Raw genomic sequence first — 121,896 nt, forward strand, 5'->3', positions numbered from 1 at the left:
TCCCACGTCCTTTTCATGGGACGTGTCTTATGTATACGTTTGTTAGAAATGAAATGGCCATAACAATTTCTCCAGCCACATTTGCACATATACATTCAGTCTCTTTCTTCCTTCTCTCTAAACTTATCCTCTTCCTAATCATCCCGTCCAGGCAGGTTCTGGCACATCACAGACCTCCATCTGGACCCCACCTACCACCTGTCCCCAGATCCCACCAAGGTTTGCTTCTCCTCCAAAGGAGTGCCGACCACCAATGCTGGCCTGTACGGGGACTTCCTGTGTGACTCTCCCTACCGCCTCATCCAGTCGGCGTTCATTCACATGGCACCGCTCGCTCAGCCACAGGACTTCATCATATGGACCGGGTCAGTGCACTCTGAGTGCTCATGATGGACTTCTCAGTGAATTTGACTTTAAATGCTTTGGCCTGCTGCCATCATGGGAAAACTGGAGCCGAACACTCAATAACTTGAAGTTCCTTACATGAAAAATGACTCTGATCATAGAAACAATATCTGCGGCTTTAAAACAGTTTCATATCCACTTTTCACAGCCGTCATGTACTTAATATACTTCATACAGCTGAACCACTTTGAGGTTTTCAGGTTGAGGAATGAGGAAGTCCCCACTTCCTCGTGGTTATAGCCGCACTGAAAACAGATACACAGGGTGGTTCAGACGTGCATACTCCTCGCAGGATGGATTGTAATAACCTTAATGAACGTCTGCCTTGTTAGCATGCTAACACAACAAACCAACACTGTGTACTTAGCAAATACTCTGCCTGCTAAACATCAGCATGTCCGTGTTTATTCACCAAAAAGAGACCATGTAAATTAGTGTATAAGCTTCAGCTAAGAATCTTTGTGCTTTTCTTAGCTTAGAATGAGCCTCTTGTGTCTGTTGCTCTGCAGTGTTGCTACAGTAGCCTAGAGGGGACAAACCAAAGTTTTTTAGAGGAGGGTGAGATGAGGGGCGTTCATTTGGTTTCAGTGTGCGGCCACACCACTAGATGTCACTACACCCGATGCTCTGGACCTTTGACTAAGGTCAGGGTTTAGCTGTGAGACGTGCTGTACTGTTCTATTATTCCGTCACTTCTCTGCAGGTTTACTCGGAGGTGGACAGGGTGCGAGGCCTATGGCGAATAAAGTCCCGAGGCCTTGTAAGATGAGCGCGAGCTTTCCACTCGCAGTGAAAGAGAGGAAAAAACTATAAGAGTAGTTGTAAGCACCTCCATACAGCTTTCTATTAATCAGCAGCTAATCAGCCAAGGCAGGAATTCATGGGCTTATGAAACATGCTTAAGAGAACGCCCTGCCACCTAATCCCAACCCCCCAGGGAGTCTTTTCAAGTTGTACGTTTCTGTGCAAGCAGATTTTTTTTTTTTTTTGCTTTATTCTATTGTTAATGCGCTTTGTATCATGAGTTTGCCTTTGAGGGGAAATCCATTGTACAGAGGATTTCACATTATGTCTGAAATGTTGCGTGGTTTAGCACAGCTCTGCTGAGTCAACCATGTTTGGAAATACCAGTCAACAACTGTGATGTGATGGACGGGAACTCGGCCGTGCTGACAAACGAGGGTTTTTCTTGCTTTCTACTGGTACTGCTGACTGGTAACTCATTGCTTACTGCAGTTACTTCACATTTAAAGTTTGCTTGAAGGCTTCTGCTGTAAAAAGCAGCTACAGGACATGTTGAGTTTGCAGTGTTTGTTTTTACAGTGCAAAAGCTTTTTTCGCAGTCGTTTTGACACCAATTTAAAGGCGTCAGTCTTTGAAAATCCATCCTACAAAAATCTCTGAACGGGAAAAGAAAGTTGAGCAGTCAGACAGGCTGGAGCAGTTTCCCTGGACTATCTCGACATTGTTATTTGAAGATAAGGTGTGAGGATTTGAACATCTGAAACGTTGTTCGACTGCTGCCCTGTCACACAGTTGATCTGTCACCACAGATTTCATTATGACAAAAACACAACAATACGACTTAAATTGTTATAAGCTCATACTCTCTTGATGATTCTGGGTTTTGTGTTCCCTCTCCACCAGTGACAGTCCACCTCATGTCCCTGCAGACGAGCTGTCCACAGACATAGTGATCCAGGTGATCAGTAACATGACCCAGACCATCAGACAGCACTTCCCCAACCTGACGGTCTATCCTGCCCTGGGAAACCATGACTACTGGCCTCAGGTAACGAGGTAACGAGGATGATGGTTACAGGGTAAATGATTGACTCATTTTGGTAGCTGCGTGACATTTTGTTCCTGTATTAATGAATATACGGGAATTTGAGCATTTTTAAGGCGAGCTTTTAGGACTGACGTTTTTGTTCAAGTAGAAAACCCTCTAAAGACAGCAGTTCAAGTACAAGCTGACATTTTATTTTCATGCAGTCTGATATCTGGTACTAAGTAGAATAATTTAGAAATGATGAGTTCAGGGAAGTATTTTTATTGTGAGACTGCATCATGTGTTTGAATGGCTCTTCTCAGGACCAGATGCCCTCCCACACGAACGCCATCTATAAAGCTGCGGCCCAGCTGTGGAAACCGTGGCTGCAGCCTGAAGCTCTGCTCACACTCTCACAAGGTGACGTGTTAGCACATCTGCTACTTTGGAGGCCTTTCTCTCCAAGTGTTGGCAGACTGTGCTCTAAATACATCAGATCCACCATGCAGTTTAGCCATAATGCAAATTCATTTGTTTTATTACACTGCCAGCCCTTTGATATCGCTCCCTCAGGCATTTGGAGTAAGAAATGAGAGTTTTCATTAACATCTGTGTTTACAGTTTGTTTATTGTAATACAAGATTTGTGCCGTCTGACTTCTCTCACATTCTGAAATCAAGTAAAGACAAAATTTCTGCAGACTGGGCAGTTCCTGCACTGAGATGAGGAAGCTGCAGTCATGTGTGTCTGCTGTAGGGATGTTCCAGACGTTTAAACAGGAAGTTTAGCACATGTTTATATCTAATGCAGTGCATAATGCGAGCGGGTTGCATGTTTGGTATGTAAGGTTTCATTTTGTGCTCCATTTCCCTCCTGCAGGTGGTTTCTACTCCCAGCTGGTAAAGCCCGGTTTGCGAGTGGTTAGTCTCAACACTATCCTCTACTACGGTCCAAATGAAGTCACCAGTAACATGACAGACCCTGCGGGACAGTTTGAGTGGCTGGAGAAAACCCTGCAGAAAGCTGCTCAGAGCCTGGAGAAGGTCTGAAATGTTTTGTTAAACCACCTCACCTTTCAGTGCTACATGTTGATTATTTTAATTCAGTATGTTGTCGTCAGATTAAGAACCATCCCTTCTCGCTTCAGGTGTACATCATAGCTCATGTACCGATCGGCTATCTGCCATTTGTCAGAAACACCACTGCTATAAGGAAGAGCCAAAATGAGCGGCTGGTCGCCATCTGCAGGAAGTACAGCCAAGTCATCGCTGGACATTTCTATGGCCACACCCACCGTGACAGCATCATGGTGCTGCTGGACCAACAAGGTAAACAAAACACAAGCAATGCAAAATACACAGGCAGAAGTGTTTGCTTTGAGCTGCTGTGAGCCCCAGTGCACAAAGCAAAGCTCCATAAAGACATGGTTGGATGAGTTTGGTGTGGAAGAACTTGACTGGCCCACACAGAGTCCTGACCTCAACCCCATCCAACACCTTTGGGATGAACTGGAACGGAGATTGTGAGCCAGGCCTTTTGGTCCAACATCAGTGTGTGACCTCACAAATGCTCTACTGCATGAATGGGCACAAATTCCCACAGAAACACTCCAACATGTTGTGGAAAGCCTTCACAGAAGAGTGGAAGCTGTTAGAGCTGCAAAGCTGTCTGTGTGTTTACAATGAGACGTCATTAAAGTCCCTGTTGGTGTGAAGGTCAGGTGGCCCAATACTTTTGTCCATATATTGTAGCTCAGAGAAACTGTAGGAAGCATCCAGTCTAAGAGAAGCTGTGAGCTACGATGAAATGACGAAACGTTTACAACCTGAACGTACTCGCCGTTTCTTTCACACTCATTTCTGTTTGCTTCTTTGTTCTGCAGGTAAACCAGTGAACTCACTGTTTGTGTCGCCGGCTGTTACACCAATCAAAAACGTTATGGAGCCCTACTCTAACAACCCAGCTTTCCGCATGTACTTGTACAACACTAAGGACTTCGCTCTGCTGGTAAGAAGCTCGGTGCTGCACAGTCAGCTCTGCTCACTTTGACGGTTAGATTTTCCTGCCAGTGTGATCCCGTGAGTCATTAAAAATGTCATAATGATTCATTTACTTAGAGATGATGTTTTTTCATCGCATTAGTGGAAATGGGCAGACAGTAGGTCAGGAATGCATCTCTCAAATGACAGATGTGGAGCTTTATCACTGATGTGGAGCTCCTCTTCGGTGACGCCTCGAGTGAGGTCCACCATTTTTAGTTCACGATGAAAATGTTTTTAGGAAGTCTGAAGCAAAGAGGGACGCAGTGCTGCAGCAGTTTCAGCGCACTACTAAAAATGTTGTGCGCTGAAATACCCACTCAGACTTCTTATCTCCCAGAAGAAACAAGTCCCTCTTGATGATTAATCACAGTGTCAATCAGCACACAAAAAACTGTTTCTGCCTTTCAAAAAGACTAAAAGACTTTCTCTTTCTCCCCTCCCTCCCTCTCTTTCGGCGCTTTTCTCCCTCTCTGAAGGATATCTGGCAGTACTTTTTGAATCTGACGGAAGCCAACGAGAAACAAAGGTCTGACTGGAGGCTTGAATATATCATGACTGAGGCTTTTGGACTGACTGACCTGCAGCCACAAAGCCTCCTGCAGCTGGGCCTGAGCTTCAGGCTGCCGCAGGCCAAAGCCTTCGACAAGTACTTCACTCACTTCATGGTCAGCTACAACAGCAGCATCACCTGTGAGGGGCGCTGCAAGGTCAGCCAGGTGTGTGCTGTGCTTTACCTGGACCAGCCGTCCTACTCCAAGTGTGTGGCGAGGGGAGGATGGTAACGAGGGTCCAACATGAAGGCTTCTGGGAGGATTTGTCTCAGGGATCTCATTCAGTTTTTGATCAAAAGTGATCATCTTATTTTTTTACTCTGCTGGAATCATGAAAAGGGGAATGTTTCGCACCGGCTCTGCTGCTGCATGATAGTGATCCAACTGTTGCATGTGTTTTTATACGTAAGATCTTCACTCAAGATTTTTCTTTCTGGCATCAAAAGTACAAATTGCACAATTTAATAAATATTTTGAAAAAGACTAAATGCACTGATAAAATGTGAGAAAATACTTCTTGATTATACTGAACTGCAGCCCTCAAAGTCTTGAAAGTCCTTCTTTCTGAGCGAAGATTGAAGGATTCGTGAGGGATTTCTCAGCGTTTTTGACTTTAAAATGATTTATTTTTAAGTGAATTATTTTGTTACCAAATAATTGCATCAGGGAGAGGTTTATCCAACTGGCTCACTTTATTCTGAGCTGGTTCCTCATCAGGTGACATTTGTTTGAAGATGTTGTCTACTGCAGTCCAGAATACACGAAGAACAAGTCCAAGATGAGTCAGAATTTGAATAAAGTAAAAATATAAAGCACTGATGCAGTGTTTAAAAAGTGTTAAAGCTGTCATGCTTGTTGCAGGAAAGTTTTTTGGGAAGAACGAATAAAGAGTCAACGGACAATCAAAAGTTTATAGAAGGATTTGTTTTGATACATAAATATATAGATAACTCGCTGAAAATGGAGAAAGTCCGCCGATACAAGGCACGTCTGTGTTGCAGCTGACCTGCTGTCTCGTAGCATATGAGAAGTTTTTCACCTGAAATGTGTTCCACGGGATGCGTTGAAGCTCCTCCCTCCTCATCACACACCTTTATTCCCTGTATGCCTTCTTGCTCTGATGGATTACACCTCATCACTGGACGGATCTGATTGCTGCCAGATGTCGAGCATCTCTCGAGCTGGTGGCTTTGAGTAATCATGAATACTGAACGTGTTTAAGTCGGCGCAAAAAGGCAGCTCGCGCGACTTTCTCTGATGTTGCTATTCAATGTGTTTCTGATTGCAGCAGGTCGCCCAACGTCACATTTAATTAGATACAAAGAGTTCATGATGAATGACCAAAAATACTTTATTTTTTGTCAGAAGGATAAAAACATATTTTGATGTGTAAATACTGAAAAGTAGATTTTATCCAATGATAACCAGCATGAGGTAATCGCTGGGTCTGAGTCTCCAATAGCCTTAGAGCTCCTGACAAATGCTGTTCATGTCCACATCACTGAAACACCTTTGTATATTTGATATGTATACATTGATGTGATGATATGAGCAGTGAAATTAGAGCCAAGAACAAAATGATGTTTGCTTATTTTTCTACTGAATAAAATCTGTCTAAATAAAATCACAGCAAGCGGCGTGCTTTTTGTGTTACAGATGAAACAAAAGAAAAGGAAAACTTAAATTCAGAGTTGATAACTTGAAGTAAGAAACTTGTGCAGGCCGGTTTGTCCCTGCGGGGGAGGCGAAGGAACAACGACTAACCTGATCTGACCCTCTCGCTGCAGTTTCACCCCCTCCCACCATCAGCCCCCTGATCTTATTCAACTCCTCCTGTTCAAACTTTCCAGAAACTCCTCTCGTTTCTCGGCCACCACCTCAAGCATCCACCCCTCCAACCTCCCGGCTCTTTTGTCCCTCTGCCCCCCTCCCCAAATGTTGATCGCGCCTCGCTTAAAGCTCCACTGGCAGCTCTTTGATGTCAAAATGTGCCGAACCAAATCCACCAAAAGTCGGGTTTCAACAGAAGCGAGCCAAATGTCGGCCTTGCCGTAGTTTTGCTCGGTTCCCAAACTGGAGTGCTCACCCAAAAGGGTCGCAGGACAGATTTTAGAGGATGCCAGAAGGGTACAAGGTTTTAAAACAGTTCAGCTTCACCGTGTTGTGAATTTTATCTCTTCAGAACTCTAAATAGTCTCCAAAGGAAGCATAACCCTGCTTTTACAAGCCGAATAGGTTTGGGTGGTGGAACAAAACTGGATTCCCAAAAGTGTAATTACAGTTTAGATGAACTAACAGTTAAAAAGACTGAGTCCCCGTTAGTCTCGAGCAGTAAATCTGCACTTTTCTTGTGTGTGTTTGTCAAAGTCTCCCCCCCTTGTGTGTCTCCCCCCACCCAATTGCCATTATTATTCCCAGCTAGCCTCCCCCCACTCGGTGCCTAACATAACGTAACTGTGGAGACAGAGTTGGTGGTGAGCGTGGCGATGGCGAGGACTCCATTGCCGGGGCAACGACTGCAGAGCTCATCTGAATCCACCTCTGAGGTCACCGTTAGCTGCTGCCACTCAGAGAGAGCAAATAAAGGCCTGTGTGTTAGTGTGAGAGGCACATCTCTGCTGGGGTTACGCTGTTATTTAAAATGCTTTTTACGGAATACTTTATGTACTAATTGTACTGTGTATTTATAGAGAATGTCGTCATATTTCACTGTAGTAAGGACCCTTTCTGCCTCTAAACGGCCTGAAGTTTAACAAACTTTGTTGGTTTGTCAGGATCTGGAATAAGATGAACTCATTTATCGTGAAACCATTTCAAGTAACAAGTTACAATATGGACGTAATATCAGCGGCAACATTTCCCATTAAAACAGAGTTTTAAAGCAAGGAATCGTCTGCCAAAGGGACTCAAAACCTTTTACATGATCATAGGCTGGCTGGCGGGACGGTAGTTGTCTCTCTGACTGTCTGTCTGTTTGTCTGTCTGCCTGTCTGAGTGGTGGAGCCCCACAACCAGTTAATCTGAGGATTACTGTCAGGACAGTATAGCCATCCAACTGCCCTCTCCCGGGGTGCTGGAATCTGTGGTGTGTGTGTGTGTGTGTGTGTGTGTGTGTGTGTGTTACCCTTCAGGCTTCCAGCTCACCTAATCCCTTTTAACATCTTCAAGTTTTAACCTCTGTCCATCCTCTGAGTTTTGATAAGCAGTGGTCTCTGGTTTAATTTGTTCGATTGCTGCAGGTTTGAAATTACACTTCAGCTCCTAACTGCTGATGGTGTCCAGTGACTTGACCTCACTGAGGAGGAAAAAGGGAAATAGATATTATATTCACGAACTGTCCTTTTGTCCGCCCATGAACACAGTCCCCTGTAAGGACAGAGACATTTATTACATTTCTAAATGTAATGGCACCTTATCCTCAGCCCTGGCGTCCAGCCTCCTGAAGCCTTGACTCGGGTTTCCCTGCAGTTTGGACTCCTGTGGGCTCAAGGCAGACGCGAGGCGTTTTGGGCGTCTCCTGACCTCACATGCAGAGTCAGCAGTGGCCTGTGACCGCAGGTGACCTCCTACTTCTGGTACCCGGGATAATCCCTCTGAGTGAACCCGCCCGTGTTTGTTTGGTCTGGATTGGACTGAACAGTGATCAGTGCTGGTTGTCATCGAGTCGCTGTTGTACCTGCAGGTACAGCATCACGCGACACTCGCCGTCACTGTCAGTGTCGATCGGACTCGGAGAGCACACTGAGACATTTTGCTGATCTTTGAATCTTTCACGTTCACCTGTCGCCTCGTTGCAGGCTCATCATGTGTGAGCATAGCTTGCTAATCAGCGTGCAGCTGATCTCCTTAAAAGATCCCATAAAGCAAAGAAAAAGCTTTAATCTGTGCTCGTTGTAAAGACAGGTGCAGAAGTCCCGAGACTGAAGAATTAGGTCAGTGTTTTCAAATGTTTTAGCTTCATTTCTTTGTGTTTAATTTCACCCTGATCCATATAGTTAGCCAGTTTTATTTCCTCTTGTGAAGCTCTTGATGAAGTTAAATAATTATTATTTCTGAGTGAAACTGCAGTGTGACTTTATTGCATTTTATTTATGTGAGAAAAACTTGATTTCTATTGTTCTGCTGGTCAGAGCAGCACAACATAAAGCTCCTTTCATAACTCGGGTCTCTTGTGTGATATTCTCTCACACCCAAGTCTCACACAGCCCATAATGGAGACAGAGACACAGAGACGGGGGGTGGGGGGTCTCTTTAGTCTCATGCTTCAGTAGTAATTTGTCAGCGGGCATGAATGGACTCCTTCATCAGCGAGTGGAGACAGCAACAAGCAATCTGAGTCAGTGTGTGTGTGTGTGTGTGTGTGTGTGTGTGTGTGTGTGTGTGTGTGCGTGTGCATGTGTGCGCACACTAGTGGGGGTCCGGTCTCAGATTGGAGTTTGCTCTAAGCCTCTCGTAGCCCAGATCGCTCCTGTATGGGCCCACCATAGGCAGTTCCCCAACAGCCAATCAGACTCCACAAAGCCCATTACTTCACCCTCTGATGGCAGCTGCTGTCGACTTGGACCAGCATCCACCCAATAAGTGCTAATCTGAAGACGGCAGGAAAGCAAGACAACAAGACGAAGAGTGAAAAAGAAATCAAATGCTGAAGAAAACAGCTGACTGATTGATTAGGTGATCAAATGAATATTAAGAGTATTAAAGTAATAACCAAACAAATTTACAAACCGATGCAGCAAATCAATGGCCTTTGGGATGAGTCTGTCAACCAATCAGTTAAGTTACTCATTAAAAATAATACACAAACATGACGGCTGAATTTCTGGTTTTGGTGAGGATGTTGAGTGTCGTCTCTGCGGAGCAAATAACAAATTAATGAAGCCATTTCTGTGAAGTTTGCTGAGGACATTCAGGGTCCCCAAAATCCTGGTTTGGTTGGCTTTGTGTTTGTGTTTCCTCCATCAGACCAAACTACTCATGTGAAATGGACAGGAAATTCACTGAGCACATTCATGCTCCCCACAAGACGAAGCACTTCAGCTGGCAGACATGAAACATTCAACTTGCTTTAAGTTTTATTCAAACCAAAGCAACATTAAGAAAAATCCACGACAGCCTGTTGTGGAGGGCTGCTGTCTAGGAAGGACAAAGTGGGTGGATTTCTGTCTGAGTGTGTGTGTGTGTGTGTGCGTGTGTGTGTGTGTGCATGCCTTCAGTATGAATGAGCTGGAAGCAGGCCAGGTACTGACATCCCGGCTTCACGGCTGAGTCTCCACTTCCAATTAAAATCTCACCCAGAAACGGGAGTTGTACGTTTCCCACTGGAGTAACACTATTGTGTAAGAGCACAAAGCTCTGATTATTGAGGTGGTGATGAGTTTATGAATGGGCACAAAAGATGGCAGCCATGGAAAAATGCCTCATTATGCTCCCGTGTTATGGAATTGGTCTTTGCGTGTGTGACGAGATGTTGTGAAACTTTGTCGTAGAGGTGACACATAAAAGCATCTGCTGGAAAAACTGGTTTTCCCATTTTGTTCAATGATTAAATTAATTACATCTTCTAAGGAAAGAGTGACGGAAATGTTCCGGTGATAAGATACTCCGTACTCTGCTTTAAGAGGTCATGCTGGAGATCCTCAGCCTGGACCTCTGGCTCATCCACCAAACTGTCTAAATGTGTGTTATGGTGTATGTGTGTGTCCCTTCCCCCCTCCTGTCTTCTCCAGCTCTGCCCAGGTGTTCTACATCTGAATCGCTCATTGAGGTGCACCTGACCTGGGAGGAAGTGCTTATAAAAGAGGCTTCTGGAGTGTGGACTGTTGGTGATGAAGTCACTCAGCCTGTTTTGTGTCTCAGCATTAGTTTAGTGTCACTTCTGTTTGTCTGTGTTGGTGCTTGTTCACCCCACAGGGGGCCATAACAACTGAGTTAATTATCTGGCAAAGACAAATGTCATCTCAATCGCAAGAAGTTTTGTTAATTGATCAGCAATAGCAAATATGTTGACAAGGGAGACATAACATTAACTCTATTAACACAAGAGGAAATGTGATGATTAAGCTACACTATATAGACAAAAGTATCAGGACACCTGTCCATCACACCAACAGGGACTTTAATGACGTCTCATTGTAAACACACAGACAGCTTTGCAGCTCTAACAGCTTCCACTCTTCTGTGAAGGCTTTCCACAACATGTTGGAGTGTTTCTGTGGGAATTTGTGCCCATTCATGCAGTAGAGCATTTGTGAGGTCACACACTGATGTTGGACCAAAAGGCCTGGCTCACAATCTCCGTTCCAGTTCATCCCAAAGGTGTTGGATGGGGTTGAGGTCAGGACTCTGTGTGGGCCAGTCAAGTTCTTCCACACCAAACTCATCCAACCATGTCTTTATGGAGCTTTGCTTTGTGCACTGGGGCACAGTCATGCTGGAATAGAAAAGGGCCTTCAACAAACTGTTGCCACAAAGTTGGAAGCATAGCATTGTCCAAAATGTCTTGGTATGCTGAAGCATTAAGATTTCCCTTCACTGGAAGTCAGGGCAGAGCCCAAACCCTGACATTCCCATCCCAATACTTTTGTCTATATAGTGAAGGCAGCAAGTCACACAACTGTTGATACAGAAAACCAGCAACTGATTTCATATGTTCAGTCAGTTTCCTCTGACTGCAATCCAGACAGTGTTTACCCTCATAAATGTATTTGCAGCTGCAGATTAGTTGCATAAAACACAAGGTTGTTCTCCATCTGAAAACCAACAAGCTCTGAGAGTACTGCCTGTTTGGCTTTCTTGCTTTAGAGCTGTGGCGAACATCAATTCACCACAGCAAGTAGTCGCAGAAAATCACACTAGAAAAAGCCAAACTGTCACCAAACTATCTGAGCCTCCACAAATCTTTTCCTTTGTCCCTTCATTTCTTCTCTTCCCTGAACAGACTGGCCACACTGCAAAGACGTTCAGCAAGCAATAATTCTCTGACAGGAATCCAGGAGGTTAAGCTGACTGTTAATGCTTAATCTCTCTGTTCTTTGCTCAATCCATCCCCCCGTCCAGGCTTCGCTCTGTCCAAGACCCACACAGGATCTCCCAGCCCCTCCCTCCACCCCTCTGCCCCTCCGCCCCTCCGCCCCTCCGCCCCTCCACCCCTCCACCCCTGCCTGCTCATGGTTGCAGGGTCAGTGAGTTTGCCCTCGGAGACGTTTGCACAGGAAGAGAGGGGTAGAGGGGTGTGGCCTGCAGACCAGCGTCTTTGATCGCTATGGGGGTCACAGTCCTCTTTATTCCACCTGATCAACACTGGACTGACCTTGTGGTCCGACCCACAGTGGAGAAACGACCTCATCTGGGGCTCAGTGAAGGTGCACAAGGAAAACAGAAACTTTCTGTCTTTGCCATCTTTTTCTTCTGCACGTCTTCTTCTCACTCAAACACCAGGCTGAGATTGTTTTCCCGCGCTGTAAAATGTTTCCTGATTGTGAACACCCAGTTAAAATAAACGTTTGAGAAACCAGACGACAGCATTAACAAAATCATTTCAAATGACTTTTCAGGGATGTTTGATTGTTATTGTGTTTGTGCTGTGACTGTGTGAGAGATAAAATAGAAAAGAAACATTCAAAATGTTTTTTAATAAAGATTAGAACTTCCATTTTATATCCTATCCTGTTGTTTTGTTTTGTTTCAGTGAGATTTAACAGAAAGCTCCTGTCAGTTATTCCTCCTGTTTCTCCCACTTCTTTACATGAAAACATTTCAGTGTATTTATGCAGAAGGGTGAGAAAATGTGTTCAAAGCAGCATATTGTGGTTTGTAATAATGATTTAATCTCTGTGTCACTGCTGTGTCGTCTGAGTGAAATCAGTTTTTACAAGCTGGTTTGTTAACTGCGTCAGTGCTGCCATCTGCTGTTCCTCTCAGGAATTTCATTTAAAGTAAAATAACAGTATGTGCTCTTTGCAGCTCTTTGTAGTTGCTAATTTGCTGTGATTGCTGCATCAGTGGCAAAGTAGCTGATAAAAGTTATTTTATTAGCAATTGGAAAAAATAAACAAAAAACAAACAGAAACCGTGATCTTGACAGTCAGAAAAATTCTGAACGCACAGAAATGTAAATATGGTCACTTAAACTTTACGTTAACATTCACAAACAAGAAATGTTCAACCTGTTTGAATGAAAGTCAAATAAATTTCCTAGCATGAGGTGATGATTTTCTTTGTATTAAAACTCTGATGCTAATGCTGTCCTCTCATTACTGAGTCAGTCGTTAACGATGGGTCAGATTAACACTTTACATCACAGTTCACATGTAACTCTTTGACATGCAAACACACAAACCACCTGATCTTCCTCTCTAAAACTGCATCGCTGCTCCAGTGACCAGCAGAGGGCGCCATGCGGCCTGCGTGGTGGCTTCTGGACCCTGTCAGACAGAAGGTTCGGTTTTTAGGTCCGTGATGTGTCTGCATGTTCCGGCTGGTCTCTGGGTCTCCTTCACAGTCAAGTGAATTGGAATTGAATCTAAATGAGTGAAAGGTCGTCGGCTACATTCAGCTTTTTAATTGTTTTATTGTTATATTGTAAATACTGAGAAAACGACACCAACTGGATCAAACATTGCTGAAACAGCTTCAACAAAAACTCATGACTCACATGATAACCTTTACGATGCTTATTGCAGGACTGTTTTGCTGGACTGCATTACTTTTAGCTGTACACATTAAACTGGGTGTGACTAATCTAAATGAATAATTGAACGAGGAAGCGGTGCAGGTGGAACAGGCCAGGAAGAAGAAGCAGACAGTAACTAGCATTTTGGGGAGTAAACTGGGACTGTTTGTGTTCAGGTGCAGAGTCAACAGAGCCTCAGACCCCCTGATTCCACTGGACGTCCCCGTGGCAGCTTTTTAAGTCCAGTTGTCGTTTTTTAATCAGCCATTCAGCCCTCAGAGACGCACTCCAGAAACTGGCAGCTGCGCCACTGGAAACCAGAGGTCATTTCCAATGCAGCTCCGCTTTTCACTTAATTCACAGCAACACCGGCCCATCAGAGCTGATGGCAATTATTGTGACCCCCCGGGATGCTGGTACTTTCTCTCCACCCCACCCCTCCGTTCAGGATGTGCACTTTCCCCCACCCCCACTGGGCCTGGCAGGATATATCCAGACTCTGAGGGTGCACGGGCTGCAGTGTAGTGCATGTGTGATCATTTATTAACAGATAAAGTGACATCTGAGTAACTTCCTGCAGCACTGAACAGCTTAGATCTGTGGGGAGCGACAGAAGAAAATGTGAGGAAAATATTAGGTAATTATATAATATAGGTCCTGCATCATTTCTGCATTTGGTAGAAAAATGTTCATCCTTTAATTAATTAAAAAGTGATGTTTTTAGAGTCGTCCTGGGTTTCTTTATTTTGAATTTTACACGTATCAGCTGATTAACTTTTGTTCTTTTATTTTTCATGTTTACCTTTAGACACATTTAGTTTTTGTCTTCTCCACCTTCTTATGATGATGGTTTTATGAGTGAAATAATTTATCATACTGGCATGTATACTGTTTGTCTTGTAATTTTGAGTTTGGTTTTTATTGCATAGCACCAACTTTTCTACTTTCTCCTATTTATAGGTACTTAATTCTGTCCTTGAGCTGCTGCAAAACCCGAATTTTCACCCCTGATGAAGGTTTATCTTATCCTATCTTATCTTTTCTCACGTTGTCATCTCATTGCACTGATTTGGCGGAGAGCAGTGAAGGCAACCGAGCTGCATGCAGAGCTCGCCACTCGGCCACGCTGTGCGCATTGACACCATGAGAGAGCCCAGCAGGCAGATACAATAGGAATTAATTCAGCATGTTTAAGTGCAGCTGTCCGGTCACCAGTGAGAGCAGGTGCCACTCCTCCACCCCTCCTCTCTCCATCCATCTATTCATCCATTTCAGCTGTTCAGTCTCCACACTCGGCCTGATTAGCTGTAATAAATCCTCGTAGCAGCTCTGTCCTGTTTCACTGTGTGAGTTATGATCAGAGTGAATCCAGGTTTGTTGACGGAAAGTGTCCTTCCCTGACTGTCCGTCTTTCCATTTACAACCAACATTCGTCCCTCCTGCTTCACTGGATTCCTCCTGCAACTCTTTTGTCCATGAGTCCTTTAGTTTTTATTTGCACCTGCAAGAGACAATTTGAGGAGGATCAACGGGCCTGATGATGGTTGAAATTCTTCCAAAAATTCTGCAACGAAAAATCAACACACTTAATATGTCAAGTCAAGTCAAGTCAACTATGTGAGAAGAAAGAGAAAAGCAGCTGGTTCTCCTGCTGAAGAACAGCCTGCCGTTAGCACTGACGCAACTCTTTTCTCCCTCGTGAGAGTGACACTGAACTCAACATCGTTCCTCGTCCTTCTTCTTCAGAAGTGCATTTGTGAGGGGCGTTCAGTGTTTGACCTTCAGTCTCTCAGTGTTTCTACCTACAAAACGTCAAATCACTTCTCAGAGGATGAATCTTTGCATCTCTAGCAGTTAGTTAAAGGCAGCGAACTTTGCCTGTTTACGTTTCTAACAGTTTTGAGTCCTGTGCCTTCATTGTGATGCTTAAATCCAGTTTGCTGAATAAATACAGGCAGAAAATCAGAAACTACAGCATGCAATTGAAAATGTAGAAACAGAAATGATTCAGGAGCGAAGAACCTGCGAACATGTGGCCCCTCAAGGACAAATAAGAAAAACTGATGATGTTGAGGCCCCTAATTTTGCCTCAGGCCTCCAAACCCAGAGTCCACCCCCCGTATTCATCCGTGCAGCCCTTCAGGTTTTTCCCTTCACCTCGTAGCCCTCCTCCCCTCTCTCCTCTCCTCCCCTCAGCCTCCCTTCTCCATCCCTCCATCCATTCTCCACGTTCATTTTTTATCCTCTACAGCTATTCTCCATCTTTCTGCCACCTTGCCCCCTCTCCCTGCGTCTCTTTTTATATCAGCTGCCTTTTCATCTGACACTCCACCCCCTCCTCGCTGCCACCCTCCCACCACTTCCCTCCCTCCCTCTCCTCCCCCCCGTCGCCGGTGGCGTCCATACAGCGACCGGAGCACAGACTCCCTTGTTGTCAGTCACTTTCCCAGCGAACAGACGGCAGCAGCAGCAGCAGCAGGAGGAGCGGAGACGGTAATCCCCCCCACCTCCCAGCCCACCCCACCCCTTTCGAAACCCACAAACCGGTGGCAGGAGGGGAACAAAACCTCGCGGGACACCTGTGCTGCTGGACGCCACCTTTTAGGCTTTGTGAAACATGATTTAAGATTCACACTCAGATTCTGGATGATGAGGAGGAGCAGCGATGACTGAGACGGGGATGTAGAGGCGGAAACAAGCGGCCAAATCTGCCTCGACTGACGGTGACGGAGCGGTCGGCGGCGCCACCAGCAGCAGCACCAGCAGCATCAGTCGGTCGGCGGATGGAGATGCGATGTGAAGGCGGAGGGATGATGTGATGATGATGATGATGGTGATATAGCAGGTGCTGCAGGGGTCGTGCCGCATTGCCTGGCCGCCGCGAGCGACGCCGGGGAGACGGTGATGCTGTCGTCGTCATTGTGCCACAGAAAGAGAGAGAAAGAGAGGAGAGGCTTTGACATGGAGGCAAGCGGCTGTCTGAGCTCAGGCCGCCCGTATCAGCAGGTCGGCTGTACCGCCTGAAGCCTGGAGGACCTGAGTCATGATATACATGGTGGAGAAATAACAATAAAGTTCAATTCTTGAGGGTTGGATTGGAATGTTTCTGTGCGTAAAAGTGAATGGCCCATATGATGATAATGCATCACAGGAGCATCATAGCAGCAGCATCTGTGCCAGTTCAGGGTGGATTACGTCTACAGAGCAGCAGGCCTCCATCTGAAGTCAGCCTCTGATCAGGACACCATTTAAAATACTTCATCCTGTTGCTGGAGGTAATTTATTCTGTTTCACTGGAAGCTGGTGTGGTCTCCCGCGGAGGTCCAGCTGTTGCGAAACATGACTCACTTACAGGCTGGCCTGTCTCCAGAGACTCTGGAGAAGGCCAAGGTGGAGCTCAAAGAAAACCCTGAGACTTTACACCAGGACATCCAGGAGGTCCGGGACATGATCATCACCCGGCCGGACATTGGTTTCCTCAGGACAGACGATGCGTTCATCCTCAGATTCCTCCGGGCGAGGAAATTCAACCACTTCGAGGCTTTCCGGCTGCTGGCACAGTATTTTGAGTACCGACAGCAGAACCTGGACATGTTCAAGAACCTGAAAGCCACGGACCCGGGAATCAAGCAGGCTCTGAAGGACGGTTTCCCCGGCGTGCTCTCCAATCTGGACAGATATGGCAGGAAAATACTGGTCCTGTTTGCAGCCAACTGGGACCAGAGCAGGTAATAAAGAGGCAGGGGGTTTGGGCTGGTGGTTGGGAGGCTGTAAAGTCTGTCTTTGGTTTATCTGAACAGTCGTACAAAGAGGAACAGGACACACAAGAACAGAGGAGGGTCAGTGTTTTAAAATCCATTATAATTAAGTGTGGTTCAATGGAACTGTCCGTTCAGCACCACAAAATCATTGAAAACCAGGAGAAACCATCTTTGTTGTGGTTCAGGTCTGCTTCACCATCAGTGTCCCAGTTCATCATAAAGGTGTTGGACTGGGCTGAGGTCAGAGTTCAGTGCAGGACAGTCAAGTTCATTTGTACAATATGAACAACATATGACACCCGCTGTCCTTATATTCTCCATTCACACAAAGAAAATCTCCCAAAAATTACAACTTAGAAGGAAAACAAGGGGGGGGGACATTGGGAAGAGTCAAAGAAGAGGAGTCCCTCTTCCAGGACAGACACATGTGATAGATGCTGTATGTACAAAGTAGACACAAAGAACAAGGTCTTTGAGAAATCAGGTATTGTGCTGAAACTAGAAAAAGTCTTCGTCAAAGTGTTGCCACAAAGCTGGGAGCACACGGTCATCTAAAATATCACTGAATGGTGCAGCATTTCAGTGTTTCTCTTCATTAGAGCAAGGAGTCCAAACAGTGTGGACTGTGGACAACATGTCCACATACTTTTGACCATCCATTTTGAAAAAAAGTAAACTAGTTTTAGCACTAACCAATGTTTTTACCCCATAACTCATTAAAATGAAGCACCGTCCACCTGCCACATGCTGCATACCACTGATTTAAACTTAAAAACTGTTCCTCATCACACTGAGGGCTAATCTCTAATTCTGCAAAGTACCTGGTAATCACAGCTGTCACATAATAACACACAGGTGACTAAAAGGTCCAGTATGTCCTGCTAAACGAAAATGGAGCCAACGCTCCCAGTCACGCCGTAATATGAGGGGATTAGTTACCTCCATATTACTGCAAGACATGAGTGTTTGTCATTTCACCAAAGGTTTTCTAAGCTGATCATATCAAGGACAAATGTGCAGACTTCCTTTTGGTTTGACTGGAGTTAAAAAATGGACCACTGGGTCAGGTAGTCCAGTGCTGATGCTTTCCTCTCTCATAAGTGACCTCACAGTCTGCAGCGACTGACTCAGGCTTGAAGGCTAAACGGAGAAAAAGGGTTTGGCTTTAACAAGGAACGAGGCCTGGTTAGTTTTATCACCGCACAGTGTTAGGCCTGATTAGAGTTCTGAAGCACCGTCATGGAGCCACCCAGCTCTGCCATGATTCTTCTCAATAAAAACAGAGGAGACTCCACTCTGTGCAACAAACAAACAGTCATTATGTAACAGGAAACTATGTGCCTGTGTTAAATCCAGCCTGTCACAAGATCACACGTATTTAGTGATTCATTTCTCCCCCATGAAAATTATTTTGGTTGTTTCATGTCGAGCCATTCGACTGTAACGTAGATACTGAGCATCGCGATATTATGTGATGTATGATCGATTTTTAATTAGTAGTTTACTGTTGGGTAGCAGGTGATAAAGCTTGTGTTGTGTTTAAACCCCCCTTACCTCTAGGTGGCAGTGTTATGATCTATCTCCAGTCATTTAAATCCCGACATAACAATGTCAACTGAGACAGGAAGAATTCAGGACATATCACGAGCACAAACACGAAGAACGCGAGCCTGTGAGACAAAATATCTGCTGACATAACAAAAGCCAGCAAAATAATTTTGATGAGTTTTGTTTAAATGCCTTCATATTCTGTCCAGTTAGCCGATAAATAAAAACGCTGTGACATTGTCCACAGATACACATTTGTGGACATACTGAGGGCCATCCTGCTGTCGCTGGAATCCATGATAGAAGATCCGGAGCTGCAGGTCAACGGCTTCATCCTCATCATCGACTGGAGTAACTTCACCTTCAAGCAGGCGTCCAAGCTGACTCCCAGCATGCTGCGGCTGGCCATCGAGGGCCTTCAGGTAAGACGCTGGGCTGTCACAAGGCGTCGATGATGCTGTTATGGTTGGCTGCTACTTGGTTGGACTTTGACACTGGAGACAGCGGTTTACGCCCCAGAAGAAGTGTGATCTTGTCTGGCCCGAATATGTCACAGTCTATTTAATCTCAATCATGTTTCCAGCTCTAACTCACCTTGTGGTTCTCGCAACACAAAAAGGCCAAACTGCAAAGGCATGGAGTCGGCTAAATATTTAACGATTTGTTCACGTAGCAGATGTGCCTGTCAGTGAGGTTAGGTGGAGTTAGGAAGAGGACGTTAAAGGCCACAATCGCCACGATTTTCTTGAAAGGCAAATCACCTTCGAGATCGCAGTCTAAAATCGTCAGCTCGACCTCCCCCTGCTGTATGCTGTATTCATCAGCTGTTTCCAGAACCAAATCATTTGATCAGATTAAATGTAAAACATTGGCGGAAGACGTCACCTTGGCCTTTGGGAACTTCTTCCAATTTTTCACAACTTTCTGACATTTTCATGCCTGAAGAATTCCTCAGTTAATTGAAAATACAATGGAACACATTCACTGATACTGAAAATAAATGTTGCAGCTCTCTGCTATAAACCTTCCTAGAATTAGCATATGGAAAAAGTCTAGAGAAGCAAAAGCTGATGGACTATTATTCATTTCCTGACAGAACGAACCTCCAGCTCCCTTCCCATCAGCCGCTCTGCACTGGAAATGTTCCACTTAAGAACGAGTCAAGCACCGTGTCAAAGCCTGTGAGCTTGTTTTAAAGAGCAGTGGATGGAATTATGACGTTTCCATTGTGATCACACACTGCTGGGTGGTTTTTGTAAGGCTCACATGGCAGGTAGATGGTGCAAAGGAAAGTGATTTTTATTGGCTGTCTGATTGGTTTTCTGTCCTGCACAGAAATGAAACCAGTGTGGCAGCACTCATGAGATTTGCGTGTGCGTGTTGAGGATTTTTCATGACACGAACACGCATTAGTGCTCTCGGTCATCGGGACACCTTTAACGTCATTACTGAAATGAGTTAGAGGAAAACAGGCTCACAGGCAGTGTGTGTGTGTGTGTTATTGCTTTCTCAACATCCTTGTGAATCATCTGCCAATTTGTGTTGTGCTCCATTAGTCAAAGTGAAATCTAAGGGGAAGTGTTTCCAGAGGGAAGTGTTGAGTAAGACGCAGCCTGGTCTAAAGGATTATCTGACGTGCTTGTGATGGATGCCAAACTGTCAAAGTTGCTTTCCTTGAATCTTACACTTTACAATTTATGTCCTACATTTGTGTTTTAAAGGTGAGAAAAATTGTTCCCCTGTTGGCTAAAGAAAGTAATCAGAAATCAGAAGCTTTTTGGGGGTTATTTTTTTTTAACTTTCTATTAGCAAACACAAATTGTTTAAGATTGTCAAGAAGGTTTAACAGTAAAGCTGGATATCAGATTTTATTACGTATTCAGTAGCAAATGAAATGTTAAGCATAGCTTACACTGAGGACGCTGAGTTCTTTATTTTAGTGAATTTGGAGGTTTTCTCAACCTTTAAGAATGTGTTTTTGAACAAAAACTGTCACACACACCATTTTGTGAGATGTATCAAGCCTGGGACATTAAATTAAACGTGAGGTTCTGGTTTTAAAATACTCCACATCGTGTGCAGCTTATATCAGCAGTCCTCTTCTTCCTTCTTGCTTCCTCTGCTTAAACCCCTGCAGGATTTAAATAAATTTGATGTTTCTACAGAGCAGGTCGCTTTGGAGCTTTCTGTAAACATTAGCTTTCTGCAGGGTCAGCACGGAGTCGAGGTGGTAACCTTCCTCCTTTGTCAGACTGAGGGAACAAGTGCAGACGCAGGCCGGTGCATCACTGTGACGAGGCCATATAGAACACATTTCTGACGGCTCTCCAGACACAGATTAGAGCCTGAATTATTGATGGCAGCTATTAGCTGAGCCCTGAGTCATCCCCAACTGCGCAAGCGCTCACACAAACGGCTGCTCGTCGTTTTGTGCAGGAAACAAAAGAAGTAAGTGAAATGGGGTGATTTGATTTGATCTGACTTGACAAACAAAGTGCAGAAAACACTTTGCCAAAATCAACAATGTGCCTCTGAGGTCAAACTTATTTTCCTTTCAATGGTAAGAAGGAAAAACAAATTTAAGGGTGGCAATCATCTTTATTTTCCTTCTTGTCAACAAATCCCATGAAGCAAACAAAACCAACAATTCACTGATTCAACTAACAAGTGTTATCTGCATCCAAAGCTGGTGCATCTTCATCTTCTGAGCCACAGAGCTCCACTGCTGTTTGAATAACGCTTGTTAAAAATGATGAATAGCAGCTAGCAGCTTTTTTTATTTTTGGACATCTCTGTAGGACTGTATGACCTCGAGAAGGTAGACTTTCCTTTAAAAGAGGACTTCTTTGTCTCAAGTTTGAAGCACAAATGTGTGAAAATCCATGTTAGTGCGCACAATCCATCCACCTGACAGGTGCGGCACATCAACATGCTGATTAAACAGCCTGATTACCACACAGGTGTGCTGTGGGCTGCTCACAGTAAAAGGCCACTCGGAAAGGTGCAGTTTCATCATATAGCGTGATGTCACACATGTCTGAAGTTTGAGGGAGCATCCATACTTAGAGTGTAACCTTCCTCATTTACCCACTGGGATAATAACTCAGGCTGGGAATCCAGTCCAGGCCGTGTGCTCTCCATTCACAGTGGACCACATACATGTTTTAGGAAAAAATAACATCCAAATTAGTCAAAAACAACCAAGTTGGAGTGTTTCCGCTGCACCTGGCCTTTCCTCAGACCTCTGACTGGAATTATGTTCATCACCATGTAGCTCTGGCAGCTCAGAGGACCTGAAGACACTTCACCTGACAGGAAACAGTGAGCAGCTCTTCATTTTCCAGTTTATCTCCGTGACAACATACAAATCTCCTGGTTTCCTACAGAGCACATGTAGGTTATTTAAAAGACAGAATCAAGGTAGTTGTGACATGATGTGCTGAGGGAGGCCCTTGCACATGAACATATCAGTAATTTCACTGCGTTTAGCATCACTTTCCTCAGAGCTTTTCTCTATTTAATGCCCAGATCTTTTCCCTTTTTCTCCGCCTCACTCTGCACTGACTGAACGTTGTGTTGATGAGTATGTGCAGAGGCTTCATACTGAGCTGAACTCTGATTAAATGTACTCACCAAATGGCAGGAATTAGAAATAATATAAGCCTGCTTCTAATAAAGGCCTGTTGCTGGCCTGTTGCTGGTGAGGCTCCGGTCATATCTGAGGAAATACGGCAAATCAAACACTTTCAGCGTTTATGTTTCCTCCTCTGTACAGCATGTGGGAATAGTATGAGCTGAGTCATTACCACACACAAACACACGATCTGAGATTTAAATATTTTACATCAGTCACAGTGAGTCACTTCAGTCTGAGCAGGTCTGGATAAGACTTTGAAAACCAGGAAGTGTTTAAGAACGGCTGAGTCAGATTCATCTGCAGGGCAGTCGGAAGGTTTGACGGCTGATTTGTTTTTTGGCGGCTTTGTATCTTTCTATCCGCCACTGTTGCTGTTTGTCTTTGCTTCCACAGATTTCGTCTTGGTGCTCAGTGCTGGATTATCTGAGATCTGAATGCACCGACGGCAGTATGACAAATAATGAGCAATTACACTGCAGACGTGCAAAATATTCGTTTTGCTGTGACCAACATTCACTTTTCTTATCAGCTGAAAGAGCGACTGAAACTGACAAATCAAGATGAGTCACCTCAAAATAAGTTTAATGATCCAATTCAAATTGTTCATTTTTGATAAAGGAAAGTCAGACTTAAACGTCTTCAAATGAGATAAAATCACATCCTTGAATTGCCTGTTGAGTGTAAGGAATCAAAATCCTTTGATTTTTCTATTCATCATCTCCCAGGCTTGTCAGTCATCTTGCTGCCTCTCTTTTGTCTCGTCCTCCATGTTAGTGCTGCTCAAACTGTGATTTACTGTTTGTCATGGCAACCCTGAAATGTGAGTTTTTAGTGAATAGAAATAGCATGTAGGCCACATGTCTTGGGATCCAAACTGGTGGCACAGCATGCTGTGCAGATTGCAGCAGAAGGAAGAGTGGATCCCTGCTGGCAGCCCCTAGAGGCCTCAATGATTATTACACCCCCACTCCCTTTATGTTTGTTTTGTTTTTATTTGGATTATTTTGGGGTCTTTTTTGCCTTCATGACACACAGATGGGAATAACATGCAACAGAGGTCCTGACTGGATGTTGCATGTTAAGAATCTCGGCTGTGTTCAACAGTTAAAGTGAATAAACAACATGCTGACAGTTTAGCTCTCGGAGCCTCAACAGTAATGATGCCAAATGTCCTGAATGTTGCTCACTGAGTTCATCAGCACGATAGCATGACACTGCGTCCATTAGAGTAAGAGATGTTTTGTGCATTAATGTGAGTGTGGTGCTGGATGACAGCGCTTGGAAAATGGGGTGGAGGGGGTTCAGCCTCTGGGGCAAGTCGATGTTCTTGACAAACGTCCTGGTCATCAGTTTGATTAATCCAGATTTTGTCTTGATTGTGGAGCTAAAGGAAAAGCACAGGAAGTCAGCAGAAATAAAGTCAAAGCATCGGGATTCCTCCTTCAGCTGCAGATGGCCGGACGAGGCAGACTGTGTGTTCTGCACTGAAGTTCAGTCTTCTGTCACAGCAGACTCAAGACTTTTAAACACAAAATGGAAAATACTACGACAATACAATTAAAACAAGCTCACTGCAGTTTGTAACTGATCTTCGGACAAAAGCCAGGAGTGAAATCAGATCGTGGAGCAGCCGACCAAAACGTCTAACATGTCAGAAATCCAACAGATCGTTCGAAAGCCAGACGGATGATCGATCAGCTGATTATTCAGCCGTCAAACTGCTCGTCAAACGATGGCTGTCTTGGCAGAAATTCATCCCGGTTCTGAATTCAGACAGAGGGCGACCAAGTCGGGGTCAAAATCAGGCCCAATCTGTAAAGTGTCTGTGTGGCTTCAGGAATAATTCTGCTGGGATTCTGAATGTCTTTTTTCATTTTCTTACGGTCCAGTGGATCGGGATCTTTTTGCTCCACCACAAGGAGGGTTTCCTGTAGTTTTCAAATCCAGAACTGAGAGCTTGATGTCCTCACGTCGAGCCTCTCGGTGGATTTGCTCTTAACGTGCCTCCCGATTGGATCGTCTGCGCTTTGTGTGCTCGTTCTTAGACACAGTCAGCGCGATGAAGCACATGCTCCACTCCTCAACTTAACGTTTCTTTATGCTTTTATAAAAGAGATTATGTTAAGGAGGTGAGACAGGGTGCAGGACGGGATACAAACCCATCCAGTCGTAATCCTCCAGGATTACAATGTTCCAGAGGAATTAAAGTTTCAAGTCTGCAAAAAAACACCCTTTGAGCTGTTCTTTTCAAAACAAGTTTGAAAAATGTTTGAAAAAGGACTCAGCCATGTACAAGAAAATTTTTAATTATCTATTTGCTACCATTTTTAATATTGCAGCTTTTTCTATCATGTGAGTGTGCATGCTGAGCAGGTTTGACGTCAGATGTTCACCCATTTTACAACCAATAAATTCTCAACACGAACGGCAAAATGTTTTGTTATTCAAACAATGAAAGCTTCTCTCAGAGTCCGATCAGGCCTTCATTGTTTACAACAACGTGAATTCTTAAATCACAGTCAACAACTTTTACTGAGCAGCTCCGGAACAAAAGCAGACGCAGTACGACTTAAACAATTCGTCTTCTCTTTCAGACCTTTGAGACAAATTTGGCCTAAATTAAAAACAACAGCCACTTATGTGCTCACACCAGAACAGTTTAAGGTTTTGTCGAGCTGTTTCACGGAAGATTAACTCTGTTAGATCATCAGAATTTGTTAAGTACAACAGAAAAAAAAGGCTCTGACTTCCTCAGCAGCTCACATGAGAAACTCCACCGTCCTGAATTGAGAAATGAGTCCTAAAGACCTTTGACTTTTTCTTTGCAGATTTCTTGTTTTCGTGCTTTTTCCTCGCCCTACTGCGTTATATTGTACAGGTCAGGACCTCACAGCTGACTTTACATTTTTGTGATCTTTCCAGTACTCGTGGTCTTTTCTGGCTGTGAACATGCAGGCTGTGTGAACTGATGAGCTGCCCTGATCTGTCGCAATGATGTCTCGAGGTCTTGAGGTCCGAGGTGTGAATCACGTCGTTGATCTGTCACAGCCTCACGTCATCTGACCTCAGATCAGCTACCTGTCACTCAGTAACGAATGAGCCGTCCTGAATCTCTACCTGAATGCATGTAACACCTGCTGCAGTCTCGAATGTCTCAGTAATGAGGGGAACTAACATGCTTAAATCTGTCTGTGAGTCAGATCAACCTTGACTCAGGTCAGAGGAATCAACTGATTCTGGTTTGGTGGTGGATCCAGGATTTTGACCGTTAGTTAAAATGTTGCATTAACATGCTCATGGGAAAGACCAGAATTTGGGACTTGAACTGAGCTGATCAAAGGAGTTGTATTCCTGTGCTTTTTGCAAACAGGATAATATTGAGGTTCAGAATGTGTTACGTAATTAAAACCAAGTGAAGTCAACAAAGCTGATGGTGACACAGTTACATAAATGCATTATGGGACCTGAGTCCAGACGAGTCAGAATGACAATAAATCTAATGGGGTCTGGTACAGATGGCGGGTTTGTGTGTCAAGATATTTAAGTGAGTCGTCAGCTCTGGTGCATCATGAAAACTAAGTTTTGGAGGCAGACAGGAAGTGCAGGAAATCTTTTCTGACTGTTTGTTAACTGTTGGAACGTCGTGGTGATTCCCGCCTCTTTGGGTCTGTTTGCTCTCTGTTGAGGTCAGCCACATTTTGGACCAGGTGTGTCACAGGTTTGTCTAAAGCAGGCGTACGAGCAACCCCCGAGTGGCCCAGTGCACATAAATCTTCTTGTTCCAGTCGGTGTGACTAGAAGGAAGTGACCAAAGTGATCTGTTTCAATGTAAAACCTTTTCAGCTCTTTTCTTAAAGCTCAATGCCACCCAAACGTTCAAAAAGAACTTAAAGAAAGGAGCCGAACTCATCGACTTAGCCAGTCTGTCGACCTCCTTTTGAAGGTTGAAATGACTCAGTGCAGTCCCTTCCACCCCTCGTACTTTTGTTTTCTTTACCCTCCCCCGCCTTCTCTCTTCAACATCATCATCCTCCCCCACTCTCCTCCCCCTCCTCTCTCGCTCAGTTCAGTCGCTCCATCATTGTTCACAGTTTGCAGTTCATGTGATGTCACTTTGCTTGTGATTAATCTTCACACAGAATCACCAGCCGTCAGTCATTTGGACAGAAACATCACGCAATCCAAAATGAAAAGAAAACTCTGAATATTCTTCCTGCTGTTGCTTGATACAATCCACTCAGTTGTAGTCCCCCTCCTCCTCCTCTTCTTCAGTCTTCCTCCACCCTCCCGAGCCTCCCTCCTGCCACATCCCACCCTCGCTGCGTTGCCGTGGCAACGTGTCGGACTGCCGCTCTATCTGCTCTGCCCTCCTCTCCTCCAGATGGGCTCCCTTTTGTTGTGTGTCTGCCTGAAACACATTTCTTCATCTCGCTCTCTTCATCTTCTCCTTCTTCCTCTGCCTCTAAGACGCTCACAGCGGCTGCTGCTCGGCCAGTCAGCGAATGCACCACAAAGCACCTTAGATGACTGCACTGCTGCATAGAATAAATACACAAACAAGTGAGGAAATGGCTCCTTTACATTTTTAGTCCTTAGTGCGACTTCATCTCGTGGTTGTTTGTGATGTTGGGTTTGTTCAGCATCCACACGAGGTTGGTGTTCATGTTTTTGAAGTAAATCTTTGCTTTGACAGCTTTTGGATGGACTGTGCAGGCGTTCACGCTCCCCTCAGGATGAATTTTTATGACCTTGGTGCTCATCCATCTTTCATCAACTATTGTACTGATATTCACAGCACCCAGAGGACGAATCCAGCTGACTTTGGGGGTCCTTCGACTTCTCTGCGAAATTAGCATGCTAACACGCTAAAACAAACCTTGGCTAACCTCACAGAACCAATCACAGTGTTTGTTTACAAAACCCTCCAGGGAGAAAGAAACCTGAGGGTCACGTGACCTTCGTGCGATTTCCTTTTTCATGGTGTTGTTTCAGAGCGCACGTCTCATCTGAAGTGCAGGTCTGATATGCTTTCCGATAAGAAAACCAAAAGCGGCACATTACATTGTGTCGTTCGCTTGACGTTTCTTTCAGCTCTTAATACGGTGTGTTTACAGCTTGTTCCGTTGCTCCCAAGTGGCACAAAAGATCAATTGATGCAGACGAAAAAAGTTTTTTACTTTGTTTTGGATAATTATGTAGTTTAGTTTGCACTTCCCCTCAAAGTTTTCTATTAACCTAAAGTGTTACATCATAGCTGATTTTCCGGTTACATTTTGTATTATTTAACTGAATCTGCAAAGTAAGTTAAATTGTTAAATAAATGTAGTGGAGCAAAAAACGATATTTGTCTCTGAATTGTAGTTGGAGTGGATGACGAAGCAGAAAATGAAAGTAGTAAAGTAAAAATACTTCAAAATGACATTTAAGTGCAGTAGTTGCTTTTCTCTGCTGTGCATCATTTTTCTGTTGGACAGACAAACAAACAGAACGTCGTCTCGGTTTGTTTTCTCAGTTTTCTGACATTTTATACACTAAATGATTCATCGTTCATTTAGCAGATTAGTCAGTACTGAACAACAAATCACTACTTGTGTCTGTAGTGAAATCAGTTCATTATTTTTACTGCCAACGTTACTCTTTTAGCTTTGTCCTTTTGACAGAATGACATCTCTGATTTACCTGCATTCGTTTCTTACGTTTACCTTCCAGCCTGAGTGGATTTGTTCCTTCACAGAGCCTGAACATCTGCAGGTATTCAGACCACGCTGGCACACGTGCAGCAGCACAGATCCACTCGGCGAGCTCACTGTGGATTTCCTCTGCATTAGCATCGTTATGTAACGCGCAGACACCTCCAGAATAAGTGGGACTCCTGAGAAAACTGTGCCAAGACGTGTGCAAAAGTAGATTCTGACCTACTGTATGCTCTCAGGCGGCAGGTTTTTAATTCTTCAGAGGTAATCACTTTGGAAATTATCTCATCGCTTCTAAAAGGGAGCCGTCTGATATTCAAATCCACTGAATTATAATTCCCCTCCTTCTCGTCATTATCATGTATAACAAAGTATAAAAGGTTTCTAAGCACCCTATAATTTGGCTTTCTTTTTCATCTCCAGCAGTATAATTAAGATATCAAAGTCATTATAAGCTTTAAAATGAGGAAATCAGGAACAGGAATTGGTTTTAAGTGTTCATTACTTCCCCCTCCATTTCCTCCAAGTTTACTGCTGATAATATTCTGTAAACAGGAAGTGGAGCTGGTTTGTTGTGAATAAACAGACTGTTGACCAGTTCTGCCTTCACAAACACAGCAGTATTGATTTAAACTGTTTCCTTTCTTCCACCTTTTATCTCCCAGCTGCAGCTGGAAGAAGGCAGCAGCCGCCTCTTTCCCACTTCAGTAAAATAGATTACACGAGGTTTGACTGATAGGAGGTTTTGAACCTGGTTTAAGAAGAAGCTGCCAGCGCCTGATACTCTCTGCCAACATTCACGATCTGCTGAAAGTGTGTCCACCAGAAAACGACAGCATCAGTCGTTTGTTCGAGCACTGAAACAGACCTCCTCCAGTATTCACAAACTTATTTTATTTCACATCTAGATGAGGAGGGTATTTTGTTTTCCTGCTCAGAAACTGCAGGAATCATGACGCAGTGATGAAAACAAGCCAAATCAGTCGTCTGTCGCTGCGTATCCCTCCGCCTCTCTCGCCTCCCCTCTGTGTGTCTGGCAGGACGACAAGATCTGTCGAGCCTCAGCCCACAATCTGGACTCTCAGGTCAGCTGCACCAAACACACACAGGATGAAGACAGCAGACGAGGGGCAGCAACACGGCAAAGCTGAACGCTTTAACAAATGAAGGAAGAAAAAGGTTATTTCATTTGTGAGGTCACACACTGATGTTGGACCAAAAGGCCTGGCTCACAATCTCCGTTCCAGTTCATCCCAAAGGTGTTGGATGGGGTTGAGGTCAGGACTCTGTGTGGGCCAGTCAAGTTCTTCCACACCAAACTCATCCAACCATGTCTTTATGGAGCTTTGCTTTGTGCACTGGGGCACAGTCATGCTGGAATAGAAAAGGGCCTTCAACAAACACAGAGCTGGAAGCATAGCATTGTGAGCACAAACCCTGAGAAACGGCCCCATAAAGAGGTCTGTCTGGATACTTTTGTCTATATAGTGTACCATAAAGGACACGTTTGGCATCTTGGTAGGAGAAAATGGTCATTTTTCTGCTTCCTTCCCTCTCAGAGCTCCTGAGTGGACTTTGGCCAGCGTTTTAATGGGCTGCAGTTTAATTGGTGCGACCTTCACTCTGTGTGAAACTCTAGCAGGAATGAAACTGGGAAGTTACTGTCAATAACTCAGACTAAAATCCTGCTGTTTCCTGATGGAGTCAGGAAAAGAGCTTCAGAACGACCCTCGAGATAACTCCTCATTTCACTTTAACTGCGTAAGAAAACAGTACATTCTGGCGTATGCTGCTGCTCCTTGAGTCTACATGCTGACTCATGCTGACTTGTGATCTGCTCTGTGCTCTGATTTGTTATAATTATCTACACCTGGCACTACTTACCTGTTTAAACGAGGCTGGACTGGTGTTTGCTGAGTCTTCAGGTGAAACATTTGTGCTTGTTGCTCCTCAGAGAGAAAAAAGATTTGGCAGGTGTGAACTTCAGAAGATCGTTTTTCACTCTGAGCAGTTGTGGAGGTTACATTTATGTTGATGAAGGAGACTTTAGAAGGTGGGGGACTGGATGGCTGTGACACTTCAGCCTGAGGTGCTTGTCTTGCAGGACAAGAGAGAGAAAAGTCCGAGTCCGAGGCAGATGGGGAGGTCAGAGCGGGTCAAAGGACCTTCGAGGGTTCAGGTTGTTGTTTTGTTGATGACAGTCATGCTGCACAGTGAAGCCAAAGTTATATCAGAAATGTAAAAGGTATAATTTGAGCAATGTGGAAGCCCCAGGAACGAATGATTTGAGCATGACGAGAGAGAAAAAAGGCAAAACTCTGATGGGCTTAAAAGGTTTGGGAGTGCAGGCAGACGTGGATGCTGAGTAACAGCAGGAGGAAGAGGAGTGTTGAGTAATGGACGAAGAGTTGAACTCGTCTCCTTTTGTTTGCTTTTGCCTTTTTAAAGCCGGTCTGACATCTTTAGTGGATTTTAGGACCAGAAATGAAACCCGATTGAACAGCAGCTCTGCTCTCTGCTTCCTGCCTCCGTCTCTTCCACTGCTGGCCAGCCAGATGTGAGCTCATAAAGGTGCTTTTTGTAAAGAACAAGCCGGCAGCTAAACAGTGTCGTCACTCCAGGCTACACTTAAGAATATCCTGCAAAGAAAAGCACTCGGATGGATGCCGTGGTCGTTCTCTCTGCCCCCCCAGAGGACACGTTTGCTCATCCTTCTGTGGATGTGAAGTGACAGGAACAGAGCAGAGTGGAGCAACCTCATCAACCTGATGTGCTGCAGAAAGACTGAAAAAGCATGACGGAGAGCGAAGCTGCGTGACCGCAATGGACGCGAACAGAGCGGGAGACGATGAACGTCAGGCTTTGTAACGTCAGCTGCTTGCTGATGGACTCGCACTCGGCCGCACTGAAGTTGGGCGTTTTTCTGGTTTTTTAGGGTTTGTTTTTAATCAGAAACTGGGATTCAGTTTGGAGTGACTGAGGTTTTCCTTCACACATCAGGAGAAACAAGAAACAAGGCTGGGATTGACGTCAAATATCTTCTTTTTGTCTTATTGACAATTAATATTTTGATCAATAAACTGGCGGGGAAAGAAAACATCTGTGACAGTTTTGCCAGACCTTCATATATGATACTTTATTTCTGTCCAATAAAATGGAGAAAGGCAGCAAATATTCACATCCAAACCTGATTATTTTTTAATTAATTTGCAAATCACATCAACCCTAATTCGAACACACACACTTTTCAGACAGCTGCGTAGGAGAATAAAGACGTGTGAAGAAGAAGCTCACTCCCACACTGTTGGCAAAATATTTATTAAAAGTGGTGAGATTTCAGTCATGTGAGAAGTGAAGATGATCTTCTTCATCTGGATGGAGATTCGATCAAAATATTGTTTCATTAAAGTCATCAAACCAGTTCGGCATCTCACAGATTGTTCAGACGCAGCACAGTGGGGAAAGTGGGACATTTTGTAATCTTGTTGGTGCAAATTAAACGGATATTCTTAAGGAGACGTTGGAAGAGTTTCCAGTTTTTTCCAGATTTGCATTTGGTTCACGAATCGGTTAGTCATTACCGTCTGCACCAGTGAATGACACAAAATGCATTTGATTGAAAGCTCCTTCACTCAACAGCTCTTTACATTAACAATGGATTAAACGAGTGCATGTGCAATGTGAAGGAGGTTACACACAGCAATGAGCTCCCATCAGCCGTTTTCAGATGCAGGAGAGTGAACGAACGATGAGGAGATCGAGAGTTTGTCGACTTGTTTGTTTCCTCTCAGATTAATGCAGTTTGAACAGACTTTGCCCAGGACTTCATCTGTGTTTGAGGTGCACTTCGTGTTCTTCTGACTAGCAGACTGACCGGACCAGAAATAGAAACTGAAATGAAATCATTTCAGGCTGTCAGCTGATGTATTCCTGCCGCTAATGTAAGAGTCAGATTCACAGATGTTTTCGATGGTTTCTCCTGCTGGTCTCGCCCTCTGTGGGCGGATGATGAGGAGCTGCTGATGTGGACCTGGTTCCCGTCATCTGCCTCCGTCCTGCCTCGCGCTGCTGTCACAGCTCCCATTTGATGAGCTGAATAATAAATGAGCAGCTGATGACTCACAGGTTGAATCTGTGTTCGACCCGATGCTGCAGCTTCAGCGGGTTCGGCCATAACACACACACTTCACACACCGCCGATCAGCCTCGTCAAAGTCGTCAACGCTGACAGACCGACCTCTTCTTCTTCTTCTTCTTCTGCTTCTTCCATCCTGCTGCTGCAGTATTTCAAGATTTCAGGGTCTAACAGATTTATTCTTTATGTTGCAAGAAAATGTGCCTGATTGGCTTCGCAGCATTTATTGTTTATTCTGTATGAATCATTATGAGGGCTGTTTCCTGTGTGTGTGGAGAAGATGTGGGCACCAGATGCTGACTCACCTCACTTTAATGAGCTGTTTGAGTCTCAGGTCCTTCCCCAGATTCAGTTTATATCCACGGTTTGTGGGGCCCGACTGACACTGGATTTTTAAGGTCTGTTCAGATATATACAAGTGGCTACTATTCATTTCTAACGTAAACACATGACCTCGACTTTTTGTGAAGGATCCCTCAGTTGTGACAAAGATGAAAAGTTGAAAAACAAATGCTTCATTTTTGCATATAAATGACCTAAGGTTCGTTGTAGGGATTTTTTTAGATATTCCAACTGATGTGTGATTCTGGTCCATTTGTTAGGATTAATTAATTAAAGTTAATGTGAGTCATGTTGCCTGTTTTGGAGGCCCAAAGTCCAGGAGTTTGTGTCCAGTGTGTAACCAAAGTCAAACGTGACTTGTTTTTAACTTACATTATGCTTTGCTGTGAAGCAGTCAAGGTCCCACACTCCCAGACGTCTTTGTCTTATTCACATGATCATTTTACTGTTCAGATTCAGAGAGACAAAACATAAGCCTGTTCACTCTGACACAGTCCCCTGCTTTTAGTGAGAAAGGATTCATTTTGAGTCATTACCGTAATTACTGTAGAAGATAAAAAAGACCATCACCAACAAGATTGGCAGCTCCTTCGTTGCATTTTACCCGCCGTGGCTCCAGGTCAGATTTAGAGGAAAAGCTGCTGGATTGCTTTGTGTCAAAAAGCAGGAGGTGGGCGCAGTTTTTCTACAGCAAACCAAGCTGTGGAGAGAAAATCATTTCTAATGTGTTTATCCTGTTCAGTGAAGCCACAGGCTCCCAGGAGGGGGAGGTGAGAGATGAGCCCGCAGAAGCCTGCAGAGAAACCTCCCAAATGTATAAAGTGATTTTTAAAATGAGTCCTCATGGTGTCCTGCTGGTGTCGACAGACTTTTCTCCTGTCGCCTTTAATTCTCTTCAACCTTTTCGCTGTAACCGAACACGCTCAGCACTGACCTGCAGCCACAGTCCAAAAATAAATCCCCACAGTCGCTCATTTGTTTAGAGTCGACATTTTCCCCGCAGTAGCCTGACATCAAAGAAAACGTGGCTCTGAGCGGCTGGTTTCTGGAACTGGCAGCTGATGAATATTTGAGCTGCTTTACTTATCAACTCGACCCCCAGCATTTATTTTCAACCCCGTCAGAAGCACAGCTATCAAAACTACACTCTGGCAAAAAGACTGCACTTCTCTCAACATGATCTCGATTATCGTTTTTAACCTGCAACTTTTGTGGTTTGCATGTTTCTCTCATCATGTCCTGGCCAACACAGACAAATCAGAATTAAATTTCATCCTAAAAATAACCTTTAATGCTCCATTGGACGACCAAAATCAGTCTAAATCCATGAAAAGAAATCTAAAACAATAACTTAACGAGACTAACAACCTTCAGCAGCCTGAAGAGGTAACACAGTGTCTACTTCACTGAGATAAGCCAAATTTACGCCCTAATTAGCAGTCAGTTAATCAGTTAATTTAGCTTTAATCATTTCGGTCATGTTTGTTTTTCTGATCCATATCTGACGGCTAAATGAAAGTCTTTCAGGAGGATTTGTCTGCTTCGACTGGTGGAAACCTTGACTTTAATAAAACAACAAAACAATCTTGTGCAAAGATAAATTTAGTTTGAATAAGCTTTCATCCTCCTTCCACCTTTCCTGCTCCTGGACATGTTTCATCCCCTCTCGGATTTCCTTCACTTCTCGTCTTATTGTCCTTCAGACATCACAGATCAAACCTCCTGCTTCTCCTTCTCCTTCTCCTCCTTCTGACCCTCCAGGACAGCAGAGGCCCTGCAACTCATATCCCACGTCCAGTCTTTCATGTATAATGCAGCAGCAGGTCCCTTCATCAAAGTGAAAAGCCTGTCGGAGCAGAGGGCAGGCCAGAGGGATCGGACAGCTGAGGTGGGGGGAAGGGCCTGCCTGACTGCTGCTTTATCTCTCCATAAAGAAGATAAAATGAACAGTAAACTGTGAGATCATGTTGAAATATTACTGAATATTGTAGGAGTGTGTTCAAGGCTTTCCTCTGGTTTTGTTTTGTCACTTTTTACACCCTATTCTGTAGCGTGTGTTAGCGAGACAGAAAAACATCAGAAACACATCGTGCATAGCCAGAAGGTGTTATTTTTCATTATTTTGTTTGGACGGTGGTGCTGCAGAGGAAAGATCAGGGGACCAGGAGGGGACCGGGAACATGAGCAGAAAATGTCCCTGAAACACAATCGTGCTGTCATGGTCCAAAGTGTGTGTCAAATTACATGCAAGTTCATGGGGTCCCTAAAAACATGTTGGCATCATGAATATCCACATCAGATTTCATGTGAATGTGGACGTAAATGTCCAGACACAGTAACTCACCCTGAACCAAAGCGTTGGACAGTCTTGGCCGTGAATTCCTTTGTGTTTCGTATCTGTCAGACCCTAATTCACAAACCTGGCCTGACCTCGGAGACTCTCACTGTCTCGGTCTCTCCCACACACTGCCAACAGCTTTTATATAAACGTCTGCCCCGAGCCGTTTTCAACAGCCAACTCTGTTATGTCACAATATAATTTCACCATACGTCTGGACCACAGCCAAGTTATGACTCACGCACGCACACACGCACACACGCACACACACACACACACACACACACACTCAGTGCGGTGTGATTATCATAATTGTGTCCTGGGTTCTAGAAAACACCGTGTCAGGCCCAGACTCCACACACTAACCTGTATGAACAAAGGACTCATTTCCCTCAGGCTTTGTGCCGTGGTGACTCCAAAATAGACCAGACCATTTCCTATTGACTATGAGATTAGAGGCCATTTGCAAAACTAATCTAATGAAAAGGGACAGGAAACTCACAGAGGTAATTTTTCATTTGCTGGAACTCGAAGAAGACTCGTCTGGATCGAGTCTGACTCCTCGTTATCTGTGATGAAACTCAGAGAGATTATGAATCTTGGTTTTCATGAGCCATAATGATTCACCTGTCATTAAGTCTCAAATGCATCATATACTGTCGTCCATAATGAGTTTTCATCTATTTTTAAGACAGTGACCTTCCCAAAACAACCCTCGTGTTGTCTGTTAGATGCTGAGGATGTGCAACACATCAGCAAATACTGCAGACTACAGCAAATTACAGCTGCAGTCAGCAACATGTATGAACATATGAAATGCAAAACCTTCTTCTCGCCTTCTGTGTGCCTTTGCCTTCTGAACGTTGGCATCATTCACACACGTGTTTACTACCACATGTTGTTGCTGTCATTGGATTGGTGGGCGGTTTGCTCATCGCTGCTGGTTTGCTGTGTTTGCTAAGCTCCTCCTGAAGCCTTGCTGCAGATGCTGAGGTTGACTGGGAGCTTGCAGGGGGGAGGAGGCTGACTGACACCACGTTAAGAGACTCTTCCTGGTTCTGATTGTCTGTTTTTGTTCAGGTGCTTTGGATTCTTGCAACTGCAGCTGGAGGAGCCAGAGGAACCAGATCATTTTCACAGATTTTGTGTCTCATGCACTACTATAACAGTTATCTACTGAGCCTTTAGAAAATGGAACATTTTTTGGGACCTTTCAAACATGGGAGAATGTAGTCTTTGTATCTTTGTTTGTATTTACCCAAATCGTTTCTTTTTTCCAACAGGACAGCTTTCCTGCCCGATTCGGGGGAATCCACTTTGTGAACCAGCCCTGGTACATCCACGCCCTCTACACGGTGATACGACCCTTCCTCAAAGACAAGACCAGGAAGAGGGTAAGACAGGAACCTTTAATGATATTCAGGTCTCAGGTGGACAAACCCATGACCCCTCTGGTTGTGTCCTTTCCCTTTGCAGATCTTCATGCACGGCAACAACCTGAACAGCCTCCACCAGCTGATCCATCCCGAGATCTTGCCGTCGGAGCTCGGGGGGATGATGCCGCCCTATGACATGGGGACGTGGGCACGAACGCTGCTGGACCACGCCTACGACGAGGAGACTGACTACTGTCCTGAGTCCTACACCCTGTCTGTACAAGACCTGGAGAGAGACCTGGAGAAAAACCTGTCCCCAAAAACCATGAAGAGGTCAGCCCTTCGCTTTTAGCTCCTAAACAGCTGCAGAATTTACTGCTTTTATTTTATTTTTACTTTGCACTGCTTCTCCCTGTCCAAAATACTCCGAGCTGCTGCAAGGATTTGAACCAAAAGTAAATCCGTAAATCTAATGTTGTCTGACTGTCTGACAAACAGTTTTTATAAATGATGTGTATATTTTTATCTCGTAAACACAAAGTTGGGCTTCATGTTCACGTCTCTTTGCTTAGACTTGAGCATCTTTGTTACGTCCAGTGCATCTCCGGCCTCGCACTGCACCGAGCGTGTTTGACATTTGACGGAGTATCGTTTCCCCCCCCATAGGCCAACACGCAGTGTGATTCACTGTGACAGTAAATCATCTGACCACAGTGCGACACCAACAAACTCATTCACTCAGAAACATTTGCACAGTGGAAGACAAACAGCAGTATGAGCTCAGGCAGCAGACCGCTGACACAACCCTGCTGATGATCAATAAATCATCCATAAATATTCTGACAGAACCTAAAAACCAAACTAAAACTGATTATTCAGTTGCATGTGCTGTATTTGTAAACATTGACATCACATGGTACAGTACAAGCAATAAGCAAAAAATACAAATACAGGACCTGTGACGCAGTAGGCTTGTTTCTGCAGAGGTATCACTACTGCAAAACTCTGAATACTTCTTCCAAAACTGTATACAGATTTTAAAGCAACTGAATCTGTGTCTCAAGATGTTTGAGCCCTCATAGTTAGACCTGATTCAACGTGTTTCCATGCAGGTCCCAGTCGGTGGTGGAGCCGGGCGTCCTGAAGCGACCGGACAAAGTCAAGAGTGAAGAGGACAACATGCAGCCGCTGCTCTCACTGGACTAAACCACACGGTCAGCCAGCAGCTCTGAGGCAGATCAATATTTACACACTCTTAAAAAAAACAACAAAACACTTACCTGTGCACCTGCTCGTAAGCGACGCGCGCGCTCTGAAAACACGTTCCTCCGGAAAACGCTGCTGCAGCTGCTGGATTCTTGTTTCCCTTGAACTCGAGGAAATCAGAACGACACAAGAAGACGAGAAGGACGTTTTGTCAGCCAGAGAGGCTTCCCAAGAGCTACTGATCTTGTTCTGTATATTTATTTATTTAGTTATTTGTCAAGTGCCAATTCCAGTAACTGTAAATTAACGGCTTTGAACAGCTCAGCCCTTCAGTATGGAGCAGGGAGAGGAGAACAAACACTAAGAGCCTGACGACAGTGTGTCCTTCCTACAGATGTACAGTGTATGGCCGATGGGTTTGAAAAATCAGACGTCACAGAGGGCTTGGGGTCGCGGTTCCCGAACTGCACTTATTTCTTTGTACAGTAATTTGAAGACAATGTCGTCGTCCCCCCGTATGAGGCAAGAAGCGCGGCTCAGGAAGTGATAATAACGAGCTTGTTCAACCTCCTGGACACAAAACTGGCAGACAGACAGGAATTGGGTTTACTGGGAATTTACTGGGGGGTTAATGGGAGTCTTTCCTGTGAAAATAATATGAGCTATCAGTCACGCTCCAGTTACGTCCTGGACAAAAAGCAAACCTCCTTTGCAATGAAAGTTGGCTCTATGAATTATCTCTTTTTTTTCCTCCCATTTTCTCTCTTTTTTCTGACCCAGCATTTCGTCTGCCATCAGGAAAACACAAAAACAACTCACGTCATCAACTATTTGTTTGGCTGAAGATGCATAAGATGCATTTAAAGAAGCCAACAGAAAGGATGTCTCGAGCAGACAAATTAACAATCCGGATTTAAGTTGTTAACGCGTCGCCTTCTCCTGTGACTTTGCGACACATTTGCTACATTTTTGGCAATAACAATCAAAACTTTACCACAGTGACAACATCTGTTTCTAAACATGTCAGTGCTATAAGATTTAAAGAACTACACTTTGCTATTTCTTTGCATGTTTTAGACAATTTAATTAAAAATAACACTTTTTTATTGTGTTATTTCAGTACATCATCGGTGCTTCAGAGTACAGCTAAAACTTTAATCTGTTAATCAGTGTTAGTGTAATCTTAACTCAAGATCCACTTATTAACTTTCTCCTTAGCTGTCAGCCACATCATCTCACAATTAATTTACTGAAGAGTTTGGGTACTCATGTGATTAGATTAGATTACTTTAGTATCACTGCTAGGCAAACTAATTTCCAAAGTTTTTTCATTGCAGGAAGAAAACTCAAAGCTTTCTTAGAGGTGGCCCTGCAGGTCGAGTGTCAGAGCTTCCTGACACGACTTGAACGCATCGGACCTGCAGGTTAGACCAGGTTAACTGAAAGGGTTCATGTACAGCAGACACACAGTGGTGAATTATCCTTCTCAGGCAGTATTCAGGTTGGCAGCAGGTGTGCTTCTGTGCAGAGGTGTTTTGTCTGAAGTGTATTTTCCATATTCAGATCACAGTATTTTATTATAATGAGGGATTTTCCTTTAAGCTCTGCAGGTAGACAAGTCACTGCAGCAGTGTAGACAGGATATTTGTTCATTTTAGCTTGCTACACTCACTGTTTTTTATGCTTCACTGCCTTCCCAAAAAAGGCTTCTTTGAACTGAATTGGCACCAGCTGACGGTGTCTGACGCGCTCTTCCGAATCAACGACTCACTGCAGGTTTACGGCGTGAGGCGCAAAAGGTATGACAGCCGAATGTTAGGGAGGCAGACAGGCCATCAGGCAGGAAAACTGCGACAGAGCGGCAGAGGAAAAAGCCAGTCGGGCTGGCAAGCGTGCAGCCGAGCAGATCACAGAAAGGCCGGCGGGCAGGAAGTGTGAGGTGGCCGGCTGCAACGAGAGCAGACAGCTGGAATGTTAAACTATCACACCAGCGTACATGACATGTCAACCCCACTTACAACAGCTCAGAGGCTCGACCCTGCACAGTCACACTGTGGCTTCGCCGGTTGCTTCTTTAGGCTCACTGCGATCTGCCTGGTCCCACCGCTGTTCAAACCAGAGCGAGACAACAGTCAGCCAGAGGTGCTGGAGACATTTTCCTTTTATCTAATGTGTAATCAGATCCTGTTATGGTTGTTTAATCGTTACTCATTACAGGATAAGTCCAGTGTAATTTCATTTTGAATTACTCACTGACCCTTCACTAAAGCCTGATCCTTGAACGCCTGTCGAGTTTTCTCTTCTCACGCGGATGAGCTTTAAAGTGGCAGCAGTAGCAGATGGTTTGCTGTGATTTTTGAAACGGTGACTCCAACATTTCACACAGAAGTAAACAAAAGCATCTGATTTCCAAAGAGCGACCATCAGCTTTGTCTGATGAAATGACAACTGGCTGATGCTAACTTTGTCAACTTTGAAATGGTTCCAGCTGAGTCACGTTGAGAGTTGGACCCTGGGAACAGACTAGAACAGAACAGAATAAACTTTATTGTCCAGCCGAGTCAGGACAATTCTGAACTCAATGAATTTGCCACAGTTATCAACATCTCCGTTCTGCCTCAGCTTCAGCTGAAGTTGCTGCCTCCCATTTGGTACTCAGTTATCTTGTCTTTATCTACTGAGGCAAAAATACAGCCTTCAGTAAATACGATGATGATGACGCTGATGCTGATGCAGGTCGTTAGGGCAAAGTGAAAGACACTGAGCCCAGTCGCGTTCACGTTCAAACGTCTCTCGATACGCTCCGGTGATTGCAGCATTAAAAAGTCATTTGAATGCTGCGATGGTCAAAGCGACACTTTTTCTTTGTAAGAGATTTTTTTTTTTTTTTTTGACTCAAAGTGATACGGTGACTTTGAAAAGCTTTTCACTGTAGTCAAAAGCTAATGGCGACGGAAGTTATGGGGAAATTACACTGGTGTTTATCTGTGAACCTCAACAGGGTGCCCAGAAGATATCATCCTCCTCTGGATTTTAACAGTGAAAAGGTGTCTGAGTTTTCAAAATTATTATTTTGGAGATAATATGTCTTTCCAAAAAAAAAAAAAAGTTGGAATTGAAGGGTAGGAGTCATACTTGAAGATTATTGGGTACTTTTCACATCCATTTGTGCCATGTCTTGCCTTCTGAAAACATCTTTAAGATTACACTGGATTTGTCAACCACTGTAGGCATCTTCTCCTGCTTCTTTAGCACAGCTGGGTATCAGTACTCAATACCTTCATGGTGTTGACCAAAATAACCAAGTACCAAGTAGTATCAGAACTTCTCCAGAACTTCTCCTCAGACATTTGATTGGCCCACCACCGCAGCAGCTGTTACACACACAGTCTGTGGTGTGGCGAAGTCGAACGCGGTGTATTTGTACTGGTATCACTTTAAGGGTACTGGTGTCATCATTTTTTAAACGATGCCCAGCCCTTATCAAACTGCCAGTTAGCTGCACATTAGAGAGACTGCAATAAACTGTGGGTCCATGTTCATCAAGCGTTGTAGAAAGGTTTCCATGCGTCGGTGGATATCTGAGATGTATTTTTCACAGTTAAAACAGCGAGGAGCAGTGACAGCCTGTGAAATCAGCTCATGCAGCGTCAGTCCAAGTCATTCGGAAGGAAACGTGAAGGAAAACACCAGATTTGTACCATAAACAGGAACTGTCTCTCACACACAGCCACTGTAGATGCTTCCAGTTGTTAGGATACAAAGTTTACATTGAACAAACATGTATACTGCTTGAATATAGCAAACTGAATCTCACACAGATCGTGCGTCATTTTTAAGGCTACAGTATTAAGAAGTCCAGAGACGGTTTTCGTTTGGTTGTAAAACTTAGAGGAACACTGTAACACACAAGTAAAGATCTTAATTTTATTACAAATATACTTTATCAGGTGATGCTTTGTGCTTTACCACACATTTAAGATTTTGTTTTTGTCAGTATTTTATTAAAATTACTATCTACCTTACTGCAGGTGACAGATTGGTATACAGTATATGTTGTATGAACTATTAACAGAATTATGAAATCCAGCATTGTGAATGTTCTCTCTGTGTTGCTGTTATGTCTTTCCTGCTGTCACTGGATCACAGTATTGATTTCAGGAACTGGATTTCAAACCAGTATTGATGGTTTTATTTTTTAAGAGCCACCCAGGAAGCCATCCTGGAAGGCCTCGTGATTTTATTTCTCAAAATTTTAATTCAACCATCTCAACAAAAGTGAACACAAATTATTCATCTCTCTGTTGGTTTTGACAGCAAACTCGGGTTTGTCTTCGAGTGTCGGTTTCTAGTGACCTGATGTGGTGTTTATTGAGCAGCCAACGCCATCTTATTGAAAACACATTGATTTTTCACACCGGCTTACGCGAAAGGAAACGTACAGCCCACACACTGTTGTTCTCCCATGCAAAATGCGATACCACATGACGTGTAGTTTAGAGAAACATGAATGAAGCGTGAAGCCGACAGAGATCTGCAACATGAGCTCATTTTCTCTTCCGTTAATTCTGACCCGCCAAGTTTGCGAGCCCTGAATTGACGTACCTGAAACATGACGCTCTCAGCATTTTCAGTTCAAACTACTTTTGGGACACAGGTCCCAGTGTCATCAGTTTGGAGCCAGAAAACTCATAGTTCTTATGGTGAGCAAACATCACGATGGCTTCAGTGGCATTATGTGGCAGTATGTAATGTTATTTTTGTCTAAAAGTATTGCCATCAAGTAAAATATAACATGTGAACTTTATTTTTAAGATTTTATTGTGGGGAGAAATATATATTTTGAGAGAGAATGTGAGTCTTCCTGTTTCATGGTTTCCTTCAGAGTAAAAGCAGCACAGGAAATGGAATCTGCAGACCAACATACCAGTTTACATCACACACAGACAGAAGTAATACTAATATCCACAAGCAGCAGAGGTCCCTTACGACATGCCTCAGGCAGGCAAGTAAAGTTTCTGTGATGTTTCAGTGTTGTTTTTCAGATTTCCACTCAGGTTTCTTTTCTTTTTTTTTCTTTCTTTTGCCCAAATGTGCATAAAAACAGGTGGTTGGAAACACACTTGTTGACTTGCCTTTAGACTGAAGTTGTGAACATCACATCCTGTTGATGGGACTGAATCACTTTGTGTGGGAGAAAAACAGTGACTTTACGTTTTGTCATGGACCTGTGATTTGTTTTTGAATGTGCATGCTCTTAAACACATGAGGAAAACAAAGTATTTAAAAATGTTTAGTTTTTTATTTTTAAGCATGACCACACTGTTCATGTCCACTTTGTTTCAGTATGTTTAGGTATTACTTTTAACAATTACAGTAATTCTCCAGAAGACCTCCACGATTCTGCCAATCAGCAGACAGACTGGGGGGAAGCTCTCCAACTGTTGGAGAGTTTGAATCCCAGTTTGGAACATGTGGATCTTGACAGATTGTTGAGTATAATCATGCTATATTAAAAGCTCCTACTGATCCACACCTCATCTTTTCAGATCCTTCCAGAATAAGCTGGAAGTGTACATTTTACATGAAATGAAACCTAAGCAAGAGACTATCGTTTGATTCCAGTTTCAACTAAATAAAAAAATAAACAAATTAACATTTTGCAGCCATCTTTTTAGCAACCAACCAGTCAAATATTTTTAATTTTCCAGACGTGAAACGATTTGTTAAACACAACCTTTTCCCATCCCTAACAAAGTGGATTTTGTACCCGCCTACCCGGAACCTCGAGTGCTAATCATCCATCTAAATTGATTTGGCGTGAGATGTGTGCTGCACACGATGTCCAGAAATCACAACCCGGTTACTGAGGATAATCCACAGATAGATAATCCACTTCCTGTGAGCAGTTTGGTGGAGCAACAATTTCTTTTAAACGTAAATATGTGATATGTCGGTGGTTTGCAGAAACGTGCAATGCCAACATTTATTCTGCAGATTAAGTTGCATTTGATTTGTTGTCATCTGTTGAGGCACCAGTTCGAGCTTTTAGTGGGCTGATTCATGTTCAGTTTGCCTTCATCTGGCTCCCATGTCTGCCAGCATCAGAAAGGGACAGTATGACCTCAGTGTTTAGCTTCAGTGGTGTAAATGTCCCCCGAGGCAACAGAAACCTCACTGATGTTTTTCAGATTGACAGATATGTAAAACTGGCACTAATGACAGTTACAGTTACATGCTCAGTGTGGAAAAGTTAAATGAAGTCGTCTTTATGTGATTTTCTTCTCGATGATGGTTATAGAATCAAACTGTCCGTCACATGCTGTGTCAGTGTACTGCAGTCTTCATTCTCATGTAGGTTGGACTAATAAGATTCACTGACTTTGTCTAATGTTTGGTTTATCTCAGCCAAAGCCACTTCTTCCATTAAAAGTCAAACGTATTGATTCTTGTCATGTAAACTGTGTGTACAACGAGGATGTGGACACTGAATGACATTTTTTTTAAAGCAGTTGATAATTTTCTGATAACGAATGCATCACGTTCAGTTGGTGATATATTTATTTTGTTTTCATATCACTGTTCTTTGATTGTATAGTTGCAATAGGAGCTGTAGGGAGACCAAACTCAAAACTGGATTGTGAAGTTATCATGGAAAGCCAGTATATTATAGGAGCAAAACCTGTTCAGTTAGCGGGTGTTAAATGTATAAATGTCCTCAAAGACAATTTGCTGAAATGCATTATGTAAAATGAGCAAAATAAATATGGACTCACGTAGATTTTCTCACGTTTCTCTTCCTCTCTGATGAGTCACCACTTCAGTCCTGATTGTCCCTTAACAACAATGCAGCGTTTGTCATGTAAAGAGACGAACTGCAGCTGCAGGGAGTCACTAATCAAGACGCTAAGCTAGCAACAAGAAACACAACGTTTTATGACGACATCTGGACTGTTGTCAGTTGTCACTGCTTCAGTACACTTTGCACGCAGATGGTTCGTGAGCAGATTGGCACAACCAGGAACTGTGGTTTGAAACGTGTTCAGCTACTCGTCACAGATTTTAACGTAAAATAGAACGAAATTTAGAAAAAAAATACAACTATCAAAATAAAATGTGTTTACAAATGACTCACAGACACTGTTAATGTCAAGTTAATGTATATCCACTTGACTGCCGTAGAACACACAACATACATGTTAAAGATTCATTTGATCCATCTTTAGTTGAAATGTTGAAATGCCTGAACATAATGGAACCAGACTGCACTCCACAGACCTTACTGTGATCACTTTCCTGTAGGAACTATTTACTTTTCATATCATCACAGAGAACGAAAAGATGCATCTAATCATGGACAAGATGTGGCCAAACATTCAGAAAATTCAGTCAAGCACAAGTCTAAATTATGGAGAGACACGTTACTTCTCCCAAGAGAGGGAAAGGCTCATCACTGGCTCTTCAGGCATCATGATGCCACTCTGATGTGTACACAACATGCATGTAATGTACCACTGACATGTCAACACCTGGAGCCACTGACTCACAGGTATGGGATTAGAAGTGTTTCAGTATTATTGGACAGGGACAGAGTCAAACACTGAGAGCCCTCACCTGCAGCAGTGCAGCAGGTGAGTTCATCAGTGCACCTGTTCTGTGTTGGCTAATGACTCTCTCATCACTCGAGTCAGACTCGCTGGGCGTTTCTGTAGGGGAAGCCAATAAAAGAACAGCCGTGTGCACTGCAGCCGGTTTCCTGTTGCTCTGTGCTGACCCACCAAGGCAACAGGACTTCTGCTCACACTGAGAGAGAGGAAAAGCAGTTTGGAAACAAAAGAATTATCTCAAAATGTGAAACTGCCCTGTAACTACAAACGTTGATGTTGGCCAATGAGGGCTCAGTAACAAACTGAAAGTGAACATTTTAGACTTTGTCATTTGTTTGTCTTCACTGGCCTAAAACGTGAGAGGAAGAGGTGCTTGCTGGTTGGTTCAGCAGGTGCACAAAATATCTCAGCTTTCGGCTCTTCTTTATTGCATATTCTCTCTTGTATGTTTTCCTTGCTGACGCTGACAGTGAAGGCTGGTCGGTGTAAAGCAGGTAGCCAAACATATTTAGCAAAGTAAACTGGTGTGTATAAAGTAAACCGGTAAATTATACTGGTGTGTATTCAGCAGGGTTATGTCAGCGTATCCTCATCAGGCAGATTTTATTTTACATTTTCTGTTGTTCTGGTCAGTAAAAGAGTTTTGGGCCAACATGTCTTCCACAACAGCCATCCACAGAAATAAGACAAAGGAAGACAAAGTACTGAGGTCAAATTTTCTGCAAATATTTATTGAAATTATCACTCACAAAATGCATCTTGGTGTTTGAGTTCCACATTATCATCCCAGCAGACTTTCTCATCAGAGACCCTTAAGTGCCCTTTAAGCCTCCTGAAAATCACTTATGACTATGAAAATGTTTAAAACTGTGACTGAGTCAGGCCGGGTTACTTCATACATCTCTGCTTTATAGTACATGCAACGGGTACTTTACACTGTTTATGAAATGCAGTCTGAACAAAAAGTCCTTACTGTCAGTTTATGTGTGTTTTACCCTGGAAAGTGATGCTTGTGTGGAACTGAACAAAAAAAATGTGTTGCTGTCTTCCTTTTAAATTACACCATCATGCAAATTACAAAAGAAATCATTAGCAAAACTAGTGAACCAAACGACCTCAAACTGTATGTGTTCAGTGAGTAAAACTGTTTCGGAAACAAAAATTAATTCAGCTGTTAATTTGCTCTAAGGCTGAAATTACAACATAATCATAATACTTCCCACTGACATTAGATCATTCACAAAAACAAGCCCAGAGTCATCACACTGTTTGTAACCAAACATCTCTGAACCCTTTACAAAGTCCTATCAAAGGTGTTTTTAAAAGATTCACTGTGGAGCCTCTGCAGCAGGTAACTTAAAGTCTCACACATGACATAAACCTGGTTTCAAATCCCCTGAATTCTCCTTAGAGGAGGGAAGCAAACCAGCAAAATCAGTGACACACTGTGGCATAAACAGAAGCCAAAATCTGTGAGACCGACCAGCATCTTCTGCTGGTTTTCACACTACGTTCTGCTGTACGTTATTGTAGCATGAGTCACTGAAGTTGACAGTTTTATCACTCGCTGTCGCACATTAACTTCACTGGATGTGTTCGACTGCAAGCCCTCATGCTCAAATCCAGTCAGGTCTGTTTATTTGTTGTACATATTAACTCAATGCTCAAAATAAACACAACAAAGAAGGCACATCTGATGCTGTGTCTGCCCATGTTGGAGGAAATTAAATACAGATGGGCTTCACTTGTGTGCTAAAGGTACTTTGTACAGTTTCTAACATACAAGTTTTATCCTTTTAAGATTTTACTGCTGCATTTCTGTTATAACTCCAATTTACTGAAATTAAAGGACATCAAAAAGCATTTTTGCCTTGTGTCATTCAAAAGCATCACCTGCCTTTGAAATAAATCTCTTTATTTTGAACAAAAACATCAGGTGATGTGACAGTTAAGCCTAGCAGTTCTCAGAGGAAACACGGTTTGAATCCCAAACATCTCCAACATGTCATGCAAAAAATCTTAGCTTTGAGTCACTGACTTATTAGCAGTTACAGTTTATTTGTCTGGAAACAACTCTGCAGCTCAAGTCTCAAACGCCACAAGAAAGCTTTAAGTGGTCTCCACTTAACCAGTTTGCTGGTCAGAGTGTTGACTCATGTTTCTGCAGGTACAGGCCAACACATACACTATATAGACAAAAATATTCAGACAGTCCTGTTTCTCAGGGTTTGGGCTCGGCCCCTGACTTCCTGTGAAGGGAAATCTTAATGCTTCAGCACACCAAGACATTTTGGACAATGCTATGCTTCCAACTTTGTGGCAACAGTTTGTTGAAGGCCCTTTTCTATTCCAGCATGACTGTGCCCCAGTGCACAAAGCAAAGCTCCATAAAGACATGGTTGGATGAGTTTGGTGTGGAAGAACTTGACTGGCCCACACAGAGCCCTGACCTCAACCCCATCCAACACCTTTGGGATGAACTGGAACGGAGATTGTGAGCCAGGCCTTTTGGTCCAACATCAGTGTGTGACCTCACAAATGCTCTACTGCATGAATGGGCACAAATTCCCACAGAAACACTCCAACATGTTGTGGAAAGCCTTCACAGAAGAGTGGAAGCTGTTAGAGCTGCAAAGGGGGAACCAACTCCATATTAATGTATATGCATTTAGAATGTGCTGTTATGGTTTGGTGTCCCAATACATTTGTCTATATGGTCTATCATGAGTTGGTGTGTAACTGTGGTTCAGTGAAACTTAAAACTACTGACAGACTGAAGTGAAACAAGCTGATAAAGACAATCTTGCCGCAGGTGCACACACTGTACCCTTTAAAAACCACCCACAACATGCAGGAGAAAACATCACCTGCTTGCAACAGCAACAAACAAGCTTGTGTGCAGATGTTTACAGCCTGTTGTCATGGAAGTCGCCGGGGGTAAACTGAATATGAGCACATGGATATTTGGCTCTGAAACTTGTTGTACAACAGTCTAATGAGATTAGATTTGATTAGATTAAATTAGGTAAATGTTAAAAGTGTAATTACGGCACACATTTCCAGCTGTATGGTGTAATTACTGTCTTTCAGTATCATTCAGGGCCTGCAGACGGCTCAGAGCAGCAACCTACTGCTGCGTCTCCCCACTGGAATAGGATTCATTTTAAAAATTATTCGTCCATAAACAACACCTGAAGACGCCGGGTGTCTTTTTAAATGCCACTCCAACAGCCACACACACACACTGTGTGGAGGCTGATACTGTGAAAGGCTGTCAGAGCTCATTTGGCTGTGAAACCTGAGGACTGTTCACACTTGTGTCTCTCAGGCCTGTTGACTTAAACCCTGCAGGCTGACAGGAAGCCTGTGGCTACTTTAACCTCATTTCACACTTGGACTTAATAACCCAGAGTTTACATGAGACCTCTGGTTAAAAATTCACACTCAAAAATCAGAAGTTGTTGTTAACGTGCTAAGTATGCTAACAGTGAACTACTGCGGTGTTTAATTAGTCAGAAACGCCCCCTGGCGAGGATGCCGCTCTTTGTGCTCGTGTCATGTGCACATGCTTGAGTTTAATGGGTTTTGAGGCCTCCATAACGAGTAGCTGAGATTTGACTGGACATCATCCTGGTGCTTTGGCTCTGGCCCAGATACACACCCGTGATTTTTAAAGGTGCATTCAGATTATACATAAAGCAGTTTTTCCTCTCGTTTTATTGTGCAATTTGTGGCCACAAACAGCCAATGACAAACTCTACGGTGGCGAACCGGATCCTGTTAGCTTGGCAGCAGACTCAGACTCCTGGAGAACAGTCTTCTGTTATTTTGTCTCATTTTCCTCTCATCATACAGCTGCAGGATACGAGTAAAAGTTTGCTTCTACTCTCGGTTCAGTCTGAACACACCTGCACTACAGCAAAGATTCATAAAAGTATGGTAGCCTGGGTGTGCCACACCTCAAGCATCAGGCTACAGTTGTGTAAAAGTCAGACCATAAAGTTCTGAACTGTGTGCAACAGTATGAGTGTCTTACCATGAAAGTGAACTTTAAAAATAAGGAGGAATTAACATCAGGACACCTTGTGGATTATCAGATGCTCAGTAGCTGAGATTATGGCAGCTGAGCCGAGGCTGAAAACCGCAGTAGGCCCTGGATTAACATGGGTCTCTCATCCCAGGATCAAACCCAGTGAGGAAACCTCTTTTGGTTCTGTTGAGCTCAGGTTTTCATTCAGTAAGACAACAGATAATTGCAGATAATGCGAGGCAACAGTTTTGCAGCAACAACAACAACAACAAGGCATCAGGCCTTGCTGGTCAGGTACAAAACCGGAGCGAGTGAGGTAACATATGATAAATGACTTCTGTCCACAGCAGCAGACATCACAGCGTCTGGTTAGTTGGTCACATCAAAGCTGTCCTGCACAGATTCCCCGTCTCTGAACACAGTTACAATAAGACAGTTTGAGACCCTACATGATCAAATGTGCAGACATTTGATCCACTGACTCCATGAGCTGCACTTCACACATATGAGTGAAGCTGACTTGGCATCAAGGACTTCTGAGGTTAAAATATTTACATGGGAAGTTGGTGGAAAACAGCATTCAAGTATTACATGATGATTAGTATTAGATGACGTGATCGTGTATTGTAAACTTTAACTTGAAGTCCTTAAAAAGTACAATTTAACATGTCAAAGTATGCTTATAAACTTAGGAAACTGCAGTGTTGGTACGGTGAGCTACGCACGACGCCATGTGACGCCTTCCTCATGTGAGGTGAGTAAAATAAGAGCAAAGCGTCTCAACGTTTTTCACCACTCGACAACATTTAACATGTGGAGGAGACTGATGGACGTTCACACTTGTGATCAGAGACGAGGAAGCCGCTCCGATCAACTGTGGGAGCTCCTGGGATTTGACCCCCAAATGCAACGAAGCAGCAAAGCACGACTTTGCTCGTTATGGTGATTTAAATCTACTAAATAAAAGATCATCTTTTATGTTCTCAAGTTCAGGGTTTGAATGCGGTTCTGTGCACTGCTGTAACAGCTCAGAAGCTGAAATAAGCTGAAAATAAGCAACATGTCCCGTTCAAGTAATATTTAATCACATTCAAACCATGTCTTCATCACTTTGTAATTTCATTTCCATTAAACATGAAACGAGCTTATGAGTTTCATATTAATTGCACTATTTTACTTTCCCAAATATGCTGTGCGTCTTTAAAAAGTCTCTTTTAAAGCAAAATTATTACACAGTTGTTTTGTGAGTGCATGAATGTTTAACAGAAATGGTACTTCAAACTGGACCGCGAACGTAAACTGAAAAACAATATGCCAAGGTGTGTGTGTGTGTGTGTGTGTTCATTTCAGCATAAATTACTAATGTATGCATTATGTACATGATATGGAGTTAAGAGCATTCACATGGATGCCTCCTTGTTAGGTCTGTCATGATTTTATATCTAAGAGACGAGCAGCTGATGGCAGGGACGACTAGCGAAACAAAATACAGCGAAGCATCAGCTGAGGGTGAAGTATCAACACAAGCCCCAGGAGCTCAACCACTAACACTTAAGTAAATTAAAGACAAAATAGTTCTGTCCACTTGTGTCTGTGATTTTCCTCAGAACGTGAGGACTTCACAGATTTAAAACGTCTCCCCCTGCTGGACGGAGGGGGGAATGCAGTGCTACAGAGAAATGAGGGGAGAGTTCAGGTCGTCCTATTGGCCCGACGTCCTCGCTGCTCTCTGCTGCTCCAACATGGACCGGAGTGCAGGGGACATCATGGTGGGGGACATGGCAGGGGTGAAAGGTCTCAAGGGGTACTGTGCATTTTTCCCAGGGACGTAAATGCACTGGAAGTATCTCTGGCCTGTGAGGACGGCAAGATGAGACGACTGATAACGGGATGGTTTCATATAAAAGTAATGCAGACAGTGGAAGACAGTTTAATAGATGTAAAGTGGAGGAAAATGAGCCAAAACTGAGTTCCCTTTTAGAAAAGTTTCAATAGTTACTGAGCTCATGTACCACTTCAGCATCCCTGGATCACCTGCATGTCGTGCCCACTCGTCTCTATGATGTCAGCTGTCCTATAAAGACAAAAACCTTTTCTAAAAATGTCTGCCGACGTTTCAACAACTCTTACCTGGTTTCTTCTTCTCTGTCGTGTTGTCTTCAGTCCGCGGCTCCTCTGCAAGAAACAACATTAAAGACATTGATGTGTTGTTCGCACATGAGTGTCTGTGAGAGAGAAGCAAGGCAAAAGGACGAGTGTCTACATGCATGCAACAAGGGAGGGTGGGAGGAAAGACACCTCAGAAAGGAGAGAAAAGGCTTTCATTCAAACAACACGCTGTGATGTTTTCATCCTCCTGTTAAAGTCCATCAGAAATTATTATTATTTTTGCTGGAAATCTACATGCAATTCCTTGATGTTTGTTTCGTAGTGACAAACAGAAAACGTTTTTAAGGTTATTTTTCCGCAATTATACTGTCCCCTGTTTTGATGTTCTCCCACAGGAGCATAAATGTTTGAGTTTAACAAATGATGCTCAGCAGATGTTGTAATTACATCCATTAGGATTCAGTGCTGACATAACATCGGGAACCTTGGCGGGCTTCCACTTTCCAAATGGGGAAAAAAGGCCAATGGATCCTCCAGAATGTGGGGTGTTGACAGACAGATTAAGTTGCTAATGGTGGATAAACATCTTAAATCAACATTCAGTGACTGTCAGTCTATGAGTGCTGTGGATAACAGCAGCGGAGTGTAAAATGTTGTTTAAAGACGCCCTTTAGACACCCAGCAGACAGGCTGCCACGGCGACGCTGCAACAATCTGATGTGTTTCACAGGGAGATAAACAACTTCCTGTTGTGCTTCTAATGCAGAATTACCAAGAAGGTGGGAATGATTTACATCATTTGCAGGATGCACTTCACAAACTTTACTGAGTTTTTTTCTCACATAAGAAATCTTAAAATTGTGGGATTTTTTAAGGGAGTCTGGGAATATTGCAGTTAATAGTCCAATGGTGAAATAAGTTGAAACAAACATGTTTATAAACATCTGCTGCTCATCTGGAAAAGAATTTTATCGTGCAGACAAACAGACCATTTGACTATTGGTTTGTAGTGTCCATCATGGATGTTGGTCTTTGCTGTCTGTCTGTCTGTCTGTCTGTCTGTCTCCTTTAAGCAGCTGAAACAACCAAAATCCCTAACAACCCTGAGCAAATGAAACTTAGAGATAAACTGAGTTTGGGGCAGAATCTGCAGTGTCAGACGTTAATATGAGGAAAGTGTGGAGTCACTCGGGGCAGTGGGGGAGTGTTGATACTCCGCTGGATGACTCAATAAGAACAGAACACTAATACCCCATTAATTGGCTTTACTTCATGGATTTAATCAATCCAGCCGAGTAAAATCACAGTTACAGTCATCAAAGGCCATAATCTCTTCCAATGACTCAAGGCGGCTGAAAAAGCCAGTAATCTCGTCCCAATCAGTTCATCTCATTAAGCTCTAATCTCTTATGCTCCTGATGTCATTAAAAATCTGCTCGTATTGAGTCAAGCAGTGGAAAGATGGCGGAGATTAACTGAATACCTTAAGATTTACAGGAAGCTCTTTTTCCACTCTCTAAGAACAACAAGCATAATGTATGAAAGATTAAACACGGCTTTGTGTACCTACAACTTCAAACTGTGTAACCTGACGACGCCTCATCGTTTTGTGATTTCTTTCTGTGTGTTGTGTAGTGGGGCGGCACAGTGGTGCAGTGGTTAGCACTGTCGCCTCATAGCAAGAGGGTTCCAGGTTCGAATCCCGGTCTGGGCCCTTCTATGTGGAGTTTGTATGTTCTCTGTGCCTACTTTGCAGTGTTGCTCTGTTTGGTTGCTTTCTGTATCTGCTTGCGGCGTGTCGAGCTCTCTCGGTGTGCGTTCACATCAGAGTCAGTGTTAACAGTCGTTATGGTGACTGGACGCCATTCGCACGGGGGATTAGTAACTCTGATGCTCCTCTCATACTCACTGGCTTGTTGTTTCTCTTTATCTAAAGTGTGAGGGAGGATAAAAGAGAGAAACTGATAAACTGATCGGCGTTGGACACACACAGCACACGTCACACTTCTGAATACACACCTTTAGCCTCTTGGACGGGTTTCTTTTCTTCCTTCTCAGCTTTGCCTGTGAAGGAATTGACAGCCCTATTACATCCTGCCAAATAACTCTCCATATTGTGGTGTACATTTAATATTCCTGCGATATTATTCCCCCTCTCAGTGTGATCCGGCCTGACATGTCCCTAATTAGAAATTTTATCATGCATAAAACAGCCCAATTAATCCCATTCAACATTGCCGAGTCTCCAACATAAAAATCCACCCTTTTGCCTGCTCGTTCGCTGTTTTTTTCCCCCCAGACCCAACAAAAGCTTTATGAAAATAGTTTCACACGCTGCCGAGCAGTCAGAATGACCGGGAAAGGGGCCGAGGAGGTGCTCCCCAGGTTATCATTCAAGTTTATGTCATCAATCTGTATTTTCACTTTCATTTTTCAAATATTATTCACCCCGACAATTGCCACCATGAGAAAGTAATGGTGAGAAAAGGCAAGAATTCCCACTCAAAAGATCAAACGTCAGGTTGCTGGTGTGTTTTTATCTGCAGAACGTGGATTTAAAGCAGCAAATACAAGCACATACAAATATATTAAAATGCAAACTTACTTTTCTTCTCTGTTAGCAGTTTTGATCTTGTCTTGGCTGAAAATAAAAGCGCATCAAAAATGAAGTCCTCAAGACTCCAGGTACAGTTTAAACTGACAATAAACTGGTTTTGTTTTTCTGAGGTTTTTTGCTTTAAAATATAACGATGAAGTAAATGTTGACTGCACAATGTAATCTCAAATCTCCAAAGACGACACCACAAGCTTTTAGACTTTACTTTCACCAAGGGATTCTGTGAAACTAAGGTCTGTTCACCAGGTATGAAATCATAATAATAATAAAGTCTGCCTGTTGATCCAGTCAGGCTGGCAGCCATTTTGTGTCTGCTTTCACATCTCCAATTAAAGACTAAATGATTGAGTAAACACATGCTTTTGTCCTGTGTTGCCGGTAGCTGCTACTCTGAGGAAAACGGAAAGCGGTCTGGTTGTGTCCCGCTTCAAACCGACTGACTGATGAGTTACCTGGTGGAGATGAAGGTCTGGCAGGCTTCTCCTGCTTGGCCTCAGAGGTTACGTTGGCCCTGCTCACAGCCTCCAGCCTCGTTCTCAGTCTGATCGGCTGTCGCTCTGGTTCTGCATCTGTTCAAGACAAACAAACTACGCTCAGTTGGATGCCTGAAACAATAATGAAATGTCATTTCAGTGAACTGTCAGAGCTTTACCTTTCTGGGCAGCAGACGCTTTGGCTTTCCTCTTGACCGGTGATGCTTCTGAGAGCAAAAACAATTAGTTTCCCCATCATCCTTCACCACACTGACCCGAATGATGACTGACTTTATGCAGATGAACGTCGCCGTGTGTAGTCACCTGTCTTTTCAGGAGCTGATTTCCTCTTCTGCCGAGCAGCTGCAGGCGCTAACATAATGAGAAAAGAGCCTTGATTAGTGGCCTGAATAATTTGTTTTTCTGCTGAACTATCAGCAGCAGCTCCATCACATTAAGGAGGGAGGTTCCTCATCCTCTGTCTTCAAATCATTTTTGAACTTCTACAATCAAGACACTGTGGCCTGAGGACTTTTTTACCTTTCTTAGCAGCTGCAGCAGCTTTCTCCTTTCCAGCTGACTCTGTGGAAACAAACACAGCTGACTCACCGACGTGAAATGTGAATTAATACGGTCATAAAGGCTTCTTCACATCATGACGTTTACTTCTCAGTCTTCTCCCGCTCACAGATGGGAATCGACAACCAGATCCAGCTGAGAGCGGTTTCCTAATTGTCTGATCAATCAGAATCGTTAGACAATCTTATTGATCCTTTTATTGATCTTTGTTAGCAGCACTCAGCTTGGCTGAATGAAAACGAATGCTGCACAAATATTCTCTTGTTTCATCCAGCTGGTGAGAGACAAACTGCTGAGACTGAAAACCAACTGCAATGACATGGAAAACCTGTGTGGGCCTACTTTTATTCCACACAGAAAACTGATCAGGAATCAAGAAGGTAATCAATAAAGAATCAGAAGGGATGATAGCAGGCGTATCAATGACACCCTGGTAACAGTCCAGTAACAGTAACAGTAGCAGTCCATCCCTTTACCCCAGTATTAAAACTTGTTTTTAATAATGTTGTTCCTGTGAAGTAAAAAAGTTTTATTTAACCAAAGATAATCAGGCGTTAATCACCTTTCTTAGTCACCACAGGAGTTTTGGTTTTGTCTTTCTTTGCTGTTGGTTCTGTAACAAAAAAGAAACAAAACATAATAAGTCAATTATATGTTTGAGTAAATGAATATTCCTTATGACAACCACAGTGTTTATTCACCTTTGTGTACTTTGGGTTTGTCCTTGGGAACAGCAGCATCTAGAATCAGCAAAACGCGTGAAATTCTGTTATTCATGTCTCCCTGAAGTGTGTAATTGTGTGTGTGAATTTGCTACAACACTCAGAGAAAACATCAGACTGCTGAGCTGTAAACATAAATTACCTTTCTTTGTCTTCCCTTTGCCCGCTGCCGGCTCTGAGGGGATAATTGGAGTGAAATGGCCGTGCAGAGTTAATTTTCCATAATGAATGCATTCATACAGCACACTGTGTCATCGTACATCACTGCTTAGCGCTGCAGCTGTGGTTCGCCATGGGGAAACACTCACACTTACTGACAAATCAGGGAGAAGAGCGCAGTACCTTTTTCTGAATCAGCAGCCTTGGTTTTCTTCTTTGCAGCTGGAAAATATCAGATGTTAATTATTGTGCGCTGCAGTAATTAAGAGAAGCGTAATATCGTCTTTGACTCCTTGTGGTTTGTACCTTTCTTGGTGGAGGCAGCCTTCACTTCCTCCTCAACAGCTTCTGCTTCTTTAAGAGAGAAGAGTTTAGTTAGTTTGTATGGAGACAACTTTCAGTAGCGGTAAACACAAAACGGTTAGAGATATCAACGACTGCTTTTTGATTGGTTACAATTCTGAACCAACATATGCAGAATGTAATTATGACCAGCAGCAATTCTAGTTAAAGATATTTTCAATTTAATTCTCACCAGTCAAAATGTAAATGACTGATGAGTGCAAATATTGGTTGTAGATATGTAATGTTGTTAGTGTTATCCTGATTGTGAAAAAGGAATTAGTGATATCTAAAATTAAATTTAGAAACACCATACTTGTTGTTATATTTCTCTTGAAAATGTTACATCAGTAACACTCAAATATTTATTGTTTAATGATGATGGTTTCTTTCTAAACCTCTGGAAGCCAAGCTATCTCCGGGACGTTGACGCTGAAAAACTAAATGCAAATTAAAACATTTTAAAATTAATTATAAAGCAAAACAGAGAAATGATTTAAGTGCAGAATGGAAGCTTGTGAGTTTTTAAGCTTGAGCTGGATGCAGAATTATTCTTGCACTTTCTGGAGGTTTGCTTTGTCTCTGTGGTGCACGGCGAGCTAACGTTTGCTGAAAGGTTGGGGATGATGTTATGTTTTTTTATCCTTTAAAGGTGGATTGATTTTCCCAGCACAAAGCCGTCTGTAAACCTGTTTCATCGTCTTCCCTCTGGGCAGCTTCACCTGGAACCATCTGATCAGAATTTGCACGAATTCCAACACTTTTTAATGTCACACCATATTTCAAACCCTAAAGATTTAAAATGCCTGGCATTTTTCACACATACTGTGTGTGAGATAACTGACTGAAAGGTTTGGATGTGCACGTCCTGTGTGGCCTTTTACTTCAGAGTTACTTAATGCTCATATCTCAGTCACTCCTACTGACTCTTCTCACCCTGGACTGGAGCTCCAGCTGGCTGAGCTCCAGCTGCTGGAGTCTGGATCTCAGGCTGGTCAGGAGACTCTTGCTCTGGGGCTTCTGGCTGCACTGGCTCAGCTGGTGGGACTGGCTGGGTTGGCTCTGGTAGAGGAGGCATCGCTGGCTGCGCTGGCGGCTGATACGGCTGATAATGAGCGTAGAGCGGCTGCATGGGCGGAGGCGGCTGGTGCTGGTAGAGAGGCTGCATCGGAGGAGCTCCAGGATGAACAGTCAGAACAGGAGCAGAGGGAGCTGCTTACACATTCCAGCAACAGAGACGGAGAATGAATATTAAAGCAAAGGTGTTTCACCGATATGGTAGCACTTACAGTTGACATGACAGCAGTGTGAGTACCTGACATGGTCGGAGGAGGGTACGGGTTGTCTGTGACCACGTGATGAACTGGAAGGTGGAGTGCAGGCAGGGAGAACAGATAGTTGAAGTCGGCCATCACATCAGTGAATTTTTCAGACTGTCTCCAAAGGCTACTTACCGTACCAGCCAGGCGGAGAGGGGCAGTAGACGGGTGCAGGTCTGCAGGGGCCAACTGAAACACACGTATAAATACAGTATGTGTAAATAAATCTGTTGGTTTGTCTCATATGGAGCGATTTCAGAGGGATTTAGATTATTACAAAATGCAAATCAAGTGACAAATAACGATGTGCAGTTACAGGTTGAACCCGTGGATTTGTGTCCAGGTACTTTGCTTCTTGAAATCACAAAGGAGGTGACAGGTTTTATACCTTCTTGTCCAGATTCTGGGACTTCTTCTTGTTTCTTGGTCTCCTTTTCTGTCAAAGAAATGAAAAACTTCACCTGTCTCTCCCAGCATCTCATTCCAGATGTTTGGATGTCAGACTTTGTCCTGCAGGAGATTCATTCAGTCTGTCTTTCATGCATCCATCCTGATTGTCCAGACTGTGATTTCACTATGCTCGTTTATTCTTCTGTTCCCAAGAAAAGGAATCCTGTTGGATTTATTTTGGGGAGGTTTTCTTTATCTGAATCAGGGGCCTCAGGACTGTAGACTGCAAAGACCCTCAAGGCACATTTGTGATTTGTGATATTAGACTGTAAATCTGACTTGACTCAACACATCATAGATACTGTACAATAGTTTTTCTAGTTCCTCTCACAGAATGCTTGTGGGTCACTAACCTGTTTTGGAAGTTTTGGTCTTTTTCTCTTTCTTGGCTTTTGTGTTGGATTTTTTATGAAAAGAAAACATCAACATCAGTTAAAGAAATAGAGACACATTTCAAGACATATTCAGTTCATTTGGAGGTTTCTTACAGCTCAAGTTCAGATGAGAAGATTGATCTCATTCTCATATCTGTACGACAAATTCGAAGCCACAGTGTTCAACTGGTTAGCGTAGCTTAGCTTAGCTTAGCTTAGCATAAAGACTGGAAACATGGGAAAACAGAGAGCTTGACTTTCTCCTGTGTAATATAAAAAAACCCTGTAATATCAACAATTTTGTTTGCTTTATAAACGTTGGTGTTTGTCGTGCCAGTTGGTGAGTCTTAGAGGTGCCAGCACCACTGAACACATACAGACTCGCGATACCGAGCTAAGATGATTGGCTGCTGACACTAATCTGTCATTTAATGAACAGATAAGTGAATAAGCATATTCCCCAAAATGTTGCCCTGTTCCTTTAAACCTAAACAAGACTATATAGTAACTCTGAGTACCTTTGAGGATGGTGGGAATCCTTCTGATCCTCCTGATTTTTGGCCCCAGACCTGCAACTCTGGGTAGAGCTGAATACAACACATAAATGGATCCCATTTAGTTTTAAAGACAAAGGTCGTTTAAATATATATATATGTTACAGAATTCAGTGTTACCAGTCCTCTTTGGCTTGTCGTCTGTCTTCACGGCATCATGCTCTGAAAATTAGAAATTAAACAATTACAAAACCACAGAAGATTAAAGGCACTTGGCTATGGCCCACAATGCTCCATTAGAAATGTTTAGATCTGTCTCTAAAGTAACACTCACCTCCGACCTGATCCATCAACCACTGCTTAGTTTATAATGCTAACTCTAAAAAACATCAAACTTCATCATCACAAACTAAAATTATTTGCATTTTCATCTCAGAGAATATTTTGACTGGTTGGCTGGCTTCAATGGGAACTTAACAAAAAAGCTCAGACTGTGGTCGGTACCTTTTCTCCTTCTCACAGCTGAAACCCTCCGAGGAGCATCTGAAAACACACACACACACACACACACACTGAACTGTTCACACTGATCTCCTCTTTCGAGTCCCTGCTCTGACTTTATTATCTGTTACACTGACAGTGTAATACTGTAGGTTTGACATTACAGGAGCATCACAAACCTTTCTTGGCTGCAGTCTTGGTGACAGACTCTTTGGCCTTTGCAGACTGCATACAGGGACACACTGAAATCACAAAGCATGAAGTTTTCATTTCGGTGGAGCTAAACCTGATGAGTTGCTGTGAATTATCTTCCATCTCTGACCTGTGGGCTCAGACTTTGGTGCTTCTTCCTCAGGTTCAGGCACCGGTTTGATCACATCCACCGACGCCTTCTCCTCATCGTCGTCTTCGTCGTACTCCTCTTTTTTGTCTTCGGGTTCGTCCACGGTTTTCTTCAGTCCAGCTGTCGACCCTTCATCTTCTCCCTCACCCTCCTCCTCCTCGCGAGCAGCAGGCTGACTGGTGGCTGAGGGTGAAAGTGGTTGTTTGTGGCAGTTTGTATTCATTTGTGAGGTGGCTGATTGCCCTAACGAGTCACCGGAATCTACCAAATCAGAAGGTGTTGGGTGGACGAACAGCAGCGACAGACCTGATGTCGGATCAGATTAGAGTGCAGATGCTTTGATCTTTTTCACTTGGATGTCATATGCAAACATTTATTTATCATCACCAATTTGAGGGCTTATGCATTGTACTGTATCTGACAGACTGAAGCTGCAGTATGAAGATTTAATTTGCTAAATCTTTCTTTACTGTACTGTATAAAACATGTTTTTACAAACAACAATTTTCTGCTTTTAGATTAGAAACAATGTGTTGTTGTTGTTGTGTGATATTATTGTCTCAATACTTTAAAAACACTAACTATCAAATGTTCACACTTTGCTTCGACAGCATTGCTTATGAGCTTTAAATGATTTTACTGCTCTGTTGAACGAGTTCAGATAAGCTTGTGTTGTTTCACTGTGTGTATAAAGGATGTGTGATACCCACCAGTTTTTTCAGCGTCAGCGTCCTCAGATTCATCTTCATCAGCAGCCTGTTTGACCTCGTCCTCGTCCCCGTCCTCGTCCTCGTCTTCTGTGTCTCCCTCTGGCTTTACTGCCTCCTCCTGGACGGTGAACGCCGCTGCAGTGGCAGCTGACAAACACAGTATGATTTAAGTTCACAGTCACTGCACATGAAATGAAAGCGTCACCAATTTTTTATCTGTTGAAATATGCTGGGCAACAATTTGGGATCTGAAAATTAGAAAAACTGGACTGATTCTACAAGAAAATTGAGATAAAAAAAAAGGCTGAAATGCACGGTTGTAATAAAATGTATTCATCTTTTTAAAATCCAGATTCATCCCGATGAATTATTTCAATATATTACTATTATATTTGTTTATTTGTTGTTTATTTATTTCCCTCTCCATATGTCTGGATCTTAAAATGGTACTCTTATAAATACTGGAATAAATAATTAAAATCAAATTTATCGGTAAAATGAGCAGTGAAATAACTCAAAATGGAAATAATCAATAATTCTGAACTACCTGCTAGCAAGATGTCATCATCTTCCTTGTCTTCATCGTCATCATCGTCTTCTTCATCCTCACTCACTAAGGACTCTGCTTTGAGTTCTTCATCGTCTTTCTCAGTGTCAACAAATGCTCCCGTGATCTCCTTCTCTGCCTCTTGATCGAAAGCAAACTCAAATGAGCTGGCATCGATGTCTTCATCATCTTTATCGTCATCGTCGGTCGTGTCATAGGAGACGTCATCACTGAACACAGTGTCTCCGACAGATTCTTCGTCCGTTTTAAGAGTGATCTCGTCATCATCATCTTCATCACCTAAGATTCCGCTGTCCGTGCTCTCAAAGAGCGGGATGTCAACTTCCTCCTCCTCTTCATCTTTTTTATCATCATCATCTTGGATGTCCTCGTCGGTGACATCATCAAGTGTGTCATCCTCATCTTCAACATCCCTGAGATCAACGTGAAGGTCTTTGTCAAGGTCAAGGTCGTCATCTTTGAGGTCACTGTCTTCCTCATCATCTTCATCATCTGCAAAGTGCTCAGAAGAGGCAACGGAGGTGTCCTCATCTGATTGGTCCAGATCATCATCCTGGTCCACATCAGCATCTTCACCTACTTTGATGTCCTCTTCGTCATCATCTTCTACCGCATGCAAAGGAGGGAGATCTTCCTCTTCAACAAGTTTATATTCGTCAATGTTGACATCCTCATCATCCTCACTAGCAGCAGAAATAGGAGAAAGATGAAGTTCCAGGTCATCATCGGTGTCTTCTGCAATGACATCATCGCTATCAGACGTTGTGACACCCTCAGCTAATCTGTCGTCTTCATCGTCGTCGTCATCCAGCCCTTCTTCCTCCTCAGTGGAAGTAAGTGCAGATTCACTAATGTCCGAGGTGTCAGTGAATGCATCGTCACTGGTATCATCTTCATCATGTTCCTCTTTTCCATCATCTTCATCAGGCAGAGTTTCATCTTTGTCACTGCCCTTGACCTCAACAGGTGCGTCAGACTCGGAATCAGGTGACTCTTCATCCTCAGAAGAGGAGACAGGTTCAGGAGAAACTTCATCATCTTCATCAGCAGCATCTGCCATCTCTTCTTCCTCTTCATCATCACCATCTTTGTCAGCCTCTTCTTCAGCTGCTTCATCTTTTTCTTTCTCTTCCTCAGTCTCACCTGCAGCTGCTTCTGGTTCCTTCTCATCTCCCTCCTCTTGCTCATCCGCCTCCTCCTCTGACTTCACATCATCCTCCTCTTCATCAGCAGCTGCTTCACTTCCCTCTTCCTCTTCCTCTTCCTCTTCCTCTTCCTCTCTTGGCCCTTCTTGCTCATCCTCTTCTACCTCCTCCTCGTATTCCTCTTCTTCTTCTTCCTCCCCATAATACTCCTGTTCCTCCTCATAATACTCTTCCTCCTCTTCGTACTCCTCTTCCTCCTCTGCGTACTCCTCCTCTAGTTCTTCCTCCTCTTCTGCATACTCTTCTTCCTCACCAGCAGCTTCCACTTCGTCTCCCCCTTCTCCCTCCTCCTCTCCCTCCACTTCTTCCTCCTCCACAACTTCAACTGCTGGACGTTTCATCTTTGCTTGCATCCCTATAACTACAGGAAACATGCTAACGTTCTGCATCAGACAATCAAACACTGAATAATACCACTGGCAGCTGTGTCACCAACCTTTTAGCATCTACTTCACAGTGATTTTGTCATAATCTCTGAACACGTAGCTCATGAAGTACATAGGCTAACTTTAAGCATCCTACATAACCAGTCAAGAACCGACAAGTTGCTCAGTTTTGGCCTGTAAACAGTACAAGGTCACATAAGAATGTGCCAAACAGGAGGTACAAACCTTTACTTCGGGATGGCAGGAATTCTCCTAGAACACAAAAACAATAATGCAAATCAGCAACATAACAAAACAAAACAGATTTAACTGGATCAAGCCCGATATTGTTTGGACACCAGCTCACACACGGTTCTCTGTCAGTTTTAGTAGGAGTTTAATAGCTTAGTGGAAGCAGTTATCATTGAAAGTCAGTGAGAAACAGACAAGCTTTGAAAGGTTATCATGGAAGCGAAATAATAAACAACACGTACATTTGAGTACAGCTAGTAAAGAGATTTATTCTTGTTGTCTCCATGACTCTACTGTTAGAGTGAGGGATGGGACTGATTGTGTCCATAAAGAGTTAATCTATGAGTTAAAAATAGAAAATACCTTTTGCTTTTTTAATCTTCACCTCCACTTCCTCCACCTCCTCCTCCTCCAACCATCTCGAATCTTTGAGATCGTTCATAGATAAAGTCAGCTTGAAACGTTCACCATAACAACAATCAAGTCTCCTAAATCCAGAAGTTCAGGTTATTCGATAGCGTTTGCCATACAAAGTCAAGTAAGGACAGAATGCAGTAAAGTACACTGCATTAAAGGGGATTTTAGGTACTACTTTTATAGTTTTTTGAATGAAAGCATAAACATCTGAATCTACGTACGTGGACAAATACGTTTCTGGGTAAAACTACTTCCTCTTTAGGAGAACCTACAGTCAAACTTCCCACAGAAAAGAACGGCACAGTGCGGCAAAGCATTCATAGCAGCAAGCAAAAGCTTTTTCATCTCTTTATCTGCAGCAGAAAGATGAATGCAACAGCAGATGCATTTAAAACTGCATCGACACCAACCTTTTTTTCTCACGGCGTATAGATTTCCTGGTGAAGAGGAGAGAGAAATGAATGAATGCACTGTGGTGCTTTAACATAACCGTGATCCCGTAGTGGATGAAGTATTCAGATCCTTAACTTAAGTAAAGCTACTAATACCACACTGAAGAAATACAGCAGAGAAAATGTTACTTAAGTAAAAGTGTGTGTAGTACAGTCTAAACAGGACTACATTTTAGTACTCAGTGCAGTCCAATCCTCAGTCTCATCCTGTGTGCATTGTGACTGTACCTTCCTCTTCCTCAGGAGCGATCAGGCTGGCAGCAAACTTTAACACGGCACTGATCAGGTTTGTTGATCCCTCCACGGCGTCGTTCACCGCCTTCATGGGGTCGGAGCCGATCTTGCTGAGGCCTCCTGGCGGAGCAGGAACAAGAAGATGCCAGCGGATTCATTCACTCTTTTTGTTTGAATGAAATGTTTTCACGGGCCAAACGCATTCAATTTTAGTAAGAGTTTCTGTACTCTTACTCACACATTCCCCCACTGCAGACAAAACCCTCATTCAGTGCAGTGAGGAAATGTTCGAAAACATGAAATCTACAGCGAAGGGTTAAACTGGGGTGGTGCTGCAGGCGTTGAACTCAAAAACCCTCAGAGGTTGATAAGTGGTCAATTGGTAGCAGAGACCTTCCAGTCCACCTTCCAGTTTAATGGCTGTAAGAGGCCTTCTGTCGTGCCAAAAAGCATTTTAGCAATCACATCGACCCTCTTTCATCAAGCTGTTATTCATGTTTTAAATCGGTCTGACAGAATATTGATTTTTCTCATCACGTTTTTAAAATGTCCCAGTTTGATGAAGGAGGACCGAAAATGTTTAAAACATTTGGAATCAGGGCAATTAAACACATCTGAATCCTGGCGAGAAGTTTAGAAATCAGTGTAGAAGCAAGTTGGTGAAAACTAAGAAAACTAAATACTAGAATGCTTTTTGTCTTTCTTAATTTAGACATTATGTGATCCACATTTTCTCTATATTCAATGCATTGTTCTTTAATCTACCTAAACTGAAGAGTAGTTTGAATATTTCAGTTTTCCGAGCCCTGAATGCGACCTAATGTAAAAAAATGAATGTACTTTAGAAGAAAACCAACCAGAGCATAAAAATGCCCTTAAAGGCAGAGATTTCAAATGAAACTGATTTTATTATAGTTATTTTTTTTTTCTTCCTGAACTTCAGTAAATCAAGCTGACCTGGAGTAGTTTAAAAGTACACAAATATTTGACCCATTTTTCTCTCTTCACACACAGTAGAAGCGACAGACATAAAAAACATATATATATAGGATACACATGCTAAAGAAATCAGAAATATCACAAACTAAACTACAAACTACCCATGAAGTCATAACTGAACAGGACAATGTCAATATGAAGCACGAAGGCAGCATCAGAAAGCAGCTCGTACTGTCCTCACATCGATGGCTAACGTCAGCAGTCAGTGTTAGGCAGTTAGTGGTTTTTATCAGAAACAGCCTCTGGTCTGAGGAGTTAGTAGCAGGTAAGGTGCCTTGCCTCTATGGCCTGATTCCTTTAAAACCTTCCTGACGGCAGGAGGAGGACGACCTGGTTGGATGAGAAACACAGCAAAGATGTTTAGCAGAGTGAAGCACAGAGAGGAGAGAGGAAGGAAAGACGTGCAGCTGTGGTGATGATGATGAAGAGGAAACACACAGACTGTTGTCTGTGACACGGTGAGAAAACATGGATTTGAATTAATACTTTCTGAGAAAGAACAGAAGAGAAATTGATGTTTATATTAATGCAGATTTGCTCATGTTCTGATGTCTTTTGTTTCAATGTGAAAGAGTGAAAATGAAAGCAGTTAGAAACATGTGTGCTGCTCTGTTCTGACTTTGCCGGGTTATTCCAGTTTCTTGCATGTTTCTTCTATTAATTTACAAGTGCAATAAGTTAGGAAATGAACGAGCAAAACACAAGGATGTTCGTGTTAAGGTTAGGAAACTGTGTAGAGTTGAACACGACAGAAAATAATGAAGTTTTGAAAACTTTGTTTGCCTTAATGTTGTGAGGAAAGGTGGAACCAGTGCTTAGTCATTTCACTGCGACAGGGAAACACGACTGAGTAAAATTAGTATATTATAAACAAGAGCACTTCAGTGTCCTGTTGAATGACACATTATTCTAAAATATCACAATACATATATATCACAAAAACAGGATTTATAAGGGTCGTGTTTGCGACTGTTGGCCGCTTCAAAAGCCTGCTTTTAACCATGTATGTCCAAGGTGTTCATAGTGAATTTATTATTTGTGTTAAACTTACTTAAATATGTATATAAATGTATAATAATATGTATATAAATGCACAATTTGACAATTTATATATCGTCCAGAACAATACAAACAATCTCTCAGTACATTCATATCTCTGGACACTAATAAGTTACACCACATGCATCATATTGGTGGCCTGTTTGACAGACGACCTTGACTTTTAACACAGGACACAAATACTGACCCAAAACACTGTCCCAAAAACTGGTTCAAGTGCCTTTACAGGGAGCTGAATCTGTGGCAGATCATATATGAGCCTGAACCAGCCTGCATTTGGCCCTCTGGAGCTACAACAGCAGGACACTTCGAGACAACCTGCATGGCTTGGCTGACAGAAGCCAAGAAGCAAACACCCACCTGTGTCTCACTGTGAGAACAGACAGAAATGCAGACAGACAGCAAACTCCTCTCCTCACCTGAAACTGTCTTGTAGTCCGTCAGATCAAACATGATGACAAAAACACAAGACCACGTAATGATGAGAGCCAGAACCAGGATCCAGGCCAGCGGGGAGCTGAAGGTCGAGTAGAGGTCATCTGTAAAAGTCTTCTTGGACCGCACAGACGGCGTCCCGACGTCTCCGTTCTTACCTTCGATGACCATGGTGGTGGTGGTGGCCGACGACCGAGCTGAGGAGCAGAGAAGCTGCGATCACATACGAGCCGTGATGAGATAAGACGTTGCTGTGTGCTGTCCACATGCGTTGCCGTCTACTGAGAGTGTTTCTAATATTTTGTCCACCACATTTACATCCACAAGGGTTGGCTGAATATTAACACCTCTGTCACCGTCCAATTCAGCAGCACCGCAACAAACTACAACTTCAAGACAACTGACAACTGGCAACTGACAGAGTTTCTCTCATTTTCTTTGTTGTGAAAACAGTTTGATCACAGAAAAGTGATGCGCGATCACAACCAAATTAAGAAAAGCATCTTTACTCTGCTCCTGTGTGGATGTTCATGAGGAGGCAAGAATACCTGATGACATGTATCTCCTGATTTTTGTATTCTCCTGAGACAAGCGATCTCACACTGACCAGAAATACAAACACAAATCTCCCTTCCTTTTCTGTTTGCATGTGTTACCTTACAAAGTGACATTTTGTCTAATCTCTCACCGAGCAAACAGAAACCTCTCGGAGTCAGACCTCACAGTGCTGCGTCAGGAATTTTCTGAAGGTTTTATTTGATTTCAGCTGTAAATGATTCATGATTTATTCAGTTCAGTTCATCAATTACAGTGTGGTAGTTGTGTGTGTCTGTGTGTGTGTCTGTGTGTGTGTGTGCATGTGTGCGTTTGTGTTGATGAGGCCACCTGTTGATTTTCGTCAGCTCGCTGTCGGCAGCTACTGCAGGTTACTCTGTTACTGCTGACTCAGACAGCTTAGCAGCACACACACACACACACACACACACACACACACACACACACATCTCTGTCTAACCTCATTACCACACAGGTCAACACGGCACGAGTGACCACATACGAAGCTTCCCCGCGGCTGCTGTCAGAGGACGGTCACGGCATCGCAGAGCTGAACAGAGTTCGTGTGACTAAATGTCTCGATAAAAGTATTCGTTTTGTTAAAAAGTGACTCGCATACAAGCAGAATCATCAGAACAACAACAGCAGACCAGCATAGAGATCAAATAAATGTTAAATAGAAGAACGATAATGTAACCCTGGAAATTCACTGTCAAAGCCAGCTGTGATGAGCTGTGAGCTGCTTTTCTGCTGTATGGTGAGTGATGAGAACAACCAGCAAATGTGCCACAAATGAGCCACACCGAAAAGCACTTGACTGATTTTCATAACGCGTAGATATTCTTCCACCTGATCCTGCTGCTCAGAGTTCACATAAAAGACTTACAGATTACAGCCACGTTACCCTATATGGACAAAGGTATTGGGACACCTGACCATCACACCAACAGGGACTTTAATGACGTCTCAGTCTAAACACACAGACAGCTTTGCAGCTCTAACAGCTTCCACTCTTCTGTGAAGGCTTTCCACAACATGTTGGAGTGTTTCTGTGGGAATTTGTGCCCATTCATGCAGTAGAGCATTTGTGAGGTCACACACTGATGTTGGACCAAAAGGCCTGGCTCACAATCTCCGTTCCAGTTCATCCCAAAGGTGTTGGATGGGGTTGAGGTCAGGGCTCTGTGTGGGCCAGTCAAGTTCTTCCACACCAAACTCATCCAACCATGTCTTTATGGAGCTTTGCTTTGTGCACTGGGGCACAGTCATGCTGGAATAGAAAAGGGCCTTCAACAAACTGTTGCCACAAAGTTGGAAGCATAGCATTGTCCAACATGTCTTGGTGTGCTGAAGCATTAAGATTTCCCTTCACTGGAAGTCAGGGGCAGAGCCCAAACCCTGAGATGCAGGCCCATATCATACGTAAAGAGGTGTGTCCAAATACTTAATCTATAGTGTACTTTAGTTCAACTGGGCTGCAGCTCTGGAGTTCAGGTCAGAGTCTTCTGCTGAGTGGAGGCTTCCTAGTTGAGCTCTGGTATGCACTGAGGTCTTACTCTGGCTATACACCCTGTTACACTGAGAGCTGCCCAGTACAACAGTACAGTCCAGTACAGTCAACTGCTGTCCAACTGACAGTCACCTCACTGAAGTAACTGGAGGGTAACAGCTCATAAAAGGACATCTCGGTATTAGCTAGAAGAGAGCAAGGAGAGAGTTTCTCTTCCTTTTCTGGGCTTTTATGGGATGATCTGACTTCATACTGTGGTCCTATGCTCACTCAGAGTTATTCTTGTCTTTGTATGAAACCTGCTCATTTCAGATTTCTGCACTCAGCTTCATGAAAACTGGAGATCAGAATACCAACTTACCACCCATAAAGTCTGGTATGGATGGGAATTTTGATTCCTTAAGATTTCAGGGGCTTTCGTGAACGAATTCTGCTGTCAGGTCAGACATTGTTTAATATTATGTTGTGGCTTGACGTTCCTCAGGTGTCACATGGGCCAGAGTTATGAAATTCACACATTTTCATTCTGCTCACGCCTTGAGCTTCTCCTCCTGCAAAACGCTCAAGATTGCTGGGCATTAAAAAGTTAATAACCTGTAAAACTTTCCATCCTTCATCACTTTGATGCCTCTGCTGACCAGCTCTGAACGGTTTGACCAGCCGTCCACGGATGATTGCTCCTTTAATGGCTGACCTGCCTCCATGCTGTGAATGACATTTGTGTTGTTGCTCTCACTGGGTATCCATAGCAGCTCCTCTCAGAGTAGCCGTTAGGAGCGATTGTTTGCCTATTCAGTGGAAAGTGGAGTCATGTGATCATGCTGGAAGGACTTCATTATCTCAAGACACCAAATGCTTCTCATTTTAATATGTTTTAAATCATATTCTGAGGAAAATTTGATTCTAATGTTATCTCTAACTGTCCACGTCACTTCTCAACCAGGAGAAAAAACTAAGTTGGCTTTTTACTTCCATTTAATTCCTCGCAATACAAAGATAATTAAAAGGTAATCATGGAAAAGTGACTGGATATTCCGGGATGCTGACATAATTGGTTCGGTGAACATTGATGAAGGGCAGACTTTTTTGAGTTTCAAAGTTCATTCTTGAACTTCTTGAATAGCTGCTATGAGCTTCAAAAAATGGTCTGGACTTCAGCTGTCATCTTGTCCTCAGGTGTTCTCCACCGATGAAGACAGTGAGGTGTGTTTGAAAGCTCCAGGAAAGCTAGCAGAGGGAATTTGTGTGAGGAAAATCATCTCATTTTCTTCATTCAGGTGTTTTCAGGTGCACTGGATGATTAGGTCTCTTATCTGGACACGATGAGGTCACCAAATGATTCATTCACAGTCAAAATAACTTCTACCTTTCACAAAAGTGTAAGTGCACTGAAACAAACTCAAGTTTGTCAGTCAAGTCTGCGCTCAGTGATAACACGTTCAATTAATCAAAACAAGTGAAAACACCTGTGAGTGTATCGCAGGTGTGTAATTAAATTGCGATCTTGTCGAGATAACAACCTTTCTTAGCGACAGGAGCTGCTCTCTGCACACACAAACCTTTTAACAACACACTCAGTTGCTGCATGCACCAAGAGGCACAGTGTTGATGCTGACTGATCCTACACTGGAGATGTCACACGAGTCTTAGAGCTGCATTACAAATAGCCGATACTTGATAGCCGCATATTTTTAGATGCGTCCAATCATGAAATTCCCTTACACACCAGACAGCACAACATCAGATGGACCGTGCGCAAAACAAAACATGCAGAACCCTGCAGGAGCTTCGTACACTCAGTATGAAACTGGGCTCATAATACTTCATGTGGTCATACTGTACCTTCAACTGCTTCGGTCATAGTTTCACAATAAAAACTGCGTTCCAACAGTAAATCCCTCGTGCAGATTATGTTGCCATGAGAAAAAAAGCAACGGTAGATCCTCTGTACACTTAATCCCGGTGTTTAATTCCAGTTGAGGAACATCCTGGTGCTGGTGCTGAGGATATGTTGAAAACCTGAACAACTGCTGGTAAGTTTACGCCTCTTTTTTCCACTCTGATTGCTTAAATCTGCATTTTCCAGAAGTCAGAAACTTTTCATGGGTCCAGGAGAAAGTGAGGTGGTCTGGAGCGCTGACTTCCGTCCCAGTGGATGAGGCCGGGGGAGACAGACAGAGACCAAGTTTAGGTGGTCACTGCCTTCGCCCTTTGCCTGGTTGGGGCTAGGATTGTGGATAGAGCAGCCAGCCTCCAGCAGCCCCCCACCCCACCCGCTCTGACAGAATTAGATTGACCACGAGGACTGATGGACGATGGAAGAGAAAGAGGGGAGAGAGAGTTGGAAGGTAATTTTATCCCACGATCCAAATTTGCTGCTGGAGTCACGTGATTACAGTGTGGACAGAGACTTCAAACCGCTAAAAATCGATTCTTTAAATCGTATTTGTGTGAAAATACTTTGTGTGTGAAGTTCTGAATCTAATTAGGTGCTGTTAGATTCATGCCATGTTTCTGAGCCCCAGGCCCTGAGTTATTCTTAGAGCAGCTTGCTGCCACTGGTATTCTGCTTCGCCTTTTTAGGCCAGAGGCGTGACCTTAACACCACATACCCCCCACCCCCCACCCACACCACCACCCATGTTAGCTAATCCCCCTCCTCCAGGCCTAAACTGCTCAGTGCAGAGCTGTCATCAAGTGAACAGAGAGAAAAAGGAAAGATCTGAATGGCGGCAATGTACTCAAAGTTAAATCAAATTTACACTACAAGTCATCAACAGGACTTTGGACCATCAACTGTCTGCTTCTTTAAAGAAGCAAACGTCAGATTAGAAAGCTAAAATGGAAGTACACACAAAGTTAAAGCCTCAGTTTGCATCAGACAAGGAAAAGGAAAGGAAGGAAAGTGACATATCTTGTCATTGGAGGGAACTCACTCCAATGAAATTTGTTCTCTGCATTTAACCCACCCAAGTGACGTGCACACACACACACAGCAAACCCGGGGCAGTGGGCGACCGCGTGCAGCGCCCGGGGAGCAGTGGGGGGGTTAGGTACCTTGCTCAAGGGTACCTCAGCCATGGACACCGGGACAGGGAATCGAACCAGCGACAAACTGGATCATATCACTGGATCACGTCCGAAGTGGTTTTACCTGTTTGAAAGGTGGAGCATCGCACCACCTCCCTGATGTCTCTTCAGACCTGAGAATACATTGTATCGTACAAATGGAATAACATCTCACAACTTTCAATTTAGGCACCGACATGAAACCCGCATTAGATTGGACTAATCTACTCTTCAATCTGACAACACTGTGGCTGTTACACCATCAGCCAAAACCAGTTTCTCACATCAGAAACAGACTATGAAGAGTTGCTTCCCATTATTTGTTACATACTGTGTCTACAAAAACGTGCTTGTGTACTCGGTTAAACTGGCTTGACGTTCAGGAAGTTGATGGCAGGTGATATTATCCAAAATGTTTGCTCACTGGGCTGAGCTCATTAAACTCCCAGGTGGATGCAACTAAACTTACACGTTAACTGTATGATAGTTTGAACGTTAACGTAGCAGCAAACCAGTATTTGCTTTGCTCTGACGGGAGTGTTAGCACATGTGAGTCCCTCTTTGTCCTCACAGGGTTTTAAAGCAGGACACACGTTTGCTTTAGATTTCAACAATACACTAAACTGTGGTTTAGATTAGTTGACTAATAGCAAAATCTTGATGCATATTTGGTCAGCACTGCTGAATTTTACAGTTTGATCAGAGTGTTGTGAAAAGCATTTCTTCCCTAAAAAAATTCTAGAAAAAAAATAAAAAATTTGCATTTGGCAAAGTGAAAACACCTTATTGGAAGAAAAGTCATCACATTTCTTTGAGTTTCATGCGTACCAAATGGCTGTGAACAAAACTGACATCTAGACTGTATGCACTTCAGTGGCTGCAGGCTTCATGTTTGTGTTGCTCAAAGCTGAATCGTCATTAAGGTCACTCTGGAGCAGTTTTGTGAATTTCTTTATTTTATTCAAAAACCATTTACCTCAATCATCCCACCACTAATTTCGTCCCTTCGAGAAACATTTATTTGGAAAACACTGTAAACTTCTCGTAACGTGCATGGCCATACATGTCACACATATGAGAGACAGTGCTCACAGATCTACTTATTTCATTTTGGATATAATAACAAATATCACAGATACCACCAGTCCCACCACAAAAAAACAACAAGAAGACCAGAAATCAGCTTCCACCTGCAGCTCACTAAGATAAAGAAAACAGATCAATGTGTCATCTGGTGTTATTTGCAACTTAAATAACCTAAAAAAGGATTTGTTCATGGATTGATATTCCCAACATCAATATTCCTTAATGCAGAGGAAACCAGAGGATCTTTTTTACAATCTGGGTTTTATTTTTATGGTTGAACAAGCAGCAGGCACCGGTCAGCCATAACATTATGACCACCTGCCTAATAATGAGTAGGTCCTCCTTTTGCTGCCAAAACAACCCTGACCCATTCAGGCATGATGACGGAGGTGTTTTGTGTTTATCAAGAACCTTTTTAAAACATATTTAAAACAAGCATATGACACAAAACCCCCAAAAGCACAATTACCAATGTTCTGGCTTTACATCTTCATTAAATGTGTTTTTCTTCCAGCACTCATATTAAAATCTCTTTAGGAAGGGATTTCAGGAACAATTACAGCAACCAAAAACCCTTTTGGTGTGTATTTGGGAAAGTCATTGCAGTTTCAGAACAGACTTGAAAAACATGCACTTATCCTTTAGAGGAGCTCACACCTTTTTTGTTTTGTGAGTTTGATGTGAATTTTAAAATTAATTTTCCTCTCAGAATCCTTCAGAATTCCTTCATGTAAGCACGAGGGGAAATTCTTCTTCCATACAGACACTGCAAAGTTAGTACTGCAAAGGCAGTAACACAAAACAACAACAAAAAAAATAATTAGATCGAACTACAAGAAATCTAAAATAAAATAAAATATACATTTCCAGGGTTTTGCACAACTTGCTTGCAGTTCAGATAAAGTATTAATGTTCACAACCCACACATGCATCTACATCAAGCTACACGACTGTTTACTACAATAACAACAATAATAATTCCTCTGTTACATGCATTTTAACAGACGTATCTCAAGGAAATTCAATCGAATGCAACTGGACTTAGTTATTTGTCTTTGAAGACGTTTCACCTCTCATCCAAGAGGCTTCATCAGTTCATGCTCGCTTGACTAGGCTGGGACTGAACTGATGAAGCCTCTTGGATGAGAGGTGAAACGTCTTCAAAGACAAATAACTAAGTCCAGTTGCATTCGATTGAATTTCCTTGAGATAACCATGACCTGGATGAATGAGAATATTCACAGGCTTATTTTAACAGACGGCTACACATGTGTTACATAGCACATTCATTTTCAATCATTAATTATGATGACTGCCCCCCACAGGTCTTAATACAAATACTTTTTAAGAACGACTGTAAGGATGATCACCGACACCACGGTTGCACTTCCAATCGCAATTGGCACCCAATGCCTCGAAAACCCTGCGATAACGAAGAGAGTCGTTACTCAGTTGGAATAATAAACCGAAAATGATTTTGTGAGTGAAGTTTGAAGATAAACATGAAAAAAATGTGATCTGAAATCTGAAGTTCATGATCACAGTCATACTTACAACTGCGCGGCTGAAAGAAAAAAAGAAAGACAGTCGTGATCCCTCAACATCACACCATCAGTGAACTCCATATTGATCGTGTGATTATATTCGATCAATAAATCTAGTCCTTACTTTGGGAGGAGAAATTCCAAAATATTTCTGGATCTCAAGCAATACGATATCATTGCGGTTGCAGCTCAGGAGTTTGCCCTCATGGAACAGACAGTCCACAGTAAGTTGGACACTCGGGTTGTCCACCATTCTTCTGCTGTCAGGAGCAACGTTACGATTGAAGGTGTGATGCATCACCACCAGAATTTTTGGCTTATTATCTGAAAGCACAAAGACGAAATGAGTCAGAAAGAAAACTCTGACTCTTATATTCTCACAGTATGCAGTTTATCTCTTATTTAATCTGAACAGTAAGGTTGTGCAACACCTGACTACGAGTAACATTTTTAAAATTTATTTTAATTTGTCTTGATCACAACATTTTGTTTTTATCTGTCAAAATATATGGCAAAAAGTTCTGCCCAGAACATATTTCCAAGTTTTCTTTTTTCTTTTGTGATACTCATTTCGGCCACAAGAAGCTGAATTGCACCAGCACCATAAATGAAAACAGACGAGAGGAGGGGTTCACCTTGGGCTGGTCGCCAGTCAGTCGCAGGGCCAACACACGCCTACCAAGCGCCAATGTGGAGTGGCCAGTTAGCCTAATGTGCATGTTTTGGGGGTACCCGGAGAAAAACCCCCACAAGCACAGGAAAAACATGCAAACTCATACAAACATAGAAGTGCCCAGACCCCGACTCGGACCCCGAACCCTCCTGCCGTGGGGCGACAGCGCTGACCACTGTGCCGCCCGCACCAGTTCCCCATGTTCCAAATAGAACTAAAAACAACTAAAAAATGATACTGGTCAAACTGAACTGCTGAAAAATGAAAGAATTCCAAATGTTCATGTGATTGACCTGATTTCCTGACACACCTTCGGCTGAACAACGGCCTACCTGGGACGCCCTCCAGGGCCTCACTGATGTCTGTTCCGACTCTTGACACCACAGGACAGAAAACCAGAATCAAGTCACTTTCTTCAGCAGAGTCCACCTCTCTCAGGCCAGAATGCATCAGCTTTGCAACAATCTCTTGATGAGCCCCATTTGTTTTTCCCGCCACATGGACAGAGAAATTTTTCTCAGATGCTAAAAACAGAGAGGAGTGTTTAATAAGTTAGCTTGAGCTCTATTATGAATGCATTAAGATAAGATTCCTTTTATTGTCCCACAATGGGAAATTCACATTTCACAGCAGCAAAGTGGATTGTGGATTAGAAAAGGTGTTTTCACAGGGAGACAGTTTCAACAGGGGATGGTTGCAACATTAACATAATTTTTCTCCCATCAGAAGCAGGGTAGAGTGATGACTCACCCTGCACATGCTCAGTTGGATGCCCCCGCAGAGAAAGAGCTGCTCCAGGATTTATCGAAAAAAAACTGTTCTTGACGTATGAAAGTATTTTTTTTTCTTGAGCTTTGTTTTTGTTAACCTGTTGTCACTGTTTTTGTGATTCAGCTCAAACTTGGATGGTTTAAACAAGTGATACGTTAACTTTTAGCTAACATTGGTATTGATATATTTGATATGTAAGTTTATTGTATAAAAATCTGGTTTGTCTAATCCAAACCGAGTCAAATGGACAAAGTGTTGCGACTGTCCCCGGTCTCCCTGCTGCTGTTCAACACAGTCCTTGGGGTTGATTTAATCAGTCGTGTTGTGTTTCTGTTCCCTGATGTTGTTCCTGGGAACGTTTGTTTGTTCTCAGGTCTCTCTTGAAAAAGAGAAAAGCGACCTTCATCTCAGTGAGACTGCATGAAGTAAAACATGACTTTGTGCTGAACTTGATTGTAGAAACTTACAAACAATCGTGGCGTAAGTTTTCATTTCACATATGAATGAACAGCTCTTAAGACTACAGATATTCAGCGTGTTATGGTCGGTGAGAAGCTCCTGCGTGAACCCGAAGGCAACAGGAACTGAAGGTACGTCTGCACCGGCGCCTCGACGCTCCCGAAACCTGCGCGCTTGTTTGCGGGCCAGTAGATGGCGGCAATAGACGACGAACCAAAACAAGGAGAAACTTTTCCAGGCTGCACATGCGCACTAACGTTACGCGTCTCGAAACTCCGACGACAAACGCATGAACTGACGTAAAACGAAGTTATATTCAGAAACTGCATGATTTGTTTCTCGTCTCAAATGTTTTCAGAAACACGTTTGGAGCGAGAGATGCCAAACGAGCCGCCATGACAGACAGACAGACAGCCATGACAGACGACAGACAGCCATGACAGACGCCAGACAGCCCACACGTGAATTCAGCAAATCAGATGCATCCAAAATCCCTTAGTGGGTTGGCTTCCTTCCGTGATCATCATCTATCCACACCGCTTATTGGCACGCCCCCAAGCGTGCGAATTCGGGAAGTGCCGCGACCCCCTGCCTCGAGCGCAGCTTCCGCGGACACGTAGCGTACATGCAAAATTGCAGTTTGTTGCTGTCATTGAATGCTTTCACTTCCAACCTGATGACTCGATTCAAATGAACTCTCGTGCTGTTTTAAAGACTGCTGTGGGAGCTGTCAAAACCTCACGTTAAATTACAGCCGCCTTGGCAAACCAAGGACCTTTGTATAATAATAATAATTATATAATATGATATCGCAAATATGAAAATTTGTTGTCTCACCAACATCCACCTGGGCCATGTTTCTGAGGAAGACAGCAACAGAGAAGAAGCATTAGTCAGCATTACTGTAGTAAAGTAAAGCCAAATACACTTTGTCACAGCTGCTGGAGAAAAGCTTGTGCTCAGCCCACAATATGCAGTTAAAATACCTTAGAGGTTTGTAGCTCCAATACATCATACACAGTCAGCAACTCACAGCCTTTCAGCTATTATTTAAAACATTTTCCATGCCTACTCACAGGATAGACTGACTTCTATGCAGACTCTGTCGTTTCTGTCCCACAGTCCACAAGAAAACAGTAAAGGTTCCTCCCAGCCTGTGCAGCGCTTTCACTTTTGCTTTGACAAGCAAGTGTTGTTGGCCACTAAAGAGGATGTGGCTTAACCTCAATTTTACAAGAATTCTCATTTGAATCAGAATCTTATCAGTTTGCTGCTGTGTATTAATCAGCTGAGAAGACGTGTCCCTCTCAAACTACAGAAAAAAATTAAATAGTGTTAATATATGCCTGCAGATCTCAGTATGGGGCATGAGTGTGCAGAATCAGTGGGAGAGGAGGAGGGAGAAGCTCAGTGTGTCAGGGAAGACCCACCAGCAGCCTGAGCCCAGCACAACCAGGGGCTCGCATAGGCCAGTCCACGTCCCTGCAGGTCACAGTGTGAATGTGAGCTCTTTGATCAGCCGTTTCCCGAACCTGCGGCCGTCTTGGTCTCATGAGGTTATCGTTGGCCACACATGCGTGATGTCAATGTAAGTCGCGATCAGGTCAAACTTGAATCTGTGTGGCAGTCACTGGTGATCAGTTATGAGCTGGCCTGCCTCATCTCGATCCAGTCGACTGTTTAATGTGCACAATGCTGGTGCAAAACGTTCTGTCGCTGTGTGTCGTATTTGGATGATAGCCTGTGTTAGTGTGATCTGTCGACTCATGAAACAGAGAACGCCTCTCCGTGCAAAAGTGAAGCCAAAATATCCCGGATACGAGCGCTGCCATCTTGTGCTGATGATGTCACTTGGAGCCAGAGTTGGGGTTTCATTCACCACCGCTTCAGTCCTGACTGGTGAGTCAAAACGCATGACTGGATCTTCACTTTTACATCACATTTGTATGTCAGCAATGTGACAACTAATATGACCCAATCACACAGATCAGTGAATTCTTACTTATTCTTTATGAAACAAAAACATATGAAATATTTGTTCAAATGAGCACAAAACAGCAGCAGTCGTGATTTTACAGAGATGTTTTGTCTTTATTTAAAACTTGATAACAGCACATCACACACGGCTCTACTACACACACGTTCAAACATGCACATGCTATAAAACGTGGATCTCAAAAGCACAGGTAATGCGGCTGTGAAAGAACTTTGGTTATATCCCTGATTTTACATTCTCATTAAACCATTTGGTCCTTCGTTCCTTCGTTACAGCAATTTGTCGTCTGCCTGTAGTGAGTTAAAAAAGAAAAAACAACAAGACTGGAAGGGTAGCCTGCACCAAAATGTTTAATCTCTCTATAGAGAGGAGGCAACACCCAGAACCACACGGCAGTAAGCAGTTCAGAGGTGTGCCCCACTGACTGAAGACCTCATCCCAATTTTACACTCTCCGATGTGTCTGCTCCTTAGTTTGGAGCTTCACAAACATTCCTCTACAGGTTGACGAAAACAGTCGGGTACAATAAAAAGGCAGTGACCCATTTCAGGCACTTAGGACTGGATGTGATCACCTGTGGGGTCAAGATGTCATCCTGCCCTCTGCTTTGCCCAGGAAGTTATTTATGATGGGGCTATGGCAGTAGGTTCACCAGGTCATTGTTTGGTCACTATAGCAGTGCACAACTAAGGCTGCAGACTACTTACATCAAGGATAAAGTAAATCTATAACATTATCTCAGTGTTACTGCAAAGCATACAAGAGTTCCACCACACCTTACATTAGCATCTCTTTAGGAAGGGGTTTCTGTGGGGCCAGTGCAACCAGGAGGAACATTTACAGCCGCCAACAACTCTTTCAGTGTACATTTGGACAAGTCATTACTGTTTAAAGGAAGTAATTCACCTGTCGACTTGCAGAAGTTTTGAGTTTAATTTCACTGTTCTACTAACTTCAGTGTTTCTTCTAACTGTGTCTCTTTTTCACATAAACATCTATAGCAACCTTCATAAATGTACAGTAATGACAACAACAATAATTCTTCGCTTATATCATTCTTGCAGTTGATAACACATGCATTACATAACACATTTATTTTGTCCCGTCAAGAATCATTTATTGTGATAATACCACAGCTTGTTACTGGATTCCTTCAGGTTTGGTCACACAGACTTCTGACAGTCCTCACAGAGTTTCTTAATACTTTTATGGCTGCGGAACAACAAAGGTTGACGTGATGCTCACCACTACCACCAACACACACATAACTACTGCAACTGCTAAAGTCGTCACAATCATCCTCTGATGGTCCGTCAACCCCTAAAATAATGAAAAATAGATGCAATTAGTCATCTGGGATTATTTACAACTCAAACAGTTAAGTTTTATTTTCATAGTCCTACTTTATCTGACCTAACATTTTTCAAGTTATATCATGTAATGTAAGTGACATCAAAGAAGTCACAGAGATGTTGTCTGTTGCCAGTTTACAGGGTCTTTTCCCCCCACAGACTGTGCATTGGACTCCAATAGGGAGGTATCACTTCACAGCCAGTGAGCGACATTTAAAGATCTGATCTGAACTCTGAAGTTCATGATTTCAGTCACACTTACAATTGATGATGTTGTTCCGGGTGAAGACCAGAAAGAAAGAATCAAAGAACATGAGTAACAACACTTTATAAAAATGAAACTTGGTCATATTAGAGTATATAAATATAGTCATCACCTTTCTAGCAACATCTCGGTGAGTCTCAGCAATACTTTGTATAACCTTACGCCATCCAGCCTTGTTGCGCTGACACTTCAGGAGTTTGCCCTCATGGCACAGAAAGTCCACAGTGAGGTGGACGCTCCGGTTGTCCACAAGCCTTTGGCTCTCAACCACAACCCGATTAGGGTCAAAGGTGTGATGCATCACCACCAGAATTGCTGGTTTGCCAGCTGCAAGCACAGAGACGACACAACCAAACCAGTCAGAAACGAGATGAAACTTTGGTTTTCACTCCACCCAGAGCCAGTAACAAGTATTCTCATACTAAAACAGATGTTTCATGTGATTGGTAAACCTTCCCTGCACACCACTGACTAATCAGTGTGAAAATGGTCAAACCGTGGCTTAAGTGATATCCTACCTGGGATGTACTCCAGGGCCTCGCTGATGTCTGTTTGGACTCGCGACACAACAGGACAGAAAACCAGAAGGTAGTCACTTTCCTCAAGAGAGGTCACCTCTTTTTGTCCTGTGTGTTTGAATACTTTAATAAAGTCTTGATGAGCCCCGTTAGTGTTTCCTGCCAAGTGGACAAAGAACTTTCTCCACGGTGCTACGGAGAGAAGAATGTTTGAGTCATCACTGACTGGCTGAATTTCCCTCCATGATAATCCATATTATTCTCAAGTTACCCAGCAGACAGACTATATACAGTAGTTAGAATAGCAGAAGTGCTCTATATAAAGTGTAATTTGCTGCTAATACAGGCGCAAGTGTGACGTTCACTGACAAACGCACTGCATTTCCTGTGGCTGCTTCATAGTAAAAGTCAGCTCATGGTTTGCCAGTTAAATGCTTTCATTATGAAGCAGCAGTAGGAAATATTCACTGTACATCAGTGGCAACTTAGCAAAGCATTTTATTCTGAGAACATTAAAACCAACAAAGATGGGAACTTACTAGATACTTATTTAAATGGAAGTTGTCAGGATTATCATTTTAAATGTGGTCAGTGATAATTATAAAATGTATTTAATAAGAAATAAAATAAGACTGACAGAACAATGTGGTCAGTTTATGAAAACAGCAAATTCATTTCCTCACCAGGTGCCTGTTTCATCTGTCTGAGGAGGAGATAAAGAAACAGAGAGGAAGCATTTTAGTCAAAATCATTTAACAAAACGAAATAAAGCTTAAACAAGTAGCATGCGCACATGCTTCAAATGCTGCTTGGTCATGGCTGCTCTCCTTTACACAGTCCACAACAGAATACACAACAGCTTAGAGTATTACTGTGATATTCAGATGAAATGTTTGGTACAGAGGCAGCAGTTCACGGTCTCACAGGGATTATGTTAAACATGCCTACTTACAAAACAGATGGATCATTTCCTTGCAGTGTCCCTGGCAGATCCATCCCTCAGCCAACAGGAAAACAGTTAGAGCTCCTTCCTGTGAGCGAAACAGAGTGTCCTCACAAAGGGTGTGGAAGGAGAAGAAGGGGAGAACACAACCAGCTCTCAGCAGCTGTGGAGTCTAAATGTGTAGAATTTTTGTTAAGCTCTTGCATAATTTTTAGAAACACTTAATTCTGAGAGGGACATCAGCTCTTCCATAAATTCTACCTTAATTCAAGAATTTCCCTTCAGGGATAAATAAAGGAATTCTGATGAAGCTTTATAAAATTAAATTTTTGCAGTCCTTGTTGAAAATGTGTAAGCTGAATCACATGTCCAGGTCATATTTAAAGCCAGAGCTGGTCATTTATTTTGTTAAATCTGTAGAAAATCTTAAATGTCACCAAATATCCACCTACTGGTACCCTACTCCCCCTGGTGGAGCGGACCTCCTCATACAGGCAGGCTGGTAGCAGGAGGACCCGCCTCACCCTGCTGACAGCTGCTGCCTTCAGGGTCTGCTCGTAAGCTTCTGTGACTGAGCTTTGAAACATAACAGTTGCTTTTATACTACTGGGTGGCTTATCCCATAACAACATATCGTAATTTCTTAGTGGATAAAGCTATTAAATAAATGTAGTATTGGTAAAAGTACAATATTGTGGTAGGGTGGAAGTGTAAAGTAGCACAAAATTAAAGCACTAAAAGTAACTCAGATTTGTACTGAAGTACAGTACTTGATTAAAAGTACTTAGTTACTTTCCAGCCCTGTTCTTATTCGAAAGTGGCAGGCACCCATGGTTATGGACTTCTTCACAGAACATATACATTGAGGAACGGTGTGTTTCCGACAGCCCGTGAAGGCAGCAGCAGATGCGGGTCTTATTTGTTCTCTCCGGCAGGAGGGCGTTCCGCTGGAGAACATACAAACACACAGTGCTGAATTATGCCGGTGTTCGTGTGCAACGGCCCACATTCGGATGCTGTCTGAGCTAAGGGTCCGTCTCGGTGTCTGAACACCCGGATCGGGCCTTCCTTGATGTTAGCCTTCCTGGTGGTTATCACTGCCGGGGGAAAGGCGACAGAGGAGGCCAGGCTCGAAGACATGGAGGCTAACCGTCCTTGCAGAGGGAGTGAGCTGTAGGACGGTAGGCTCGGTCTCTCTATCACACACAAACACACACATTTGTTCCCCCCGTCAAGAGACAATGAAAGGTAGACAGGACAGGTCACGGTGTCTCCCCGTTAGCTAGCTAACACTAGTTCTGTTCTCGCTGCAGTTTTGAAAGCGGCTGTTCTTTCCCGTCGTCGTCAAAACCAACATGTTTTTTTGTTTGTTTGTTTGTTTTTTCTAAATCATTTTATCCACGGACAATGATGATGATGGTTTAAAGTCTCTTTGCTCCTGTCCTGGAATGACTGTTTCTATCGGGTTTCACTGGACCCAAAACACAACAACAACAACTCCAAACACTTTAATTTAACTGATGGACATTTTCTGTCGTTATTCGTCAGCTCCGTTCAGTGTTTGGGCCGTTGAAGCAGCAGGCAGGGGCCTTGAACGTGACATCGAAACACACGATGGAGACACAACACACAGAGAGTAAACACGACGGCTGCTGTCAGTCCACAGCAGCAGGAGATGCTCTGCAGCAGCACTCAGATAGTTTAATACCTGCATGATGATGCAGAGGAAGTATTTATTTTATTTTATTCATTTATTTATGTTTTGCAACGTTTGTAAGGTAAAATGCAGCGGTGGAAGAGCTATTCTACCTTCATGAAAGTAGAAATACTGCAGTGCAAAAGGGACAAACACGCACTAACGTAACATTCATTAATATCTTGCTCTGTCCATATATTTCTCCATTATTTGTATTTGTTTAATTGCAAGTCTTCAGTTGTGTTTTCAGTTATGAATGAATAGTAAAAATACAAACCGATACAAATAAAAGTCCTGCTTTGAAGTAAAACCACCTTGGCCCATAATCATGTGTCATAATTTGTCAATTGATATTTATTTTGTGACGATAATCTAAATGTAGAAAAGTAACACACAAATGGAAATATGCAAGTAAAGTACAAGTACATAAAAAAACTGTACTTAAGTACACCACTTGAGTAAATGTACATTAGTTACATTCCACTACTGGCAATATAGCAGCAGCAGCAGTAGTAGTGCTAGTAGTGGTAGTATAGTCATCAGGCTCAACAGGTAAACACAGAACTTTTGACAAACTAAATTTTAACATAGACGCAAGAATCAAAAGTTGTTTGCATGGGGTGATTACTGGCCTAATTTAACAAATAAACAAACAAACAATAAAGCTATGAGGATATTAATTATTTCCTCAAGCATGTGTATCTAAATTAACCCGAAAGACAAATGAAACTGAATGTAAAACAGGATCAGTAGATGCTTTGTTGACAAATTTTAGGCAGCTGAGACACTTAAAATATTAAAATCAACAAAACAAGTCAGGAAATTTAAATTTAGCTTAAAGGAAAGCAATGAAATGCTAATAATTGCAATAGTCTTAAATTTTCCCAAGCAGTTTGAGTGAAAGCAACACATGTACCTGCTGTGCTTGGTGGCGCCAGAAATACTTTATCAGTACATATAAAACACCAGTTATTGATTATTTGTACCATTTGGCTTAAACTTTGGTCACTTTGGTTATAAAACAGGAGCCAGAGTGAATCCCTGACGTTTGTCCTCCACCTCCTGTGCTTTCAGTGGTGGCCTCTGCAGGGTTTTGGCACTCGTAGGATGGACCCTGCACACAGTGGAGGGGATATGTCGCCTCTGTATGTGCCAAGAAAGAGAAAGTCTGCACAGTCACAAGCTAAAAGTGCAGTGCCATGTCCAGGTAACAGAGAAGCCACTTATTCAAAACACTTGGTGGTTATTTTAGCTGAGGAAAATCCTTTTCTGCTTCTCCAACAGTGGTTCAGCGAATGCCAGGAAGAACCTGTGAATTAAATGCAGATGGATATCCCAAGGTAAGCACGAACTCACACTGCACAGGACACACATGCTGTTGCATGCTGTGGTTTAGGTTTTTTTATGTAATCCTCAGAATCTGTTGACTTTTTGCACGCCGCTGGACTTCAGCTTCACAGCTTTGTACTTGAATGTTTTAGAATGACGAGTCTCAGTCCCAAGATGCTCTAAAGATGAAAAGAACCTGTGGTAGAAAAAGGTAAGGCACACCTGTTGATTTGCATGACAGACACTGCAAACTCAGCATGATGATGAATGTGTCTCTTGACATGGAAGACGCATTTTCTGTTTCAAGAACTGTCTGCTGTTTTCATAAGGTGCTTGCAGTGTGTTTGATATGGGAAAGTGGTTTGAACAAAGTCATGTTTTATGTATTTTTGGATTAACGGGGACTAATCCAGCAAGCTAACACAGCAGCGATGTGATGTTGACTGAAAGTCGGTTCTTTGGCTCAACTTTGAAGAGTTTCAGTGAGCACAAACAGAAGGAGGCCAGGATTAGCAGGCAGAGCTCCTCTTAGAAAGTGACCACTTCAAGGACCGTTGGTACATTGTTACAAAGCTAAGTTTGGTTCAGCTTCCTGCCAAAATACATGCACCTGCTGCTGCAAACCCACCGGGAACTCAGAGCAAAGTGTGTGGTGATTCTATAAGTGGAGACACACCTTTTAGTCATATTTATCTTTCCTGATTCTGGTTCTGTTCTAACTGGCCAGTTTGTCTGACCTCTGACAATCCGACCGGTCCCACAACACCTCGTTTGTTCATGATAACATCTGCATCATTTTTAATCTGATTAAAAAACATACTGTGATGACGGCAGTGTTCTGATGTATGTTGACATCATTTCGTCATGCACTTACACACTGCTATGAGAACAACTGAAAGTGAAGGTGACATTGCTGTCATAAGCTGGTGCCTCAGGTGTCCTAAATTTGCTGCAGATTTTTTTGGTTGGGGGGTTTTCCAGATGCTAGTAAAGAAACTTTTAACTTCAGAAAACACCAGCTGACTGACCATTCAACATGGTTAGATTATTTACTGCCTCACCAGCTAAAAAACTTCACACAGAGTACTGTTTTCTGTCAGGTATGAGGACCTCCAGAGTGTTTCCATAGGAACGTTGGATTACCCAACCAGCAGCTGCTCAGTCATGTCATCAGGTGGCCTGGCCAATGGGGCAGACCCGGGGTCCGTGGCCCCGCCTACTGCAAGGGTGCCACCAAGACTAGTGGAGAAGGATGTGTGGCTTCAAGGCCCGGAGGCCAACAGGGAGCAGTCCCAGCCTCAGGACCAGAGCTGGAGCTCCAGCAGGGACAGAGGCCCCGACGCCTGGGCCCCTGCTAGAGACCGACCACAGGAGCAGGTGTGGAACTCTGGCAGAGACCGAGCGGGACACTCCAGTCAAGACCAGGCATGGATTCCAGGCAGGGACAGGGTCCATGCCGGGCAGGAACAGGGCTGGATGACAGGTCGGGGACGAGGCCCTGAGCAGGGCTGGGCAGCTGGCAGAGACCGAGGCCAGGACCAGGCCTGGAACTCAGGCGGGGATCCAGGAGGAGGCCGGGCCTCCTCAGGGCCAGAGCAGGCGTGGGGAAGTGGTGGAAGCCAAGACCAAGCCTGGAGCAACACGAGCAGAGACAGAGGACATGTCTGGAGACCTGGTGGGAACTCAGTAAAATATATTACAGCTCTGATTAGGAATATTTTTCTTTGTGTTTTGCATGATAATACTAAATTATAAAATTAGATTAATTTGAGTCCTGGACCCTGACTTCAGCTCATCTGCTTTGTGTGTGAGTGTTTTGGGGTTGTGGTTGCAGTTTTGTGTGACTCCTCTTGGATATGTTTTGGTATTGTGGTTTTTGGACTTTGTTCTGTGTGTGTTTTGTTGAAGACCTGAACATGAAGAAAGTCCAGAGAGTTGAGATGGAGCAAAGCCTGACTGTTAATGACTTTCCACAGCCACCAGAGGGCAGAGACTCCTGTAAGTTACCATCAGATTATTTCCTGCCAAAATAAACAAGAGTAAAAGGGACCAAATCTGCCGTGATGGAGCATAAGAGAAACAATCAACTTGCAGGAGTTTGACAGTTGATGCGACAATTGTGTTGTGTTTCCTGCCCAGTCCATAACAGATCTGTGATCAAGGAGAAGAACGTTTTCTTACATGAAATGAGCATCAGAAAGCTCTCAACATGTACTGCATCAGCATCAAATCTAAAGTGTAATGTATTTCAGGTTCAGATGGAAACAGTGTTGGTGAGGCGTCGACGGCCCAGCTGAGTGAGGAGCAGAAACCCCACATCCCCTCCACCAGGAAGGAGCCTCCTTCTTACCCTCCAGGTGAGACAGGATGTCTTTTCAGATATGCAGCTGCACAGAAATGTGAGGAGTGATGCTCAGAATATGTCTGGGATGCTCCTCCTCCTTCTGAAGCACTTCGGCCATAAAATAGCAGGTTTGTTTTGTTGACATCCACCAGGAAGTCAAGAGGAGCGTTGGCAGCTGCAGATCGTGGCCAAAGGCAGAGTCACCTGCCCAAAGTGTAAAAGTGTGAGCAGGAAGACGGTGGAGGGGCTGAAGAAACACATGGAGAACTGCCGGCTGGTGAGCGCTCAGTGTTCCAACACTGCGTCTGGCCAACCAAAGAGTTCAAAACATAATTAATGCGTTCTGATATGTTTTCACAGCTGAGGATATGCTTGAAATTGAATATGATCCTTAAAATGCTTGATTTTCAACACAAGCTGGTCTTCTCTCCATATGTGAACTGAAACAATCCCATCGTCTCATTATTTGATTCACGTTATCACCCACATGTGATGGGGTAACTGGGATTTATCTGAACTGTTAAACTCCTCGTTTACCCTGTAAACACTGACTTTAGTCTGTTGTGTGCAGCAACCGTTTACCTGTCAGCACTGTGGGAAGCAGCTGAAGTCTTCAACAGGGATGAAGTATCACATCATGGCTGACCACAGCCATCTGGTAAGACCATTCAGCTCTCCTGAACCTCTCTAAACCATTTCCTCAAACTCACACACACACACACACACACAGACACGGCAGCAGTTTCAGATTTTCCTTTATTTCAGTTATGTATGATGATTTTTCATTGCTTCACTGGATGTCTTACATAATGGCTCTTTGTCCTGTTCGTTTATAGCCCTCATCAGACGACGCCAAGGACCTGGATGATCGGGTCATCAAAGACAAGCTGCGTAAAATCCTGAAGAGACTGGGCAAATTAAAATGCTCCAAAGAGGTAATCTCACCTGAGAGAGGAGGTCTGTGAGGATGAGAAGAGAAAAGATGATGTGAAGTGTTTCCTTTGGTCTTGTCTTTTCAGGGCTGTAACGCTGCCTTCACCAGCATCATGGGCTACGTGTACCACATGAAGAAGTGTGGGAAGGAGGAGTCCGAGCTCGAGAAGATGCTGCTGAACTGCTCGCACTGTGGGAAAACCTACAAGTCCAAAGCCGGTCTGGAGTACCACCTGAAATCAGAGCATGCCCCCGTGAGTCATACTTCATGTCAGACTGAAGAAGTAGCCAAAATCCTCCACAATGAAGGACATTAAAGTAAAATCGCATTGGTTGCGCTGCATGCGACTGAATCGGAGTATATTTAAATATCTTTTTCTCCTCCTGTTAACACAGACGCCTCAGAAGAGCGAGGAAGACGAGGCACTGAAGGCCCAGAGGGAGGCCAACCCGGAGAGGACGGCCAGCGGCAGGGTGCAGCGAGCATCAGCCCAGGTGGCCAACTTCCACCTGGCTGAGATCGCCAACAACGAGCTGCCCAAAGACTGGCCCAAGAGGAAGTTTCAGTCGGACCTGGTGCCAGACGACAAAAAGGCAAGAGAAGCTTCACTTTGTCCTACATGTATACATGGAGCCGGATGGATATGTGATTGTTAACCAAGTGGTAGGCTCCTGTTCATGGCATTATATACTGAAGAAAGTGGCTTTCATGTGTTCATTGCCTTCCTGTCGTTCACACTGTCCAGTTGAAGTACGCCCGACCAGGTCTGCCTGCCTTCAGCCAAGAGGTGCTGAGGAAGTGGAAGAATGAGGTGAAGCTGCAGAGGAAAGTCCAGTGTCCCAACCAGGTAGGAATCCGTAGAGAGTCTCGTTATGGAAGAGGTTTTTTCTGTGAAGCGCAGAGCCCGTAATGTAACGTCTTGTGTGACCCCTTCAGGGTTGTGGCTGCACCTACACCAGCGTGTCAGGACTGAAGGCTCATCTGGGACTCTGCACGAGGGTACGTCAGCGATCTAATAAAATGTACAGTCTATTGAACATAAGAGAAGTGAACTTATTGGACTTATTGAACTTATGGAATTGCACATTGAAGGAAACCCTGTAGGTAATTTATTTTACCTCTACATTATTTTGTAACTGTTTTTGCACACTTTATGCTTTTTGCACTCTTCTTCTGTCCTTGTGATCTGCCACAACAAGTGAATTTTCCCACTGCGGGATCAATAAAGTTCATCTTATTTTATCTTATCTTATAACAATGAGTCTATGTATTGCAACACAAAATGCCAACCAGGATTGTTCCAAAATGATCAGTAAAATCACATTCTCACACACATTCACATTCACATTCAGGTTATTCCAGACCTCCTCTAACACTTCATGGCTCTTTTGTTTTCTCTGATCTCAGGGTGACTTTGAGGCTGGAAAATACAGATGTCTGATCTGCAATAAAGAGTTCAACTCTGAAAGTGGAGTGAAATATCACATCAACTCCGTCCACTCGCAGGTAACGAGTTTCGTGTTGCGCGAGCTCTTTGAAGAGCCCCCCAGCCCCGCTCACTTGTTTTTGTCTCTTATTTGCACTCCTCCTCCCTCAACAGGACTGGTTTGTGACCAACAAAAAGGCCTCCAAGAAGTTTGAGAAGTTCCTGAAAAACCAGCCCAAGGAGTTTGTTCATAACGTGGACAAGCAGATCGTGGATCAGTATCATCACAATCACCTCCAGCATCATCATCATCATCATCATCAGCAGCAGCAGCAGCAGCAGCAGCAGCACCAGCAGCAGCAGCAGCACCACCACCACCACCACCACCACCACCACCATCAGCAGCAGCATCATCAGCTCCAGCACCAACCCCTGCAGCACCCTCTGCAACCGCTGCATCACCTCCAGCACCAACCGCAGTACCTCCATCCAGAGCACCAGAACCTTCCTCCACAGATGGACACCCAGCTCCAGCAGCCGATGCTCCACTACACGCCCTTAGAGCCTCCGCCCGCACCGATGTGGGTGGATATGGACCGGAGAGGAGCAGTGCCGGAGCCGGAGCAGGCCCCCATCGAGATGGACAAGGACGATCTGGATGAGCCTGGAGAGGACAGCAGTGGGATGGTGGGGGAGAAAAGGAGAGAGAAGGGGGAGAGAGGAGGGGAGAGGGGGAAGGCAGATGGGAAGCAGAAGGAATGCTTTGCTTTCAGCGGTGGTGGTGGTGGTGGTAGTGGTGTTGGTGGGGGCAGCAGCAGCACCAGCAGCAGCAGCAGCAGTAGCAGCAGCAATACTGGCAGCTCATCCGGCGAATCAGAGGTGGAGCAGCAGGACAGGCAGAGACAGATGGACCAGTGGAACCTGAAACGGCCGGGCATCATGGACAGCATCCACCCTGATGCTGGCAAGCGGCAGAGGAACACTTAAAAAGACCCGAAATCTGCACCTGAAAGTGACACGTAGCCTAACAGCCGTCGTGCGTCCGAGCGGACTTTAACACAGGTAGAAAAAGATGGCAGCGGGTGTCTGTCCCTGCTTTACTAGTTGCGGCAATGTGACCTAGAAGAAAAGTGTGTGTGGTGGGAAGGCAGCCGATGATGACAGAGCTGCAACTTGGAACTTTTGGTGAGAAAGCTTTTAGCTGGTGATGGAGGCCTTCAAATGAAGCTCTCTGAGATGGTTGTCGTTGTATAGAGAAGTGTAAGTATCCTGTTCATCTGTGTGTTTATCTGTGACGGATTCTTTTCACTACTTTAAATGTGTCTTATTCCTTTAGAACGTTTGATAAACCTTCTTGTCTTTCATGTTTATCTTAAAGAGAAACACTAACTTTAACCCAAAGGGAGGACACTACAGTATTTTGTTAGACTTGTGTAGTCTCTCTCTCTTTTGTGCCTCTTGAGTATGATCTGTGTAACTTCATACTGCTCATCATGACTTTCACGTTCAACTGATTGGCCTTTTCTTTGCTGAATAACGTTGGTGTTGAGATGCGATTCGAAAAGAGGATCAGTCTGAGATTGACTACATTCATTTCTTTGACTGATCTTTCTCTGTAGTCTCTTAGAAGTTGTCAAGATGTGTGAATCTTTGAAGCGAAGTAACTGAAGAAGTCCAGACTCTAAACTCAAGGTTCCTCAGCAGATAGATCGGGCTGTTTGTGGAACAATCTGGTGATAAGTTACAGAGCTTATGATTCAGTATACTGTGTTATGTTGCTATACTGAAAGCAAGGTGATGTATTGTTTCATAGGCCCGCTGTTCTCTGTGTTTACATATGCGATTGGGGCTTAACTTCTTCCTGTCTCAGTAGATACTCACGCAAAGCGAACCTTTTAGGGAAGATGTTTTTTGTCAAACTGTTTGTCCTTTTCTTAAAAATGAAACTTTTATGTGTGATTTTTTTAAAAATCCGTTTTAAACACTGTTATTGTTCACCAAACTAAGCAAGCACAGAAATTTGATTGGGATCATAAAACAGCTGCCAGTAAACGTCAGCAGGTTGTTGAGCGAATGATGGCAGTAACTGATGAAGGAAAAATAATATACCCAGAACTCAACATGGAGGGCAGATGTTTTTCTGTTCTCTTCTGTCTTCTACAACGACAGACATGTTTCTGTCAGTGTGGCAGAATATTTAACCGGTAGCATGTAGCCTAATGCTTATGTACTCTGCATTTTGTATCTGCTATGGTGGCATACGGTTGTGGATGGCCGTCAGTCTTTTGTTTGTGAGATTATTTTGTATATTTTTTTTCTTTTTTGCATTTCTGAATGAATTTGGTTGCCCGCCCCCCCATGTGCACTTCTGTTAAGCCAGTTTTCCTTCTGAAAAAAAAAATTGGTCTTGAATTGAAAATTTTAGTAATATTTACAGCATGTAATGTTTCTGTTTGAAGTGCTTCATCCCTCACATGCCTTTTGGAAAAAAGAATGAAAAACAAGAGTAAAACCTCTCCGAGCATGGGTCACTGGAGCCTGGAACTCACAGGACACAAAGCAAACATTAGAGGAACGTCTCAGAATGAAGCTGATTTTGGCGGAGCGTTTTTATTTTGTTTGCTTTCCTTTTGATTAACGTCTTCACGCTGTTGAAGCTTCACTCGAAGCCTCGTCGCTGCTGAAATACTTCCCACGTCCGCTTACGCCCGTGACCAAATCTTCATCACCACGCGTGCACTTTGAACCGTCCGATGGCCCAGCGGAAGGCGGTTTATAAAGCAGCCCAGCAAACCTCGTCCCTTATCACTGAGAGTCTTACTGTTAGAGTGAAGCTTTGCTCACAATCAAACTTAAACTCATATTTCATAGGATAAAGGATTAACTGTCACTAGCAGCTCGTCTTCCAGCTCTCACTTTACTCACAGCAGCATCTCTTCATCCTAATGCTGGAGCTTAGTTCTGTAATCCAGATTTAGCCACACTAGGAAGGCCATAGCGTCATGTTTTTTGTATTTTGGTGCCAACAGAGGAGTATGCAATAGAACCAGAAGAGTTTTATCAGTGGTCATAACTACGACGTCCTCACCAGAGAGGACAAGTGAAAGGCATCAGATGTTTTCTCCAAAGTTTTGAGAGGCAGAAATGTTCCGTTTTGATCCGCAAACCCACGAGCCCCTGCAGATGCTGTGTAGCAGTTGGTCCTGACCTCCTGAAGTAGATCGAGGTCTTTAGGAAACGTTTTGGTCCAGTGGTCGAACTGGATGTGCTGCGGGAAAGGGAAGCTGTGTCGTTAGCAGTAAGCTCCAGAAGGAAGAGAGTGAAAATCTGTGGTCATGTCTTGTGCCCACGTCATCGCCATCCATACAGAAAATCCTCTCAGTGCATGTGACCGAGGCCAGATTTAAATTAAAAGCTCAGTTTGTAGTCTTGTAACATTTGTAACCACATAAAGAAAGCACTTAACGCTTCCATTTGGTGGGACATCATTTCTACTCAAGTGAGAATAGTTATGGCCTCAGCCAACCCTGCATTAAGAATCTGTACATTTAATATGTTATTACTTGTTTTTTAGAAGTTATGTGCTGCTATTTGATAGTACCAGCAGTGTTATAACCACAGATAATTAAAAGTTTAATTCATGGTCCCTTTGGTCTCTGTGTCTTCAGTTTCAGTGACAGAAAAAGTGTAAGCTCATCTTGTCTGGTCTGTATGTTTATCGTGTCACGTACCATGAGGACATCTAAGAGGGTTCTTTTCCAGTTTTCAGTTCATGACTGGACTGCCCTGCATCATCCATCTCATACTGACACGGTGATATAATACAACACTGTTTATAAAGATTTATTTTTTAAGGTATAAACATATGCTGCGAGTTATGATATTCATTGATTTGTATACCAAAAAGTGATTGTTGTGGGCACAAGCAAATAAGTTATAGAAATCCTACAAGAGAGGACAAATGTTATTAGAAGTGTTATTTATCTCCCTGATGTTTAGTATTTATCTTACTTGTAATTCATGGCTTCCACCTGATCTGTGATGAGTGTAAGGCTTGAACTCTGCAGTCGTGAATCGGTGTCATTCCAGGTTCTGCTGACAGGGGGCGGTGTGAACACCATGTCTGTACGGTAACATGGCGGTTTGATGTCAATGGAACGCGAGTTTCAGCAAGTTGAGTCAGTGAAAACACCACGGCGGATGTTTACAGTTTGCCATCCAAGAAAGAAAAACGGCAGGTGGTGTATGTCGGGCACGTCCAGTGGTCTTCCACAGCATCCTTGCCGACTGCAGAGTTTGGGATTCGATCCCGAGTGACCAGTTCTTGTCTTCCCGGGTTCCGTGCGAGGCGTTTCAGCTCTCGCCACCGAGGAGAAAGCCTCCGAAACGCGCAGGGTGAGTTTTTAACGGTGGTAGTGGTGTTCTGCTAACGTGTGTCAGTGAACTGGCCGATTTAAAAAGTATTACAGTTAATTAACGTCAGTGTAAGAAGCGCCACACTCCACGACCACTGTAGCCGGTTAGCGTTAGCTGTGTGGTGTTAGCTTAATAGCGTGCTTAGAAGAAGATATGAGTCACTGGAAAAACAAACGGTTAACTAAAGTATATTACTTAAATGAATTGGTTCTTGGTGGGTCTTACATTTAAACCACATGCCGAATTAATAAGTGGTTCAAATTTGTTTGGAATATTTGGTCGCTTTACATCTGTCACTCATTTACTCTTGACTGCACCAAAGAGAGCACTAAATTGACAGTTTATTGAATGACGTTTGGTGTGTCAGATTCAGACAGTGTGACAGCGAGGAGATATCGGTGTTATGTCTGGTACTATGACCTCACGTTTCAACAGTAATTATTTTAAACTATCCAACACAAGGTATCAGTCTGTGTCATATACAGCACAGATGTCTCTGTTACAGGCTGTAGGATTGTTGCTGACTGTTTTCAGTCCAGACCACACTAAAGGAGGAACCACTGAGGTATTATGATGAAATATTACTGTATGTGTATAGTCACTGAAAATGCCTTCAGAAATTATTTTTTGTACCATATTTTCATAAGTAATAGTTTACAAATATTACAGTGTGGTTAACAGAAAAGCTTAATGGATGACTCGTGCGTGTTCATTTTTGTTTCTTGTCTGAATGGCAGTAAAGCCAGAGTGAGAAGGAATTTGCTCTGCACATGAGGAATCACCTGACAAGACAGCCACAGCTCAAGAAAGCCAGGACCAATGGATCCCATTGACTCCGGACAAGGTTTTGACTCGCTGGAGTTCAAACAAAAATGAACATAACATTATCTTTGACATCCCCTAAACATAATGTTAGATTGTTTACAATATTGTTTACATTGTGAATTGTTAATTTGGGTGTCGAATGTAAGCAATTCAAGAGCCTGAATTAGTTTGTGCACACAAATGATTTATGCTAGAGTATTTCCAGTGCATTTTTATTTATTGAGCTGATTTCTGTTCATTCTTTGGAGTAATGACGTCACTCCCTTCACAGGGCGAGAGAAGCCACCAGAGCCATGTAACGATCAAATGCCCAGCTCCAAAGGACGACAGCGGAAGAAAAATCCTAAATATTTTGATTATGTAACTGATGACACATTAAATGTGCAAAGCACTCAGCAAAAAGCATCTAGAAAGAGCTCAGGAGAAAGAGGAGGGGCGGCAGCTTCTAGAAGGACTCCAGCAAAGAGTGCAAAAGCTAAGAATGACACAAAACAGATTGCAGATGCAGAAATAAAAGCAACTGACAAAACACCTCCAGACTCTGATGGAAAAATGTCAGAGGAAACTCCTCAAAAGGCAGTTAGAGCCAAGAAGACCCCAACAAAAAAGACCCCAGGCAGAAAAACTCCTGCCAAAAAAACTCCTGCCAAAAGAGCTGCCACCTCTGATGGGGGCCTCTCAGCAGGGGAGGGTGGAGCTGTAGATACTGTACAGCAGGAAAATGGGACACCAAAGAGAAAGTATGTGAGGAAGCGTCCTGCACAGGAAACAGTGCCAGTCACAGAACCACCATGTCAGGAGGCTCAAGGGGAACCTCAGACTGAACCTGAGGAGGAGACCCAACCAGGTGGCCGCCACAGGAGAGGCGCTGCTAAAGCGTAAGATCCGACCTCTCCCACAGTTATTTGTCTTTATTTATTTGTATGTATGCACTGTACATTGCAGCATCTTCAGGACTACAGATGTTTTCCGTGCACACAGTTTACCAAAGGGAAATCTGATCTTTCTGTATGAAACTTTTGTAACAATTTCTTCAGGGCATTGAAGTACCTCCACTTTTTGGCAAAGGAAGTGCTCAGTCATCCCGGCGATGAGTCAGGCTACCAGCCAGAGGCCAATAGCAGCACAGAACCAAACTCGGTCACAGAGCACAAAAGTCTCAAAGGAAGCAAAGGTACAGTGGGACCCTTCAGCAGGCACCACCATGCACCGCCTCCACCTCTCAACACACCAGTAACAGCTCAGCATCATCATTCTGCTTTGCACTCCCGCAGGGCGTAAAGGCCGAAAGAGGAAACGCTGCGACATGGATAGTGATGCTGCAGATGAGGACTTTGTTCCAGATGTTCAGGAAGAGGAAGCTGAGGAGATGGATGATGAAGAAGATGAAGGCGAGGACTCAGACTCAGACTTTGGGGCGGGTGGAAAAAGTCCGGCAGCTTTTCACCTCAACAGGACTTACGTTAGTGGTTTTCTGTTCTCTGTTGTATCGCAACATTCTTCTTCATTTACCAGTCAGTGGATTCATGACTGATCATGACTCAGAGGGATCATTAAAACTCATCCAATGTCCTTGTCTTCTGCAGACAGGGTCAGGTTACAAAACCTCCAAGGGACTCCACTGCAACATCATGAAAAGTGTTTGGGAGGCGGCTGAGACGACCAAGAAGTTGTAAGTTGTTTTAAAAACATAATAACATAATAGACTTTTAGGATTAAAGACAGTTTTAATTTTGAAAAGCAGTGCAGTCAGACTTGTCAGTGCATTTATGACGCTGATGTGCACCAGAAAAAACATTTAGACAAACAACTACTTGGTTGCTAAACTGCGTATTTTTAGCCTTGGCGTGTGTTCATGACATATGATATTGTGTGTGTGTGTGTGTGTGTGTTTTCCAGCCGGGAGGAGCACTACAGCAGCTGGGTGTTCCCAGCGTGGGTCCCCTCCACCACTGACTGGCATCCTGTACCACAAAGGTAGTTAACTTTTAACTTTGTTCGTAATTACTGAGATGCATTCCAGTTGTCTAAACAAATCTGAATAGATGTGCCTAATTTGTGTGTTGGTTTGTAGTGATCCATCCATCCATTTTCTATGCCGCTTGTCCGTCAGGGTCGCGGGGGAGCTGGAGCCTCTCCCAGCTGACTGCGGGCGAGAGGCGGGTTTATAATGATACGTGATCATTTCATCAGAGTAGCAAACCACTGAAATGTCATCTCTTTAGCAGTGTAACCTGTCAGGCCACTGCAGTTGTGTGTTATTAACACATCAGATATACACACACCTGGTAGTTAATTCATTTTAGGTGTGAAGCAACCCTGTCGGGTTGTGGAGTTTCTGCTGTATGTGTTATGTAGTGGGAATTCTGAAAAAGCACCAAATTAGGTTAATTATCAAAGGTTTGTGTGCCTGGTGTGTTTTTCAGCGAGCTGGAGAAATACCTGCCTCAGGAGCTTCAGTCAGCTGCTTTCAAAGTGTCCCGAGTCGGCCTGAGCCAGGAGGAGACGCCCCTGCAAAGACTCAGCAGGTCAGGCAAAAGCTGAAATGACACTGAGCTGTGCTGTTTAGACGAATCAGAACCGAGAGAGAAATCTGTGTTTTAGCTGCTCGTTGTACAGACACGAGGGAATGACTGTAATACATGTACACACTTACACACTGAGGCAGTCGTGTGTCGTAGTTTAGCTCCCTGACTCCCCCGTTTTGCTTCTAAAGTTTGGTTGTTCATTTCCTGACTCAGTATATGACCCAGTTGATTGTTTCCACTGGTTTATATTTTGAAAGATCTGATGTTGATGCTAGTGCGCTGACATTTTCAGAAATCCTTTGATATCTTTTCTGTGTATGTAACTGAGCAGGTTTGCAGCAGTGCCTGCTCACCCGGATCGCTGGGACATGTTGCTGTTTGCAGGTGGACCAGTCTGGGCCATGGAGTGGTGTCCTACACCTGACGGTGCTCCGGCATCCCAGTACATCGCTCTGGCCTGTCATCGAGGGATGGACAACCAGCATTATGTCAACAAGACGTACACGGGACCTGGACTCGTTCAGCTGTGGGACGTGGGCAAGCTGGATTACAACAGCAGGTACAGCTGAAGTGATGAGCTTTTGGATCGAATCTTCTGTGGCTTTGACTCAAGTGTTTCTCTTTCGATCCTTAATCAACCCGTCAGTTTTTGTTTTGCTTTTTGCTTCTGAAGCTGTCTCTCTCATGCCCCTCTGTCTCTGCAGGCCGGACTCCCAGCCTGCATTGGCCTACGGTTTGGCCCAGGACAAAGGCTTCATCTGGCAGCTGAAGTGGTGTCCTGCAGGAGGTTGGGAGCCTCCCAGCTGTGGCAGAAAGGTAGGATGTTTTCCACCAGCATGAGCCAGTTACTATCACATTTGGTGTGGAGTTTACCTGTAGCTAATCCAGTATTGTTTTTAAAAAATATGTACATCCCCTCTACCCAAAGGCTCCTTTCCTGCCCAGACTGGGTCTTCTGGCAGTTGCCACCTCCACTGGTGTGGTCACCATTTACAGCCTGCCCCATCCAGATGCTCTGCACTCCAGCAACAAGCAAGATAAGTCTGGTAAGGCTGTGAACATTAAAGAACATCTGACTCGGCCTGAAAATGAATTGCTGTGTGTGGTCAGCAGAGGGCAGTGTAGCCCTTCTGAAGCCTGAAGTCAGAAGGTTACCTGGTTCCCTGTGTGCCTGTGAGGACACAGGACTGCAGTAAAGCAGCACATCATGGCAGCACTGTGCAAATGGACAGCCAGACTATGGTTGTGTTTCTCATTCTGAAACTAGCTTCGCTGCTGCGTGTTGCCGACCTCCCTCACTTAGTTTCTTCTCCCAACACGACAGCGATGTGTTTCTGTAACACAACCTTCGGTCCCTTCTTAGAGGAGTCTCGTCCGCTCTCCTCCGTGGAGGCTGTGGAGGAACGGACGCTTTTAGCAGGCACCGCAGTCACTTTGAATCGCTGTGCACTCGTCCAGGTGATTCAGTGCAATGTGGATCCACATTGCTATCGAGAAACCAGTCATCTGACAGTAAAATACAGTTTCCAAAGTACAGCAATACATGTTCACATTGTGTCTTTGTATACAAATTCATTTTACGATTATCAGAATCTTTTTCTATGAAAATACTGAAAAAAATAACATCACACCTTCTTACAGCCAACACTTAAAAACCTTAAGAAATATAATTTACTCTGATGTACAATCCTCACAACGGAGAAGCTGGAACTAATGAATATTACACCTTATCAATAGACAAATTGACTTAAACAAGTTTATTGATTAACAAAATAGTTGCTGATTAATTTTCTGATGCTTGAGTAATCACAGAGTTGTTCTAGCTCTCGTCTCATCAGAATGATTTCAGGTTACAGGCGTTTATACGCAGCCCGATGAACACAGCAGTTAAGCATGTGATCAATCAAACGGCATCATATCCATTACATCAGACGTGGACATCATTAACAGGACCTGAGCTCGTATTCAGCGGTAGTTAACCCCAGGAAGCACACACACACAGGGCTCTCCAGCAGTGTGAGTATATGCTGACATTATAAAAGCTGGAGCCTGTGGTCTGGTCTATTCAGATCACCGCATCAGCTGCCTCTGGGGCACCGCTGATAGAAAACTGGACGAATGAGATTAATGGCGAGCTTATGTACCACATCCATCATACACGGAAACCTGCTTGTGGGTGCATGTGTGTGTTGGTGTGTGTTTATCTGTCTGTGTCTGCCCGCTGGTCGAGGCTAACCTGATTAAACACTGTCCAAGTCTAAGATTGCAGCGTTTCACTACAACGCACAGCTGGAAAATGAACACTCACACGCTTTGCATTATATCACAGTCGGCACAGCGTTCTCACATCCCAACAGGCCTCGTGTTATCTTCTCTGTAGCACACGGTAACATAGGAGGCGGCTGATAATGTGTTTGTAGGTGACATTTCCTCAGTGGACATTTTGTGTGGACACTTAATACCCCGAAATTTGGCGATTTTCTTGAGAAAAACTGGAAATGAACAGAATTTCTGAATTTTATTCTTCTTCGAATTTTTAGTCAATTTTGTTCAAACGCTAACATCAGCTCCATTACTCTGCTATAAATCACACTAGGCAGAGCAGGAACAGGCTAAAGAAGCTGCGTTTCCTTTGATTTAAGGGAGCCATTATGGAGGAGCTCGTGCATACGCATCCATGTGTTGGTGTGGAAATGAAAAACAGTTGACAGTAGACTCCACTGTATTACACTTGGCTTGTTTTTACAATTAAGAAATATTTCCTGTGCTGTTCGGGCATTAAGCGCCATGACATTTCCATTCTTTGTTTTTTTCCCCCTTTTTCCTCTTTGTTTCATGGCGCCTGGTTTCCATTTTATTACGTAGTTACGGGTCATTGGGCCCCGTTTCCAAAGAGCGACGCCGTCAGCCCCCTGCTTCCAGTAGTCGGGTATAGATATTGGTGCGCTCACATTTGAAGATGCCACTTCCTAAACACACACACACACACACACACACACACACACACACACGTGACTGCAGAGGGAGACCTGTTCTTGGACTCGTGCTAATACTGAGCCTTTGAACGGGGTCATAGCCATGATCTTAGATATACTGAGGTCTAAACAGAGCGTTGGTGTTTTCTCCACTCTACCAGGAATTACAGTTCTTGTTGGGAAATATTAAACACATGCTTTTTTGTTTGATAAAAATAATGAAATCATCCAATAATAAATCCAGCATCATTTAATTTATATACTTGTATGATATAGTCTAGCAAAGAAAATGTAAAAGAAAAGCGTTCTTTTAAAGGCCAACACACATGTAAAAATCAATGGAATAAAACACTAATAGTCACTGTCTTATGCTGACATTCGTTGAATATAAATTCAACGTGTGTGCTGCTTGTGCGAGAGCCTCGGAGTCGTGATGTTGTCCAACTGATTGGTCTGTCCAGAGCAACACACCTTCACGAGCGCCGTCAGTTACGTTTAAAGAGCCCTGACCCGTCCTCGAAAGCCACAGCCAAGCCAAAATTTTTCATGTGCAGGCAAAATAAAAAACCTTTCATCAGCTCGAAGAGGGCAGACAGGAAAATGGCAGCAGAGAGTTAGGGGGTGGATGGAGATGGTGAAGGTACATTTAACCAAGTGAAATGTGACCACTGAACTGCTTTATAGCTTCTCACTTCTTTTAGCCTGACAATATGAGCAATAATCACATGGCCATGGGTGGAAATGATTTCCATTCAGATTCAGTATCACCTGAAAGGTTAGAGGTGAAATTGTCTTGTACAGGGTTAAACACGCAGTGTGTGTGTGTGTGTGTGTGTGTGTGTGTGTGTGTGTGTGTGTGTGTGTGTGTGTGTGTGTGTGTGTCTCACGCTCTCTGTCGAACAGGTCAGCGCTGTTTGCGACAGATAACTATAAATGGTTTTTGTCCGTCTGGTCGCCAGAATGAATGAGCGAGTGAATGCGAAGAGGCGGCTGTCAAAGCTGCGGAAATGGAGGGCAGCGGTGTGGGGGGGGTGGGCACGTGGAGAGGGAAAAGAAAAGACTAAAAGCTGAGCAGTGAACGCACATAATTTAGAGCGCCGTTCTCCATCAGACAAGGATCTATAATTGAAATGACAAAGAAGATGCATCGCCGAGCCAGTTGTTAGTGTTGGAAGCTATGAATTTTAGCTCTAGTAGCTGACACCTCTTGTATCCTCGCTCTGTCAATCAACTAAGACTTACTCTGGGTTGGGTGGTGCGGGAGGTGGTGGTGGTGGTGGTGGGGTCACACACAGGCCAAGTTAATGTGCTTTTAATATGTTATACTTTTCTCACAAAAGGCGCCTGCGTGGATGCAGACAAAATGACCTTAATCAGTCCTTCCAGACTGTCACGTTGCAGCTCATACGCAAAAGTTCAGAGTAATGAAAAGCCATGTTGTCTATTTGTCGTTTTATTAAAAATGAAAGCCGAAATCTTTCTAACTGAGTATGAAGTTAAGAGTTTTTATCATTATGGCAACGTTGTAAAAACAATATGTTAATTCTTCAGTCAAATTAGTAACTTGTGTTGACTCGTGTCGAAGCCAAGCGTGTCCCGACCTGTTTAAGACTTGTTAGCTGGCGTATTCTCATTGACGGAAGGGTCGGGTTCACCCAGGGTCTGATCGTGGGTCTGGATTTGATTTACGACATAAGAGGCTTGTATAAAAGTGTGAGTGTGTGTTTTTCTGAGGCTGAGGTGAGGTGATGGAAGGTGTGGAGGAGTGAGGAGGACACTATTGATCCACAGTCTCAGTAATCTAAACTGAAGGAGGAGAGGAAGCTAATGATGGGGAACGGTCTGACCCCTTTTTTTTTCTTTTGTTATTGGATTTTACTTCTATTAAACACAACAGTGACTGTCAAGGCAGGCGCGGCAGAATTACTTCTAAAGTGGTGTTTAACTTCCATTCATTTCTAACCACACCGGGGGAGGGGCCTACAGATGGCAGCATCAGTCGGTCCACTGGTCCGAGTGTCCAGCACTTAAGTCGAGAGTGTCTCATTTTGTCAGATTACAGATTAGACTGCTGTGAAGTGTGATACAGACATGAATTGCACCTTTGCTTTACGTCTAGCGCCATCAACAGGTAGAAGTTTCCTCATGTCCGTTCACATGAGGATGCCTCTAAAGGTAACCATGGAGACGCAGTCCAGCTGCACTTACATGAGGCCAGTGTTTCCCAGTGTTTCTTCCTTGGAGCCCCACCCACTCGTCTGAGCCCCCCAACCCCGACCTCGCCCTGCCTGATCTTAACCAGTGGTCTCCGGATGTGGATGTTTGGTGCATTGCTTTAAATGTGAATGCCACGTGGAACTGTGTGGTATCATCTCCGTTCCTCTAGTAAAGGTCCAGTGTGACGAGTGCTAAAGGACATGAGAAAGGAAGTGCCGAAGCATCTTTCGCTGTTAGAGGGTTCAACCAGCTGTTATGATGGATGCCACTTTGATACATCTTGCTCATTTCAGTCTTCTCTCTCATGGTAAACACTGCATGTTAAACACAGGCATGTTAACATGTTACCTCTCAGGTAAAATGGATGGATCTCTTTTAGAACTTTTTGTTCTTTGAAAATGCTCACTTTTATGCTCAGCAAACACATTCAGATGCTTAGTTTGGATTATTCACAATTACAAATTTATGTTTCTGTCCGCAGCCAGCCAACAGTTGCCAGTATACCAGGTACGCTCCTCCTTTCTCATGTAATCTCATGCTGTCATAAGCCTCTCTCCTTTGCTTCTTAAATTCTGCCCACTGACACATCTGGTTATGATGTATGTATATGTACTGTGTATATGACAGTGGGCAACAGGAAAATAAAATGTCCCTGCTGTTCACGCTGTTTGTTTGCAGGCACAGGGAGTGCTGACGCTGAAGCTGGGCTCCTTCAAAGCCGCTCGTGATGAAAGGAGTGGACAAGTCCTGTCTATGGATTGGCTGCCTGTAAAACCACACAATATAATGGCTATTGGATTCTATGATGGTGTGAATTGATTTCTTTGAGATGTTCTTGATTAATTGGTTCGATGTGACTCGTTTAAACTCCTTCAGGTTCATCCCTATGCATATTATTGACACTGGTGAAAAAAATATGGAAATTTTACCTTCTTTTTTTCTATGATTTCACAAACTGCTTACTGTAAAATACTTTTCTTTTTATCTATTTATGTATTGGTGGTATTTTGCAATTTGAACCAGTATTTTGTATTTTCTCCTGTAGTTTTGTGTCACATTCTCTCTCTCTCTCTCTCTCTCTCTCTCTCTCTCTCTCTCTCTCTCTCTCTCTCTCTCTCTCCCTCTCCAGGTGTCGTGGGTCTGTGGGATCTGTCCTCCAAGTCTACTTTGTTACGAGTGCGAGAGCCGGACAAGTCGCTCAGCCTGCTGCCCTATCGGTGCCTCGTGGCTCACGACCACGCCGTCCGAGCTCTGGCCTTCTGTCCCGCCTCCAGGTAGACACTTCTCACTCTGATCTCACCTGTATGCTGATGCTGCATTTACATTTGTCATCGTTAGTCATCTGTGAATGTGTGATGAAGGAAAACCTGTGAGATTTTCACAGTCTCACGGTGCACGTGGAAATAACTGCGGAAAACCTTAGGAAGCATCTCATAATTGAGAATGAATTTCACGGATTGCAAGATTTCCTGATTGCTCGTTTATCTTTTGAGGTTTTCCCTCCATCTACTTTAGTTTGGCAGTTTTACTCACAACCAATTAAAATGTGGGTTAAAGCAGCTCTGGTACTTGGCAGCCAAAGGCAGCACAGTAAATCTTGAAAGCAGAAAGTTGTGCTGAAGCTTGGCAGAAGAGCCCTGCCTCCACTGTATTCAGGCACTAATTCAAAATGTATTGTACAAGGCCAGGTGGGCATTCAGGAGAGCTCACCTCGCTCATCTCTCTGCTAGTCAACATGCGCCGACTTTCAGGCTGCAGTCTTTCTGAGCTCAGATGACCCTGAGTGAGATCTTCTCCCTGAAATTGCTCCAAAGTTGTCTGACCCAAGACCTTCAGAGAATAGTCTCATGTGTCATAATAGTCTCCCACAATACCAAAAACATGCACATTAGGTTAATTGGCTACTCTAAATTGCTCCTAGGTGTGAGTGTGAGAGTGTGTGGTTGTCTGTCTTTGTGTGTTGGCCCTATGATTGCCTGGCGACCAGTCCAGAGCCTGTCCAGGCTCCAGCTCCCCCCCCGACCCTGACGGATAAGCAGTATAGAAAATGGATGGATGGATGGATGTCCGGTGCACATGTTGCACAGTTTGAAATAACGTAGCAGTGTCCAATAACTCAGTTACTACTATTGAAGCATTTAATCTATTCCCACTTTAGGTGTCTTTGGTGACCCCAGACCAAGTGACAAAGGCAAATGCTTTACTTTGATTCAGATGAACTGCTCGTAACTTTCTTGATATGAGTACATCCCAAAGTGTGGATGTGACCGTGCACAGATGTGAGCACTGACTGAGGTCATAGCTCATCTCTTTAACTCTCATGGAGGCACTTTCATCCCTCTTAAACTTTTCTCTGCTCCATTACTCAGCTGATGTATGTGTGAGTGAGTTGGGGGGAGGCTTTTACGTCACTGATGTCTGGTGTGAGGATTCACTGATCCGCTGTGCAAGTCAGCACAAGGGATGCAGCAATGTCCTGGACCAAGATTGGCTTTTTGTTAAGAATCTGTTATTGGCCAGTCAGAGTTTCTCCCACCTTTGATGCTGAAGAGCTTCCTCTTTTTCTCCACATAAGCTGCTCCAGTAGTGCTGCTCCATAACAGCCACAGTAAGACAAAAAAAGAAATCGTTTTTAAGACGCTGACAACCCACCTTGAAATGATTCATCTGGCTGTTGGTGTCACATGATGTAAAGGCCTTCACAAAAGCTTTACTGCCTCGATGCAAAGTTTTGGGAGAAATGCTGAGACGCTATTTTCAGAAGAAATGCTGAAAAAACTGTTTTGGAGAACATTTTTTAAATGCACATTGACCCTCAGCTCAAAATATGAGATATCAGCATTGGCTCACATATTGGTTCAACAGGGTTTGAGCCAGAGCACCTTATTCACCCTTTTAAAACTAAAAATGCCCTCTCACTGCAGCTTCTCTGCACCTCGTTGTCCCCTTGTACAATCAAAGGAGGGTCAGTGCTGTGAGCAAGCGGGCTTCTCGTCATCTCCATCACCATTTACTTTGAGACTTCGTTGTTAGACGACAGACTGAATCTGCTGGATGTTGTCTGTGTCACCGACAGAGTGATGAGCCTGTCAGTCAAGAAACCGTGTGCCGTTAGCTGTCTGCACACGCCGAGTCCAGACCAACAGCTAATGCTAACAAGTACATCTCATGTCCAGATGTCTGAGCAGCTTGGCCTCAGTCAGTGGAATCACTATAAGATGTATGAAATGCCTGACGCTTTTATATTTATTGATGCTGCCCTAAACATCACAGCAGCGTTCACCGTGTTTGTGCTTCACACATTTGAGTTTCTTTTCTGCAAAGGCAGACGTTAGCAGGTGTGAACCTAAAACTGAACTGAGGGTGCATACATGAATAACAGGATTTTTCCTTCACCCTCCTGCCAGCGGAGAGGACACACGTCTTGTCTGGATCACTGCTTTTTAATTATGCGGCCACATTTAAAGAGATGAAACTACCTCTCTCTTTCTGTTCCACCTCAAGCTGTCTTTGCTTTCATCTCACGTGAGCAGTTTGCCATCTTTTCTTTCAGCTCTCCACATTCATACGCCACAGTTTTGCCACAATGAAGTCTGGTTGTATTGATTGCTCTGTCCTCATTTGTTTTAAGGCAGACACCACTGTCAGATTTGATCAATGGAAGGAAAATGGTGCATTCACACTCAACATTGCAGTTAATTCACTTCTTCCGTAGAGCCTGACTGGTCGTAGCTCATCGCGGTGAATCGAAGAAACTGAAGCACAGAAAAGCCAAAGATGTGTGGTCAGACTGTCTCACCATTCTGTCCAACACCTTTCTTGGTTACAGTTTTAAAAAATGAACTTAAAAGAAAGCCATTTTCACATTTTCCACCAATGAAAAATCGTACACTGCTTCCCATCGTTAACCATCTCAAACCAAAGAACTGACACTAACGGCTTTCTACCCGTCTTGTCGTTAAAGCTCTTTTCTCTTTTCCTCTCAGATACCTGTTGGTGACCGCAGGAGAAGACCGCTTAGTGAAGACCTGGGACCTGAGGAGGCTCTACAGTCCCGTCACTGTTCTCAAACGCTTTCTGACCAATGAAGTGTGTTGGCCATTGAATGCACCTGGCTACATGTTGGCCCAGGAGAACGCCTATGCAGCGTAAGTCACCTATCAATCTATCACTGGACACCTGTCGGAGGATCGGCTCTAAGATTGGAGCGATGAGAGAATAGGACGAGCTGACCAGGAGTTGTATTGTGCCAAAAATAATTTTGTCAACTCCAGAATGAAGTCAAATCTGATGACATTATGTACATTAGTTTCTCAGACTTGCTAAATCTCATCCAGAGACACAGAAGACATGAAACAGCTGTCTTCATCAGTCATACAGACTAGTAACTTGACTTTGACGTGGGAATTGGGTGGATACAGGAGGGTCATTCTGAGACTTTCATGATTTCTTTCTCTCCTTTCTTTTCTTCCTACCCGTCACGTCTAATTCTGTTTTTCTTTTTGTGGTTCAGGATTGGTTCACATGGGATCCATTACTTTGACCTGAATTTGCGCTCCTACTTCGCGGTTCCTCGGACGGGCACCATGTGGGTGAGTGTGACTGTGTCCCATGAATCAGCCACGAGATACAAAAGTTTTGAACTGTGGGCATGACGCTCATGTCAGCAAGAAGAAACGTGAGGGGGAGATCGGATCGGTCAATTCACTGCTGGTTTTGGACTAAAATGTGTTTTCTGTGTCCTTGCAGTCCATATCTTACACTGATTGGTTGAACAGCGTGGTGACATCGGACGTCCTTGGCGAGGTGATCCTCGCCATGTTGCCTCAGATTTGCTACAGTCCTCAATACGTCAAACGCACGTTAGAGAGACGTTTTGTGAGTTTTGTTCTTGGTTCTCTTTCTGTTCTTCTAGTTGTCATCACCTTTAAGATAATAAATGGATGAACATTTTAGAATTTAAATAATTGATTAAATTATATTTTTTAGATATGCTGGAAATGCTGTATTTTGCCAATAGCATGTGAAGACAGGCTAACAGCCCCTTTACATTAATGTGTCCCCCTCACCGTGTGTCTGCAGCCCGTCTACCTCACATCTCTGGTGCCTTACGATACAAATAAGGAAGAAGATCAGCAGCAGGGAGGAGTGCAGGAGGAGCAGGAGGAGGAGGAGGGAGAGGCTGTTGAAGAGCAGGGAGGAGGAGGAGGAGGAGAGACAGGAGGACTGGATGCTGGAGCTGAAGGAGGGAATGAGAACAATAATGAAAACAGAAGACATGGAGGATGTGGTAGAAGGGATGAAAACCCTCCTCTGCGCTTCCAGCTGTACAAAGAGGCTGTGAGGAAATACTACCTCCACCTCACCGACAACAACATGGTGGGTGGATTCAGAACGCAAGTCGTGAATAACAAAAGATGCTAGAATCAGAGAAATTAAAGACAAAAATAACTTTAGCTTTCATCCAATCCAGTCAACAGCTGTATCAAACAAACAGTTTTTGTCCATTGTGCCTTAAGTATGAAACAGAGCAAATCAGTTCATTTATTTAATGTAGCTGACAATAAGGAAAAATATTTTAAAACATCTTTAAAATTGCACTGACTAATCCACCACTGATTCACTGATAAGTGGTGATTGAAATGATTTGTTACTGTGTTTTGAAACAATAATCACCTCCTCCAACTGCCAGGTGACCTTTGCAGGAAGCGAGAAGCGAGCTGTGTGGGAACACATGAAAAACACAGAGGTGAAAGCAAAGCTGAACATGGATGAGATGCCACTGGCTGCACTGCACAAGGTGTCAGAGCACACACACACACACACACACACACACTGGGCTCTCCTGCAGTGTGAGTATATGCTGACATTATAAATACAGATTTCATCACACTCATCGTGAAGAAGAGAGAGATGATCAGTAGAAAGGGAAGAACAGGAACAGGTGAGACATGGAAGACGAGCCTCTTCCTCCTCTGATGGGCGGCTATAAAGACGGGCTGAATGTAATGATGTGTAAAATGAGAAAAATGTCACCCTCAGTGGAAGGAGGCAGAGGGAGATGGAAAGCAGCCATTTGAGGACTTGATGTGTTTAATTTTAAGAGCAGCAGAGTGCAGGGTGTGGCGGTGGCCTCTGGGATGAGAAGATGGATGGGCGCTTCTCTAAATCTCTAAAACAAAAACGCAGCTGGGTCTTTGACTGGCTTCTTTTTTTTGACTGGAGGGGAGAAAAGGATTAGAAAGAGGAAGAGACTGACATGAACGGAGGGATTTAAAAAAATAAAGAGGAGGGACACCAGGAGGATTTATGGTGATGAAGAGAGGAAGGAGGCGGCAGCCATATTGTCTCACCGAGAGCTACAGCTGAGTCATTCAGAGAGGAGGGCAAAACAAACGTCTGGCCATTGTCTCACCTTTCATTTTAGGTGTGCACACCTTCTGAGGGGCAAACATGAGTTCCTCTGACTTGCCACAGTTGGCAGGTCCGGTAAACCAACACGATTAGTTAAGCTAATTATATCAGAGGGAAGTTTGCTTTTTGGCACTGAAGTTACATGCCAGGAGGAAGCAGTCCTTCTGACTGATCACTGACTGACTGCATCAGAGGCATAAACAACTGCTTCCTGCAACTTGACGATGATAAAAACAATCTGTTAGAGCTGGTTTGTACCCACTAATTTGTTGTTTTGTGTTTAGTTTTCCCATATAACAACTCCTCACTGTCTTTTCTTTGTCTACTGGCTTCAACGTGTGTTCAAACTGTGATAAATTGTGACAAAACAGGCCTGCAGCTACAAATGTGGAAGTGACCCCTGGTGACCAGTTGCAGATATTGTGAGCACGACCAAGAAATTTTTTCATTCTTCTCCCTCCTGTCCTCAGGTGCGTTTCAGCCCGAACATGTGCTGCCATACCTGGGTGGTGTCAGGGGGCCAGACAGGATTGGTCAGACTGAACTGTCTCAGGGGTATGATCACCTCCCAGGCCAAGAAAATTATAAAGGAGAACCAGGCCCAGTTCACCACGCTATACTCGCCAAAAGACCCGAAGGAGCCCGACCAGACTGCGACAGCTGACCTTTAGCAAGAGTTCAACTTCACTGGAGGTGGATCACACTGTCACGCTTGGTGTATGACTGCAAAAAAAAACCACAAACCCGTAAAAAAAGGGTTTTTAAGAATGCTAATAACTTTAATTTTTCATCAGAGGTACACTGTATACTTTTGCTGTTTCCAAAGGCCAGCAGTCACGTGAAATATAATTATCCTCAGACCGCATTGTGAGCAGCACAGGCCAAGGGCCAGCCGGTGCTGTTATATTGAAGTGAAGGCAGACATCTCTACGGCCGACCCCACCTACACACTCTAAACCACTTTACTTCCCACTTCTCTCTTAGACTTCATGTTTCCTTCTGTTTCCACCGGTCCACCCAGCTGAAGTGCCTTGCTCGAAACTGATTCCAAGTGAGTCAAGTCGGGTCTTCGGTTGTTCCAGTATCTCTGATTTGGCATACAAAGTGCAAATGCCAGTGAATCTATTGTTGACGGCAGACAGAGGTAATAAAAACTGTAATTTAACAGTTGCCCTCTCTGCGATAATATCAACTACTCTCAGGAAAAGTAATTCTTATTTTTTAATTGATGATAGAAACAGCAAGTGGAATTCTTGTCTGTTCACTGGTTCAAAGTGCCCTTCAGGGTGCGTCGGTACGTTGGGACATCACTGCTGGGTTCAGGTTCAGGTGCAGCAGACTGGAACCTTGGAAGCAGAATTTTGTTGGTTATTCTAAAAACGTAAATGCGTTCAAAATACCATCAACATGTGACCTAGCTTCTTTCCATTCAATACGAGGCAAACATTACCCAAACAAAGGCGTCTCAGAAAGGAAGGACTGAGTTGCGAAACACGAGCGACTGGGTGATCCTAAAACCTTAAGGCTTTCGCGTACATCATGTTTTTTTAATCTGCGGGACATTCCAGTGCAGTCGGAGCTCACTAAACTCTCCCCTCACGTCATGTTCGGAAACTGTGAACGACAGCAAGCTGGAGCTCATCTTTTGCTGCTGTATTTTTCAGATTTTTCTCTTTTATTAACTCAGGCTGTAACTGAGAGGAAATACTTGAAGTTTTTATTGTAACCTTGCTGGATGTAAAGTTTCTAAATGGCAAATTTTTGGACTTTTGTTCATTGTTCGTCTCTTTTCCCGTTGGATTGACTGCTGCTGCTGCTGTTCTGATGGTGCAAAGCTTTTGTTTCATGTTTTATTACAGCAGCTGCAGTATTGTGACATGACCAAGTTTATCAACAAAACAAGCTGAAAAATCTTCTTATCTCATTCTTACTACAGACGCAGCTGTTGCTTTCAGAGGTCGTCTGGACACGTTTTCCTCTTCTTAAGTTAAATTAGAGGTTTGGCCAGTTTGTTTGTGTTTTTTATTGTTTTCGGAATTTTTTTATTGTTCCATAATAATGTCGTCATGACAGAGCAATATTATTAACCTGTAAGTCATACAAACTACCATAAATGCATTTAAATGTAGAGCACCTGCTCTTTTCTTGTGTTGTTCTGCTCTGTTTCTATTTTTGAAATATTAATAATAAATAATTTTATAATAAAAAATAAACAGTATATTTCAGAAAATATTAAAGTTGAGATTGAAATTGAGTGCAAAAGTTTTCTTCAAAACGTCATTTCATAGCTTCTCTGGAGCTCTTGATCATATCGCCTGACCTTCATCAGCAGATGGAGTTTGACCATAAAATATTAAATGTACAAATGTTTGTAGATGTTTTGTAAACTGAAAATTGAATAAAGTACTTAGAAAAACATGTCACTGACAACTGGGCCAAGTTTATGGCATTCGATGGAAAGCCCCAGAACAGGCGCCGTTAAACGCTGGGCTGACACCGTTTTGTTTGTAAGTCAGTAGTGTCTAATGGCCTGCTGAAACTACAGTTGATGATTTAAATGGTGCCCATCAGGATGCAGCTTCAGAATAATTAGTTTGGATCAAAATACAAAACAGGCTTCAGGTTTAAAGTCGATCTAGTTTACCGCCGACGATGTTTCAATGGCGGCTCTAAAATAATCAGGCTTCTTTCCATCATGTGCAATCTTTTATTTCACTTTACAAAAAAACTGCCACACATAAAAATGAAATATCAAACATCACAGATGTGACATGTGGATTTATGCAACATCACCAGCACACTTGGACAAATAGGACCGATTGTACAAGGGAGGTCAATGTATTTACATGTGTACGCAAAATCATACACAGAAAATACACAATATTTGACATATTTACAACAGTCACGCAAAGACACAAACAGCACAACACAGAGCATTCTCAAACATTAGACTTCCTCAGTGGACAAACAGGAACGAGATGAACTTCATCAGACTGGAAGGAAAGACTTTGGCTCAAGTTTAACACTGCAGCCCATAGAGAAGAACTTCAGTATGCAGGTTTATCAAAACTAGTACAGTAAAACACATTGGTCTTTATTACATTCACTTTGTTTTAAAGTTGTCTTCATCGCTGTTGGGTCCTAATATATTCTCATTTTGCATTATTTCAAAAGGGAAAATGTATTTAAATATACAGGATCTCCTTAAAAAATGATGAAAAAAATAGAATTTTAAAGATTCTTTTTCTTTGATTAATCCTTTGCATGGTATGTCAACATATTCTGATTGGCAGTTGAACAAGAAATGTCTCACTGTACATGATACTAAATAACAGCTAACAACCATGCAAGTATTTGGATCAACAAGGTGTTTACTATGAACAACTGTACTTTCTTTGAGAGCAACTAACAACACTGACACTTTATGGTGGCTGCAAAACATTACAGGCATGTCAGCTGGTTTGTTGGCTTTTTTTATGGGTGCAAAATGATCCTGGAAATATTCTCTTTACTCCGGTCCAAAGTGTTAAATGATGCCCTTCACAACTGGCTGGCATCCCATGAAACAGACTGCTCATATTTGTCGTCCACGAAAAGTTTGACGACGATCGACCACCATCAACCCGAAATTTCTTTAAAAACAAACGTAAAGGGCAGTTCGCTGTTTACAATTTACAAAGCAACATCTCCTCTGAACAAAGTGCGGTGTGATTGCTGGCTGCTGAAAGGATGACGCTGAACTGAGCTGAACTGCTCTGCTCAGAAAGTAGGAAGCTGAACTGTGTTGCTTCATGTGTAGCAGGGGCCTGAATGGCACTGAATCATTCAAAAGGGAGAAGGAGGTCCAGATATGTTGTTAAGCAGTGAAAGGTGTTGAAACGAGAGTTAGTGGTCGATTTCGCTGTGCTCGGCTGCGATGCAGACACCAAAGCTGACCATGTGATTCCTCCAGCATGAATTTCAAAAGCTGTGTCCAGTACAAGTTACTCATGTGAGCTTGAGGTGCCATTCGAGTGAACCCTTGCAGTGATGTTTGAGGCCCATCATCACAGCTGCATACTACAAGAAGTTAAGTGTGTGTCAACAAAAAAAAAGTCATTGAGATTTTTATTTCTAAAGGCTTGGGTGCTCATGAAGTCTGCTGCAAACTCCTGTGACATTTTGGGGGCTTTTATTTCGAAAATCCAGCCTAATCCAGGACCTCAGACCTGCAAAGTGTGGGTGGATGGATGGATGGACGAGGCAGACAGATAGATGAAAGCTCTGGAAACACAGAGACATACAGTAGATGGATGGGTAACACTGCAGCTATGGGAAGAAAGAGATAGATGAGATGGATGACAGCATGAAGCTGAAACTAATCATCCAACTGCAGGACTAAATCATTTCTGCCCTCAGAGCTGAACGTCTGCTCAGAGTTGACGCTGGACACGGTCGAATGCTTTCTCAGTCTTTCTCATTTTCCTTCTGCTCAATCAATACAGTACTCACTACTGGGTAAACACCTCTAAAGACAGTCCTTTGTTTCTGCCTGATCAGTGAAATCAAAACTGCCATTGAAAGTGGCCGTTAATGAGTTCATTTTGAGGCTGTTGGTATCTTAAGAAACATCCACAAGGTGTCAGTTGTTCTTCATATTTCTATGGTCTAAATGGTCTAAACACCTCTGAAATGAGGACAGAGATGACACTTCATCTTTGGTATGATGTGATATAAAATGAGACAGTACAGTACAGTAGAGAGAGATTGGTCAAGTCCAGGTTTGGCTAAATCATTACGTTAAAGTCAGACACTTGAGCCAGCATGATGAGGTAAAGTGCGTTATGATGTTTAAAGGGACCACTAGAACAGTTTGGGACAGGACAGGATGCTGTAGGTTTTAAGACCAACATGAGGGATCCAGCGAGGCCATGATCAAACACTTCCACACGTCCACAAAACTGGAAGCATCTTCTTTTTGTGGCAAATTCTATGACGACTGCCTGAAGAAAAACACTGACATCATGACTATCTGCTGTTTGTTTGGGGACATATAGTGCAGTTATGCAGGTTAAAAGGCGTCTTCACATGGTTAACCATCACCATACTCATGGCGGTTTATCATGGCGCTGAAAAGTCCTTACAGCCTCCGTCCGTGATTTTCCAAAGGTAACAGCTGACAGAATGTAGCTTTTTAGAGAGGTGCTATTCATGCTTTCCCTCATGTTGTTTATCAGTAGGGTAGATATCACCATGATGTCTGCAATGAGACTGTGCAAACAACGAACTCATCCGTACATAAAACTCTTAACAATGTCTGACTGTTAGTGAAGAGCAGGTAATGACATCGAGCAGGTTTTTAATGAAGTTTTTGTTGAACCAAGTCATCCACATTGTTCGTACTCGTGCTAACTGATTATAAGCTCCATGCTAACATGCTAGGATTTCTGTCATATTTAAGTAGCTCAGTCAGGGAAGTTACTGTAGAAAAAAAGTAGTTGTGAACAGTAAGTGGTTCTACATCTGGCAGTTTTTCTTAATTTACATGAAAAGTTAGGCAGTGTAAGTCTCAACCAGCAGCAGCTACTTTCATAAAAGATTGCCAACAAAAAATTGTTTTCTCCTGAAATAATTGCAAAAGAGTAAGCCAGATTACTGAAATGAAATTTTAGGATTCCATCTCAAAACTCAAGTCATCCTTATTTTAAAAAAGAAACCATGAATAGAGCGAACACAGTGACCTACTGTAGTCTGGTCAGCTAATCTGTCCTTGCACATGTCGTTCGTAGATGAAAAGGAGGAGGTGAGATGGAAACGGTTTTAATGCTCTGTCAGATATTTTTTATTACTTTCATCATCAAGGCTCCACCTTGTTTGAGTCTTGATGGATTTATTTACTAGTGAGCGTTTTGGTACACATTTCTTTGAAACTCCTGCAACCTTGAGGACTGGACTACCATACAACCCTTTTTATTTTTTTGAGGAGGCTTAGTTTGCCTGTTAGCTTGGAGCTCCATCATCAGCACCCTGACTACCAACTCATGGATGATTTTGTTGTCTAACTTCATGTTCATGTCCTGTTGGCTCTAGTCTTGTCCTCTGGCGCAGTACCACTTTCAGTCACTGGGGTCCTGGCAGTGGAAGCAGTGGCTCATGTCGTCAGAGTAGAGCTCCACCTGGATGGTGACGCTGTAGAAACCAAACTTGGTGTTGAGCAGGTCAGTTGCTTCCTGCAGCACAGACTGAGCATCAGCACCCTCCTCTGACGTGACATAAGTGGAAAAGCACACGGTCAACAAGTCTGTTCTACCAGATATTCTTATTGTACTTTTCTCTAATTTCTCCAGTCTTCTCTCTCTGGCTTCACTCATTGAAAAAATGATAAGAACCCAACGCATGCCGAGTTAATTTACTTAACTACGAGTTTAATTTACTGTGGTTTCATTTCTTTTACTTTGTGCTTCACCACATGCTGGAATCTGTTGAAGTCTTTGGTAAATCCTATAAATTATTCTTTGTCAAGTTGATTACATTTTTTTTTCGTAAGTTTTGGAGCACAAAATCAAAAATTTGCTTTTACAGTCCTTTCAGCAATCCCTCTGTCCCCTGCTGCTGTGCTCTCGTTTCTGGTCACAGATCAGTAGGTTACGTTACCTATGGCCAGGTGAACAGAGACCAGTGCCTGGCCCACGGTCAGAGCCCACAGGTGCAGACTGTGCATCGACTTCACAGCCTTCACAGACAGCAGCACCTCCTTCACTGAGTTAAACTCGATTCCTTTAGGAGACCCTGAAAAACAGCAGGCGGCAAATTAAGACACAACAACTTCCATAACATGTCTGTGGACATTCACAGACTCGTACTCGGCTGCCAGTTACTGCACTTTACTGCTAGCAGCAAACAAAGCCATGACTGAAGTTTGCATGAAAATTAAATAAAATGAATGTTTCTCTCATTCCACATGCATGGCTGTTGTCTGTTGTTTGTTTTAAGAGATGCCTCAGGCACAACTTCATCTTGAGGAAGTTCGGTGATATGCAAAGAAAAATTTAAAATGCGTCCTCAGGGTGTGACCATCTGTGCTTTTGTTCTTTGTTCTGCATGAACTTAAAAGCTGTAACAGCCAACTGAGGTCTGTGCACCGAATCAGCAAAGTCAGCCAAGACATTATTGACTCTGTTACATTGCATTAAGATATGTTTTAAATCTAACCAAGTAAGGGACCATTAAGTAGTCGCATTGTGGTGGTGAAAAGGCAGCGATGGACTTTAATATGAACATCTCCTTCAAACCCATGAGTGTGTTTTTTTCCCCTCTGTCAGTATCACCAGAATCACACCAGAAGAAGAAGATTTTGAAAGGTGACGTACCTTCCATGAGTATCCTGAAGACATCTCTGAGGATGGTGACGGTGGTGCAGAGGACGAAGACGGAGAACAGGAACGTACAGATGGGATCTGCGACTTTGTACTCGGGCTGAAAGAGAGAACAGGATATGGAGGCTTTAACGAGCGAGTAAAGGGACAGGGATCAGTTGGCGTTTGGAAATACTTAACCTTCTTTCATCCTTGATAGACAAGAAAGCATTCAAGCTTTATTCTCTCACTTCTGTGAACATAAATATGACATTTGAGACTACCACAGCGATTTTAAAATAATCCTTTAGTTTCTGCTATTGGATATTTTAATTTTGACTTTTAATTGGCTTTTTCAATCTGGAAAATGTGAACAACAATTCAATTTCTCCCCCTGAATTTCATAGACAAGCTCCCATGACAGTAAAAAGTCCAAATTGAGCTCAGATTATGACAGCAAATCATACTTTTAAATCAAACTGCATCATATGGGTTGACTGGGTCATATTTGATTTGATTGGTCTCACCCTAACATGAATGTGATTTATATCTGACCCGAATGTAGATGATGGTAGCTGCCACCATGACACCGATGCTCTGCAGCAGGTCCCCGACCACGTGGATGAAGGCGGCCCGGACGCTCGTGTTGCCGTGGCCACTGAGGAGCGCGTGGGAGTGGCCGTGACCCACGGGACTCTGGCCGTCCTCGTCCATCTGCCGATAACCGCTGCCGTGGGCGTGGAAGGTGGTGGAATGATGGAGGATGCAGGCCATGCTACAGAAAGAAAAAGGTACGTTAACTCTGTCTGTCTTTCTTACTCAGGAGAAGAACAAATTCTCTTAACAGTCAAAGAAAGAGTTTTGTTCATCACATCCTCTGCAGTGTGATTTGTGGATGAAGGTCTGGATGTCTGACTTATAGACCCTCCAGTCAGAGCAGGTTCAGTTCATTCTAACATTTTAGCAAGAGAAGGTAAGTGGGAAGAGTTTAAAGGCTAATCGACTTTTGTTCTGTTAATGAGGTTCATGATGATTATGTCTTCCTAATGTCGACATGAATACAAATACACTATATTGACAAAAGTATCCAGACACACCTCTTTATGGGGCTGTTCCTCGGGGTTTGGGCTCAGCCCTGGACTTTCAGTGAAGGGAAATCTTAATGCTTCAGCATACCAAGACATTTTGGACAATGCTATGCTTCCAACTTTGTGGCAACAGTTTGTTGAAGGCCCTTTTCTATTCCAGCATGACTGTGCCCCAGTGCACAAAGCAAAGCTCCATAAAGACATGGTTGGATGAGTTTGGTGTGGAAGAACTTGACTGGCCCACACAGAGCCCTGACCTCAACCCCATCCAACACCTTTGGGATGAACTGGAACGGAGATTGTGAGCCAGGCCTTTTGGTCCAGCATCTGTGCCCAGTACTTTTGTCTATATAGTGTCTCTACCAGTTGAAGTTCTAAGTTCTTAGTAGAACTGAACTTTTCATAGCATCATGTAGTGTGCTGCTTTTAATTGAATTGTTGCCTTTATTACAGCGACATAATGTACCATATTAACACCCACTCACATTATATTGACGATGACAGCACAGCCGGAGGTGACTAACATTACGTGGCCATCAATCTCATAGTCGTTGCGTACAATCCTCTCGATGGCTAAATAGACCAGAGCCCCCGTGACAATCCAGATGGAAATGACTGAGATGAGAGCCCCGAGGATCTCTGCGGAGAGGAGGGAGGCGTGAATCTCAGTCGCTTTAACATAGTCATGCAGTGTATCACACATGGCGCCAAAAACAGCACACGTCTAACACAGTTGTTGTGTATGATTGTGTATGTGACAAATAAACCTATCTTGTATCTTGTATCTTGTATCTTGTAAGTTAAATAACAGACCACATCCCACAGAGGAAGAACATCAAACAAATTCAGACACAAAAGACACTCACGGCAGAGACCCAGAAGTTAGACACATGTAGCATCGTGATATTAACCCTCATACTCACAGCTATGAGTTCACAAGTCCTATCAAACACCTGAACAATGTCAGAGCGATTGTTTTCCTGGAGACAAGGATCCGTCGCATTAACCTCCACCTCTCTCGAGACTGTCTGAGCTCAGCTCAGATTCTCTTCCAGGTTCATAAAGAGATGTTTGTATGGTTGAGCCTTGAGAGCTCAAATATGCAAAACACATGCAAATGAAACATTTCAACTTCGCATGTGCAGCAATTAGAGCTACCAAACACAGAGAGTCTGTACCACGGAGACTGTTTCCTGAGGACACAAAAGTGACGGACACGGCTGGGACATGAATGAAGCTGGTGTAATTTCTGTGTTTGGTTAATTTCTCAGACGGCACCATTTTTTGTTCAAATTACTGCACGCATGTTGTCAGATCAGTGAAGAGGTTTTCTTAATTTGGTTCCCTGTTTGCCTGTGTTTTCTAAAGTGTATTGAGCTCTCAGGGCCACCATACATTGCACAGTTTTTATGATCAGATGTTATGGCCTTGAGAATTAAATTATTAACCTAAAATTTAAGAATGATGGAAAATCAGAACGGGAGAATATAGAAAATGAATTGAACGTGGGTTTGTTAAACCTGGAATTTAATGCAGCTACAAAATGTTATGTATTAATACTCAGATCCAGACTAATGCCTCTGGCAAAAAATTTTGTACCATCGTAAACGTCTGGGAAATCAGCCAATAGGAAGTGAACTTTACTGTGGATGGTGACTCCTAGTGGGAGCCAATATGGCTGACAATTAAGGACGCCTTTAGATTAGTCTGGTTGTTGGTTACATGACTTGTCAGGACAACAGTATGAATGTAATATGAGGTGAATTTTTTTGGCCACTGATTGGACGACGTGACAGTACATTGTGATATCATGTTAGAGCTACAAGTGGAAACAGACCTTCTGCTGACCAAGCGGATTACAGCCAATATTCACCCAAGTGGAAGACTGCTCATGTTGGTCAGCCATTAAAGAACCATCTGAAATCGATTAATTAAGCAGCGAGTTGAGAAATGCTGCCGAAAGAACATCTAAAAAACGTCCATATTTTGATCAAGTTTACTCTGCACAGAGCAGAGCTGTTTGGTTTCCGATCAAACCAGTTTAACGAAAGGAAAGTAAGAGCAGCAGCATTGTGGAGTTGCAGATGTAGACAGGCTGATGACGCCACCTTCACATAAAGAAACTAACAGCCAATGAAGTTTGACTATTTGCAACACCTGCAAAAAAGGTCAAGGACTGCTTCCACCACCCGTCTGTCAGTGATTCTTACATTTATAGGTCAATAAATAAATGAATACCAAATTCTAAAAAAAAAAAATCTAAACATCATCTGTGCATCCATCCATCTTCATCATCATCATCCTGACCTGATCTGTGCCATCCGAAGTTCATGGTTTTGGTGGGCGGTCTCGAGGAGATCCACAGGGAGAACAGGCTCACCATCATACTGCCAAAATCCGTCAGCAGGTGGGCTGCGTCCGTCATGATGGCCAGACTGTGGGCCAGGTAGCCTCCTGTGGGAAACCACAGTACTGCTTAGCTTAGCTTAGCTAACCATCAGTCATTCTACATCTCACTTGCTTTAAAAACTGACTTTGGAAACTTGCTAATGAGGAGTGTGTCACCACCTGTGAAAACACCCTCTGAGCAATAACAGCTTCAGTCTTTAATAACATCTCTCTCAGCCGTTTAAAGGTTTGTTAAACCTGGAATTTAATGCAGCTACAAAATGTTATGTATTGATACTCAGATCCAGACTAATGCCTCTGGCAAAAAATTTTGTGCCATTGTAAACGTCTGGGAAATCAGCCAATAAAAAGTTTGAAGTTTTGTTCTTTATAGTTTCAGGGCAGTGTTTCCATTATGATGCCTTCAGTGTGTGTATAATGGGAGTTTCTCTCCCATCAGAGGAAAGTAATAACTTCGTCTGTAACGGTTGTGTGATATGAAAGTAAATAAGTGCATTTACTGAAGTATTTTGAGGTACTTTCACTTTGAATTTTTCTTTTCTTCGGGCTACTGCATACTTTTTACTCCACTACATTTATTTCCACCATTTTCAGTTCTTTGAGAAACAAATGAAAAAAATTCCTGGCCTTTTGTTCTCGTTCTTCCCTGAGGATTGAGCTTTTAAACTTTACCTATGACTTCGCCAATCATGAAGATGAGGCACACGGCTGAAGCGATGTAGAGTTTCTTCTTGGCCATCAGCTTGTCCACACTGTCCTCACACGCCAGGTCTTTGGCGCCGTGGCAGTGGGCGCCGACGGGTTGTTTCAGTTCGATGGCACCAGCCATGCCTCCATTTTTAAAAGGGAAGTCGGAATCTGGAAAGGAGCTGCAGGGACACAGAAGGCATGTGTTCATGGAGACGAAGGTGGTCCATTCATACAAATTATAAAGCGTGTAGGAAGTGAACTTTACTGTGGATGGTGACTCCTAGTGGGAGCCAATATGGCTGACAATTATGGACGCCTTTAGATTAGTCTGGTTGTTGGTTACATGACTTGTCAGGACAACAGTATTAATGTAATATGAGGTGAATTTTTTTGGCCACTGATTGGACGACGTGACAGTACATTGTGATATCATGTTAGAGCTACAAGTGGAAACAGACCTTCTGCTGACCAAGCGGATTACAGCCAATATTCACCCAAGTGGAAGACTGCTCATGTTGGTCAGCCATTAAAGAACCATCTGAAATCGATTAATTAAGCAGCGAGTTGAGAAATGCTGCCGAAAGAACATCTAAAAAACGTCCACATTTCGATCAAGTTTAGCCCGGAAACCTTTTGACCTAAAACTCAACAATTCAGTGCTGACGTTTCACAGTCGTGAAATTAAAATCTCTCTGACTGATATTCTGCAGCCACGCTGAATGTTCTGCGAGGCTGCTAACACGTTAACGTCAGCATGCTAACATGCTCACCCCCAAACCCTGTGATGATGTCACCACAGGATGTCAGGGGATCACCACACTGAGCAGGACACGCTGAACGTCTGCACAGAATAATCCATTTCAGTGGCTGTTAAGACATTTGAGTCCGGACCAAAGCGGGGGGATCGGCATCACGGTCCCTTCAGCCATTCACATTAAGGTCTCAATTACAGTTAGTGCACTATTGACTGAGTCTGGAGTCTGTTCTCAGTCACACAGCATCATGTCTGACCCGTCGCCACCTGCTTACACTGACTTAGTGTTCAGCCTGGGAATTACGCATTTAGATATGAGCTACTTCATCCTCAACAATCCAGTGCCTCAGCTCAATTTTAATCATGAGAACAAAACAACATGCAGACTTCCCTTTATTCCTCTCTCTCTGACACACACACACACACACGCACACACACACCTAGGTTGCTGTTCTCGCCATGTGCAGTGAGGGAGAGCTGCTATGATGTGGGTAATGAGGTGGAAAAAAACTAATTTGGGCTCACTTGAGATAACCACACACACACACACACATTCTTAATGTCAAACACTTCACATGGGAGATCACCAGTGTTCCATTATTAGCCTTTATCTCACACACACACACACACACACACACACACGTCTTACAGGATGTCCAAACTGAAAAGAAGCAGCCAAGTGGAAAACAGATTCTGTTCAATTATACCACTGGGACATAAGAGCAACACCCCCCCCCCCCCCCCCGCCCAAAACACACCCAGGCTACATACATATGACACACACACACACACACTCTGAAGCCAGAGGCCAGTGTTATTTTCACACGTGAGCATGTTGTTATGATGAAGACAGAGGCTGATAGTCTTTAAAATATCTTTTCAAAGTATCATGAACCAAATATGGACAGTATTTCTGAGTATTTCTCCTTTTACAGTAGTACAGGATTTGGGTACCAGATTTGCTCACTGTCACCTTTAACTGATCAGGGTGGCCAGGCTTGACGTGTGGTTTTAAATAATAATATCTATTATCTTGTTCACACAAGTTATTATCATGCATTTACAAGTGAAAAATAATTTTCATTTGTCTAAATATCTGCAATATGCTCATACATCCTGAACTTAAAAACATCTGTGGACTGTTTTGTGAATTTGCTTGCGTCTGCTGTCGCGGTCTGATCGGTTCAAAGGTGTGAGAAGTGACACAGTGCAGTTCATCTTTGTCTCGATCAATGAAACAGTTGCTTGAGTTACTGTGCTGACTGAACCTCGACACCCTTTTCCTGCCGAGACGCCCCAGCAGTGCTTGTAAATCCGCACTAATTAGCACTCATGAGCGGCCTCACAACGCCGCGTCACTGCGCCTCAGACAGACGAGACGCGGAGGGAAAAAGTGTTTGCCGCGCTCGTTCCTGCGCAAACCGACCAGAGCGTCCCGGTTTGATGCTGTCCCGTTTACACTCCGACAAAGTGGGTTTGAGG

General features: G+C 43.4%; 7 protein-coding genes across 17 annotated transcripts in view; 4 read left to right on the forward strand and 3 right to left on the reverse strand.

The window, feature by feature from the left end:
- The window catches only part of smpdl3a (sphingomyelin phosphodiesterase acid like 3A), a 7,022-nt gene extending 629 nt beyond the window's left edge, over positions 1-6,393 (forward strand). Inside the window, exons 1-8 of one of the 3 annotated variants that reach the window (XM_046372772.1) lie at positions 375-917; positions 1,072-1,214; positions 2,053-2,197; positions 2,500-2,596; positions 3,056-3,219; positions 3,324-3,504; positions 4,059-4,183; positions 4,695-6,393. In XM_046372772.1, the coding sequence (XP_046228728.1) occupies positions 1,141-1,214; positions 2,053-2,197; positions 2,500-2,596; positions 3,056-3,219; positions 3,324-3,504; positions 4,059-4,183; positions 4,695-5,000 (1,092 nt within the window). In that variant the 5' untranslated portion in view covers positions 375-917; positions 1,072-1,140 and the 3' untranslated portion in view covers positions 5,001-6,393. The other 2 variants (XM_046372771.1, XM_046372773.1) reach the window with 2 other exon arrangements.
- Positions 6,394-15,829: 9,436 nt separating this feature from the next.
- Positions 15,830-40,064, forward strand: clvs2 (clavesin 2). Of its 2 annotated transcripts, XM_046372808.1 has the most exons (6): positions 15,830-17,171; positions 19,000-19,174; positions 36,181-36,291; positions 36,374-36,606; positions 37,386-37,487; positions 38,817-40,064. In XM_046372808.1, the coding sequence occupies exons 1-5, from the start codon at positions 16,783-16,785 to the stop codon at positions 37,477-37,479; spliced, it is 1,002 nt and encodes a 333-aa protein (XP_046228764.1). In that variant the 5' UTR covers positions 15,830-16,782; the 3' UTR covers positions 37,480-37,487; positions 38,817-40,064. The 2 variants fall into 2 exon arrangements, with proteins under 2 accessions (XP_046228764.1, XP_046228763.1); XM_046372807.1 differs by having other exon boundaries at positions 37,386-40,064.
- Positions 40,065-50,168: 10,104 nt separating this feature from the next.
- LOC124050931 (triadin-like) lies at positions 50,169-70,940 on the reverse strand. Its single transcript, XM_046373918.1, has 33 exons — positions 70,202-70,940; positions 66,279-66,491; positions 65,080-65,130; positions 63,796-63,921; positions 63,526-63,552; positions 62,693-62,719; positions 62,126-62,442; positions 60,856-62,080; positions 60,309-60,455; positions 59,578-59,781; positions 59,435-59,497; positions 59,259-59,297; positions 58,935-58,976; positions 58,779-58,847; positions 58,240-58,275; positions 57,825-57,872; positions 57,572-57,625; positions 57,433-57,480; positions 57,054-57,329; positions 56,082-56,129; positions 55,959-55,997; positions 55,759-55,791; positions 55,596-55,634; positions 55,457-55,507; positions 54,856-54,897; positions 54,640-54,687; positions 54,495-54,542; positions 54,295-54,411; positions 53,831-53,866; positions 53,245-53,289; positions 53,135-53,155; positions 51,247-51,291; positions 50,169-50,970 (listed from the first exon to the last, which is right to left on the reverse strand). The coding sequence occupies exons 1-33, from the start codon at positions 70,218-70,220 to the stop codon at positions 50,819-50,821; spliced, it is 3,795 nt and encodes a 1,264-aa protein (XP_046229874.1). The 5' UTR covers positions 70,221-70,940; the 3' UTR covers positions 50,169-50,818.
- A 1,422-nt stretch (positions 70,941-72,362) lies between these two features.
- On the reverse strand, positions 72,363-77,088 carry si:ch211-245h14.1 (uncharacterized protein LOC563420 homolog). Its single transcript, XM_046372843.1, has 7 exons — positions 76,948-77,088; positions 76,799-76,821; positions 75,064-75,255; positions 74,183-74,382; positions 74,069-74,078; positions 73,765-73,937; positions 72,363-73,510 (listed from the first exon to the last, which is right to left on the reverse strand). Exons 1-6 carry the CDS (start codon positions 76,974-76,976, stop codon positions 73,843-73,845), a joined length of 549 nt encoding a protein of 182 aa, XP_046228799.1. The 5' UTR covers positions 76,977-77,088; the 3' UTR covers positions 72,363-73,510; positions 73,765-73,842.
- A 4,849-nt stretch (positions 77,089-81,937) lies between these two features.
- znf512 (zinc finger protein 512) lies at positions 81,938-92,411 on the forward strand. 2 transcript variants are annotated; one of them, XM_046372712.1, is made up of 16 exons: positions 81,938-82,216; positions 83,757-83,938; positions 84,016-84,071; positions 84,213-84,271; positions 85,161-85,735; positions 85,969-86,058; positions 86,313-86,417; positions 86,557-86,681; positions 86,976-87,062; positions 87,241-87,339; positions 87,424-87,591; positions 87,734-87,931; positions 88,084-88,185; positions 88,275-88,337; positions 88,746-88,844; positions 88,939-92,411. In XM_046372712.1, exons 2-16 carry the CDS (start codon positions 83,839-83,841, stop codon positions 89,749-89,751), a joined length of 2,739 nt encoding a protein of 912 aa, XP_046228668.1. In that variant the 5' UTR covers positions 81,938-82,216; positions 83,757-83,838; the 3' UTR covers positions 89,752-92,411. The 2 variants fall into 2 exon arrangements, with proteins under 2 accessions (XP_046228668.1, XP_046228667.1); XM_046372711.1 differs by having other exon boundaries at positions 83,806-83,938.
- Positions 92,412-92,845: 434 nt separating this feature from the next.
- On the forward strand, positions 92,846-110,576 carry gtf3c2 (general transcription factor IIIC, polypeptide 2, beta). 7 transcript variants are annotated; one of them, XR_006841594.1, is made up of 23 exons: positions 92,847-93,159; positions 93,686-93,745; positions 93,918-94,024; positions 94,277-94,883; positions 95,043-95,179; positions 95,280-95,467; positions 95,592-95,677; positions 95,905-95,982; positions 96,432-96,533; positions 96,865-97,092; positions 97,238-97,349; positions 97,462-97,579; positions 102,207-102,232; positions 102,404-102,533; positions 102,855-102,999; positions 105,712-105,873; positions 106,239-106,317; positions 106,475-106,603; positions 106,808-107,104; positions 107,418-107,525; positions 108,610-108,832; positions 109,124-109,190; positions 110,076-110,575. XR_006841594.1 is itself a non-coding variant. In XM_046372707.1 (22 exons), the coding sequence occupies exons 3-21, from the start codon at positions 94,000-94,002 to the stop codon at positions 108,808-108,810; spliced, it is 2,958 nt and encodes a 985-aa protein (XP_046228663.1). In that variant the 5' UTR covers positions 92,847-93,159; positions 93,686-93,745; positions 93,918-93,999; the 3' UTR covers positions 108,811-108,832; positions 109,124-110,576. The 7 variants fall into 7 exon arrangements, 5 of the variants coding, with proteins under 5 accessions (XP_046228665.1, XP_046228663.1, XP_046228662.1 ...); XR_006841593.1 differs by having other exon boundaries at positions 108,610-109,190; XM_046372707.1 differs by having other exon boundaries at positions 109,124-110,576.
- Positions 110,577-113,166: 2,590 nt separating this feature from the next.
- Positions 113,167-120,030, reverse strand: slc30a2 (solute carrier family 30 member 2). Its single transcript, XM_046372792.1, has 7 exons — positions 119,643-120,030; positions 118,869-119,015; positions 117,047-117,200; positions 116,029-116,248; positions 115,489-115,594; positions 114,773-114,907; positions 113,167-114,380 (listed from the first exon to the last, which is right to left on the reverse strand). The coding sequence occupies exons 1-7, from the start codon at positions 119,866-119,868 to the stop codon at positions 114,235-114,237; spliced, it is 1,134 nt and encodes a 377-aa protein (XP_046228748.1). The 5' UTR covers positions 119,869-120,030; the 3' UTR covers positions 113,167-114,234.
- Positions 120,031-121,896: the final 1,866 nt, after the last annotated feature.

Source organism: Scatophagus argus, chromosome 19 (genome assembly GCF_020382885.2).
Source record: "Scatophagus argus isolate fScaArg1 chromosome 19, fScaArg1.pri, whole genome shotgun sequence".
Classification (NCBI taxonomy): Eukaryota; Metazoa; Chordata; class Actinopteri; family Scatophagidae; genus Scatophagus; species Scatophagus argus.

What these genes read in the sequence shown, in the direction of transcription:
- clvs2 (XM_046372807.1), top strand. Translation starts at nt 16,783, where the DNA reads ATGACTCACTTACAGGCTGGCCTGTCTCCAGAGACTCTGGAGAAGGCC. An exon ending in TGGCCATCGAGGGCCTTCAG is followed by an intron (nt 19,175 to 36,180) that starts GTAAGACGCTGG and finishes TTTTTCCAACAG; the next exon opens with GACAGCTTTCCTGCCCGATT. An exon ending in TCCCCAAAAACCATGAAGAG is followed by an intron (nt 36,607 to 37,385) that starts GTCAGCCCTTCG and finishes GTTTCCATGCAG; the next exon opens with GTCCCAGTCGGTGGTGGAGC.
- LOC124050931 (XM_046373918.1), bottom strand. An exon ending in CGCTCCTGAGGAAGAGGAAG is followed by an intron (nt 63,553 to 63,795) that starts GTACAGTCACAA and finishes CCTCTTCACCAG; the next exon opens with GAAATCTATACGCCGTGAGA. An exon ending in CGCTGACGCTGAAAAAACTG is followed by an intron (nt 59,782 to 60,308) that starts GTGGGTATCACA and finishes TTTCACCCTCAG; the next exon opens with CCACCAGTCAGCCTGCTGCT.
- si:ch211-245h14.1 (XM_046372843.1), bottom strand. Translation starts at nt 76,976, where the DNA reads ATGATGTATTGGAGCTACAAACCTCTAAG. An exon ending in TGGAGCTACAAACCTCTAAG is followed by an intron (nt 76,822 to 76,947) that starts GTATTTTAACTG and finishes TGTCTTCCTCAG; the next exon opens with AAACATGGCCCAGGTGGATG. An exon ending in CATGGCCCAGGTGGATGTTG is followed by an intron (nt 75,256 to 76,798) that starts GTGAGACAACAA and finishes CTCTGTTTTTAG; the next exon opens with CATCTGAGAAAAATTTCTCT.
- znf512 (XM_046372712.1), top strand. Translation starts at nt 83,839, where the DNA reads ATGGACCCTGCACACAGTGGAGGGGATATGTCGCCTCTGTATGTGCCA. An exon ending in TGGCTGACCACAGCCATCTG is followed by an intron (nt 87,063 to 87,240) that starts GTAAGACCATTC and finishes GTTCGTTTATAG; the next exon opens with CCCTCATCAGACGACGCCAA. An exon ending in AATTAAAATGCTCCAAAGAG is followed by an intron (nt 87,340 to 87,423) that starts GTAATCTCACCT and finishes TTGTCTTTTCAG; the next exon opens with GGCTGTAACGCTGCCTTCAC.
- gtf3c2 (XM_046372705.1), top strand. Translation starts at nt 94,000, where the DNA reads ATGGATCCCATTGACTCCGGACAAG. An exon ending in CTCGGACGGGCACCATGTGG is followed by an intron (nt 106,318 to 106,474) that starts GTGAGTGTGACT and finishes GTGTCCTTGCAG; the next exon opens with TCCATATCTTACACTGATTG. An exon ending in GCACGTTAGAGAGACGTTTT is followed by an intron (nt 106,604 to 106,807) that starts GTGAGTTTTGTT and finishes GTGTGTCTGCAG; the next exon opens with CCCGTCTACCTCACATCTCT.
- slc30a2 (XM_046372792.1), bottom strand. Translation starts at nt 119,868, where the DNA reads ATGAACACATGCCTTCTGTGTCCCTGCAGCTCCTTTCCAGATTCCGAC. An exon ending in GCTGTCATCGTCAATATAAT is followed by an intron (nt 116,249 to 117,046) that starts GTGAGTGGGTGT and finishes TTCTTTCTGTAG; the next exon opens with CATGGCCTGCATCCTCCATC. An exon ending in CTACCATCATCTACATTCGG is followed by an intron (nt 115,595 to 116,028) that starts GTCAGATATAAA and finishes TCTCTCTTTCAG; the next exon opens with CCCGAGTACAAAGTCGCAGA.